General features: G+C 44.2%; 2 protein-coding genes across 2 annotated transcripts; both read left to right on the forward strand.

The window, feature by feature from the left end:
* Positions 1-35,169: 35,169 nt before the first annotated feature.
* On the forward strand, positions 35,170-76,593 carry LOC134582632 (serine/threonine-protein kinase N2-like). Its single transcript, XM_063439295.1, has 22 exons — positions 35,170-35,953; positions 36,796-37,550; positions 54,136-54,190; positions 54,469-54,620; positions 57,893-57,983; positions 60,349-60,476; positions 61,216-61,375; positions 62,191-62,376; positions 63,977-64,060; positions 64,145-64,254; positions 65,526-65,669; positions 68,204-68,279; positions 68,834-69,761; positions 69,908-69,983; positions 70,082-70,173; positions 72,048-72,233; positions 72,874-72,936; positions 73,202-73,278; positions 74,249-74,391; positions 75,409-75,513; positions 76,035-76,115; positions 76,390-76,593. Exons 1-22 carry the CDS (start codon positions 35,170-35,172, stop codon positions 76,591-76,593), a joined length of 4,680 nt encoding a protein of 1,559 aa, XP_063295365.1.
* A 9,244-nt stretch (positions 76,594-85,837) lies between these two features.
* LOC134582633 (uncharacterized) lies at positions 85,838-99,035 on the forward strand. Its single transcript, XM_063439296.1, has 7 exons — positions 85,838-87,376; positions 87,440-89,157; positions 90,521-92,768; positions 93,911-95,097; positions 96,025-97,121; positions 98,279-98,349; positions 98,969-99,035. Exons 1-7 carry the CDS (start codon positions 85,854-85,856, stop codon positions 99,033-99,035), a joined length of 7,911 nt encoding a protein of 2,636 aa, XP_063295366.1. The 5' UTR covers positions 85,838-85,853.
* Positions 99,036-144,179: the final 45,144 nt, after the last annotated feature.

The following is a 144,179-nucleotide window of genomic DNA, read 5'->3' on the forward strand; positions in this document are numbered from 1 at the left end:
TCTTGACTAGTACCTTAGCTTGGCTAGTACTCCAATTTGAGTAGTACTTTCTTTGGTTAGTACTTTTAATCTCAGCTAGCACTTTGGCTCTTGGCTAGTCCTCCAGCTCGGCTAGTACTTCAGCTCTTGGCTTGTACTTTTGCTCTTGGCTTTTACGTTGGCTCTCTGCTAGTACTCCAGCTCGATTAGTACTTCGGCTCTTGGCTTGTACTTTTGTTCTTGGCTAGTACTTTGGCTCTTGGCTAGTACTCCAGGTCGGCTAGTACTTTGGCTCTTGGCTTGAACTCTAGCCCTTTGCTAGTACTCTGGCTCTTGGCTTGTACTTCAGGCTCATGGGTAGTACTTTTGCTCTTGGCTTGTACTTTTGCTCTTGGCTCGTACTTTGGTCCTTGACTAGTACCTTACGTTTGGCTAGTACCTCGTCTCACGGCTAGTACTTCGGCTCATGGGTAGTACTTTTGCTCTTGGCTAGTACTCTGGCCCTTGGCTAGTACTTTTGCTCATGGCTTGTACTTTTGCTTTTGGCTACTAGTCTGGCCCTTTGCTAGTGCTCTGGCTCTTGGCTTGTACTTCAGCTCATCTAGTACTTTGGCTCTTGGCTTGTACTTTTGCACTAGGCAAGTACTTTTGCTCTTGGCTAGTACCTTAGCTTGGCTAGTACTCCAATTTGAGTAGTACTTTCTTTGGTTAGTACTTTTAATCTCAGCTAGCACTTTGGCTCTTGGCTAGTACTCTAGCTCGGCTAGTACTTTGGCTCTTGGCTTGAACTTTTGCTCTTGGCTTCTACTTTTGCTCTTGGCTAGAACTTTGGTTCTTGACTAGTACCTTAGCTTGGCTAGTACCTCGGCTCACGGCTAGTACTTCGGCTCATGGGTAGTACTCTTGCTCTTGGCTAGTACTTTGGCTCATGGCTTGTACTGTGGCTGTTGGCTAGGACTCTGGCCCATGGCTAGTACTCAGGGGCTTGGCTTGCACTTCAGGCTCATGGGTAGCACTTTTGCTTGGCTAGTACTTTTGCTCTTGGCTAGCACTTTGGCTGTTGGATAGTACTCCAGCTCATCTAGTACTTTGGCTCTTGGCTTGTACTTTTTCACTTGGCTAGTACTTTTGCTCTTCGCTAGTACTCCAGCTCGGCTAGTACTTTGCCTCTTGGCTTGAACTTTTGCTCTTGGCTTGTACTTTTGCTCTTGGCTAGTACTTTGGTTCTTGACTAGTACCTTAGCTTGGCTAGTACTCCAATTTGGGTAGTACTTTCTTTGGTTAGTACTTTTAATCTCAGCTAACACTTTGGCTCTTGGCTAGTACTCCAGCTCGGCTAGTACTTCAGCTCTTGGCTTGTACTTTTGCTCTTGGCTTTTACGTTTGCTCTCTGCTAGTACTCCAGCTCGATTAGTACTTCGGCTCTTGGCTTGTACTTTTGTTCTTGGCTAGTACTTTGGCCCTTGGCTAGTACTCCAACTCGGCTAGTATTTGGCTCTTGGCTTGAACTCTAGCCCTTTGTTAGTACTCTAGCTCTTGGCTTGTACTTCAGGCTCATGGGTAGTACTTTTGCTCTTGGCTTGTACTTTTGCTCTTGGCTCGTACTTTGGTCCTTGACTAGTACCTTAAATTGGCTAGTACCTCGTCTCACGGCTAGTACTTCGGCTCATGGGTAGTACTTTTGCTCTTGGCTAGTACTCTGGCCCTTGGCTAGTACTTTGGCTCATGGCTTGTACTTTTGCTTTTGGCTTGTACTTTGGTTCTTGGCTAGTACTATGGCCATTGGCTGGCACTCAGGCTCTTGGCATGTACTTCAGGCTCATGGGTAGTACTTTTGCTCTTGGCCAGTACTTTGACGCTTCACAACTACTCCAGCTCGGCTAGTACTTCGGCTCATGGCATGTACGTTTGCTCTTGGCTCGTACTTTGGTTCTTGACTAGTACCTTAGCTTGGCTAGTACCTCGGCTCATGGCTAGTACTTCGGCTCATGGGTAGTACTCTTGCTCTTGGCTAGTACTTTGGCTCATGGATTGTACTTTGGCTCATGGCTTGTACTGTGGCTGTTGGCTAGGACTCTGGCCCATGGCTAGTACTCAGGGGCTTGGCTTGCACTTCAGGCTCATGGGTAGCACTTTTGTTGGCTAGTACTTTTGCTCTTGGCAAGCACTTTGGCTGTTGGATAGTACTCCAGCTCATCTAGTACTTTGGCTCTTGGCTTGTACTTTTTCACTTGGCTAGTACTTTTGCTCTTCGCTAGTACTCCAGCTCGGCTAGTACTTTGCCTCTTGGCTTGAACTTTTGCTCTTGGCTAGTACTTTGGTTCTTGACTAGTACCTTAGCTTGGCTAGTACTCCAATTTGAGTAGTACTTTCTTTGGTTAGTACTTTTAATCTCAGCTAACACTTTGGCTCTTGGCTAGTACTCCAGCTCGGCTAGTACTTCAGCTCTTGGCTTGTACTTTTGCTCTTGGCTTTTACGTTTGCTCTCTGCTAGTACTCCAGCTCGATTAGTACTTCGGCTCTTGGCTTGTACTTTTGTTCTTGGCTAGTACTTTGGCTCTTGGCTAGTACTCCAACTCGGCTAGTATTTGGCTCTTGGCTTGAACTCTAGCCCTTTGTTAGTACTCTAGCTCTTGGCTTGTACTTCAGGCTCATGGGTAGTACTTTTGCTCTTGGCTTGTACTTTTGCTCTTGGCTCGTACTTTGGTCCTTGACTAGTACCTTAAATTGGCTAGTACCTCGTCTCACGGCTAGTACTTCGGCTCATGGGTAGTACTTTTGCTCTTGGGTAGTACTTTTGCTCTTGGCTCGTACGTTGGTCCTTGACTAGTACCTTAGTTTGGCTAGTACCTCGTCTCACGGCTAGTACTTCGGCTCATGGGTAGTACTTTTGCTCTTGGCTAGTACTCTGGCCCTTGGCTACTACTTTGGCTCATGGCTTGTACTTTTGGTTTTGGCTACTAGTCTGGCCCTTTGCTAGTAATCTGGCTCTTGGCTTGTACTTCAGCTCATCTAGTACTTTGGCTCTTGGCTTGTACTTTTGCACTTGGCAAGTACTTTTGCTCTTGGCTAGTACTCCAGCTCGGCTAGTACTTTGGCTCTTGGCTTGAACTTTTGCTCTTGGCTTCTACTTTTGCTCTTGGCTAGAACTTTGGTTCTTGACTAGTACCTTAGCTTGGCTAGTACCTCGGCTCACGGCTAGTACTTCGGCTCATGGGTAGTACTCTTGCTCTTGGCTAGTACTTTGGCTCATGGCTTGTACTTTGGCTCATGGCTTGTACTGTGGCTGTTGGCTAGGACTCTGGCCCATGGCTAGTACTCAGGGGCTTGGCTTGCACTTCAGGCTCATGGGTAGCACTTTTGCTTGGCTAGTACTTTTGCTCTTGGCTAGCACTTTGGCTGTTGGATAGTACTCCAGCTCATCTAGTACTTTGGCTCTTGGCTTGTACTTTTGCTCTTGGCTTTTACGTTGGCTCTTGGCTAGTACTCCAGGTCGGCTAGTACTTTGGCTCTTGGCTTGAACTCTAGCCCTTTGCTAGTACTCTGGCTCTTGGCTTGTACTTCAGGCTCATGGGTAGTACTTTTGCTCTTGGCTTGTACTTTTGCTCTTGGCTTGTACTTTGGTCCTTGACTAGTACCTTAGGTTTGGCTAGTACCTCGTCTCACGGCTAGTACTTCGGCTCATGGGTAGTACTTTTGCTCTTGGCTAGTACTCTGGCCCTTTGCTAGTACTCTGGCTCTTGGCTTGTACTTCAGCTCATCTAGTACTTTGCCTCTTGGCTTGAACTTTTGCTCTTGGCTTGTACTTTTGCTCTTGGCTAGTACTTTGGTTCTTGACTAGTACCTTAGCTTGGCTAGTACTCCAATTTGAGTAGTACTTTCTTTGGTTAGTACTTTTAATCTCAGCTAGCACTTTGGCTCTTGGCTAAGTACTCCAGCTCGGCTAGTACTTCAGCTCTTGGCTTGTACTTCAGCTCTTGGCTTGTACTTTTGCTCTTGGCTTTTACGTTGGCTCTCTGCTAGTACTCCAGCTCGATTAGTACTTTGGCTCTTGGCTTGTACTTTTGTTCTTGGCTAGTACTTTGGCTCTTGGCTAGTACTCCAGCTCAGCTAGTACTTTGGCTCTTGGCTTGAACTCTAGCCCTTTGCTAGTACTCTGGCTCTTGGCTTGTACTTCAGGCTCATGGGTAGTACTTTTGTATTGGCTTGTACTTTTGCTCTTGGCTCGTACTTTTGTCCTTGACTAGTACCTTAGTTTGGCTAGTACCTCGTCTCACGGCTAGTACTTCGGCTCATGGGTAGTACTTTTGCTCTTGGCTAGTACTCTGGCCCTTGGCTAGTACTTTGGCTCATGGCTTGTACTTTTGCTTTTGGCTACTAGTCTGGCCCTTTGCTAGTACTCTGGCTCTTGGCTTGTACTTCAGCTCATCTAGTACGTTGGCTCTTGGCTTGTACTTTTGCACTTGGCTAGTACTTTTGCTCTTGGCTAGTACTCCAGCTCGGCTAGTACTTTTGCTCTTGGCTTGAACTTTTGCTCTTGACTTCTACTTTTGCTCTTGGCTAGAACTTTGGTTCTTGACTAGTACCTTAGCTTGGCTAGTACCTCTGCTCATGGCTAGTACTTCAGCTCATGGGAAGTACTCTTGCTCTTGGCTAGTACTTTGGCTCATGGCTTGTACTTTGGCTCATGGCTTGTACTGTGGCTGTTGGCTAGGACTCTGGCCCATGGCTAGTACTTCTGGCTTGGCTTGCACTTCAGGCTCATGGGTAGCACTTTTGCTTGGCTAGTACTTTTGCTTTGGCTAGCACTTTGGCTGTTGGATAGTACTCCAGCTCAGCTAGTACTTTTGCTCTTGGCTTGTACTTTTGCTCTTGGCTAGTAGTTTAGTTCTTGACTAGTACCTTAGCTTGGCTAGTACCTCGGCTCACGGCTAGTACTTCGGCTCATTGGTAGTAATTTTGTTCTTGGCCAGTACTCTGGCCCTTGGCTAGTACTCTGGCTCTTGGCTTGTACTTTAGGCTCATGGGTAGTACTTTTGCACTTGGCTAGTACTATTGGTCTTGGCTAGTACTATTGGTCTTGGCTAGTACTTTTGCTCTTGGCTTCAACTTTTGCTCTTGGCTTCAACTTTTGCTCTTGGCTAGTACTTTGGCTCTTGGCTAGTACTTTGGCTCTTGGCTAGTACTCCAGCTCGGCTAGTGCTTCGGCTCTTGCTTGTACTTTTGCTCGTGGCTAGTACTTTGGTTCTTGACTAGTACCTTAGCTTGGCTAGTACTCCAATTTGAGTAGTACTTTCTTTGGTTAGTACTATTGATCTTGGCTAGCACTTTTGCTCTTGGCTAGTACTCCAGCTCTGCTAGTACTAGGGTTTTGGCTTGTACTTTTGCTCTTGGCTTTTACGTTGGCTCTTGGCTAGTACTCCAGCTTGGCTAGTACTTCAGGCTCATGGGTAGTACTTTTGCCTGGCTAGTACTTTTGCTCTTGGCTAGCACTTTGGCTGTTGGCTAGTACTCTGGTTCTTAGCTAGTACTCCAATTTGAGTAGTCCTTTGGCTCTTTTCTAGTACTCCAGCTCATCTAGTACTTCGGCTCTTGGCTTCTATTTTTGCACTTGACTAATTCTTTGTGTCTTGGCTCATACTCCAGGTCGGCTAGTACTTCGGCTCTTGGCTTGTACTTTTGCTCTTGGCTAGTACACTGGCTCTTGACTAGTACCTTAGCTTGGCTAGTACTCCAATTTGAGTAGTACATTCTTTGGTTAGTACTTTTAATCTCAGCTAGCACTTTGGCTCTTGGCTAAGTACTCCAGCTCGGCTAGTACTTCAGCTCTTGGCTTTTACGTTGGCTCTCTGCTAGTACTCCAGCTCGATTAGTACTTCGGCTCTTGGCTTGTACTTTTGTTCTTGGCTAGTACTTTGGCTCTTGGCTAGTACTCCAGCTCAGCTAGTACTTTGGCTCTTGGCTTGAATCTAGCCCTTTGCTAGTACTCTGGCTCTTGGCTTGTACTTCAGGCTCATGGGTAGTACTTTTGCTCTTGGCTTGTACTTTTGCTCTTGGCTCGTACTTTGGTCCTTGGCTAGTACCTTAGTTTGGCTAGTACCTCGTCTCACGGCTAGTACTTCGGCTCATGGGTAGTACTTTTGCTCTTGGCTAGTACTCTGGCCCTTGGCTAGTACTTTGGCTCATGGCTTGTACTTTTGCTTTTGGCTAGTAGTCTGGCCCTTTGCTAGTACTCTGGCTCTTGGCTTGTACTTCAGCTCATCTAGTACTTTGGCTCTTGGCTTGTACTTTTGCACTTGGCTAGTACTTTTGCTCTTGGCTAGTACTCCAGCTCGGCTAGTACTTTGGCTCTTGGCTATTAATTTTGCTTTTGGCTAGTACTCTGGTTCTTGTCTAGTACTGTGGCCCTTGGCTAGCACTCAGGCTCTTGGCATTTACTTCAGGCTCATGGGTAGTACTTTTGCTCTTGGCCAGTACTTTGACGCTTCGCAAGTACTCCAGCTCGGCTAGTACTTCGGCTCTTGGCATGTACGTTTGCTCTTGGCTCGTACTTTGGTTCTTGACTAGTACCTTAGCTTGGCTAGTACCTCGGCTCATGGCTAGTACTTCAGCTAATGGGTAGTACTCTTGCTCTTGGCTAGTACTTTGGCTCATGGCTTGTACTTTGGCTCATGGCTTGTACTGTGGCTGTTCGCTAGGACTCTGGCCCATGGCTAGTACTCAGGCTCGTGGCTTGTACTTCAGGCTCATGGGTAGCACTTTTGCTTGGCTAGTACTTTTGCTCTTGGCTAGCACTTTGGCTGTTGGATAGTACTCTGGTTCTTGGCTAGTACTCCAATTTGAGTAGTACTTTTGCTCTTGGCTAGTACTTTGGTGCTTGGCTAGTACTCCAGCTCATCTAGTACTTTGGCTCTTGGCTTGTACTTTTGAACTTGGCTAGTACTTTTGCTCTTCGCTAGTACTCCAGCTCGGCTAGTACTTTGCCTCTTGGCTTGAACTTTTGCTCTTGGCTTGTACTTTTGCTCTTGGCTATTACTTTGGTTCTTGACTAGTACCTTAGCTTGGCTAGTACTCCAATTTGAGTAGTACTTTCTTTGGTTAGTACTTTTAATCTCAGCTAGCACTTTGGCTCTTGGCTAGTACTCCAGCTCGGCTAGTTCTTCAGCTCTTGGCTTGTACTTTTGCTCTTGGCTTTTACGTTGGCTCTCTGCTAGTACTCCAGCTCGATTAGTACTTCAGCTCTTGGCTTGTACTTTTGTTCTTGGCTAGTACTTTGGCTCTTGGCTAGTACTCCAGCTCGGCTAGTACTTTGGCTCTTGGCTTGAACTCTAGCCCTTTGCTAGTACTCTGGCTCTTGGCTTGTACTTCAGGCTCATGGGTAGTACTTTTGCTCTTGGCTTGTACTTTTGCTCTTGGCTCGTACTTTGGTCCTTGAGTAGTACCTTAGTTTGGCTAGTACCTCGTCTCACGGCCAGTACTTCGGCTCATGGGTAGTACTTTTGCTCTTGGCTAGTACTCTGGCCCTTGGCTAGTACTTTGGTCATGGCTTGTACTTTTGCTTTTGGCTAGTAGTCTGGCTCTTTGCTATTACTCTGGCTCTTGGCTTGTTCTTCAGCTCATCTAGTACTTTGGCTCTTGGCTTGTACTTTTGTACTTGGCTATTACTTTTGCTCTTGGCTAGTACTCCAGCTCGGCTAGTACTTTGGCTCTTGGCTTGAACTTTTGCTCTTGGCTAGAACTTTGGTTCTTGACTAGTACCTTAGCTTGACTAGTTATCCAATTTGAGTAGTAATTTCTTTGGTTAGTACTTTTGATCTCGGCTAGCACTTTGGCTCTTGGCTAGTACTCCAGCTCGGCTAGTACTTCGGTTCTTGGCTTGTACTTTTGCTTTTGGCTAGTACTTTGGTTCTTGGCTAGTACTATGGCCATTGGCTAGCACTCAGGCTCTTGGCATGTACTTGAGGCTCATGTGTAGTACTTTTGCTCTTGGCTACTACTGTGGCGCTTCGCAAGTACTCCAGCTCGGCTAGTACTTCGGCTCTTGGCATGTACTTTTGCTCTTGGCTTTTACGTTGACTCTCTGCTATTACTCCAGCTCGATTAGTACTTCGGCTCTTGGCTTGTACTTTTGTTCTTGGCTAGTACTTTGGCTCTTGGCTAGTACTCCAGCTCGGCTAGTACTTTGACTCTTGGCTTGAACTTTAGCACTTTGCTAGTACTCTTGCTCTTGGCTTGTACTTCAGGCTCATGGGTACTACTTTTGCTCTTGGCTTGAACTTTTGCTCTTGGCTTGTACTTTGATCCTTGACTAGTACCTTAGTTTTGCTAGTACCTCGTCTCGCGGCTAGTACTTCGGCTCATGGGTAGTACTTTTGCTCTTGGCTAGTACTCTGGCCCTTGGCTAGTACTTTGGCTCATGGCTTGTACTTTTGCTTTTGGCTTCTAGTCTGGCCCTTTGCTAGTACTCTGGCTCTTGGCTTGTACTTCAGCTCATCTAGTACTTTGGCTCTTGGCTTGAACTTTTGCTCTTGGCTTCTACTTTTGCTCTTGGCTAGAACTTTGGTTCTTGACTAGTACCTTAGCTTGACTAGTACTCCAATTTGAGTAGTAATTTCTTTGGTTAGTACTTTTGATCTCGGCTAGCACTTTGGCTCTTGGCTAGTATTCCAGCTCGGCTAGTACTTCGGTTCTTGGCTTGTACTTTTGCTCTTGGCTAGTACGTTGGCTCTTGGTTAGTACTCCAGATCGGCTAGTACGTTTGCTCTTGGCTAGTAGTTTAGTTATTGACTAGTACCTTAGCTTGGCTAGTACCTCGGCTCACGGCTAGTACTTCGACTCATTGGTAGTACTTTTGTTCTTGGCTAGTACTCTGGCCCTTGGCTAGTACTTTGGCTCATGGCTTGTACTTTTGCTTTTGGCTAGTACTTTGGTTCTTGACTAGTACTATGGCCCTTGGCTAGCACTCAGGCTCTTGGCATGTACTTCAGGCTCATGGGTAGTACTTTTGCTCTTGGCTAGTACTGTGGCGCTTCGCAAGTACTCCAGCTCGGCTAGTACTTCGGCTCTTGGCATGTACTTTTGTTCTTGGTTCGTACTTGGGTTCTTGACTAGTACCTTAAGTTTGCTAGTACCTCGGCTCACAGCTAGTCCTTCGGCTAATGAGTAGTACTCTTGCTCTTGGCTAGTACTTTGGCTCATGGCTTGTACTTTGACTCATAGCTTGTACTTTGGCTGTTGGCTAGGACTCTGGTCCATGGCTAGTACTCAGGCGATTGGCTTGTACTTTAGGCTCATGGGTAGTACTTTTGCTTGGCTAGTACTTTTGCTCTTGGCTAGCACTTTGGCTGTTGGATAGTACTCTGGTTCTTTGCTAGTACTCCAATTTGAGTAGTACTTTTGCTCTTGGCTAGTACTTTGGCTCTTGGCTAGTACTCCAGCTCATCTAGTACTTTGGCTCTTGGCTTGTACTTTTGCACTTGGCTAGTACTTTTGCTCTTGGCTAGTACTCCATCTCGGCTAGTACTTTGGCTCTTGGCTTGAACTTTTGCTCTTGGCTTGTACTTTTGCTCTTGGCTAGTACTTTTGCTCTTGGCTAGTACTCTGGTTCTTGACTAGTACCTTAGCTTGGCTAGTACTCCAATTTGAGTAGTACTTTCTTTGGTTAGTACTTTTGATCTCGGCTAGTACTCCAGCTCGGCTAGTACGTCGGCTCTTGGCTTGTACTTTTGCTCTTGGCTAGTACTTTGGCTCTTGGCTAGTACTCCAGCTCGGCTAGTACTCTGCCTCTTGGCTTGAACTCTAGCCCTTTGCTAGTACTCTGGCTCTTGGCTTGTACTTCAGGTTCATGGGTAGTACTTTTTCTCTTGGCTTGTACTTTTGCCTTTGGCTCGTACTTTGGTCCTTGACTAGTACCTTAGTTTGGCTAGTACCTCGTCTCACGGCTAGTACTTCGCCTCATGGGTAGTACTTTTGCTCTTGGCTAGTACTCTGGCCCTTGGCTAGTACTTTGACTCATGGCTTGTACTTTTGCTTTTTGCTAGTAGTCTGGCCCTTTGCTAGTACTCTGGCTCTTGGCTTGTACTTCAGGCTCATGGGTAGTACTTTTGCTCTTGGCTAGTACTTTTGCTCTTGGCTAGTACTCTGGTTCCTGACTAGTACCTTAGCTTGGCTAGTACTCCAATTTGAGTAGTTTTATCTTTGGTTAGTACTTTTGCTCTTAGCTAGCACTTTGGCTCTTGGCTAGTACTTTTGTTCTAGGCTAGTACTTTGGCTCTTGGTAGTACTCCAGATCGGCTAGTACTTTTGTTCTTGGCTAGTACTTTGGCTCTTGGTAGTACTCCAGATCGGCTAGTACTTTGGCTCATGGCTTGTACTTTTGCTTTTGGCTAGTACTTTTACTCTTGGCTAGTACTTTGGTTCTTGGCTAGTACCTTAGCTTGGCTAGTACCTTGGCTCATGGCTAATACTTTTGCTCTTGGCGCGTACTTTGGCTCATGGCTAGTATTCTGGCGTTTGGCTAGTACTTTGGCTCATGGCTAGTACTTTTGCTTGAATAGTACTTTGATTGGCTAGAACTTTTGCTCATGGGTAGTAGTTTCGCTCTTGGCTAGTACTCTGGCCCTTGGCTAGTACTTTGGCTCATGGCTTGTACTTTTGCTTTTGGCTAGTACTCTGGCTCTTGGCTTGTACTTCAGGCTCATTGGTAGTACTTTTGCTCGGCTAGTACTTTTGCTCTTGACTAGCACTTTGGCTGTTGGCTAGTATTCTGGTTCTTGGCTAGTACTCCAACCTGAGTAGTACTTTTGCTCTTGGCTAGTACTTCGGCTCTTGGCTTGTACCAGTACTCCAGCTTGGCTAGTACTTCGGCTCTTGGCTTGTACTTTTGCTCTTGGCTACTACTTTGGTTCTTGACTAGTACCTTAGCTTGGCTAGTACTCCAATTTGAGTAGTACTTTCTTTGGCTAGTACTTTTGCTCTTGGCTAGCACTTTGGCTCTTGGCTAGTACTTCGGCTCTTGGCTTGTACTTTTGCTCTTGGCTTTTACGTTGGCTCTCTGCTAGTTCTCCAGCTTGGCTTGTACTCTGGCCCTTGGCTAGCACTCAGGCTCTTGGCATGTACTTCAGGCTCATGGGTAGTACTTTTGCTCTTGGCTAGTACTTTTGCTCTTGGCTAGTACCTTAGCTTGGCTAGTACCTCGGCTCATGGCTAGTACTTTGGCTCATGGGTAGTAATTACTTAATACTTTCATTAAGATAAGGCCAGGGACTAATGAAAGTATTTAGAAAACTGGGCAGACTAGATGGGCCGAATGGTTCTTATCTGCCGTCACATTCTATGTTTCTATGTTTCTATGTTTCTAATTTTGCTCTTGGCTAGTACTCTGGCCCTTGGCTAGTACATTGGCTCATGGCACGTACTTTGGCTATTGGCTAGTACTCTTACTTGCCCAGTACTTTTAATTTTGGCTAGAACTCTGGCTTTTGGCTAGTACTTTAGCTCAGCTAGTACATTTGCTCTTGGCTAGTACTCTGGCCCTTGGCTATTACTTTAACTCATGGCTAATGCTTTTGCTCAGCTAGTACTTTTGCTTGGATGGTACTTTTGCTCATGGCTTGTACTTTGGCTCTTTGCTACTACTCTGGCTCATGGCTTGTACTTTGGCTCTTGGCTAGGACTCTGGCCCATGGCTAGTACTCTGGCTCTTGGCTTGTACTTCAGGCTCATGGGTAGTACTTTTGCTTGGCTAGCACTTTTGCTCTTGGCTAGCACTTTGGCTCTTGGCTAGTACTCTGGTTCTTAGCTAGTACTCTGGTTCTTAGCTAGTACTCCAATTTGAGTAGTACATTTGCTCTTGGCTAGTACTCCAGCTCATCTAGTACTTCGGCTCTTGGCTAGTACTTTGGCGCTTGGCTAGTACTCCAGCTCGACTAGTACTTCGGCTCTTAGCTTGTAGTTTTGCTCTTGGTAGTATTTTGGTTCTTGACTAGTACCTTAGCTTGGTTAGTACTCCAATTTGAGTAGAACTTTGTTTGGTAAGTACTTTTGCTCTTGGCTAGTACTTTTGCTCTTGGCTAGTACTCCAGCTCGGCTAGTACTTTGGCACTTGGCTTGTACTTTTGATCTTGGCTAGTACTTTTGCTCTTGGCTAGTACTTTAGTTCTTGACTAGTACCTTAGCTTGGCTAGTACCTCGGCTGACGGCTAGTACTTTGGCTCATGGGTAGTACTTTTGCTCTTGGCTAGTACTCCAGCTCGGCTAGTACTTTTGCTCTTGGCTTGTTCTTTTGCTCTTGGATAGTACTTTTGCTCTTGGCTAGTACTTTAGTTCTTGACTAGTACCTTAGCTTGGCTAGTACCTCGGCTCACGGCTAGTACTTTGGCTCATGGGTAGTACTTTTGCTCTTGGCTAGTACTCTGGCCCTTGGCTTGTACTTTGGCTCATGACTTGTACTTTTGCTTTTGGCTAGTACTTCGGCTCTTTGCTAATACTCTGGCCCTTGGCTAGCACTCAGGCTCTTGGCATGTACTTTAGGCTCTTGGCTAGTACTTCAGCTTTTGGCTAGTACTTCAGCTCTTGGCTTATACTTGGGCTCTTGGCTAGTACTTCAGTTCGGCTAGTACTTCGGCTCTCGGCTTGTACTTTTGCTCTTAGCTAGTACTTTTGCTCTTGGCTAGTACTTTGGTTCTTGACTAGTACCTTAGCTTGGCTAGTACTTCGGCTCATGGCTAGTACTTTGACTCATGGGTAGTACTTTTGATCTTGGCTAGTACTCTGGCCCTTGGCTAGTACTTTGGCTCATGGCTTGTACTTTTGCTTTTGGCTAGTACTTTGGCTCTTGACACGTACTTTGGCTCTTGGCTCGTACTTTGGCTCGTGGCCCCAGCCAGCCACAGGCCCCAGCCACAGGCCAGCCAGCCACAGGCCCCCAGCCAGCCCCAGGCCCCAGCCACAGGCCAGTCAGACAGCCACAGGCCAGCCAGCCAGCCACAAGCCAGTCAGCCAGCCACAGGCCAGTCAGCCACAAGCCAGTCAGCCAGCCACAAGCCAGTCAGCCAGCCATAGGCCAGTCAGCCAGCCACAGGCCAGTCAGCCACAGGCCAGTCAGCCAGCAACAGGCCAGCAAGGCCACCAGCAAGCCCACAGGCCAGCCAGAGGCCCCAGCCACAGGCCAGCCAGAGGCCCCAGCCACAGGCCAGCCAGCCCACAGGTGCCAGGCCACCAGCAAACCCACAGGCCAACCAGCCCCAGCCAGCCCAAGGCCCCCAGCCAGGCAGCCCACAGGCCCCCGGCCAGGCCAGCCAGCCCTAGGCGCCAGACCCCCAGCCGGCCCACAGGGCAGCCAGCCAGTCCCACAGGCCAGCCAGTCAGGCCCACAGGCCAGCCAGTCAGGCCCACAGGCCAGCAGCCGGCCAGCCACAGGCCAGCAGCCGGCCAGCCACAGGCCAGGAGCCGGCCAGCCACAGGCCAGCAGCCGGCCAGCCACAGGCCAGTCAGCCACAGGCCAGCAGCCGGGCAGTCAGCCACAGACCAGCAGCCGGCCAGTCAGCCACAGGCCAGCAGCCGGTCAGCCAACCACAGGCCAGCAGCCGGTCAGCCAACCACAGGCCAGCAGCCGCCCACAGGTCAGCCACAGGCCAGCAGCCAGCCACAGCTGCCCACAGGCCAGTAGCCAGGCACAGGCCAGCAGCCGCCCACAGTTGCCTACAGCTACCCACAGGCCAGCCAGCCCCAGGCGCCAGGCCACCAGCAAGCCCACAGGCCTGCCAGCCCCAGACGGCCCACAGGACAGCCAGCCAGCCTAAAGGCAGGCCAGCCAGTCAGGCCCCCAGCCAGCCCACAGGCCAGCAGCCGGTCACAGGCCAGCAGCCGGCCACAGGCCAGTCACAGGCCAGCAGCCAGCCACAGCCGCCCACAGGCCTGCAGCTGCCCAGCCCACAGACCAGCCAGCCCACAGGCAAGCCGGCCAGCCAGCCCACAGGCGCCAGGCCACCAGCAAGCCCACAGGCCAGCCAGCCCCAGACCCCCAGCCGGCCCACAGGACAGCCAACCCCAGGCCCCCAGCCAGTCAGGCCACCAGCCCACAGGCCGACCAGCCAGCCCACAGGCCAGGCCGCCAAGTTATAGGCCAGCCAGCCCACAGGCCAGCAGCCGGCCACAGCCAGCCCACAGGCCAGCAGCCGGCCTCAGGCCAGCAGCCGGCTACAGCCGCCCACAGGCTAGCAGGTACCCACAGGCCAGCAGCCAGCCACAGCCCAGCAGCTGGCCACCACAGGCCAGCAGCCCAGCCAGCCACCCACAGGCCAGCCAGCCCGCCCACAGGCCAGGCCAGCAGCCGGCCACAGGTCAGCCACAGGCCAGCAGCAAGCCACCACAGGCCAGCAGGCCTGCCAGCCGGCCCACAGGCCCCCAGCCAGCCCACAGGCCAGGCCGCCAGCCCACAGGCCAGCAGCAAGCCACAGGCCAGCAGCTGGCCACAGCCACCCTTAGGCTAGCAGCTGCCCACAGGCCAGCAGCCGACCAGCCACAGGCCAGCAGCCGACCAGCCACAGGCCAGCAGCCGACCAGCCACAGGCCAGCAGCCGGCCGGCCCACAGCTACCCACAGTCGCCCACAGCCACCCACAGGCCTACAGCAAGCCACAGGCCTACAGCCAGCAAGCCCACATCCTGCCAGTCAAAGCCAGCAAGCCCACAGCCTGCCAGTCAAAGCCAGCAAGCCCACAGCCTGCCAGCCGCAGCCACCAAACCCACAGACTGCCAACCAGCAACCGTAATTGAGGTAAGAGGAGCCAACTTGGCCTAGGTATCAGCGAGCTATGTTGTGATGCTATATTGTGAATAGGAAGGAGAGTATTGGAGAGACCCCCCTCCAAGCTCCATTAGACTCCATTGTAGTCTCTAATGGGGCCTGGAGGGGATTATTTCTAACACACTCTCTAAAGGACACTGAGATAGCCTCTGTTAGAAAGACCCCCTTCCAAGCCTATTAGACTCCATTGTAGTCTCTAATGGGGCCTGGAGGGGATTCTTTCTAACACATTCTTTAAAGGACACTGAGATAGCCTCTGCTAGAAAGACCCCCCTCCATGGCCTATTAGCCCTCAATTGTAGTCTCTACTGGGGCCTCGAGGGGATTATTGTTATTTATTTTGCACCATTTTTTGCATTTGCTAATTATATTGCATTTGTTTAAAACATATTGCACTTTTGTTCCTTGTGTCTAAAGATTGTGTAGGGTGTGGCTGGAGGCGGGGCATGGAGGCAAGGGTGGGGCTTGCTGCGGAGCATGGGTGGGGCCTGTAAGGGGGCCCTTGATTTATTTTGCCCGGGGGCCCTGAGGGTTCTCAGTCCGCCCCTGGTCTTGGCTAGGACTTTGGCTGATGGGTAGTACTTTAGCTCTGTGCTAGTACTCTGGCCCTTGGCTTGTACTTTGGCTCATGGCAAGTACTTTTGCTCGCCTAGCACTTTTGCTTGGCTAGTACTTTTGTTCTTTGGTTGTACTCCTGGCTCATGGCTAGTACTTTTGCTAGGAAAGTACTTTGCTTGGCTAGCACTTATGCTCTTGAGTAGTATTCTTCCTTGCCTAGTACTTTTAATTTTGGCTAGTACTTTGGTTGTTGGCTAGTACTCTGATTCTTGGTTAGTACTTCGGCTCATGGCTTGCACTTTTGCTTGGCTACTACTTTTACACTTGGCTAGTACCTAAGCTTGGCTACTACCTCGGCTCTTGGCTAGTACTCTGGATCTTGGCTAGTACTTTTGCTAGGCTAGTATTTTTGCTTGGCTAGTACTTTCGCTCTTGGCTAGTACTCCAGCTCAAGTAGTACTTCAACTTTTGGTTAGTACTCCTGCTTGGCTAGTACTCCAGCTCAAGTAGTACTTTGGTTCTTGGCGGGTACTTTGGCTGTTGGCTCGCACTCCATCTCGAGTAGTACTCTGGTTCTTGGCTAGTACTTCGGTTCTTGGCTAGTATTTCGACTCGGTTAATAATTCGGCTCTTGGCTAGTACTCATGCTAGGCTAGTACCCCTGCTCAGCTAGCATTCCAGCTCTCGGGTAGTATTCCGGCTTGGTTAGTACTGCGGCTCTCGGCTAGTATTCCAGCTCTAGGCTAGTACTCCAGCTTTGCTAGTAATCTTGACCAGCTAGTATTCCAGCTCTTATTATTATTATATTACAGGTTAAGGACAGCGCACACATAAAAATAATGTTTTGCATTTTATAAGGCTACTTAAAATCATCTTAGCGAACAAATATGAAGATTCAGTTCAACCGTATTGCCATATTGCATTAAACCCTCCAATACTTCACAGTACCCCAATATCGGTGGGTCCTACACTAATTCCAACGTGGAGACAGATTAAATAGTGCTAGTGCTAAATAAGCTAAAGTGTATTTTAATAATCTGCTGTAAGAGCATTGTGAATATATAATGCAATATTAATGTGATAAACACAATTCAATTCAGTGTCTAGACTAAATAATTAAAGTGATAGTGCTCTGATGTATATACTCACAATGCATATAATATATCTGCTCTATGAAAATTATAATAAAAGTGACATTACTATCCAAAAACCTCCTCAAATAAATACCTTCTTGTAGTCACCTCCAAAGGGGCCTCTGAAGTATTCCTGCTCTGCTAGTACTCTGATTGACGTATGTTGACATCAGCATTTCACCTCCTCCCTGGTTGCTATGGTGACGGGATGCCTAGCACGGTTGCCATGGTTTCCCAGACGCTGCTGATTGAAATTCCACTGCAATACCGGCGCCGGCCAGTAGGTGGCGCTGTGTGGAGAGAGGCAGAGATAGGAAGTGACATCACCTCCCCCTCTCTCTACTCTCTGATTCCGCGGGGGAGCAGCTCTGAACTCCATCAGGCAGCAAGTTCAGCTCCAGCCTGTAATCAGCCAACAGATCAGGTAAGTGAGGGATGGGGGGACACAAGTAGGAGAGATATAGATAGGGGTTAATATACTGAGACAGAGACACAGATAGGGGTTAATATACTGAGACAGAGACACAGATAGGGGTTAATATACTGAGACAGAGACACAGATAGGGGTTAATATACTGAGACAGAGAGAGACAGATAGGGGTTAATATACTGAGACAGAGAGACAGATAGGGGATTAATATACTGAGACAGAGAGAGACAGATAGGGGTTAATATACTGAGACAGAGAGAGACAGATAGGGGATTAATATACTGAGACAGAGAGAGACAGATAGGGGTTAATATACTGAGACAGAGAGAGACAGATAGGGGTTAATATACTGAGACAGAGAGAGACAGATAGGGGTTAATATACTGAGACAGAGAGACAGATAGGGGATTAATATACTGAGACAGAGAGAGACAGATAGGGGTTAATATACTGAGACAGATAGGGGTTAATATACTGAGACAGATAGGGGTTAATATACTGAGACAGATAGGGGTTAATATACTGAGACAGATAGGGGTTAATATACTGAGACAGATAGGGGTTAATATACTGAGACAGATAGGGGTTAATATACTGAGACAGATAGGGGTTAATATACTGAGACAGATAGGGGTTAATATACTGAGACAGAGACATAGATAGGGGTTAATATACTGAGACAGAGACATAGATAGGGGTTAATATACTGAGACAGAGACATAGATAGGGGTTAATATACTGAGACAGAGACATAGATAGGGGTTAATATACTGAGACAGAGACATAGATAGGGGTTAATATACTGAGGCAGAGACACAGATAGGGGTTAATATACTGAGGCAGAGACACAGATAGGGGTTAATATACTGAGGCAGAGACACAGATAGGGGTTAATATACTGAGACAGAGACACAGATAGGGGTTAATATACTGAGACAGAGACACAGATGGGGGTTAATATACTGAGACAGAGACACAGATGGGGGTTAATATACTGAGACAGAGACACAGATAGGGGTTAATATACTGAGACAGAGACACAGATAGGGGTTAATATACTGAGACAGAGACACAGATAGGGGTTAATATACTGAGACAGAGACACAGATAGGGGTTAATATACTGAGACAGAGACACAGATAGGGGTTAATATACTGAGACAGAGACACAGATAGGGGTTAATATACTGAGACAGAGACACAGATAGGGGTTAATATACTGAGACAGAGACACAGATAGGGGTTAATATACTGAGACAGAGACACAAATAGGGGTTAATATACTGAGACAGAGACACAGATAGGGGTTAATATACTGAGACAGAGACACAGATAGGGGTTAATATACTGAGACAGCGACACAGATAGGGGTTAATATACTGACACAGAGAGACAGATAGGGGTTAATATACTGAGACAGAGACATAGATAGGGGTTAATATACTGAGACAGAGACATAGATAGGGGTTAATATACTGAGACAGAGACATAGATAGGGGTTAATATACTGAGACAAAGAAACAGATAGGGGTTAATATACTGAGACAGAGAGAGACAGATAGGGGTTAATATACTGAGACAGAGAGAGAGAGATAGGGGTTAATATACTGAGACAGAGACATAGATAGGGGTTAATATACTGAGACAGAGACATAGATAGGGGTTAATATACTGAGACAGAGACATAGATATGGGTTAATATACTGAGACAGAGACATAGATAGGGGTTAATATACTGAGACAGAGAAACAGATAGGGGTTAATATACTGAGACAGAGAAACAGATAGGGGTTAATATACTGAGACAGAGACAGATAGGGGTTAATATACTGAGACAGAGACAGATAGGGGTTAATATACTGAGACAGAGACAGATAGGGGTTAATATACTGAGACAGAGACAGATAGGGGTTAATATACTGAGACAGAGACAGATAGGGGTTAATATACTGAGACAGAGAGACAGATAGGGGTTAATATACTGAGACAGAGACATAGATAGGGGTTAATATACTGAGACAGAGACATAGATAGGGGTTAATATACTGAGACAGAGTGACAGGGGTTAATATACTGAGACAGAGTGACAGGGGTTAATATACTGAGACAGAGTGACAGGGGTTAATATACTGAGACAGAGTGACAGGGGTTAATATACTGAGACAGAGTGACAGGGGTTAATATACTGAGACAGAGTGACAGGGGTTAATATACTGAGACAGAGTGACAGGGGTTAATATACTGAGACAGAGTGACAGGGGTTAATATACTGAGACAGAGTGACAGATAGGGGTTAATATACTGAGACAGAGTGACAGATAGGGGTTAATATACTGAGACAGAGTGACAGATAGGGGTTAATATACTGAGACAGAGTGACAGATAGGGGTTAATATACTGAGACAGAGAGAGACAGGGGTTAATATACTGAGACAGAGAGAGACAGATAGGGGTTAATATACTGAGACAGAGACATAGATAGGGGTTAATATACTGAGACAGAGACATAGATAGGGGTTAATATACTGAGACAGAGAGACAGATAGGGGTTAATATACTGAGACAGAGACACAAGTAGGGGTTAATATACTGAGACAGAGAGAGACAGGGGTTAATATACTGAGACAGAGAGAGACAGATAGGGGTTAATATACGAAGACAGAGAGAGACAGGGGTTAATATACTGAGACAGAGAGACAGATAGGGGTTAATATACTGAGACAGGGGTTAATATACTGAGACAGATAGGGGTTAATATACTGAGACAGATAGGGGTTAATATACTGAGACAGATAGGGGTTAATATACTGAGACAGATAGGGGTTAATATACTGAGACAGATAGGGGTTAATATACTGAGACCGGGGGGGGGGGGGGGGGCGGGCCGCCGAGCGGTCGCAGGGGAGAACAGCTCCGGCATAACATGCCCCATCCATGCTATAAATTGTGTCTTTCTCGAACCCAGACGACCAAGCACTGCGACCTGCAACGCAGAGGGGCTACCGGAGCCGGGGAGAGGCTTGCTCCCGGAGCTCAAGTCCCCCGGAGGAGGATTACCTGCAGCAACCAGCGGGATCCGGCCTGGCGGTGAGTGGAGCGGACGGCCGCCGCTTCACTATCCTGCCCCACGGAGCCCGTCATGCACAAGGCTCAACGGCAGACCCGGTCCTGTTCCCCCCCCCCCTCCGGACCGGGGGGGTTTTCCCGGTCCTAGTTCCAAGCCTACACTCGGAGGCATTACTGGACCACCATGCAAACCCAGAGCCAAGATGGCGGAGGCCACGTGTGTGGGGTCCGACCTGCGGAGTCTAAGGCTGTGTACAGATTCCACCTGGCATGGAACACAAGGCGGCAAACATATGACGGCCCACACTGTAAAGAAGGACCCAAGCCCGGAGACACTCCAGGCACAAAGCACTGAAGACCCTGCACGCTGCACTACTCACGAGGACGACGCTGCCCACGAGACTGCTCGCCCTTCTTCTGGGCTGGGCGCTCACAAAGAGGAACCCCTCTGCAGCCTGCCATACACCCTGGGGGAAGAATGGGATCGGAACCCAGGGCCCTCGAACCTGCTGAAGGGATCAATTGTTCAAGGGCACGAGCGCCTACGAAGGCCTCAGGCTGAAGGCTGGTGGCCCACGGACGCAGCGCCACCACAACACCGGGGAAACTTGAAGACTAGCAATATCCACCTCGAGACGCAACAGCATGCCCGGTTGAGTGTACAGACGGGCAGGGGAAAACGAACGGACACGCTAGCCACTACCACGCGGACTTTCAAGTGCTTAGCCTGGACTTGAGCCAAAATCTTTGAAACAGCCGGTCGAAACATCTATGTAAGCTACTTTGATCAGCCTGGTTGACTAAGCACACACACCACGGGGCGCAGCTGGCAGGACCTATGCTCACCGGGACGTTGCGGGCATGTTACACTGGGCAACATGCAGCACCAAGCGGGACATAATTAACCTAAGCAATTACTGTGTATACTGGGATTTCTGCATAAGTTTTCTAATTGTGATTAGTTAAGCGTGAATATACTTCAGCCCACACTAAACGGCGAAACCTTAATTTTGCTAATTTTGTTGTCCCTCTCATGACCCTTTGTGATAGGCGGGATTCAGCAAGGTTTAGCCTGTACAATTTAAAATGTTCCTGTCTTAACGCTTCAGCCCTACTACTGTCCTCTAGGTGCAGCTATAAGGGCCTAAGGGGTGATGTTAACCACCTAACATCTAAGCATGTGCCCAGCAAATCATACACAGTATATAATGTCTGCATGCTCCCCCTGTTTTATCTTCTCTGCCTCCCAGCCACTTAATCTTTAGGCTCCGCATAGCTCAAAGCCTGGTAATGATGCTGTTAGTAATAATACTACTGTTATACAAGCGAGATCGCATTCAACTTAATTAAACAGACCCTTATTGTTTAGCTTGATTAGCTTGTTTTAGTCTGTAATAATGATACTAATGGTGACGACACCACTAGCAATGATACTACTGTCCTTCCAGCGAGGTCACATTCCACTCAGTTAACCGAACCGTCAATGTCTAGCTTGCTTAGCCTGTAATAATGATACTTCTGGTAGTGTTGCTGCTAGTAATAGTGCTACTGTTCTACCAACGAGGTCACATTCAACTTCGTTCAGCACACCTTCATTGTTTTAATTGCTTAGTTTGTTTAACCTGTAATAACAATTCTACTGTTAAAATATTTATAAAAAAAAAAGAGGCCGCTATTCTTGGGAATACATGCAACTATTGTGTACCTCACTTATGCAAACTGTATGTTTTACATGCATTAACCCATTACTTTACTTTCTGTATCGAACCATTATACGCCTCAATAAAAACAAAGATTGACAAAAAAAAAATATACTGAGACAGAGAGACAGACAGGGGTTAATATACTGAGACAGACAGGGGTTAATATACTGAGACAGACAGGGGTTAATATACTGAGACAGACAGGGGTTAATATACTGAGACAGACAGGGGTTAATATACTGAGACAGACAGGGGTTAATATACTGAGACAGAGAGACAGATAGGGGTTAATATACTGAGACAGGGAGACAGATAGGGGTTAATATACTGAGACAGGGAGACAGATAGGGGTTAATATACTGAGACAGATAGGGGTTAATATACTGAGACAGATAGGGGTTAATATACTGAGACAGATAGGGGTTAATATACTGAGACAGAGAGACAGATAGGGGTTAATATACTGAGACAGAGAGACAGATAGGGGTTAATATACTGAGACAGAGAGACAGATAGGGGTTAATATACTGAGACAGAGAGACAGACAGGGGTTAATATACTGAGACAGAGAGACAGATAGGAGTTAATATACTGAGACAGATAGGGGTTAATATACTGAGACAGAGAGACAGATAGGGGTTAATATACTGAGACAGATAGGGGTTAATATACTGAGACAGATAGGGGTTAATATACTGAGACAGATAGGGGTTAATATACTGAGACAGAGAGACAGATAGGGGTTAATATACTGAGACAGATAGGGGTTAATATACTGAGACAGGGAGACAGATAGGGGTTAATATACTGAGACGGAGAGACAGATAGGGGTTAATATACTGAGACGGAGAGACAGATAGGGGTTAATATACTGAGACAGAGAGACAGATAGGGGTTAATATACTGAGACAGGGAGACAGATAGGGGTTAATATACTGAGACAGGGGTTAATATACTGAGACGGGTTAATATACTGAGACAGATAGGGGTTAATATACTGAGACAGATAGGGGTTAATATACTGAGACAGATAGGGGTTAATATACTGAGACAGATCGGGGTTAATATACTAAGACAGGGGTTAATATACTGAGATAGGGGTTAATATACTGAGACAGAGAGACAGATAGGGGTTAATATACTGAGACAGATGTGGGTAGGGTGCACCTGTGTCCCGGATCGTCCGGGACAGTCCCGCATTTTGTGGGTCTGTCCCGTGTCCCAGGCACTTTCATTCTGGGACAATGTAATGTCCCAGAATGAGCTGGGACCCGTGGTAGTAAAGAGGGGGCCTGCTGACTTCCCCACTATGCCAACGCCGTAGGCCCCCCATTTGCTGCCGGTCGGTGGAGATGTCCCTCCCTCTCTCCCTCCTTCCCTTTCCAGCGCTTCGAGGAAGTGAGGTCACACGCGATTATGTCACTTCCTCCCCGCGCTCTTTGAAGACAGCAGCGCAGGAGAAAAGAGAGAAGCTCCCAGGACCAGGTAAGTGCATACAGACAATCATTCTTCTGGCCTTATCCTCAGTGCTACTGTATTGTTTACCAAAATTCCAAATAAGTCGTTCCTCTTCTGTTACCATAAGTTAATGACCTGTATACCTACAACCCACTCATTTGTCTGATCCTCCAGTTTTCTAATTCATTTCTCATCTAATTAACTCAACTTTTGGTCGCCTGACACTGGACATGCTCACTCTATGCATGGAGACATCCAGTGTCACCCAAAACCCCATAGGAAAGCATGTATAAGAAGGTGCTCACTGACACATCGACAGTAGCAGACCCAAAAGGCAGACCAGGAATATAGGCACATGCCAGCTCACACTTTGCTAGCTGTATGCTCTGACCCATCCAGACCAACCTTTATGGGATTCCTCTCAGGCACATTTACTACTCTTCCAACACACTCACCTCCTCATCGGTGGAGACTGTAATGCCACCCATGTTCCGGTGATGAATTCGCTTTTACTACATGATAAAGCCGTAACCGACACATTTAAAATTGACATAAAAATACTTCCGCCAATAAAGGGACACTGTTTGGCACCCAGGCCACTTCAGCTTATTGAAGTGGTCTTGGTGCAAACTCCCATCACCCGTAAAACAAGAGTGGTAATTATTGCAATATTTATAAATATTTTAACTCCTCCTCAAGTGGTTGTCTACCAGACAGCCAGTAGAGGGACTTCTGGTCTTGTAGGCGACTTTTGTTTGCCTAAACGACGCTAGACGTCCCCACGAGGGAGCCCGGCGCTGGAGAAAGGTAAGTGGCTGAAGGGGTTTGAACCCCTTCAGCCCAGCGGGAGGGGGGCCGTGAGGGTGCCTAATGACCATATTGTGCCAGGTAAACAAGTTTGTTTTCTTGGCACTATAGTACTCCTTTAATTTCTAGGAAATTCTTAAGTTATCTTTTTGATAGTTATCCAGGATTCTAATATTTCACTTAATACTATACTTTGTTGTTTTAGATAAGAAATTAACACTTTTTTCTTTTTACATTCCATTTAATTGAAGATAAATGATTATGATCCAACATAATTCGTTCTTTTATTTATGTTTTTGGATTTGTAGTTGGTATATATGGGTCATTATACTGGCTTGATATATCTTTTTCATATTTGGAAATTCTATAGCTCTTTTGTTCTTATTCATTGATAGAATCTTTGTGCTAATCCTATGTTGCTTTGCTTTCCATATGAAATTTGTTAGGCTAGATTGTAACATAAGCCAATAATTTGGAAGATATATAACCATCTAGGGAGAATGATACTGATAACAAGGTTGATGCGACCCGACCATGATAGTTCCACCTTCCTCCATTCTTTAAGTGAAGGGTTTGTTGATTTTAGCATCTCTAGAAAGTTTATTTCAATTACCGTACCGTAGTCTATTTAGATTTTTGGGGGTGATTTTAACACCTAAATGTGAAAAGCTATGTTTAATACAATCAAAATTATAGAGACTTTTGAGCAGATTGTGTTGATCTTTTTTTTTTTATATTTGTAGGAAGAATCATATATTTTTCTATATTAATTTTGTAGTTAGAGACTTTACTGTATTCACGAAATTCTTCCATAAGATTTGGTAATGATTCCTCTGGATTCCTCTAAGCTAAAGATGTTTTGGTGACTATAGTGCCCCTTTAAGATAAAAATACCCACACTGGAAAATTCAGCTGGAAAGAAATGTATGCTTCCAGTTCAGCTACTCTGGCCTTAGATTTGAAATTGACTTTAATTCCCTCTTTAGTAAATAACTCTGTTAGTGTCTCTGAATTGAGAGATAGTAGCCTGATTAGTGTCAACAGCAATTTGCCAAATTCTGCTAACCCCCACACATTTTACAGATTCATAATGTTTTATGTGTTGTACCTGTTTGTCACTGTTTATCTGTCTCTGTTATAACAACTATGTTCACATCTGTTTGCAACAGACATCACACTGGAAAGGACACAACTGACTGCAGGTAAGGACTATTATTAATTATTATTCATATTAATAAAGGTGAAATCCCTCTAAAATAGTTTTGTTTGCTCCATTTTATAACCAGCCTCTAATTGTGCTGCCATTATAAGATTTTAAAAAACGTGTCAATTTTCAAGGAAAGTCAATGTATTTGAGTGATGTACATTTGCTTTTTCTGTCATCTAGTGAAAATAACTACTTTATATTGCTGTATTTTGGTAATTTTTTTAAAATGTTTATATTTTGTAATTTGTTTATCTTTACGTTTTATATTCACACGACTGTTCTTTCTGCATCATCAGTTTGTTCTCAAAGCTTTCATTTTATTATTAGCCATTTTTAAAATTATTTGCTGGATTGTTTTTCGAGGTTTAATTTTTTTTGTCTTAAAACATGTAACACCCTTCACAACTCTCTGCCATGTGCATTTTTGTGCTTGAATCCCAGATTCCCAGAGAGTTGCGTATTTTCTGTAATAAGAACCTATCCCGTGTACACAGTGTCATTGTTGTATTTTGTACTGAGGATTACCAGTGCATTGGCTTCCTGGAGCAAGATTTTACCGAGCGTTGTTATCGACTTGGATATATTGAAATTCCAATACTCCTTGCATACCCGTCACTGCCAGGATCTGAAAGACTGGTAAGCTGAAAGACTCTGCAATATCATGGACCAAGTAGGGAAAAGTGTATATTGCTCTGCTTAGAACTGATCATATATTCATTAGTTTAGGGGCATCCAGGGGCCTTCTGCTGTTGTGGAGAGCATTAAGTGTTTTTTAATTGTTGATCTCTGTGTCTAACAGATTATTATTATGTTATTATTTATATAGCGCCAACAAATTCTGCAGCGCTTTACAGTGGGTGGGCGAACAGACATGTACTTGTAACCATATAAGTTGGACACATTCAGAATGCGTAGATGTCATCCAGGTCGGATCAGGTCAAGCATCTGATATGTTCTCTTACTTCAAACCCAAAGTACAGATAGTAATAGAAATCTCTTTAATACATTTTGGGTCTTTGTTTTCCATCAGAGGTATGTCTGTCCATCTGTCCTGTTTGTAGAAATGTATACACATCCTTCATTCTATGCAACCAACCAAATCTCTCCCTTTTGTGTAACAAAAATCAGACCTCACCGTGTTTGTTTATTCTTGTTAACACCCATCTATGGATACGATTTAGCTCCATTCACATAACTGTGTAGATCAAGTTATATAACAAAATGGGCCAGGACCTGAATTAAGGTGGGAGAGCTATATTTAAAGTTCCTTGCAGTGATGTTTACTTTCAGGGGACACATGACGTTTGGTTGTGATATCCGGGGGAATGCATGGCAAGGCTTTACAACACCTGGTACGGTAAAGAGAAACTCATAAACTCTAACATTGTCAAACCTTATTTTACTTTTTTGTGTCACAGGGTGGAAGATTGAAAGTAAAATGATTGGTGTTCTTGCTAAGTGTCTGCCTGCACTCACCAATCTGTAAGCTGTCAGGTGAAGGATACCCCCAATCAGGGCCGGACTGGCCCACCGGGATACCGGGAAATTTCCCGGTGGGCCTCGGCACCTGGGGCTGGGCTGACAGCCCCATTCAGAACTGAACAGTCTCCTGTAATCCCGGCCGGCTATGTGTGAGCTGTGCGGACAGGACCCCATGGGAGCAGGGGGAGCCAGGTGGCCGGCACAGCTCACACATGGCCGGCCGGAATAATAAAAAAAAATTAAAAAATTGGGGCGGGGCTTAGCGTGCGGCAGGGGGGCCTGGTTAATGCAGCATGGGAAGCAGGAAGGAGTCCCTGCTTCCCCAACAACCAGTATCCAGGAGCCCCAAGGGATGTGGAGGTAAGAAGCAGGTCAGTGTGTCTGTAAGTGACTGTCTGTGTGTGTGTGTGTCTGTCTGCCTCTATGTGAATGTATGACTGTGTGTATGACACTGTATGTGTGTGTGTGTGTGTGTGTGTGTGACTGTCTGCCTGTGTGTTTGAGTGTGTGACTGTCTGCCTGTGTGTGTGTGACTGTCTGCCTGTGTGTGTGTGTGTGGCTATCTGCCTGTGTTTGTGTGGCTATCTGCCTGTGTGTGTGGCTATCTGCCTGTGTGTGTGTGTGTGTGTGTATGTGTGTGTGGCTATCTGCCTGTGTGTGTGTGTGGCTATCTGCCTGTGTGTGTGTGTGGCTATCTGCCTGTGTGTGTGTGTGGCTATCTGCCTGTGTGTGTGTGTGTGTGTGTGTGTGTGGCTATCTGCCTGTGTGTGTGTGTGGCTATCTGCCTGTGTGTGTGTGTGGCTATCTGCCTGTGTGTGTGTGTGGCTATCTGCCTGTGTGTGTGTGTGGCTATCTGCCTGTGTGTGTGTGTGGCTATCTGCCTGTGTGTGTGTGTGTGGCTATCTGCCTGTGTGTGTGTGTGTGACTATCTGCCTGTGTGTGTGTATGACTATCTGCCTGTGTGTGTGTATGACTATCTGCCTGTGTGTGTGTATGACTATCTGCCTGTGTGAGTGTATGACTATCTGCCTGTGTGAGTGTGTGGTTATCTGCCTGTGTGTGTGTGTGGCTGTCTGCTTGTCCCTGTGTGTGTGTGTGGCTGTCTGCTTGTCCCTGTGTGTGTGTGGATGTCTTTGTGTTTGTGTGCGCATTTGCTAGTGAGTGAGTTAGCTTCTGTGTATGTGTGTGCGCATCTGATAGTGAGTGAGCTTCTGTGTGTATGCACCTGCTAGTGAGTGTGTGTGTGTGTGCCTGCTAGTGAGTGAGCTTGTATGTGTGTCAGTGAGCTTGTCTGTTGGGATCGTGTGTGTTAGTGAGCTTGTCTGTAGGGAGCATGGGTGTGTCTGCTCCTATCTGTGGTGAGCATGTGTATGCAGTGAGCTTGTCTGTAGTAAGCTTGTGTGTGTACCAGTAACCTTGTCTGTGTGTGTCATTGAGATTGTCTGTCAATGAGCTTATTTGTGTGCATCAGTAAGATTGTCTGTGTCTGCATGTGAGTATGCCTTACTGTATAATTTACAGTTGCAAGACAAAGTATGTGAACCCTTTGGAATGATATGGATTTCTGCACAAATTGGTGATAAAATGTGATCTGATCATCATCATCTAAGTCACAACAATAGACAATCACAGTCTGCTTAAACTAATAACACACAAAGAATGAAATGTTGCCATGTTTTTATTGAACACACCATGTAAACATTCACAGTGCAGGTGGAAAAAATATGTGAACCCTTGGATTTAATAACTGGTTGAACCTCCTTTGGCAGCAATAACTTCAACCAAACGTTTTCTGTAGTTGCAGATCAGATGTGCATGACGGTCAGGAGTAATTCTTGACCATTCCTCTTTACAGAACTGCTTCAGTTCAGCAATATTCTTGGGATGTCTGGTGTGAATCGCTTTCTTGAGGTCATGTCACAGCATCTCAATCGGGTTGAGGTCAGGACTGGACCACTTTAGAAGGCGTATTTTCTTCTGTTTAAGCCATTCGGTTGTTGATTTACTTATATGATTTGGGTCATTGTACTGTTGCAACACCCATCTTCTGTTGAGCTTCAGCTGGTAGACAGATGGCCTTAAGTTCTCCTGCAAAATGTCTTGATAAACTTGGGAATTCGTTTTTCCTTCAATGATTGCAATTCGTCCAGGCCCTGATGCAGCAAAGGAGCCCCAAACCATGATGCCCCCACCACCATGCTTCACAGTTGGGATGAGGTTTTGATGCTGGTGTGCTGTGCCTCTTTTTCACCACACATAGTGTTGTGTGTTTCTTCCAAACAACTCAACTTTGGTTTCATCTGTCCACAGAATATTTTGCCAGTACTGCTGTGGAACATCCAGGTGCTCTTGTGTAAACTGTAAACGTGCAGCAATGTTTTGTTTGGACATCAGTGGCTTCCTCTGTGGTATCCTCCCATGAAATTAATTCTTGTTTAGTGTTTTACGTATTGTAGATTCGCTAACAGGGATGTTAGCATTTGCCAGTGATTTTTGTCTTTAGCTGGCACTCTAGGATTCTTCTTCACCTCATTGAGCAGTCTGCGCTGTGCTCTTGCAGTCATCTTTACAGGACGGCCACTCCTAGGGAGAGTAGCAGCAGTGCTGAACTTTCTCCATTTATAGACAATTTGTCTTACCGTGGACTGATGAACAGCAAGGCTTTTGGAGATACTTTTATAACCCTTTCCAGCTTTATGGAAGTCAACAATTCTTAATTGTAGGTCTTCTGAGAGCTCTTTTGTGCAGGGCATCATTCACATCAGGCAATGCTTCTAGTGAAAAGCCAACACAGAACTGGTGTGTGTTTTTTATAGGGCAGGGCAGCTGTGACCAATCCCGTCTCATTGATTGGACTCCAGTTGGCTGACATCTCACTCCAATTAGCTCTTGGAGATGTCATTAGTCTAGGGGTTCACATACTTTTTCCACCTGCACTGTGAATGTTTACATGGTGTGTTCAATAAAAACATGGCAACATTTCATTCTTTGTGTGTTATTAGTTTAAGCAGACTGTGATTGTCTATTGTTGTGACTTAGATGATGATCAGATCACATTTTATGACCAATTTGTGCAGAAATCCCTATCATTCCAAAGGGTTCACATACTTTTTCTTGCAACTGTAATTACCCTAAAATAACTAATATTTTGAATTGAAAAATAAATATTCCAATAATATATATATATACCTGTGTGTGTGTGTGTGTGTGTGTGTGTGTGTGTGTGTGTGTGTATATATATATATATATATATATATATATATATATACATACCGTATAAGCCGAGTTTTTCAGCACATTTTTTGTGCTGAAAAACTCCAACTCGGCTTATACTCGAGTCAATAGTCTGTATTATGGCAATTTGCATTGCCATAATACAGACTGGGGCTGCAGAGAGCGTTACTTACCTGTCCTGCAGCTCCTGTCAGCTCCCTTCTCCTCTGCGCCGTCCGTTCAGCACCTCGGTCAGCTCCCAGTGTAAATCTCGCGAGAGCCGCGCTCTCGCGAGACTTACAGTGTGAGCTCACAGAAGAGCTGACCCGACGGCGCGGAGGAGGAGAGAGCTGACAGGAGCTGCAGGACAGGTAAGTAACATCTCTGCAGCCCCCACAGCACTCGGCTTATACTCGAGTCAATAGTCTGTATTATGGCAATTTGCATTGCCATAATACAGACTGGGGCTGCAGAGAGCGTTACTTACCTGTCCTGCAGCTCCTGTCAGCTCCCTTCTCCTCTGCGCCGTCCGTTCAGCACCTCGGTCAGCTCCCAGTGTAAATCTCGCGAGAGCCGCGCTCTCGCGAGACTTACAGTGTGAGCTCACAGAAGAGCTGACCCGACGGCGCGGAGGAGGAGAGAGCTGACAGGAGCTGCAGGACAGGTAAGTAACATCTCTGCAGCCCCCACAGCCCCCACTGAACTACCAGGGAAGGAGAGCCCCCCTCCCTGGCCAGCTAGCAAGCAGGGAGGGGGGACGAAAATTATTATAAATAATAATAAGATATAAGTAATAAAGTAATAATAAAAATAATAAAATAAAAAATAATAATAACAAAAATATTAATAAAACAAAAAAATTATTAAAATAATAAAAAAAAAATTATAATAAAAATGACCAGCCCCCACCAAGGCTCTGCAACACACACACTGCATCACACACACTCACACTGCATCACACACACTCACACTGCATCTCACACACACACACTGCACTCGTACACACACACTGCACTCGTACACACACACTGCACTCGTACACACACACACACACACACACTGCACTCGTACACACACACACTGCACTCGTACACACACACACTGCACTCGTACACACACACTGCACTCGTACACACACACACACACACTGCACTCGTACACACACACACACTGCACTCGTACACACACACACACACTGCACTCGTACACACACACACACACACTGCACTCGTACACACACACACACACTGCACTCGTACACACACACACACACTGCACTCGTACACACACACACACTGCACTCGTACACACACACACTGCACTCGTGCACACACACACTGCACTCGCACACACACACTGCACTCGTACACACACACACTGCACTCGTACACACACACACTGCACTCGTACACACACTGCACTCGTACACACACTGCACTCGTACACACACTGCACTCGTACACACACTGCACTCGTACACACACACACACTGCACTCGTACACACACACACTGCACTCGTACACACACACACACTGCACTCACATACACACACACACTGCACTCGTACACACACTGCACTCGTACACACACACACACACTGCACTCGTACACACACACACACTGCACTCGTACACACACACACTGCACTCGTACACACACACACTGCACTCGTACACACACACACACTGCACTCGTACACACACACACACACACTGCACTCGTACACACACACACACACACTGCACTCGTACACACACACACACACTGCACTCATACACACACACACACACTGCACTCTTACACACACACACACACACACACTGCACTCGTACACACACACACACACTGCACTCGTACACACACACTGCACTCGTACACACACACACACACACTGCACTCGTACACACACACACTGCACTCGTGTACACACACACACACACACACACACACACACTGCACTCGTACACACACACACACACACACACTGCACTCGTACACACACACACTGCACTCGTACACACACACACACTGCACTCGTACACACACACACACACACACACTGCACTCGTACACACACACTGCACTCGTACACACACTGCACTCGTACACACACTGCACTCGTACACACACACTGCACTCGTACACACACACACACACACACTGCACTCGTACACACACACACACACACACTGCACTCGTACACACACACACACACACTGCACTCGTACACACACACACACTGCACTCGTACACACACACACACACTGCACTCGTACACACACACACACTGCACTCGTACACACACACGCTGCACTCGTACACACACACACACACACTGCACTCGTACACACACACACACACACACACTGCACTCGTACACACACACACACACACACACTGCACTCGTACACACACACACACTGCACTCGTACACACACACACACACACACACTGCACTCGTACACACACACACACTGCACTCGTACACACACACACACACTGCACTCGTACACACACACACACTGCATTCGTACACACACACACACACACACACACTGCACTTGTACACACACACACTACACTCGTACACGCACACGCACACACACTGCACACGCACACACACTGCACTCGTACACACACACGCACACACACTGTACTCGTACACACACACACTGCACTCGTACACACACACACTGCACTCGTACACACACACACACACTGCACTCGTACACACACACACACACTGCACTCGTACACACACACACACACTGCACTCGTACACACACACACACACTTCACTCGTACACACACACACTGCACTCGCGCACACACACACACACTGCACTCGTACACACACACACACACTGCACTCGTACACACACACACACTGCACTCGTACACACACACACACTGCACTCGTACACACACACACACTGCACTCGTACACACACACACTGCACTCGTACACACACACACACACACACTGCACTCGTACACACACACACACTGCACTCGTACACACACACACACACACACACTGCACTCATACATACACATACACACACATACACACACACACACGCACTCATACATACACATACACACACACGCACTCATACATACACATACACACACACACTGCACTCATACATACATACTCATACATACATACATACATACACACACACACTGCACTCATACACACATACTGCATTCAGTATATACACACACACTGTAAATAAATATTCAATATAATTTTTTTAGGATCTAATTTTATTTAGAAATTTACCAGTAGCTGCTGCATTTCCCACCCTAGTCTTCTACTCGAGTCAATAAGTTTTCCCAGTTTTTTTGGGTAAAATTAGGGGCCTCGGCTTATATTCGGGTCGGCTTATACTCGAGTATATACGGTGTGTATGTATGTGTATATATATATATATATATATATATATATATATATATATATATATATATATATATATATATATATATATATATATATATGAGAAGGCGGTGCCTGGAGTTGTGGGAGGGGTTGCAGCCGGCCTATTTAAACCCACTACTTCCCTTCATACCTTGCTGACAGCGCTTGGTCACTTCCGGTTCCGGTCCAGACGGCGAGACCCACTCCACTAAACGGCGGTAGCAGGTACACGGCGGGAGTAACTTTCGGCGGGTAAACAGAGTGGTGACGGCATCACGACTGCCGGAAAGGCGGGTCACACTTCCGGGGTTAACTGGCCGGTAAATCGTGAGTACGGGCACGTGCATAATTACATTACTAGAGCAAAACTCATACAATACGGCGGGTACAATTACTGTCTGACTCAGGCAACAGTACGGTACCAAATCATACGGATTTTAAATCAGGCTACCGCACGAATTCATTCAGCAATCTCAATTTGGTTCTATACTGCCATCTAGCGGCAGGCAGCGATATAACATGAAAAAAAAAAAAAAAAGTTGTATTTTAAACTGGGTTAAGTTTAATGAAGTTGTTAAAAGTATGTCATATAAATGGATATATATTTTAATTATGTCACCATGCATAATCCTTTTATGTCACATCAGTCACTACGTAAATAATAAAAAATATAAAAAAAAACAAAAAACTTAAGGGTTATCTAATAGACAAGTAAGGCATATCGTTATTATTAAAATATAATATGGGACATATGGTAATAATTGTTATAAATGCACGGATACATCAACATACGATTACAGCGGTAATTACATTTTAATTAGATAATATCATGTCCTTTTAGGCGGGTTGCAAACAGTTACTACACGGGAGCGACTCAGTATTAAGAAACCTGATAAATACGGTACATTCATGGAGTATAACTCTGGTGACATTAATAGTGGATTACTGTCCTAAAGTATACACACCAGATATTCACGATAATTATGCCAAACCAATAAGGGACGCTGCGTTACAACTTACCCTCTTATGTTACAGAATCTTCAAGACCAACGCTGGTTATTACGAGTCGGCAGAATCATAGAACATTTTACATCTTGGCCATAATAGGTGTAATAAATAGGATCAAACGTTTAGGTGCGAAACAGGTAATAAGCATGTATTTACAGGTTATTTCAATAAGGGGAAGGGGTATGCTTATACGGGTGTTTTACGTTGAATATTTTCATCGTAGGCCAAGCAAACTAGGCATATTCAAGTACAGCCGTAACCTAAACATCAACGCATCAGGTACGTATTAGTCAAGTATTATACCTACTACACGGTATAGCATCTAACACGATAGTTGGGTATAGATAAATATACTGATAATTTTATAAACATCACGTATCACGACTATTAACGTCTAAATTACACTCAATACGGTGGTAAATTCTTTAGCCATAGTAATTAGATAGATTCCACGGCACGCAACCCAAAGTACAGAGAGGGCCCCACAAGTCACTCCCAGATCACGTCATACGATGTACGAGGCCCACCTTCCTGCCACAACGCTTCGGTGGCACATACATACGACAAACGCAAAATTACAGCCCTATCGTCCCATCGGCAAATAACATTACGATAACAGCTTCAGTAGCTACTACTAGTTACTGACAAGTCGCTTCAAACACTTGTGTCATTTATATAGGATGTCTCACGCATCTGACATAGCAGAAGACGTCTCCCCTCCCAGCACGCCTGTTAGGCCACCCACCCCTTTGATGGCCCCAGCAGCAGCCGAGAGCTCAGATAGTCCATGTTCATTGAGGTCATGGACTATTCCGAAAATTGCGGCGGAACTAAGACGTAGGGGTGTACCATACCCGGCCACGGCAAGAAAAGCCGAACTTTATAGGATTATGATGACAACCCCAGAGGCCCCTCAACCAGGATCCAGCTCACAGGATAATATGAATGAAACCTTAGCTGGACTACAAGTCACCATGACATCGATCCTAGCGTCCATTAGTAATATCAGCCAGAGAATGGACAGACTGGAAGCACCCGAACCAATTATCGTGGCACCAGACATCAATCTCACGCCAGGGGTTGAACACATAGCAGCACAGGGTAATGTGGCAGGGACACAAGTTGCGCAAAATCCTACCACTCATATCATCACTCCAGCACACTTGGTACCTCCTAACATTAGGAAAGACATTTTAGAAGGGAAAGATGTCAACCTTATTTCCCTTCTCATAGCATCCCAAGACGTGATGGAGAATAAGACCTTTAATTATGGGGATCTGTCAGTGGTAATGAAAGCAAGAGACCCCAGACTAAGTAAAAAATTAACCATACCGGAGTTTGTCCTAGCTTTCGGGATATATAGAGATGTTGTATGCACCAGTTTTCCACATCGTAGGGAAGAACTGGATTTGCATCTACACAAATTGGTGGATCTGGGACACAAGTACGGTGGCCATACCTTTTTTGAGTACCACAAGTCTTTTTCGGCTAAAGCAGCAGCAGCTTTGGTACAGTTCAACATAAGGACAGACTGGAGGCATTTAGATACGGAACTTTTTTGCCGTTATTTTGCCGGGCTCGTTCCACCGTCTTGTGCAATTTGTGCATCCAGTTCCCATTCCACCAATTTGTGCCCAAACAAACCAAGTCTTCCTACTACCAGCTACGCAGCTCCAGGTACCAATAATACGGACCAAAGGACATTTAAGGATAAATTAGGTAGGCCAATAGTTTTCCTAGGGAAGGCGCAGATATGTAATAACTTTAATGCAGGTGGATGCAGCTTCAGCGCTTGCAGGTTGTTACATGTCTGCACCATCTGCCACAGAGCTCACGCCAAAACGATGTGCCCTAACCGTTCCCTAAGAAATGACTGACTGAGGTCAACGTAGATACACTGGCATTTTACCTTAGTTCACATCCATCCAGGGACTTGGTACAATTTCTAATCACGGGTTTCACAGAAGGGTTTCACACAGGGTTGGTAGCACTGCCTTCAGGCACTATCGAATGCCGGAACTTACAATCTGCCACTACTGATCCAACAACAGTAGACGAACTGTTGAAAGCCGAAGTAGGGAATGGTTTCATGTTAGGGCCATTCACGAGGCCACCATTCACTTGTTGGAGAACCAGCCCAATAGGCGTGGCACGGGGCAAATACAACAATAAAGCACGTTTGATTATCGATTTGTCAGCCCCTCATTCAAGCACCACACCAAGCCTAAACTCACTTATACCTTCGTCCGAGTTTTCATTACAGTACGCCACAGTCGATAATGCAATACAGGCCATTTTGGAAGCAGGAAGGGCAGCGTGGCTAGGTAAAACTGATATTTCAAATGCATTTAAACTGCTCCCTCTGCACCCCTCTCTATGGCATTTGCATGGAGTTTGGTGGAAGGGATTATACTACTTCGCTAACCGACTGACATTTGGGGCTAAAAGTAGCCCCAAATTATTTGACATTTTTGCAGAGACACTGTGTTGGCTACTGCTGAATATCTGCTGTTGTCCAGTGGTTATACACTATCTGGACGACTTCCTAACAGTAGAAAAACAAGATACGATACCACACAGCATCAATAAGACGGTGGCCTTATTCAAGACGTTAGGCGTACCCGTGGCCGAGAACAAGACTATGGGCCCCACCACCAAGTTAACCTTCCTAGGTATTGACTTAGATTCAGCAGCCATGCAAGTCAGCCTGCCAGCAGACAAGGTTCAGAGAATCCGGGTAGAGATTGGGTCATTTCTCGATAACGGTACAACGTCGAGGAAGGATCTTCAGTCACTCCTGGGTTCTCTGAACTTCGCCATGAGAATAATACCACAGGGACGAGCCTTCATATCACGTCTCCTCAGGTTGTTACCCGATTTACCCAACGATGACAGCAGGGTTACACTGGACAGTCAGGCTAGGGCAGATCTGACTATGTGGCACCATTTCCTGTCAGACTGGAATGGGAGGAACTTGTTCATTCCACCACTAACATTAGAGTCCCCACTGTTATGGACAGATGCCGCAGGTCAAACAGGGTTCGCAGCCATCTTCGGGAATAGATGGTTGAGGGATGCTTGGCCTAGCGAAGCAGTAGGCTTACCCGCATTTACAAAAACTTCGGCACTTTTTGAAATCTACCCCATAGTGGCAGCAGCAAAAGTCTGGGGCCACTTATGGGGTGGTAAAGCTGTCAAGTGCTACTCCGACAATACGGCGGCTTGCGAGATTCTGAACAAAGGCAGGTCTTCATCACTAATCATCATGAGCCTGGTCAGGAGACTCACATGGTTGGCAGCCACACACAATTTTTTCCTGACTTGCATACACATACCAGGTCACCAAAATACAGCAGCTGACGCACTATCCTGTTTAAAATTGCAGGTCTTCAGACAGCTACACCCAACAGCGGAGGATTGGCCAAGCAAGGCACCGCAGTTCAGAGACCTCATCCTGGACTAAAAACAATCATCGAACATGGGAAAACACTAATACAAGCCTCACTATCCCCAAACACCAGACGCACATACAACCGTGCCTTAATCTTACTGCATAAGTTCATTACCGAATACGGTATCACGAATCATTACGGTTTAAGTACCTTAGTGGCATTCACCTCTTTTTGCCATCTTAATTTGAAACTGGCACACAACACCATAAAACTTTATTTAACCGGAATACAGCATTATGTAAGCAACACATATCCTGGTATAAAAAACTTCCTGTCCGCACATCCCATAAAAAACATGCTAAAAGGCATACAACGCCTAGACAGCCCTAAACCTACTACACGGTTACCAATTGACGCAGAAAAATTCAGGGCCTTATCAGACATGTTAGACACCAAACCCTTCGACAGTCAAACCAACAACACACTCAAAACAGCCATATACTTTGCCTTTTATGGGTTTATGCGTCCTAACGAACTCACACTTAATAACATCAATAACAAGGAAAATATGCTGCGTGTATCACACTTAAACAAAATAGGTGATCACTACACCTTATCGCTAAAACAGTCAAAAACCAATCAAGTAGGACCGCCTCTTGACATTCAGTTCTACCCAACCGGCAATCAGTGGTGTCCCGTACATTTATTCAATATATACATGGCAGGTAGGGCGGACCAGCCTAAACAAGCTCCTCTCCTTACCATACACGGTCAACCATTGACTACCTCAAAGTTCGTCAAATACGTAAGATTACTGTTCACAAGAATCGGGTTCGATCCCGCAGCTTATACAGGCCACTCATTTCGTATCGGAGCAGCCACATCCGCCTCCAGCCAAAACATACCAGTTCATATTATTAAAAGGCTTGGACGGTGGAAATCTTCGGCATACCATCGTTACATACCACAACCAGAGAAAGAATTGAGGCTTGCGTTCACACAATTGGCTAAATGAGGAATCAATGTTATTGATATTTGTGCATACGTAATAAAGTGTGGAATATAAATTCTCTTTTTGCCCTCTTTATTTACAGGCCAACCCGTACGTCGGTTTCGGCACACCTCAACCGACTTAGTATATTCTAATAATGTTTATAGGTATAAGTTGCTGTATACGGCCTTCTTCCCTGACCACAAATGAGAAGGCGGAGCCTGGAGTTGTGGGAGCGGTTGCAGCCGGCCTATTTAAACCCACTACTTCCCTTCATACTTTGCTGACAGCGCTTGGTCACTTCCGGTTGCCCCACCCACCTCTCCACAAAGGAAAGCTATTATATGGTTAGCCCTCTTTATTTACAGGCCAACCCGTATGTCGGTTTCGGCACACCTCAACCGACTTAGTATATTCTAATAATGTTAATAGGTATAAGTTGCTGTATACGGCCTTCTTCCCTGACCACACATATAGATATATATATATATATATGTATATATATATATATATATATATATGTATATATATATATATATATGTATGTATGTATATATATATATATGTATGTATGTATGTATGTATATGTATATATATATATATATATATATATATATATATATATATATATATATATATATATATATGTTTGTGCACAATGACTTATGGGGCTGCCATAGATTTTTTTTCCAGGGCTGCTTCGTGTCCCCAGTCCGGCCCTGCCCCCAATCCCTTCTTTCTCCAGTCACTTCTAAACAGCGAACGTAGGAAACGTATCCCCTGTGTGCAGATTACCTTATACTGTTGTGTTGTCCTCCTTTTTATTTATTTTTATAATGAAATAAAGGTGAAGATGATATGGCTTGATATAATTTTCAATAATATAACAATTCTCCTAGGTCTGTATTTCAATTTGCTTGTGTCTTTAGACAGATTTCAGGAAAGTAAGCACATTCATTTAACCCCTTAAGGACGGCGGGCGTACTATGCCGTCCTTGGGGACCCGGCTCTAATTGCCGACGGGCGGCATAGTACGTGCCCACCATACAAGGGACTTACCTACTCGCTGGGTATCCCCCGCCGGCGATCCACTGGTGACAAGCCCATGCTTCGAATATACTCCATTGACTACAACCCTCTGTTGCCTGTCACTCAGCCACTGCCTTACCCATTCAACAATATTGGAATCCAAAGATTGCAGTTTATTGATAAGCCTTCTATGTGCAACAGTGTCAAAAGCCTTACTGAAATCTAGGTAAGCAATGTCTACTGCAAGACCCTGATCTATTATTTTAGTTACCCAATCAAATAAATCAATAAGATTAGTTTGGCATGATCTCCTTGAAGTAAACCCATGTTGTCTCTGATCTTGAAATCCATGTGTTTTTAGATGTTCAACAATCTGATCCTTTAACATGGTTTCCATCACTTTCCCCACTACTGTAGTAAGGCTTACTGGCCTATAGTTGCCCGACTCCTCCCTACTACCTTTCTTGTGAATGGGCACAACATTCGCTAACTTCCAATCTTCTGGGACTACTTCTGTTAACAATGATTGGTTAAATAAATCTGTTAATGGTTTTGCTAGTACACCACTAAGCTCTTTTAATAACTTTGGGTGTATTCCATCAGGTCCCATTGACTTATTTGTCTTTACTTTTGGCAGTTGAAATAGAACCTCTTCCTCTGTAAACTCACATGTAACATATGACTAATTTGTCCTTTTCCTAAACGAGGCCCATTTCCTTCATTTTCATCTGTAAATACTGAACAAAAATATTCATTGAGGCAGTCAGCTAGACCTTTATCCTCTTCTACATACCTTCCTTCTTTTGTTTTTAATCTAACTAATCCTTATTTTACTTTCCTTTTCTCATGTATGTATCTAAAAAATGTTTTGTCCCTGTTTTTTTTTTTTTTTTTACTGGCTGTGCTATTTTCTCTTCTGTGTGTGATTTGGAAGCTCTTATAACTATGTTTAATAATGTTTTAAAGGGACACTATAGTCACCTGAACAACTTTAGCTTAATGAAGCAGTTTTGGTGTATAGAACATGCCCCTGCAGCCTCACTGCTCAATCCTCTGCCATTTAGGAGTTAAATCCCTTTGTTTATGAACCCTAGTCACACCTCCCTGCATGTGACTTGCACAGCCTTCCATAAACACTTCCTGTAAAGAGAGCCCTATTTAGGCTTTCTTTATTGCAAGTTCTGTTTAATTAAGATGTTCTTATCCCCTGCTACGTTAATAGCTTGCTAGACCCTGCAAGAGCCTCCTGTATGTGAATAAAGTTCAATTTAGAGATTGAGATATAATTATTTAAGGTAAATTACATCTGTTTGAAAGTGAAACCAGTTTTCTTTTCATGCAGGCTCTGTCAATCATAGCCAGGGGAGGTGTGGCTTGGGTTGCATAAACAGAAACAAAGTGATTTAACTCCTAAATGACAGTGAATTGAGCAGTGAAATTGCAGGGGAATGATCTATACACTAAAACTGCTTTATTTAGCTAAAGTAATTTAGGTGATTATAGTGTTCCTTTAAAGAAAACTAGATCAGTTTGGAAAAAAAGAACAGATCCTGAGCGAGGAAGAGAAGAGGAGCGATTGGGGAATGGCATGACAGTGCAGCTTTAAGAGTTATTATAGTCCCAACCAATGTGTTGTTACGTCTCGGTTGTTTTTATAATTCAGTATAGACTTGCAGACTCCAGCAGTGTAAATCCTTGTGCCAAGATTTCCTCCTTTGTGTGTAAGCTGCTGATTATAATAAATAGAATGTGAAGACTTCAGTATGAAAGTGATACACGGGTGCAACCGTTTTTGTGGTGATTAATGAAACTATTTATTTAGTAAAAACCTTTTTGAATCATTAAAAACCTTCATTGACATGTCTTGCTCTTTACACTAGGAAAGTTATCTTGGAAGGAACTCCACTGCCCCAACAATCCTTTCATAAACTGATCAAGGACGATTTGCCGTAAGTAACTCAGTAATCAGAACTCCCAGCGGAAATGGAAAGGACTTTGTATTAGTAAGTTTGCCTTATATATTGTAAAGATTCATGGGTTAATTCGCTATACAGGAATATTGGAGAAATGATAAGAAAATTGCAAATGTTAACTAGAATATCAAAAAGAGCTGAATAGTTGGAGAATTTTTCCAGTTTTTCTTTGTGCCCCTCTCCCCAGTACTCTTCTATGGGAACAACTGGATTGGACAACAGTTATCTTTTCTAGGGCGGAGTGTCTGCTCCCAAGAGACTGACCAGGCATTGGATTAAAGGTAAGTTTTAGAGCCTACATGCAGGGCCGGTGCAAGGATTTCTGACATCCTAGACAAAGATCCATTTTGCCGCCCCCTCATGTCACTTACTCGCTGACACACACACACTCGCTGGCTGACAGACACACACACACTCGCTCACTAACTGACTGAGACACACACTGGCTCGCTCGCTGACTGACTGACTGAGACACACACTGGCTCGCTGACTGACTGACTGAGACACACACTCGCTGACATACATACTCTCACTCACTGCCTCTCTGTGAGAGGCGGCCGGAGAGTCAGGTGAGTAACCGTCTGTTCCACCCTCTGCCAGCCCAGCCACCCCATCACCCTCTGCCATCCACCTTCTGCCAGTCCTATCACCCTCTGCCAGTCCAGCCACCTCCATCACTCTGCCAGTCCAGCCACCTCCATCACCCTCTGCCAGTCCAGCCACCTCCATCACTCTCTTCCAGTCCTATCACCCTCTGTCAGCCAAGCCAAGCAGCAATTGCCTAGAACACCTGCCTTGCAAAGACTTCTCATCGAGCTGAATTGGGAAGTCTGTGATTGGACAGACACAGAAAGTCTGGTGGGGTTAGAAGGGGGGGGGAGGGAGGGGGAGAGCTTGCAAATTATGTTGACAAGAGATCTGCAGGTTTAGCAAACTGTTTTAATTTATTTTTTCAACTTGTATTTTATTGAATTTTTTTTTTTTTGCGTGAGTACAACATAGAGAACGACAAAGCTAATTTTAGATATACCGCAAGCAAAAATGCTTAATTAAACATATGCATTTTTGCATATGGGCTATATCTACAAAACAGCGATTTTTATTTATTTTGTATTTGGGCAGGGGAGTGTCCCTTTAATTTATTTATATATCTTGTGAATCTATTGTACAATGCAGCTGAAATTGCTGGCGCTTTTAAAATAATATTGTGGGGGGGCAAAAAGTAAATGTGATAAATGCATGTGGTTTTCATTTAACATTACATTTATTTCATTCTAATGCAGCGTTTTCCAATTGGTGTTCCGCGAAACCCTAGGGTTCTGCGAGAACAAAACTGGGGTACTGCCATGATTCGCCACATCAAAGATGGCCACCGCTCCCTGCTGTCCCAGGACAGTCAGAAACAATTTTTATTGTTTTTTTGTAAAAGTGTATGGGGTACAGAAAATAAATGGGAAAATGGAATTTATAAAGCAGGTATTACTTTGTCGACATAATTGACCGGTATTCTGTACATTCATAACATCGTCATTCGTTTTGTAGTACGTCAATAAGTTAAACACATAATATAGAGCGCAGTACAATAAACAAAATGGTAACCCATAGTATAATGTGCCTTTAGGGCAACATATAATATGAAACAGGCTGTGGTACATATTGGAACTCGCCTTTTACAATTGTTATTGATACACAGGTTACAACAACTTTGGTGACGTCAAAGCGAGTATTAAGTGGCATCGTAGTTGTTCAACAGCACTTTACAACTTTAGACAGTAACAAAAAATCGATATTGCATTCTATTGTTCAATTCGGATAATTGTACACATATTCATATATTATGTAGGCATACATTACATACACATATGTTAAATAGATTTATTCCCATGTCTCGGGAGTTGGCTTCTCCCACCCAATGTACTCTTTATTATGCTATTACATCTTATGTAACATATGGGGTATGTTGTGCTGTGGATCTGTAGAATTGTGCTGGTGTGTGTGAAGGTTGGTGGTGACTGTGTGGCAGAGACGAACCAGTGTTCATGAACATTGGCTAAACAGTACCTGCTTGTCTGTATTGAAACCTATAACATATGATGTTGGGGAAAGAAACTATTTACAATGTGGGTAGCTCTCATGTGCGACGCCGCCTCCCATCCAGGAATGTCGAATTTGTAGATGTATTACTGAACCTTCAAGCCATTTACCAAACACTACCAAACACGTATATAGTACAGGAGGGACCCCATCTGGGATTGATTGGAAATCAATGGCCATTTTTATAAAAAGGGGATATCTACTAAACTGATATAGTGCTCTGACTATTTTATTTTTAAAGGGCGCTTGTTTTTAATGTTATGTGAGTGCAGAGCCTTTCTGTAATGAGTTATATAGTATTTTAACTATATTTTATTTTGACTGTAGCAACAGATATCTATATAATTTTATATGGCCAAAGCTGTAAAGCATATTTAGCTAGCTATATAGAAAGATGGATAAGTGGATTTTTAGGAACTTGTATCTTCAAGTACTTGAGAACTAAGACACTAAAGCATCCTATCATAGTGGACCAAGGAAGCATCACTAGCCAATCCATTATATTTAGGATTTATCAAATACCGTCACAATCCAGTTCAGGTGCAGACAGGACACACATTGCATTGGTGAAGGAGAAAACATATATCATAGTGTTCTGTTATAAAGAGTGGTCGAAAGAACTAGAGTTGGGGAAATCATCATGAAACCACTGGAACCAGCAGGCATATTCTAATGGTGATTCCTCCCTTTTTAAATTTTTGTACCACTGTTTAGAACAGACACTTTGATAAATCTCTCACATGTAGGGTTGCCACTTAACTGGTATTTTACTAGCACAGCCGGTATTTAGATTGTATGTGTAACGGATCACCTGGCATCCCGACTGGGTACCTCTGTTGAAGGATGCTCCTAGCGCTTACAGAGGGCTCCAAGCGCTCCGCAGACACCACAACCACCGCAGACCCCACGAACCGCCGCAGCTTGGTTGGGGTCTTGCCGTCTCCTACCCACCCTGGACCTACGACAAGGCTCCAGGTTCCAGGGGGTGAACCTCTCCTCCAAGAGAGTGAAGCAGGAACAGGCTCTTAAAAGAGCCTAGAAGTGATTATCCAAGGGAGCATGCAGAGCATAGCAATCCCTTGTAGTGATATAGCGATTCCCCCAATAAGAGACAGGACTCTAGATTGAGGGTGAAGAAGAACTCTGATATTTATTGGCAGGTACTCTGCTTTTATGCAGTGCTCCCCTGCAAGGGAGACGCCCACCGGCAATTAGGCATTAACCAATCAAATATCGATTACATCCCACATATTCCCTCCCCTCTGCTTGGGAGATAATTGAGTTTCTTACTGTATCTACTCAATTATCTCCAAGCTAAAACTTATACATTTTTATAACTTTAAAACTATACATTCAATCTTCCAAAAGTTAGTCGAAAATGACTAAGTCCCGTTCGAATAAGTTAAAATGGCCGCCGCCACGTGTTTGTTTGTCGAATGGCGGCCACTTCGACGACTTCGGCACCTCGACTGCATTCGAAGTGCCAGTTTAAAAGTTGTAACACTACTCCAAAGTATTCATTATGCCCAAATGTAGTTTGTAAAGGGCAATACATCCCAGGGCCATAGTCGCAGGGCAGGAGGCTGGCAAACAGGCCCCTCCAAAAACCAGTGGCAAGGTTACTTTCGCCACAGTATGGCCGGTGCCGATTTGCAGAAATGCCAGCAATGCAAAGGCCGCTATTTTTTTTCTGTACTGTTCTCTGTTCTCAGGTGATGTGGATCCAGTGGGGTAGCAGCAAGAGAAGTGCACCCTGTCCATCCAGGTATCCATACTAGGTACCTGTGTTTATTTTACTGTAAATGCATGTAATACTTTATTGCCGATTTGCAGTACATCCTGAGGGGAAAACTTATTCACATAGGATCCTCCTGCTGTCCTGCCTGACAACTTTTTCTCCATCTCCCTGTTGTGCTACCTGGCTCTTCCTTCCCCATCCTTCTGCTTTCCTGCCTGGCTCCTCCTTCCCCATTCTCTTGCTTTCCTGCCTGGCTCCTCCTTTCCCATCCTCTTGCTGTCCTGCCTGGCTCCTTTTTCCCCATCCTCCTGCTGTCTCCTTTTGCCCCATCCTCCTGCTGTCCTGCCTGGCTCCTTTTTCCCCATCCTCCTGCTGTCTCCTTTTTCCCCATCCTCCTGCTGTCTTGCCTGAATCCTTTTTCCCCATCCTCCTGCTGTCTTGCCTGTCCTTTTTCCCCATTCTCCTGCTGTCTTGCCTGTCCTTTTTCCCCATCCTCCTGCTGTCTTGCCTGTCCTTTTTCCCCATCCTCCTGCTCTCTTGCCTGAATCCTTTTTCCCCATCCTCCTGCTCTCTTGCCTGAATCCTTTTCCCCATCCTCCTGCTGTCTTGCCTGGCTCCTCCTTTCCCATTCTCCTACTGTCTTGCCTGGCTCCTCCTTTCCCATTATCCTGCTGTCCTGCCTGGCTTCTCCTTTTGGATCCTCCTACTGTCATGCCTGGCTCCTCCTTCTAGATCCTCCTGCTGTCTTGTCTGGCTCCAGCTTCCCCATCCTCCTGCTGTCTTGTCTGGCTCCAGCTTCCCCATCCTCCTGCTGTCCTGTCTGGCTCATCCTTTCTCATTCTCCTGCTGTCCTGCCTGGCTCCTCCTTTCCCCATTATTCTGCTGTCCTGCCTGGCTCCTCCTTCCCCATTATCCTGCTGTCCTGCATGTCTCATCCTTCCCCATACTCCTGCTATCATGTCTAGCTCCCAGTGGAGTCTCTAGGATTCATTTTTAGGGGGGGCACATGGTGGTCCAGGGACAAAAGTAGGGGGGCACATTTAACCCCGCCCTAGCCGCAGTGTAACCCCGCCCCTGCCGCATGTTAAGCCCCACCCCCGACAACATGTGTTGTTTTTTTAATAATCCCTTGTGGAGGATTTATTATTTTCCACCAGGGATTATTAAAAAAAACAAACACATTTCCCTTGATACAGTGCCATAGTTGGCACTGTATCCATATACACACACAGACTGCGGAGTCCATACACACACAAAAGCTTCCTCACTAGCAGGCAGACACACACACAGACTGCTGAGTCCATACACAGACACACAGACTGCTGAGTCCATACACAGACACACAGACTGCTGAGTCCATACACAGACACACAGACTGCTGAGTCCATACACAGACACACAGACTGCTGAGTCCATACACAGACACACAGACTGCTGAGTCCATACACAGACACACAGACTGCTGAGTCCATACACAGACACACAGACTGCTGAGTCCATACACAGACACACAGACTGCTGAGTCCATACACAGACACACAGACTGCTGAGTCCATACACAGACACACAGACTGCTGAGTCCATACACAGACACACAGACTGCTGAGTCCATACACAGACACACAGACTGCTGAGTCCATACACAGACACACAGACTGCTGAGTCCATACACAGACACACAGACTGCTGAGTCCATACACAGACACACAGACTGCTGAGTCCATACACAGACACACAGACTGCTGAGTCCATACACACACACACACAGACTGCTGAGTTCATATACACAGACTGCTGAGTCTATCCACAGACACAGACTGCTGAGTCTATCCACAGACACAGACTGCTGAGTCTATCCACAGACACAGACTGCTGAGTCTATCCACAGACACAGACTGCTGAGTCTATCCACAGACACAGACTGCTGAGTCTATCCACAGACACAGACTGCTGAGTCTATCCACAGACACAGACTGCTGAGTCTATCCACAGACACAGACTGCTGAGTCTATCCACAGACACAGACTGCTGAGTCTATCCACAGACACAGACTGCTGAGTCTATCCACAGACACAGACTGCTGAGTCTATCCACAGACACAGACTGCTGAGTCTATCCACAGACACAGACTGCTGAGTCTATCCACAGACACAGACTGCTGAGTCTATCCACAGACACAGACTGCTGAGTCTATCCACAGACACAGACTGCTGAGTCTATCCACAGACACAGACTGCTGAGTCTATCCACAGACACAGACTGCTGAGTCTATCCACAGACACAGACTGCTGAGTCTATCCACAGACACAGACTGCTGAGTCTATCCACAGACACAGACTGCTGAGTCTATCCACAGACACAGACTGCTGAGTCTATCCACAGACACAGACTGCTGAGTCTATCCACAGACACAGACTGCTGAGTCTATCCACAGACACAGACTGCTGAGTCTATCCACAGACACAGACTGCTGAGTCTATCCACAGACACAGACTGCTGAGTCTATCCACAGACACAGACTGCTGAGTCTATCCACAGACACAGACTGCTGAGTCTATCCACAGACACAGACTGCTGAGTCTATCCACAGACACAGACTGCTGAGTCTATCCACAGACACAGACTGCTGAGTCTATCCACAGACACAGACTGCTGAGTCTATCCACAGACACAGACTGCTGAGTCTATCCACAGACACAGACTGCTGAGTCTATCCACAGACACAGACTGCTGAGTCTATCCACAGACACAGACTGCTGAGTCTATCCACAGACACAGACTGCTGAGTCTATCCACAGACACAGACTGCTGAGTCTATCCACAGACACAGACTGCTGAGTCTATCCACAGACACAGACTGCTGAGTCTATCCACAGACACAGACTGCTGAGTCTATCCACAGACACAGACTGCTGAGTCTATCCACAGACACAGACTGCTGAGTCTATCCACAGACACAGACTGCTGAGTCTATCCACAGACACAGACTGCTGAGTCTATCCACAGACACAGACTGCTGAGTCTATCCACAGACACAGACTGCTGAGTCTATCCACAGACACAGACTGCTGAGTCTATCCACAGACACAGACTGCTGAGTCTATCCACAGACACAGACTGCTGAGTCTATCCACAGACACAGACTGCTGAGTCTATCCACAGACACAGACTGCTGAGTCTATCCACAGACACAGACTGCTGAGTCTATCCACAGACACAGACTGCTGAGTCTATCCACAGACACAGACTGCTGAGTCTATCCACAGACACAGACTGCTGAGTCTATCCACAGACACAGACTGCTGAGTCTATCCACAGACACAGACTGCTGAGTCTATCCACAGACACAGACTGCTGAGTCTATCCACAGACACAGACTGCTGAGTCTATCCACAGACACAGACTGCTGAGTCTATCCACAGACACAGACTGCTGAGTCTATCCACAGACACAGACTGCTGAGTCTATCCACAGACACAGACTGCTGAGTCTATCCACAGACACAGACTGCTGAGTCTATCCACAGACACAGACTGCTGAGTCTATCCACAGACACAGACTGCTGAGTCTATCCACAGACACAGACTGCTGAGTCTATCCACAGACACAGACTGCTGAGTCTATCCACAGACACAGACTGCTGAGTCTATCCACAGACACAGACTGCTGAGTCTATCCACAGACACAGACTGCTGAGTCTATCCACAGACACAGACTGCTGAGTCTATCCACAGACACAGACTGCTGAGTCTATCCACAGACACAGACTGCTGAGTCTATCCACAGACACAGACTGCTGAGTCTATCCACAGACACAGACTGCTGAGTCTATCCACAGACACAGACTGCTGAGTCTATCCACAGACACAGACTGCTGAGTCTATCCACAGACACAGACTGCTGAGTCTATCCACAGACACAGACTGCTGAGTCTATCCACAGACACAGACTGCTGAGTCTATCCACAGACACAGACTGCTGAGTCTATCCACAGACACAGACTGCTGAGTCTATCCACAGACACAGACTGCTGAGTCTATCCACAGACACAGACTGCTGAGTCTATCCACAGACACAGACTGCTGAGTCTATCCACAGACACAGACTGCTGAGTCTATCCACAGACACAGACTGCTGAGTCTATCCACAGACACAGACTGCTGAGTCTATCCACAGACACAGACTGCTGAGTCTATCCACAGACACAGACTGCTGAGTCTATCCACAGACACAGACTGCTGAGTCTATCCACAGACACAGACTGCTGAGTCTATCCACAGACACAGACTGCTGAGTCTATCCACAGACACAGACTGCTGAGTCTATCCACAGACACAGACTGCTGAGTCTATCCACAGACACAGACTGCTGAGTCTATCCACAGACACAGACTGCTGAGTCTATCCACAGACACAGACTGCTGAGTCTATCCACAGACACAAACACACAAGCTTCCTCACTAGCAGACAGACACACACACACAGCAGCAAGGGGTGTTGCTTAACTGCGGCGGTGGGGCTTATGTGCAGGAGGCGGGGCTTGGTTTTAGGGCGGAGCTTGTCAGTGCCCCAGCATCTTTCCACAGACAATACCCAGCACTGCATTCCCTCGGGCTGTAACAGACAGAATTTAAACACATGGCCAGCAAGTTGCCCTTTTGGGGGGGGGGCACAGCATGATGTAGGGATGCCCCCCCTAGCGACGCCACTGCTAGCTCCTCCTTTCAGTCCTCCTTGAATCCTCTAGAGGAGGAATTAGAAAAGGGACAAAAGGTGAGAGGTTCATATGGAGAAATTTATGGTGTGGGGCAAAATATGGAGCAAGTTAAAGGTGTGTGTGTGTGTGGAGGGGATATGAGAAAAGGGGCAGAGGTTGGTGGGATATGAAGAAAGTGGAAGGCGTGTGTCTAATGAAAAGTCAGCTAATACGATTAAAATACTGTTGAATGCCTGATTATATAAGAGAAGTAGGGGGACGGGGGACTGAGAAAGGAGACACAAAGTTTGGAGAATATAGAAAAAGGTGAAGGTTTGAGGGCAGATTATGAGAAAAGGGACAAAAGGTGTGTACAATAAACAGGTGGTACGATACACAAAACGAGTTAAGACTAAAGATGGGATAAGAAACACAAAAGTGGTGTTAAGAGACACACAGGTGAAAATTGATAGATTTTTTTCTAAAAGAGACTAATGCACAGCTTACCAAACTTTGTGGTGCAACACATTAGTGTGTCGACCACACAATTTGAGTGTGTCGCACAGAGGTGTCCCGACAGGAAGGGGAGCACATTGCACAACGTTACCCTCCTGCTATCACTTTGTCTAGCATTGTCGAGCTTCTGTTTCCCCTACCCGGTCTGACAGGAATCGCTCACTGAGAGCACAGAACTGCGTGTCGGAAAAGGATGCATGTCTGAAAAGTGTGCCACCAACGTAAAAAGTTTGGAAAGCTCTGCTCTAATACGGAGATGGCCTCTGTTAATGTGCCCTGGAGAGGGGTCTCTCTATTATTATTATTATTGCTGGCATTTATAAAGTGCTGTGGGAGGTTTTGTGAGTGCAACCTGGTGCTGTGATGTGGAAAGTGCTGTGGGTGCAATATGATGATGTGGGAGCAATCTGGTGCTCTAGCTGATGTTGTGCATGTTGCCTATTGCTGTGGCCAAATGCAGATTCTACACTGTTACTTTTAATTCACTATAACTGAATTATACATATCACAAAAAAAAGCTCAACTGGAAAAACTCTGCTTGGATATTACTATTTTAGGGGTGGTTCATTACCGCCATTTGATTGGTAGTATGGGCGGGGAGAGGGAACTTTCACACGCCCCGTCTTGCCTCCTGATCCACCCACCAGTCCGTATTGGACGCTGACAAGGGGAGGGGTCTCCCTCCGTCCCTTTATAAGGAGTCTTCCTCTCATTTACCGGCTCGCTCTTGACAAAGGTGTATGTAAACGCCGAAACGCGCTTTGAGCTGTACCATGCTGATGCATATTAATTGCTAGAACTATTTCTTTTTTCTTTATTTTTATCTTTAACTGGGTTACCATGATGCCTGTACTTATGTGTACCTAACGAAGTTAGTGGACTGTGCTCCTCTGTTCTACTTATGAGGGATAGCTTGAGGCTGCCTCGAAGCAGCAGGTAGCTTAGCCATTTTTAAGTTCAGTTAGTGAGCTGGCTAGGGCATACTAGGGTGCAGTGTCTCTAGGCTATTTAATTCAGGGCGTTTTACCCCTATATGGGTTTCACTGGTGCAATTTGGTATGTACTAGGGGGGAAGTCCGTCCCCTTTTTCCAATTTTGTTCACTTCTATGGATCAACTGAGTTCTGCACCCAGCCACTAGCAGCCACTTCAGTATACCGGCTGTTTACCACTTATACTTAGTAAGGTCCACTAGCTACCGCCTCTGCGACTGATTTAAATAAGTAGACCTCCTTTACCGTTACTGGGATTTTTGTGTTTGGCTATTGGGTTGGGTCCTCACTATCTTTAGAGGTGTTTCCAACGGTACCATCAGGTGTCTGGGGTTAACGTGACGTTACTTGGGGATCTATTAAGGCCCATATAGTATGAGCTACGTTTAGCCCCTAATTACCTATTTTTTGTCTTCATGACATTAGTTACCGGGTATTTTAACTATTTTAACTAGGTGAAGTTTTCACTTTTCTAATGATTGCTACACGTTGTTTTTTGGAGTTTATTTGGGTATCTAGCAATTTTGCCTTTACTTTAATTTAATTTATATATATTTTTTTGATTGTCAATAAAGGTCCCCACCATTTTTTAGCTATACTTACATTTGGAGGTATCTGTGGATTGGAGTAGATCCCACCTCCTCTTTTGGAGTTGGCGGTCTACCCCATCTTTTTGTATGTTTTGCTAAATATTTGACCTCTTCGAATTAGTACTTGGTGGCAAAACCCTTGTTGGCAGTCACAGAGGTCAGACATTTCTTGTAGTTGGTCACCAGGTTTGTACACATCTCAAGAGGGATTTTGTCGCACTCCTCTTTGCAGATTCTCTCTAATTCATTAAGGTTTCGAGACTGACATTTGGCAACTCGAACCTTCGGCTCCCTCCACAGATTTTCTATGGGATTAACGTCTGGAGACTGAGCCACTCCTTTGTTGAGCCACTCCTTTGTTGCCTTGGCTTTGTGTTTTTGCGGTCTTGCATGGAGCACCAGACAGAGGAAGACTGACAGTAATTTTGTGTTTCCTCCATTTGCAAATAATCGCACCACCAAGCTGCTTGGCGATGGTCTTGTAGCCCATTCCAGCCATGTGTAGGTGCACAATCTTGTCCCTGACATCCTTGGACTGCTCTTTGGTCTTGGCCATGGTGGAGAGTTTGGAATCTGATTGATTGATTCTGTGGACAGGTGTCTTTTATACAGGTAACGAGCTGAGATTAGGAGCACTCCCTTTAAGAGAGTGCTCCTAATCTCAGCTCTTTACCTGTATAAAAAACACCTGGGAGCCAGAAATCTTGCTGATTGATAGGGGATCAAATACTTAATTCACTCATTGACATGCAAATCAATTTATAACTTTTTTGACATGCTTTTTTCTGCACTTATGTTTTGTTCTGTTGTTCTGTCTCTCACTGTTAAAATACACATACCATTAGAATTAAATACTGATCATCTCTTCAAAATCGACAGAGGATTAAATACTTTTTTCCCTCAGTGTGTGTGTGTGTATATATATATATATATATATATATATATATATATAATATACTTTGAAACTTTAATTTCCACTGGGGAATGCATTTTATTTATATTTTTAAGTATTTAGGGCATTTCCTCCTATACAGAGTATAGAAAGGCAGAGATAGCTACAGATGGTCTGATTGTCCGCTGTGACATCACTGTGACATCATCCTTGCTGAGCACAGTTCAGTCAGTACACACTGCTTAGACAGTAGACACTGCTTAGCTGCTGTGGTGATCACGTGGCTAAAGATGGCAAATAGTAGAACAATTTGTTCGTGTTTTCCATGTGTATGCTGTGATGTAAGTAAAAGACTTGATTCTCTGTATAAGATTCCAGTTCTACATATAATTAACTGAGAGTTTATCATGTTAACCAAATCCCCAGTGTAGTCCAGGATGGGGGATAAAGAGAATACAGATTGGACACTTTATATGATTAGTAATGGGGAACACTGGGGAGGTTACACTCAGGTCTATCATTTTATTCTTTCTTCAATATTTAACCCTTTCATGGCTCCAGTTTTAATGTCCAAAGCACAGTGACAGCATATGGTTACTGTATCGGTTTTTGTGGTATGAATTCCTTGACCCTTATTCATGTCAGTTAGTGGTATGTCAAGTGAAAGTACTATAGAGTATTGTTATTAGGATGCTTATACACACACATATATCCTGTATATGTATATAATAAATATATCCGGACTGAAAGACAGCACTGAGACACTAATACTAGCAGCACAGGAACAGGCAATCTGCACCAGATCAATAGAAGCAGAGTCTACCACACCAGACAGGACCAGAGATTCCTCGCAGACAATCTAGCACATAGTAACCACACTTAGAGCCACAAATAACTTGTGATCCTGTTCGTCTGGCAAAGAGACTTTTTCTGATTCGTTTAATTTCTTCCTTTTCAGGTCAGCGGAACACAAGCAATCGATGTTATCGAGCAAGGAGCAGGGGCACACCCAGGTACATTAAAACACTTTGTGTGTGTGTTCTGTAAATGTATAAATATATATTGGATACATATCACATATCCCATTAAAGTGACCAGATTACCCATCATTAACCTGCTTACACCATTTTTATATCCACTTTGTGACTTACTGTAGACTAGATGCTGCTATCATGACTGGCTTCAGCTATCGTGGTTTTACTTTTCGATGTCTGTCTTTCATCAACCTCGATTGAGTGATACTGTCTGCTGCCATTTGTAATTCTGATTTTGTCTTATTATTAATTTGCAGATGGTCCCCAGATTCCAGTTGCTTCTGATAGTGATTCATGCTCCTCACCAGATGATAAGTTAGCCACTTTGGAGAAACAACTCGAAGATGAGTACAAAGTTAAGAGCGAAGCAGAAAAGCTGATAAAGGCGTATTCTACCGGCCGCTCCAAAGTATGTTGGGCACATTTTATTTCATCTTAAAGATCAACTATATCTTTATTTATTTACATTTTAGAAAACTCCTTCCACTTTCTGCAATGTGTGACTTTTTCCCACTTGTGATGGGATCCTAGCTAATTTTAGTTGATAGCAGGCTGGGGATCCGGGAGCTGATGAACTCTTTCTGCTCCTGGATCGGACTGAAATTAAAAGACATCATTTTGTGGAGTTCGCCTACGGCTCTCTCTCAGCTGAATAGAACAAGGCTCTTCCTTCCACTTTTTTAAGTGCAAAGATATACACAACTCTCTAGTTTTTTTAAATTAGTTTGATTCAATGTATTTACATATTGGGGGGGTGAATGGATGGTAAAAGAGAAATAAGAAACAAAACCGTAGGTGAGAAAAAAAAAACATGGAAAGACATGATAGCAAAGGATATAAAGGACGTGCAAGGAATAGGCAGCCATAAGTAAATACCATAAGATTGAATGAAAGTAAAATACAGGATAAATTGAAACGTCCCAGAGAGCACATTCAGTCTAATTAGAAGGGGCCGGCGTTTCAGATAAGGTAGGGATTAAGGTGATTGGGAAACGAGTATTCCCTAACATCCTCTCCATCTACCATGATGTTGTCTTAAAATAGTTTGTTAATAGCGGAGGGGTACAATATGTTGATGTATAGTTTCCACATTTGCTAAATCCTTTTTGTTAGCTTTCCTTTTGCCGTTGTTGTAAATAGTGTGTCCGTTCTGAAAATATGAAGTAATTTGGTGGTAAAGAGGGAAATGTATTAAATCTCTAGGTGAAGACCAACAATAGAGGAGAAATGCCAGGAACATTACAGTGTTAGAAATACAAACCTGTATCCCTAATGCTGAGGTGCCCCTGTCCCTAGTCAAATACAAGAAACCAGGAGGGAGGCACTCACCTAAACATGCATACTTATAAGGGTGCTGCTGGGGCCAATTCATACAACATACAAGATCCAGCGCACTCACTCATTCACTAAATAATAATTGACCAGCCAAGAATGGGGTGCATTGACGTTGTGGCAGGCTTATGCAATGTATGATCATATACTGTAACTAAATTCCCATTATTTTTGCCCAGGTTAGGTGTTTTTAAATAAATCGACTACATTATATGAGCCTTGAGATTGCTGTTTGGTGAATGGATGAGTGCGCTGGATCTTAGTCAAATACATGTCATCGTCCCCCTCCCCCATGTGCAATAAAAAAATAATAGTAAAGTTTTACTTACCTTTTCCACCTCTCTACAGGGAGTGCAGAATTATTAGGCAAATTAGTATTTTGACCACATCATCCTCTTTATGCATGTTGTCTTACTCCAAGCTGTATAGGCTCGAAAGCCTGCTACCAATTAAGCATATTAGGTGATGTGCATCTCTGTAATGAGAAGGGATGTGGTCTAATGACATCAACACCCTATATCAGGTGTGCATAATTATTAGGCAACTTCCTTTCCTTTGGCAAAATGGGTCAAAAGAAGGACTTGACAGGCTCAGAAAAGTCAAAAATAGTGAGATATCTTGCAGAGGGATGCAGCACTCTTAAAATTGCAAAGCTTCTGAAGCGTGATCATCGAACAATCAAGCGTTTCATTCAAAATAGTCAACAGGGTCGCAAGAAGCGTGTGGAAAAACCAAGGCGCAAAATAACTGCCCATGAACTGAGAAAAGTCAAGCGTGCAGCTGCCAAGATGCCACTTGCCACCAGTTTGGCCATATTTCAGAGCTGCAACATCACTGGAGTGCCCAAAAGCACAAGGTGTGCAATACTCAGAGACATGGCCAAGGTAAGAAAGGCTGAAAGACGACCACCACTGAACAAGACACACAAGCTGAAACGTCAAGACTGGGCCAAGAAATATCTCAAGACTGATTTTTCTAAGGTTTTATGGACTGATGAAATGAGAGTGAGTCTTGATGGGCCAGATGGATGGGCCCGTGGCTGGATTGGTAAAGGGCAGAGAGCTCCAGTCCGAGTCAGACGCCAGCAAGGTGGAGGTGGAGTACTGGTTTGGGCTGGTATCATCAAAGATGAGCTTGTGGGGCCTTTTCGGGTTGAGGATGGAGTCAAGCTCAACTCCCAGTCCTACTGCCAGTTTCTGGAAGACACCTTCTTCAAGCAGTGGTACAGGAAGAAGTCTGCATCCTTCAAGAAAAACATGATTTTCATGCAGGACAATGCTCCATCACACGCGTCCAAGTACTCCACAGCGTGGCTGGCAAGAAAGGGTATAAAAGAAGAAAATCTAATGACATGGCCTCCTTGTTCACCTGATCTGAACCCCATTGAGAACCTGTGGTCCATCATCAAATGTGAGATTTACAAGGAGGGAAAACAGTACACCTCTCTGAACAGTGTCTGGGAGGCTGTGGTTGCTTCTGCACGCAATGTTGATGGTGAACAGATCAAAACACTGACAGAATCCATGGATGGCAGGCTTTTGAGTGTCCTTGCAAAGAAAGGTGGCTATATTGGTCACTGATTTGTTTTTGTTTTGTTTTTGAATGTCAGAAATGTATATTTGTGAATGTTGAGATGTTATATTGGTTTCACTGGTAAAAATAAATAATTGAAATGGGTATGTATTTGTTTTTTGTTAAGTTGCCTAATAATTATGCACAGTAATAGTCACCTGCACACACAGATATCCCCCTAAAATAGCTAAAACTAAAAACTACTTCCAAAAATATTCAGCTTTGATATTAATGAGTTTTTTGGGTTCATTGAGAACATGGTTGTTGTTCAATAATAAAATTAATCCTCAAAAATACAACTTGCCTAATAATTCTGCACTCCCTGTACATCCCGCAACATCAGTGAGGAAACGTAGCATCATTCTTGATGGTCCAATGTTGGTCCAATGTTCAATGGTCCAATGTTCCTCCTGGGTTGCATTGGAGATCTGATGATTTCCTATGAGCTTCCGCGACACATGACCGATTTTTACTTGTTGCTGTGGAAGCACCTCTAATCATTGTCAGTATGACAGCCTTTAAAGGTGAATTTAACCCTGCAATAGTTTCTAAAAAACTGCAATGTTTTACATTGCAGGGTTAAAAGGGAAAGGAACTCTGCACCCAGACCATTTCACTGAAATTAAGTGCCTTGGTAACTTCATTGTCTCTTCAAAAGGGTTTTAAGAGACAGTGAAAATTAAACTTAGCTCATGTATACATGGCGATGTGGGGTAATAAACCTAAACGTCCAGTTTTTGTTTATCTTAATTATCCATTTGCTTTTTCTGATTACAGGATCAGAAACATCTCAGTGATGCTCAGAAAATACTCCATGACAGCAAAATCAAAATAGAAATTTTGCGCATGTTGATTCTCCAACATAAAGGTAAAGGTTCAGTGATGTCATATGTTCTGTGTATTGTACAGGAAAATTGTTGGGAAACAAAGAATCAGTGTTTTAAGTTTTTGACGGGTTTAGCCTGGGGAGGTTGGTTGTTTTTCTGTCAAAAAGAATTTAATGGGCTCCAGCTGCTATTAAATGTGGTGATCTATGTGTCAGGCGTGAAGGTAGGGTGCGCATGAATGTGGTTTGTGTTCTGCTCTCTTATAGAAAGTTATGAGAGAGCTGTTTATATCCCATAGTCCTCTAAGGGTTTATGGGGAAACATACAGCTCTTGGAAGTGTCAGACAAAGGGAATTCAGCTATGATTCAAATGTTATTTCTTATATTATTTGCAAATAATGTAAGAAAATAATGCTTGCAAGAAACCGTATAAGACAAGTTATTCCAGAATGGGTGTCTAACATGTCCCTTTAACCCCTTAAGGAAACGGCTTCAAAAGCTTGTCTTACCCTTAAGGACACAAGCTATTTTTGAATTTTGCTCTTTGTCTTTAAATTCGATTTGCATCTCTGTCATTTATTGCACCAACACATAATATATACCGTTTTTTGTTTTTTTAGAGGGCAAAAGGGGCTTTAATTTGATGTCACATATACATAGATAAATTCTGATTAATTATTAAAACAAAAATGCTAAAAAAAATGAAAAAAAAAACCACATTTTTTTTCACAGTTTTGGCAATGATAGCGTGTGCATAATATGTACAGCTTACAAAAAGTAATTTAAAATAAATTCCTTTATGTATCTTGATTTATAGACTACATAATACGTGTAGGATTTCATCTTATTATGAAAGTTACAGGACACAAAATCAAGGACTAAAATAACATTTCAATGTGAGACAATTTTAGAAGTTGGTATGTTTGTCTTGTAGGTTTAGTAGCCATCACAGAAAAAAATTTGCCACAGAAAAGTATATATTTATATAAAGTAGATATCACAGACTATTTACCCAAGGTTATCTTGACACTTTTAACGTAGCGATTTCATCGCCAATCTCTGCAAAATATTGGAGTAAAAGTGTGTTTTTTCTCTATTTTGGCATATACACCTATAACAAGGTTTTGTAATGTGTATTTCGTAAAGCTAGTGTGTGCTATTGTGTTCAGCTACATCTGCTGAGTATAATGATACCCCCATTGTATGCCTTTGGCACTATTCTGTGAATCTACAATGCCATATAAGAGACAAGGCTATTTCAGTTTCTATAATTAGAATTTTAATAGATGGATTTGACTGGCCTATGTCTCATTTTGCAGTATTATAGCAGTTTGACTGTTTAAATAACCCCACAAAGGGCTTGTATTTGATAAAGCAGATACCCCAGGGTATTTTATATGGCGTATATTGTGCCCTAACTTTTCACCATTTTTTCACTAATTTATGCCAATGTTTGTGGTGAAAGGAAAAAAAAAAATTCTTACACTTGATACGTGTCACTGTCATAATATCCCCAACATTATGCTCAGTTACATCTTCTGAGTAAACCAATATGCCCAATGTATGACCTAGACACTATTTTGTGATGTTACAGTGCTGTAAACGAGACGTGACAAGTACAGGTTTTTAAGTGTGAATTTTCATGGAGTTTTGATGTGTCCATGTCCCACTTTGGAGCTCTTTAGCAGGCAAGCTAGCCTAACACCGAATTCACCAATTCCCCACTATTTTCCGCCCACCCCAGCTAGCTAAATATATAATTTTAAAATATTTTAATGAATTAATAGAATAAATTTAACCCCTTAGGATTAAAAAAAAAAAAAATAACCCTCAGGGTTTAAAAAAATAAAAATCTGATGACTGTAAAATGTAGTCCCTGCCAATTGACCACTGTAGTCAGTGATCAATTGGCATGAAAGGGGTTAATTATATTAAAGCAGGTGGAAGGGGGTGGGATTTAACTTAAAAACTTTTATTTACAGGGAGAAGCAGATCATCACTGATCCGTCTCCATGCACTTCACACTGGCCGCGGAAGAGTCAGAGGCTGTCAGAGCGATCACAGCTGCAGGGTCAGCGCGATCGGGGGCTCTCAGTCTGCCTTGAATACCGAGACAGACCAGAGGAGCGTTAACCCCGCGATTGCGGTGATCCGGGGTTGACTTTAATAAATGACAGAACTTTTCCATCAAGGTTCCTTTAGGCAATGACAAACTTGATGGGAAATTTCTGTCTGTGGTCGGAAAGCGGTTAAAATGTTTTGTGTTTGAAACAGTGCACTGAGACATATAGAAATATGTAGAGAAACCTTATAGAAATTACCCGTTTAATACTGTGACACCTGAAACTACCATGTCGATTTCCTTTTTACCATTAATATAATAAAATGTAATAATTTGTGTCCTAGCAACACCTGCAATAAGTCCATTGGAGAAACGCATTGAGGAGTTGAGCCACCGATTTGTGATCGAGCGTGCCGTGGCTGAAGGAGCCAAACATGCCATCCAGAAATTGGATGGAAAGCCGCTTGTTGAGGTCAGTTACAAAGTGTATTCTCTTAACCATTTCATCCCCAGAAGGAATAATGGGCTTCCAATGTATGTCAAGGGGTTGGAAGTTACAGTTTATTGGCATTAGCCAAGTAGCCATGGTATAGTATTATGACTTATAAAGCGCCAACAAAATCTGCTTTATGAATAATTTATATTCTCTCTTCTGAGACTTTAATTGTTTGAAGTCTTTATTGGACCATTTGTTCTGTATTTTATTCTGTCTCTATGGTGCTCTATTTAAAATTCTCCCAATTGTTTAATTCCCATTTAGTTTTATTAAAAGCCAATAGCATAATTTCAATCTATGGAAATCTATGCTAACTAGTTTTTTCTTTTCCATTCAGCATTTAAGTTAAATACGTTTTTTTTTCAATAAACTGATTTGTAGGAAATTAAAATCTGAATTACAAAACTGAGACAAACCTAGAGAAGCTCTGACTAAAGCCGAGATGGAATTTCTCCAGATCACTATTTTTAGTTAAAATATTTGCAGTTCAGATTTCAGACTTTAGTGATTAATCCTGAGTTTTATACATTGAACATGATGTTGAATTATAACACCATTTTTAAATTCAATGAAAGTATGAGCCACACTCGTAGGACTTGTGTGTCTAACCTTGAACATCAGCTGATGTTAGACAGCAACTTCCAGATATTTTTGTCAGCAGATAATGTCTGTTTTTCTGTTGATCCTTTATCTGTTTTCTACATTTTTTTAACAGGCACAATCAATACTACAGGCGTCAAATGAAAAGCTGTCCCTCCTTAAATATTCCTTGGAGGAACGAGTGAAAGAACTTCCTGATGGCCACCACAGGAAGAGTATAACCACCGAGGAACTGTCCTTTGGTTCAGTCAAATCCAAGTCCATAGCACTAACGGGTGAGTTCTTTTGTCTCTGAGAGATCTGTGAATAAACGAAACAAGTATATCCGAGCATGTTTCCATCTGTGTGAAGTCTGACTGGAGATAACTCGCAGTTAGTCTACTGATATTCCAGCAGGATTTATTCTATGTGACATGTATGCAAGTTTAAATGTGACCGGTGACATTTTAAATGATAACAATATGTAACTCTTAGCATCATTCTTCCAAATGTACTGAGCTAGCTTTCTGCATAACTTTTTATTGAGTGAATTAATAGCATAAACTAAGTAAACAAGTTAAGCATTACACTTTGAGGAATACTTTACTAATGGGCAATTAGATAAATGACTTTACTTACGGTCTAAGACACAGTTTATGATAATCTGAATATGTAAAAATGACATGTTACTGAGAATTTGCCCATTCTTGGTATTCTCATGAATTCGGTTTTACTTTTTTTTTTTTATTATCTTAGAGTCCCACTAACTGTAAAGGTTAATCCAGACGTGGACTCGTTGTTCACTTTGCAAAGAGGGGTTCCAACTTGTATAGGGTGGACTTGTTTCATTCTGGTTCTGAATTACTCCTGTGAGTGTTTAGAAATATCTAATAATGCAAATAGTATAGGTTTCCTCTCTAATGGCACAAGTGAGTAAACCTTGTCTGAGTACCAAGCAGGGACTAACTGAAGCTACTGAGTTTTTATCTGTTTGTAAGTTCAGTTTTGGTTGATTTATATTCTGATAAAGATGTAAAAGCTGCCTAATCTGTGTGTGCTACTTAGACTAAACACAACGTTTGTTACAATATTTATTCTGATTGTTTGACAGGTACTCTGAAAGTGCGAGTAAAGGGCTGTCACGGTATTCTGGAGAATGTACCTGGCAGACTAAAGATCCCGTCAGATGTTCTCCCTGGCAGGAGTCCGCGTCGAGGAAGATTCTTTTTAATGAACCGGATCAGAAGAAACAACCGTGGCAGCAATCCGAACATCCAAGAGACTTTTGGCTTTTCTAGTACAGTGATTTTTATCGTATTAATCCCGTTATGTGTACAGTGACGCTCAATTAGCAGCGCTCAATATCTGGGGTATCGAACCTTTCCCTGCAACAATTGTTAAACTACATATCCCACCATTTACTGACAGAATTTATAATCATAGTCCAGTAACATTTGACTCGTCATGGTTAGACAAAATCTGTATAGGAAACTTGGATCCTTTAACTCTGTAATGTTCCTGTTTGGGGTGAATGGAAGCGAAATACAAATATTATTATCTAATAGGATTCTCCGTCCTTCACAAAGACCCTGCCAATCAATCACTATACTGAAAGTGTTGTCAAGGAGATCCGTTTTACAAAACATATTTCCAGATATCCCTCCACAATTGCCTTTTTCCACCAAAATGTTTTACAAATTCTGAATGAAGTGACTCTAAACTAAGTGAAGGAAACATTTACCAAAGATTCTTCAAGCTGGGAATCCTATCTGTTAACTTTATATCCTCCTCTAAACAAGTTACAAGTTGCCTTTTGAAACGTCCTCCTGGTCCATGGGGAGAATACTGGCTCCCAATACCCCTTACATTATCGTCTTATCTAATCAATAGACGAGATCTCGACTACTTTACCCATTGATGATTTCATTGTTTCTTTGGGATTGCGGCTTTACCATTCTGAGACTTGAACACAGCTCTCAGCCTGACTTTCAATTTTATCCTCTGGACTTTCCTGATGATTTGTTAATGCTGATAACATTTCTGACTCTTTGTTAATGCAATGTTTTGGGTTAGTTTTCTCATCCATTTAATTGCCACATTGTTGTCATGCTGTACGTTTCCATGTGTAAGTGTAGTGAGACTATACAGAATCAGGGAAATCCATTAGATATATCAGTCTCGAGTTTTACTAAAAACAATGGCGCTGCTCCAAAGTAAAAACCGAGTGGATAGTTTTAGTCAGCCAACAATCTGTACGGGTGTTGCAATGTATAGTAAATTAGTGTTAAAAAAAAAAAGAAGAAGCTTTTTACTGCTACTTTGCCATACCATTATACATTGCAACACCTGTTCAGATCGTTTGATGGCCATTGTTCCATAACAAGACATTTTTAACATTACTCTATACAGCAGCTCACAAACTACATTTTAAGTTGGTAGACGGGCCTTATGCCATACAATGGCCTTATTTATCATAAACTCACTTACCTGGTTCTAATGGGTTGGTTACACAAATTATTTATTGAAGACACCTCTGTAAAACAATTGTTCCAAATCTGTGGTCAATATGTATTTACACTAAACATCGCTATCCAAATGAAAATCAAAACCACAATATCTATATATATTGATCTATATCCTGTTCAAAATGTGTAGCAGATCAACACCAAACTACTCTACCCACATATAAACTTGGACTCACTCATCGTACAAACTCCATTCTTTACATTATTTATCAAACAAAAAAGACCGACAGCAGGAACATCATTTTTTAACACCTTTTTAGTGAATTAGTTCTTGTGTTATTTCACATATATCTCTTTGCTTATATTCAGACTGTATTACCTGGCTGACTATAAATTTGTCTAGTTTTTTTGTTAATTTAGCTTTTTTTACAGAATACAGGAGATTAGACTCCTTTGATGAAAGCAAACTCCTAGAGCTTTGTGTGAAGCTAATAGATGAACCTTTATATCTTCTGTGTATTGACCAAAGCCACGTAGAAATGTTCTTTCAATTAAAATACTCTTAGCCTTTTAAGTTGAGTTCCTGAAATTTCCTTACAGGTGAAGTCCGTACTCAGCTGAAGATCGATCAGATTCCAGTGGGTTCAACAAGTTGGAAAACTGTTTCTAACCCATCCTGGAATAAGACATTTAAACTGGATTTAGATAAGGTACATATGGCATGCGTGTATTATTTTTTTTGTTTGTTTTAGTATGAATCCATTTGTGGCCCCAGGTAGAATTAATAAGTTATAAATCTTCAAATCCTGTAAAGAGTTGTCTAATTGAACTCTTATTTCTAAACCTTTTAGGACCTTAATGTGTCAGACAGTTAAAATGTAGAATTATTTAACATTGTGTTAGTTTATCTTTCTCTAGATATTGTTATAGGATTTTGTAAACAATCTGTGATATATTGCATATTTTAGAAAACATTTGCCACCTTGGCTTTTTATAACTTTTTAGTTAAAGGACCACTCTAGTGCCAGGAAAACATACTTGTTTTCCTGGCACTAGAGTACCCTGAGGGTGCCCCCACCCTCAGGGACCCCCTCCCGCCGGGCTCTGGAGAGAGGAAGGGGTTAAACTTACCTCTTTTTCCAGCGCCGGGCGGGGAGCTTTCCTCCTCCTCTCCATCTTGATCGCGACGTCATCGGCTGAATGCGCATGCGCGGCAGGAGCCGCGCTCGCATTCAGCCGGTCGCATAGGAAAGCATTTACAATGCTTTCCTATGGACGCTTGCGTGCTCTCACTGTGATTTTCACAGTGAGAATCACGCAAGCGCCTCTAGCGGCTGTCAGTGAGACAGCCACTAGAGGATTTGGAGGCTGGATTAACCCTCATTATAAACATAGCAGTTTCTCTGAAACTGCTATGTTTATAAAAAAAAAGGGTTAATCCTAGAGGTACCTGGCACCCAGACCACTTCATTAAGCTGAAGTCGTCTGGGTGCCTAGAGTGGTCCTTTAAAGGCATTCTGTAAAGCATTAACTAACCATGTTGTTTAATTGCTTATTTTCCCCAATACACAAGCTTGCCATGTGGATAGAAAATGTATAGGTGCAAACTGATTTTATGTTTACATACCCACCACGTCTGGGTCTGCTTAATGCTCTGTACACCTGACCTGGTATGAACTGCGATTAATCTCTCAAAGTGAGCAAGTCCTGCTGTGTCAAGCCCACACATGGAAGACTAGTAGTGTGGCTAGTAATAGGGCAAAGAATATAACACTTTTTTTTTATTTATTTTTCTTGTGCATGGAGTAACAACAAGCGTGCAGAGCCACAACAGCCATTGCAGGCATTTTCGTAGCATATTTTTTAATGTGAAAATGGTAAAATGTGGTTTAAATGTGTGGAAATGGTTCCTTACAAAAACATGATTGGTCAAAAGCTTTTTTTTGTTTAAATAACTACTGCTCATTTAATTTTTACATAGTCTCGGGAGCTAGAAATATCCTTATATTGGCATGATCAGAGATCACTCTGTGCCACAAAGACTCTGAAGTTGGAAGAATTCCTGTTGAACCCGAAACAGGAACTGTGTCTACAACTGGAACCACAGGGCACCCTTTTCATCAAGGTGAGAACCAATCTCTGGCCACTATCAATTTATAGTTATATTTTAATGTAATAATACAGAAAACAAAAGAATGATTACATTACATAACTTTACAATTGAAAGCTGGTGAATGTTCACACTTAGTGAATAAGTGTATAAATATAAATCAAACTGTACTGAAGTGTAAACTGAATTGCACAACTTAGGTAACAATAGGTGATTTGAAAGCATTCCTTAAGTCAGCAATATTAGCACCTTGGATTTTTAGCCTTTAATCCCTTAAGGACCGGACTGTTTTTGCGATGTTGTACACTTGCGACCAGGCATCTTTTTACACTTTTGTGGTGTTTGTGTTTAGCTGTAATTTTCCGCTCTCTGATTTACTGTTCCCATACAAGTTATATATTGTTTTTTTCAGGACAAAAGGGGCTTTCTTTACATACCATTATTTATATAATCTCATGTAATTTAATTTTTGAAAAAAATGAAAAAATATGATGAAAAATTGAAAAAAATACATGTTTTTTGACTTTTATGTGAAAAATCTTTTACTCATCTACAAAAGCGAATGAAAAAAAATGCTAAATAGATTCAAAATTTTGTCCTGAGTTTAAAAATACCCAGTGTTTACATGCTTTTTGCTATTTGTTTGCATGTTATAGGGCTATAAGAACAAGTAGGATATTGCGGTTTCAAAACATACATTTTTAAAATGTATCAATAGTGACATTGTAACACTATTATCTGTCATAAATCGCTGAATAACACCCCACATGTACATATTTTTTTTTAAAGTAGACAACCCAGGGTATTCAATATGGGGTATGTCCAGACTTTTTTAGTAGCCACTTGGTCGCAAACACTGGCCAAAGTTAGCGTTCCTATTTGTTTGTGTGTGAAAAAAGTAAAAAACTAAATTGAACGCTAATTTTGGCCAGTGTTTGTGACTAAGTGGTTACTAAAAAAGACTGGACATACCCCATTTGCAATACCTTGGGTTGTCTTCTTTTGCAAATGGTATGCCATCATGGGGGTAATTCTCATTCCTGGGCTACCGTACGCTCTCAAAGGCAATGTAACCAACCTTGCCATTTTCAATGTAAAAATATTTGACCCATATATTTGAACCTGTAACTTTCAAAAACGCTATAAAACCTGTACATGGGGGGTACTGTTATACTCAGGAGACTTTGCTGAACACAAGTTTTAAAACTGGAAAGTGTATCACAACAATTATATCATCAGTAAAAGTGCTGTTTGTGTGTGAAAAATGCAAAAAAAAGTCACTTTCACTGACAATATCATCACTGTGATATGTTTTACTGTTTTGAATCACTAATATTTGTGTTCAGCGAAGTCTCCCGAGTAAAACAGTACCCCCCATGTACAGGTTTTAGGGTGTCGTAGAACGTTACAGGGTAAAATACAGTGATAGCAAATTAAATTCTCTGTATGTAATATTTTTACATAAATACGCACGTAGAATTTAAATATATATGCATATTTATATATTTGAAGTCTACGTGTATATTTATATAATTATTTATGTAATTTTGTATATGGACATATGAATAGTTTGTATTATTTTAATTTATTTATATATACATAGATATATATACAATTTCATTCTAAGTGTATTTTGATATAAATATATATATATATTAATATCAAAATACAGTTAGAATAAAATTTCGTATAGATATATAATTTTTTTAAAATTTTTATTATTATTTTTACATGTTTAATTTAAATTACTTATTATTTGTATTTTATAATAATATATATATACAATATATATAGTTATTATATATTATATATACGTGTGTAATTTAATTATAAGTGTATTTTTATAATAATATATGTACATATTAATATAAAAATACACTTCGCATGACATTATATATATGATATATAGACATATATTATATAGGTATAATATATGTCTAAATATCATATATATATATATATATATATATACACATATATAATAATAATTTTTTTTTTATTAACTTTAACTTAATTTTTTTTTTATGATTTTACACATGCAGGGAGACTGCCTGTCAGCACAGACAGTCCCCCTGCAGGCAGACACATGGACACCTATTGTGACCATGTGACCTATTGTCTCCCCACAACGGGAGCACTGCCGATCGCCGCCGGGGGAACGACGGCGATCGGGTAAGTACATTGGACCGTTAGGACGGTTCAGGACCGTCACCGGTCGGCAACGCAAAAATGCAGATGACGGTCCTGAACCGTCCTCTGTTTTCAATTCATGCAATTTGGCATTTATTTAATAAACCTTTATATGTCATATTAGCTACATTACCATTTATAGTATCTTTAGCAATCTTTGACTTTTTTAGATAAAGGACACTATATTAAGTTATAAACTGTCTAAATAAAGGGGCTTCATTTATTGTGATTAGCTGTAGAAGAACAGATTTGAAGCTGTTTACTTTTCCATTTGTGTGTCTGTTTATATGTTGGTTGGGCAAAATAAGATATTACCATTTACTTCCTGCAGTTAACTCTTTCACCTTGTTTTGGAATAGGTGACGTTTTCCAGTCCTTTCACCCAGAAAAGGCCAAAGCTTCAAACAATTAGGAAATTAATCTCCACAAAACAAGGTAAGTGTATGTTTAACATGCCTCGCATTAATTAGCAAACTATCAGGCAGAAATGATTATTGATTGGTTACTGACAAGCGGTGAACCCTTGTACCCCAGTACTAGCCCCCATTGTGATAGAAAACGTCAAGCTTGTCAAGCAGTGTGAATGCACTCAGTAACCAGTGTGGGATTTCACGTTTCATTATCTTACAGGTAGAGAGACTGATACATATACATCCATTCTAACAACCATACTGCAGGATGTACATCTTATAACATATACAGTATACACAGATTAAATTACTTATACCTACCTGAAGCTCATCATTTTCACTGGATGCCAGTCCCATTAAACACTAAAGACATTGGCATTATTGGTTAATGTAATATTATAAGCCATAACTCACATCTAATACATTCAAATAATGTTCTAGGCTTGGAGATTGTGTTCCTTGTTTTTTCCTTTTGCTTTTACTTTAGAGTTTTGGGATTATGATGAAAGCAATTCATCCATTATTGATCTCTGTATATCATATACAATAATCAAGTTATGTTCTGTGCTACTTTTATAGAAGAGACCACCAAACCAGCTCCACTGGAGGATGCAGCTATTGATGCTCACTCGCTGCCAGAATCGTACACTGAGAGCGTGGAGTCATCGGCACCGACTGTAGATCCTGAAACAGAAAGGACCATCCAACCAGCTCCAGAAGAGGATGTGGTTACTGACTCTCCTATATTGCCAGTAGAGAGCATGCACCCATTAACACCCGATGTTTATACCATTACAGAAGAGCCCTTCCAACCACCTCCAGTGGAAGCTACAAAAATTGACAATGTACCAGTAGCGGACACTGAAATTGTGGAGTCATCACCGCCAGCTATCATCACTATTACTGCAGAAGCCATCCAACCACCCCAAGAGGAAGCTAGAATTATGGTCAATGCTCCACTGCCAGTAGAGGACTCTGTGAGCATGGAACCATCACCACAAGCTATTGTAAGCTTGCTAGAAATGACAATCCAACCAGCTCTAGAAGAGGATTTAGTTACTGACACTACACCATTGCCAGTAGAGGACACGGACAGCATGGAGCCATCGGTGCCAGCTGTTGATGAAATTACAGAAAAGACAATCCAACCACCTCCAGAGGAGGATGCAGCTATTAATGCTGATTCATTACCAGTAGAGGACTCTGAGAGCGTGGAGCCATTGCCGCCAGCTGTCGAAGATACAGAAAAGATAATCCAACCAGCTCCAGAGGAGGCTGTAGTTATTGACACGCCTCAAGTGCCAGCAGTGGACAATGAGAAAGTGGAATCATCACCACCAGCTGCTGATGATGATATGGAAAACAACATCCAAACACCAACAGAGAAAGATGCAGTTATTGATGTTGATAACATTGTAGAAGAAGCCATTGGACCACCAAAGGGTTTAGTTTATGACACTGTTCCATTGGCAGAAGCAGATGTGGAAAATCCATCATCATCAGCTGGGTATTGAGATATTCATCTTTCTCATCAATGCTGTTAACGTATACTGTGTGTTATAGGAGAATTTTGTTTTGGGTCTTTGTTTTTTCATGGGGGAGGGGGCTGTATGTAATTTTAAATATATTTAAAAAGTGTTCTTTTCTTTGCAGTATTCAGCATGGAGCTCGGCTGAGCATTCAGGATTTTGATTGTCTCTGTGTGCTGGGAAGAGGAGCATTTGGAAAGGTGGGTTTTGGGGTAAATTCCACTTTCAATATAAAAGGTGTCTAGATAAGTGCTAGGTAAATATATATATATATATATATATCTATTTTAAATTTCAGGTTCTGCTTGTTGAGTACAAGCGTACAAAGATCAAATACGCTTTAAAAGCCCAGAAAAAACAAGGCATAACTGGAACGCAAAGAGTCCCAAGGTCAGTAAATGGAGAGTACTTAAAATCCAAAATTGAATTAGTTATTTGGATGGTGATACTATTTGTCAGTTTTTATTTGTGCGCAAGAGTTGCCTTTTACCCCTTAAGGACACATGACATGTGTGACATGTCATGATTCCCTTTTATTCCAGAAGTTTGGTCCTTAAGGGGTTAAAGAAGTTATTAATTGGGGACAAGGCCTGAGCCTCATGGCAGCTGGTTGCCATTTAAAAGAAAAAAAAATAGCATAACAAGAGGACATAGTCTTAAAGTAGAGCGACAAAGGTTTAAAAATAATACCAGGAAGTATTACTTTACTGAGATGGTAGTGGATTCATGGAATAGCCTTCCAGCTAAGTTGGTAGAGGTTAACACAGTAAAGGAGTTTAAGCATACATGGGATAGGCATAAGGCTATCCTAGCCATAGGATAAGGCCAGGGACTAATGAAAGTATTTAGAAAATTGGGCAGTCTAGATGGGCCGAATGGTTCTTATCTGCCTTCACATTCTATGTTTTTATTTGCATATTGACATTGCTCCTTACATAGCTCCTAGTTTAAGCTTATTCTTGAGGCAAATTGCATTCACAATGAACACATTCAGTGCCCTACCAGTTGCTAACACTGAATGGAAAGGTCCGGTTTCTAGAGGTGCCGACGCCTCTATCTCTGGCGATGCTGACCAAGCCTAGTGAAGGCACTGGGCAGGAGAGGCGGCCAATCCTCTGTCCTGTGAAGCACAACTCTCTTGCAGAGACCTACAGTGTACCTCCAGGGTCGGTGGTGGTTATCCCGGTCTCCCCTGCGCTACCTGTCACCAGTCTGGAATCGTAAAGCATTGTATTGGAACGCAACTCTGAACGCAGGATAGTGGAGGTACTTTCCCATCAGGGGCATGCTGTAAATATGACCGAGCAGCCTTGGAGTGACCCCTTTGAGCACTCTATGAGAAGCTATCTTTCACGACTTCTGTCCTAAGCTAACAGCCCAAGAAGTACAGTCCCGGCTGAATTCCCGATCCCGAGATCAGAGGCGACAGATGCGAGATGGTGGCAGGACCGCTGTAGGCATTACTTAACCGAAAGCAACTGCTCCTCGTTTCCACGATCCTCCTGTGCTGAAGGTCACTAAGGGCTAACTCACCTTGCATGAACCACACCAGCAATCAGCGACAAACCATACCATTCCTCAGCTGTCCCTTAGATGTGAAGCACTTCGACTTTGTCAGCTCTCAAGTCCGTGGATCAGGGATGCAGGCCTACACAAAGGCCTGGGGCTATGGAGGTGCCTTGCCTCACCGTTCTATTACAGCTATTCTTCATAACCAGAGACTGAGAATTGGCTAAACATGGGGCTCACTACAGCATATAGCCATTACACCTCCTGTATGAGCTTTGCTGGGATTCCTGAAGAACTCCAACTCCCATTCTGCATTCAGCTGTTCAGTCAAAAAGTGTTATCATTGAGTTTACTTTAGTCTTACATTTTTTTTTCTTTTATCTTTTATTTCGTATGATTTATGTTGCGTGGATGAGACACTCTGGTAGAGCTTTTAGATGCAGTAGTACTCCTCTGGGTAATGGCTTAGCATGTGATTTAGCATTCTTCCCCTATGTTACTTCATCAGTTGTCACAGTGTCTGGAAAAGCTACTCGTTAGCAAGCCTCTATCTTAATATATAACCAGACATGACTCTAGCTTGTTATTACTATATTCTAAAAATGTGCGTTTACTCTACATGCCATGCTGACGCTTTATACAATTTCTTATTACTAGGCTTGTAAATGTTGTCGTGGCACTACAAGTATGAATGTTATTATTTGCACAGCAAAAAAAAAAGTGATTAGTTGAATTATTCCCTTTTTATTTCCAAGGCTTATATGTGAAAAGGAAATCCTACAGACTGTGAGCGAAGTACAACATCCTTTCCTTGTTAACATGTTGGCAAGTTTCCAGACTCAGGATCATTTCTGTTTTTTAATGGAGTATGCCGCTGGTGGGGACTTAATGACCAGTATTAGGAACAACAACTTTCAGCCATTTTCCACAACCAGAGCTGTGTAAGTAACAATAGTTTTGGGATTATGGGAACGGATTGTCGCAATTTGGTTGGTAAAGGGTGCTGACTGCAGCAGCAATCACCGTAAGTAGGAAATCAATACCCATATAAATACAAAGCAATGAGGAAAGATAACAAGTATGTTAGCTACACAAAAACAAGTGGGTAACACAAATGCAAAACAAGGGAAAAGGGAAATTTAATATGAGGAAACTGGAGGCCTCTGGGTCTCTAACCTTCTGGACACAGGATCTCCAGAAGCAGGACACAGGGAGCAACTCCAGAACAAATCCAATGAACTGACACAGAAAGGGCATAGGAATAGAGGCAGCTGCAGACTTGAATATAAGTATGATTTTACTATATTTAGGGAGACATGGGGGCTAGATGGTGGTTTTAACACTATAGGGTCAGGAATACAGGTTTGTGTTCCTGACCCTATAGTGTTTCTTTAAGGTGGACTAGAAATTTGAAAAAAATCCAAAACAGATTAAGCTGACTGTTAATACCGAAGATACAAGACATTGCAGGAAATATGTCTGAGCATAGATTGACACAGGATATTGGAATCAAACTATTCAGTGGTACAAGATCTTAATTTCCTTCCCTAACATAAAACTAACTTATTCTCTTTTCTACAGGTTTTATGCGGCGTGTTGTGTGCTCGGCCTGGAATTCTTGCATCAAAACGATATTGTTCACAGGTAAGTGAACAGGAAAAAATGAAGTTTAACATACATACATAGTGTCCCTATAAATATTATCTGTGTTATTCACTGTATTGTGATCGAAATGCTGTGTCTGTGGTTTGATTGATTAGTTATGTTATTATGTTAACTATTTTTGTCTTATATTAGTTAAGTCTTTAAATCTAATCTTTAAACAAGGCTAAAAAAGAAAACCATGTAATTCAAGTGCCTCTAGTGATAGTGAAAAAATAAAAACTATTTTTCTGCATTTTAAATCCAGAGATCTCAAACTGGCAAACATTGTCATAGACGTAGATGGATTCGCCAAAATTACAGACTTCGGTGTTAGTAAACAAGGTAAAAATTATTTTATATTAAACTAAAGTCATTTCTCACAAAGTTGCACAATTTAACTTTACCTACAGATAACAAATAGCATCCAACTGCAAACCGAATTAAAAGAATATATGAAACACAAACCGTTATTCCTGATTGGCTTTGTACTGAATGGGGCAAAACCATCTGACTGCATACAGAGCCATTCAGACTCCAAATGGCCTAAATTTTGTCCGGAACGCAGCCAAAATTGTCAAACTTTTTTTCCACAGGTAGTTATAGAAACCAGCAGGCAAATAGTTAAAGCCTTGTCAACTGCAAGGGTTAATTATGTTGCAGTTGGCCAAAATATATAAATAAAATCCCTGTGGGGACCAGTAAGATCCCCATATGACTATAAGGAAATTTAAAGGGACACTATAGTCACCAGAACAACTAGAGCTTAATGAGAAAAGGCAGTGTTTAAATTGCCTCTAGGGACACCTCCAAGAGGCCACTCTTCAGATAGCCGCTGGAGGGGCTTCCTGGCTCAGTGCTGCACAGTAAGCAGCCCTGCTGTTCAGCGTCCCCATGCTCTGAATGGAGACGCTGAATGTTCCTCATAGAGATGCATTGATTCAATGTATCTCTATGAAGAGGTCCTGATTGGCCAAAACGCCCCGCCCCGCCCCCATGCCGATTTGAGCTAATCCAAGGCTTTCCCTATGCGAGGGCTAGTGCAGTATGAAGCTTTAAAGTGGGAATTGCCTTTATAAAGGCTTTCCCACACATTGAATTCTCATTAGAGCACTCTGATTGATTGGTTGGCTTGTCAGCCACAGATTCGTAAACACCATGTAAAACTTTATACAAAATTACAGAGAGAATCTGCAGCTGCAATGCACCAACTCCTTGCAGCAATATTCTAATATCACTTATAACATATACTGTATATCAGTAACATCTATCTGTATATTTACCGATGCACATTTATCTTTTCTCTTTTTCTGAGGGATGGGATATGGAGATGAAGACAGAACATATTGTGGCACCCTGCATTACATGGCACCGGAAATGGTTAGCGGTAAACCATACACAACATCTATTGACTGGTGGAGTCTCGGCGCAGTTATTTATATAATGCTGTGTGGAAAGGTAAAAATAGCTCATTTTTACCAATTTGTAGGATTCCTCGTTTATAAATCAAAATCCCTTGTGTGATGTCAAACAGTCCATTGATAATAGTGATAGCATTTCAAACTGTAGACTGGTTGGGGTTAAAGAGGAAACCTGACCACCATAACTACTACAGCTCATTATACTTAATATACTTGTATTTTAACCCGATAGAAAAAAACAAACAGGTGTGAGGTACAAACAGGCGCTGTGTAGATGTAACGATAAGTGCTGCAAATCTCCACAGCGAAAACAATCAATAAATTTTACAAATATATTCAGACATAAAAACTAAACGAAGTGGACAATGCACTTGTGTGATATGAATCTACGAAATAAACATTTAGCACAATAGTGAGCACTCAGGTGGTGTGTAAGGGTAAATAAATAAGGAATATACCATATATATGATATCCCAAATGTCTCTGTAAGAGGAAATACTCCAAATAGTGTAATACAGTTTGAACATAAAAAAAATATAAAAAAATAATGTTATTGTTGCATTACACTTAATGAGCCTATATACAACTGGCTCAGGTAATTCAGCATATGTGGGATGGAAATACCCCTGGAGTCAACTGTCTTGCAGGTTCACCTGGTGTCTGGACGATCGTTGGGTGACTTTCTCAGCAAACACTCTTGCTTGTGATCTTGCCCTGCTTCCCCGCTCTCCCTGACAGGGCTTGTACGAATACTGGCTCCAGTGCTTTATTGACCTTCCTCCCCTCTCTGTGTCCCCTGACATGCCCATGTCCTTATTTATTTATACTTACACACCACTAGAATGTTAACTATTGTGATGAATGTTTCTTTTATAGATTCATATCACACACACGTGTGCTGTCCACTTTGTTTATTTTTAACCCTATAATACTCTCAGTTTATTTATATTATATTTATTGGTTCTGCTTTGGCAAACCATTTACATTAGAGACATTACCCACCGTAGATCCCATGCCAATCCTGCACTTTTTCTAACTGTATTTTTTCTATTAGTATCCCTTCCCAGGTGATGTAAGACAGGTGAGGTATAATATTGTCTATTCAACGCCGCACTATCCGAGGTTCCTGACTGCAGAAGCGCGATCAATATTAAGAAGTGTAAGTTGCCAAAACATAGTGCTTTCTAATTTAGATAGATTGAGTAAGCTCATTCTTGGACCCTCCAGGATTAAAGTTCCTGCTTCTAAGCAGTACTACTCTTATAGCTTATCATGCTAGAATGATTCCATTGTGTGTGAATGTGGGCTCGGGCAGTTTGATTTGTAAGGGTCTGGAAACACAGCTGGTCCTGTGTGAATATTCGGTGTGTTAGATTGTAACAGAAGAACAACAAGCAGTCACAAACACATGGATCTAGTTACAGAATAAAACAAATTCTAATTCCATGTGGTGAATGAAATAATAAGCATGACTCATGCCATCGATCAGGGCAGAGCTATGTTCGGGCACCAGAACACGATGCCATGGTGATATGGTGCCTTCTTTTTATTGAGCTCTGTACTAATGTATACAGCCTGAGCTCATGAAGGCAGGTTTTACAGAACCTGCAAGAAAATGCCTTTAATTCTCAGGGTTTTTTTTCCAGTTAAAATAACAATTTTCAATATTTTCTCATACAGCTTTTGAATAAAGATCCCGAAGACCGTTTAGGAGCCAGCGAGAATGGTGCCTGGGATCTGAAGAGCCACCCTTTCTTTGAAGTATGTCAGATAGACACATTCTAGCAGCTAAATAAATATTAACTTTTAATTAAGATTTTTAACCAAATACACAATATTCCTGGAGTTCATGTATTTTATATGCAAGCATTCAGGGATCATAGGAAAATTATACCCAGCATCTACTTGTCCCTATGGAACAGCCACCACCAAGTTTATATCTATTATTCTATATTCTTAGTTTACTGATTGTATAAGAGTACACACTACTTATCTTACTCATCCTTTTCCCTTAAACTTTTTGAATTTTTAACAGCAAATAGAATGGTTCGCATTATTGTTCAAGAGTGTCAGGCCGCCATGCGTACCATCCATCGAGGGACCAGACGACATCCGCTACTTTAATAGAATGTACACATCATGCGCCCCCATTCTGACACCGCCAGGCGAGTCTAAGTCACTATCTGATGTAGAGCTGGAGCTATTCAAAGATTTCGACTGGGTTTCCGATAGGATTTAAAGCTGGAGACAGACAAGGATGGACTTCGCTGGAATCATCATATTAGCATTGTCATTGTTATTTATTCCAATAAAAGTATTATTATTTCCAATTGATTTAGTATATAAGTGTGGATAATGTGCATAATAGATAGCATGAAGATCAATTGATTAATAGAAATAGATTAATAGATTAATAGAAATAAAGATAGAGAAATAAAAAGAGTTAGAAAGAAAATAGAAAACAATCTACAAATGTCAAAAGGGAACATACCTTCCTGGAAAGGGTGTTTGTGTGAGTGTCATACATTGTGAACAGTGATCAAAAAGTGGATCAATTTCACTATACACTGATCAGCCACAACAATTAAACCACTGACTGGTGAAGTGAATAACATTGATTATATAATTAAAATGGCGCCTTGTCAAAGAGTGGGAAATATTGGGTAGCAAGTGAACAAGTCAGAATTTACTTGTTCCTCTCTCCGTTCGGCTGTCCATACCCTCCTTGCTTGTTTCCTGAATAAAGACGAGTCTCTCACGTTTATACCTCCTGAACACCGACCACCCCCTGGCTTGTTGACTCAAGGAACTAATTAGCTCAAGTGCTTTCCCTGGGTGGCTGCCATTCGTTTAACTGAACACACGTGCTCTAGTAAATGATGGCCATTTTGTCTGCCGAACGTAGGCAGTTGTACATGGTTGTCGAGCCTTTTGGAGACACAACCCCACAAACCTTGTGTGTCTTTTTCCCCTTTCCCAGCCCCTCTGTGTTTCTCTATTCCCCCTCAGTCCTCTGTGCAACTCTTACCCCCCCCCCCCCAGCCATCTGTGTGCCCCTTGATTTGTGGTTTTGCCCCCTCATGCTCGCTTACCTCCCTACTTGTAGCCTGCCTGAGCCACAGACCGTGGGCGAAGCTTATGTTTCCTCTCCACAATCTGACAGGAGGCAATTCGACCATCCTTGCACGTACTTCTCATCAGACCTGGTAGAGGATACAGAAGCAACTCTAACTTGGTCCATGTTTCAGCCACACTACATGTTGTGACCAGCAGGAGTGGAGCACAGTGCAATGTGCTCCCCTCCTGCTGGTCACTCGGACATTGCACCTTCCCGGGCCAGTATCCCTGAAACAACTGCATAATTTGCCTGGCGCCTTTACCTGACCATAATATATCATGTTGATGTGGTTGCTCCTTGCGTTCCTTCCTGACATGGAGAGATAGATGCAGTAGCAGGTTCAGGTCTGCATTCAAAGACAGGGACCAGGCATCATGTACCTCTAACGATAATAATTATCATGACAAAAACTTTAGGTTGTCCAGTAACACTATTGCTTGGCCATTTTACAACGCAGTTGGACAGGATTTGGCTACCTGTGGCACACAAGGCTACCTACCCAAGTGGGCCAGATAGGAAGATCTCAACATCTGAGCAAAAGTGTTGTGCTACTGAATTATCTCTCATCCTCCACGAAATAGAAAATATTTGTCATATTGTCTTTAATAAGGCTGGATAGTAGCAAAACTCATATCTACGTTCTCATTTTCCGCCCTTGGTGACACCATGAAAACATTAAAGTTAAAATGTTGATTATATATATATATATATAGATATACATCCTGTTCCAAATTATTATTCAAATTAGATTTTTCAGTCAGTATAATTCTCATGTTATCAACTATTAAGAGTACAATTCAAATTTTATTGAACAAACCTCCTAATGATCACACAATTTTTTTTTAAACATATATTTTCAATGCACTGTTCCAAATTATTACGCACAGTAAGTTTCAAAACACTCTATAGGTTGTAAAGAACTGAAAATTGTCATTTGTTGTGTTTGCAGCATATTTACTGAAATCAAAAGCTGTTTCAATCAAACTTATAACAACATTTTAACAGGTCACGTTACATTTTCCCATAGGACCCCTTATTTCATAGCACCTTCACAAGTCTTGCATCCATTGAACTTGTGAGTTTTTGGACAGTTTCTGCTTGAATTTGTTTGCAAGATATCAGAATAGCCTCCCAGAGCTGCTGTTTGGATGTGAACTGCCTCCCACCCTCATAGATGTTTTGCTTGAGGATGCTCCAAAGGTTCTCAATAGGATTGAGGTCAGGGGAGGATGAGGTCCACACCATGACTTTCTCTCCTTTTATCCCCATAGCAGCCATTGATGCAGATGTATTCTTTGCAGCATGAGATGGTGCATTGTCATGCATGAAGATGATTTTATTACGGAAAGCATAGTTCTTCCTTCTGTACCAGGGAAGAAAGTGGTCAGTCAGAAACTCCACATACTTTGCAGAGGTCATCTTTACACCTTCGGGGACCCTAAAGGGGCCGACCAGCTCTCTTCCCATGATTCCGGCCCAATACATGACTCCATCACCGCCTTGCTGACGTCGCAGCCTTGTTGGAACAGGGTGGCCGTCCACCAACCATCCACTACATCCATCTGAACCATCCAGGGTTGCACGGCACTCATCAGTGAACAGGACTGTTTGAAAATTAGTCTTCATGTATTTTTCTGCCCAATGCAGCCGTTTCTGCTTGGGAGCATTGGTTAGTGGTGGCCGAATATAAGGTTTATGCACAGTTGCAAGACTCTACACCTTGATTTCTGTGGAACTCCAGAGGCACCAGCAGCTTCCAATATCTGTTTGCTGCTATGTAATGGTATTTTAGCAGCTGCTCTCTTGATCCGATGCATGGATCTGGCAGAAATCTTCCTCAATGTGCCTTTATCTGCACAAACCCATTTGTGCTCTGAATCGGCCACAAATCTCTTAATAGTGCAATGATCACGCTTAAGTTTTTGTGAAATATGTTTTCATACCTCGTCCAAGGCATTGAACTATTTAACTCTATTCGGCAGCAGAGAGATCCTTTTTCTTCCCCATATTGCATGAAAATGATGATCTGCTTAATAATGTGGAACACCCTCCTTTAGTAGTTTTTCCTTAAATTGGGCTCACCTGGCAATCTAATTATCACAGGTGTCTGATTGTGTTCAGTGATCAAAAGAGCCCTGAGACACAATGCCATCCATGAGTTAAACTGAAAAACAAAATATTTAATCTTTGTGACACTTAAATAGAATTTGCATAATAATTTGGAACAGAGTGTATATATATATATATATATATATATATATATATATCATGTCTTGACCCCTGGAGAGACCTAATTCTAAGCAACTTTTTTACTGCAAGCCTATTTGTTAATAGCCATAATTTAAATTTTGTATTTCCCCCTCCTCCCCCCAAGAAAATGAAAAATTCAGATGACATGTTCAAAAATATTAACATTTTATTATAAACAAATAAAAAAATTTGTGACAGCTCTAAGCATCAGAATTATTTTCAAACCGGTTTTAATCTGGTATAATGTGTAATGTGTTCTAATCTGAATTATTTTCAAACCGGTTTTAATCTGGTATAATATAATGTGTTCTCGAGGGCTGCACCGTTCCTGTGGAACTCGCTTCCCTCCTCCGTTAGATGCTCACCCAGTCTCCACTCCTTCAAAAAATCATTAAAAACCCACTTCTTTATAAAAGCGTATCAATTCAACTCTTAATAGCTCCCAACTGATTCCTCTTCTGCAACTGTCACTAGTCTAATACTATCCTTATCTTTTGTGTCATTTTACCCCACTCCCACTAGCATGTAAGCTCATTGAGCAGGGCCCTCAACCCCTCTGTTCCTGTGTGTCCAACTTGTCTGGTTACAACTACATGTCTGTTCGTCCACCCATTGTAAAGCGCTGCGGAATTTGACGGCGCTCTATAAATAATATAATAATAATAATGTGTAGTATGAATGTCAGTGCAAATCCAAAAGGGAAGGATCAAGGGTGGCCATCAGAGACCGGTAAACATCTAACCCTTTTCTAAAATGTTGACCGCACTAAGTGCGCTGCCAGTGGCGTACGTACAGGGGGCGCAGCTGCGACCGGGCCCGGCACTCCAGGGGGCCCAGCCGCCCTGCGGCCCCCCCGCGACCGGGTACCAGCTGCCACGCTTTGCGGCCCTGGCCCGTGCGGCAAACCGCCGGGGCCGCATGTCAAGGGGTCCATCGGGTGGCCCATGCTGTCAGGGCCACCCGATGGACATGGATTTTAAGGGGGCCCGGTCTGCGCTGAGCGCTTTAAGTGCTCAACCGGGCCCCCTGTGATGAGATCATCACACGCTGGGAGGAAGTGATCGCACGTCACTCCTCCCAGCATACTGAGAGCCCGCGCGGGAGGAAACAGAAAGGAGGAGGGAGTCAGAGTGGGAACTCTGACTCCCATCAGGCTGAGCCACCACTGGACCCACACATGGTAGGAAACATTTTGTGTATTTGTGTCTCTGTATGTATGTGTGTATGTATGTCTGTGTCTCTGTATGTGTGTATGTATGTCTGTGTCTCTGTGTGTATATGTATGTATGTCTGTGTCTGTGTGTGTGTGTGTATCCATATGTATGCCTGTGTATGTATGTGTGTGTCTGTGTCTCTGTGTGTATGTATGTCTGTGTCTTTGTCTCTGTATGTGTGTGTGTATCTGTATGTATGTATGTCTGTGTATGTATGTTTGTGTCTGTGTCTCTGTGTGTGTCTGTTTCTGTATGTGTGTATCTGTATGTCTGTGTATGTATGTTTGTGTCTGTGTCTCTGTGTGTGTCTGTTTCTGTATGTGTGTATCTGTATGTCTGTGTCTCTGTATGTGTCTGTGTATGTATGAGTCTGCGTGTGTGTCTCTGTATGTATGTGTCTGCGTGTGTGTATATATGTATGTATGTGTCTGTCGGGGGTGTGTGTATGTGTTTGTGTCTGTATGTATGTGCCGGGGAGTAGGGCCCACAGTCAGGGGGAAGTGGTTCACGGTAGGGGGGGCCCACGGATCAGTTTCGCACCGGGGCCCCATGGAGTGTGTGTGCGCTGCAGTGCTAATGCTTACTTATAATCTCCTTTTATTTTTATATATTTTTAAAGTGTCATAGGGATCATACAAAGGACCATATTAAAGGACCAATATAGGCACCAAGACAAATTCATTTGAATGAAGTTGCCTTGTTGCCAGGTTCCTCTACTTTTTTTTTTTTTTTTTTAAATACACTGCCGTTTCTGAGATAATGCAGTGTATTTTTTTCCCTATTCCCACCTCCAGTGGCTGTCTCTGAGACAGCCACTAGAGGGTGCTTCCGCTATCCTCACTGTTAAAATCACAATGAGCTGACATCAGACGTCATGGACGTCTACCGTTATTCCCTTGTAATACAGGCAGCTCAGATGTGAACGCGCCTGCACTACATCCTTTGCTGAGATGTGAACGCGCTGAAGTGTGTTCACATCTCAGTTGTATTTCTCGGAGGCCAGTGTGTGAGAGAGAATAAGAAGAAGAATCTTCCCTAACGGAATCTGGCTGCACATTGACAGTAAGTACAGTTTTATTATATTTGTATTTGCTTATTAATTAATGTCATGTTTTTATTTTGTTAATTTTAGTTAATGATTTATATAATCTTTAATCAATTTATTTGACTTATTTATTTATAGAAAAAAATCTTATACATGACCTATGTAATTGATTAACTATTTTAACTGTTATATAAACATTTTGCTATTTAATTTTATATATATATATATATTTGCTTTTGTGTGTGTGTGTAGATATGGATTTTTGTTATATATTTATGTATGCGTTGTATGTTTTAAAAAAAAATATCTACTTATTTATATTAATATATGTAGATGTAAGAATTAAACCATATAACATACATTGTTCTAATTAATTATTTTACATATGTAGCACCAAAACCACTACATTACATATATATGTACATACAGACCTATATATATATATATATATATATATATATATATATATATATATATATAGCCAAAGAAAAATCAGCACTCCCAGGGTTTATCCAAAATAGAACGCTATGTCTTTATTCCTAAATAAAGACATAGCGTTCTATTTTGGATAAACCCTGGGAGTGCTGATTTTTCTTTGGCTATATCTATTCAGTGCAATCGAGCACCGGGTCCACACTCATGTAAGTTGGAGTGCAAGTCTTTTTCCTTTTATATATATATATATGTAACCCTGTGAAGTTACACAGACTGCATTATCTGAAATGCCCAGTAGATGGCACATGGCCCCAGTATGTTGTTAATAAAACATTGAGCATTGATCACATGACTTGCTGAAATCAGTGGGAGGAGTGTGGCATCATCAGTTCCTGGGAGGTTTTCCTGCACAGCTCTGGGGAAGGAGGGCCTAAAAGGATTCTAGAAGGATGACATGCTGAGCTGAAATGGAGGACATGTGAGAGACTGTAAAAAGAGATGCAACCTGGCAGAGAGAACTTGTTTCACCCAAGATCACACCAGATGAGAGAGGGACCTGCTGGCAAAGACAAGCATTGAGCCCAGACGTTTGGTGAATCCAGTGAGAGGAGACTGCTACTGACTACCTGGTTAATTGTGTTGTGAGGGTAAGCCCAACCTCTCCATGTATCACCACAGGGCACCTGTCTTCTCACTCACAGTAAAGACTCTGAGGTCCCGTATAGACATTACACATCTGAGGCTGTGTCAGTGACTCTGTGGAGCAGGACTTATTAGGGCCCCAACTCTCCTATGTGCACCAACGGCCGCTAGGGCGAAGATAAGGGGGTAGGACACAGGTGTGCTGGTGGGTGAGTGGGGAAAATCCACATTTGCATTGTTATCTGTTACGCCATTGTATTTTCCTATGTGTGTTGGTTCAATTGCTATTTACCATATAAAGTTAGTTCCAGTTAGGCTGTGTCAGTCTTATTGCACCAAGTATGTTTCCAGTGGGACCCCACATCCCTACCCCGGATGTTCCACTGGGTGGAGGCGCTGCCGCAGACATGTACCCCAGCTCCCAGATAGCGGAGGCTCAGGATCCGCCTGTCAGGCATAGTGAATTAACTAGGTTTAAGGACCCCAAAGACACTAGGGGGCATCCCCAAAACCCCGTTACATATGGAAGCGCTGCTGAGATGAATTGGGGTACAACCAGTGAGAATAGGCTAAGTCCTCAGGCCACTCCCTCCTTTGCAAAAGAGTGGGCCCAGAAAAGAAATGTACCATTACAGCAAGCTGTGATGTTATGCAAAGTCCCATCCTGCTGTGAGATGAATCACGTCATCTTGTGTATAGAAATTCGACTGGGAATAGAAATGGCAACCGTCAGGGATATCCTGCAGGATTCTGAAGGCCAAACTTACATGTTAATATATTGTCATACGGACTTGGGAGACCACGAGATGCCTACCAACATTCATTTATATGGAGCCCCGGATGAAGGATGCTCCTTAGTGTACGCTCTCCTTGATAAGAAAGAAAGGGCCTCACTGCAACAACCCTTTAAATTAGAACGGAAAGATTATGTCACAGAAAATTATTCTAAGCTCCTGACCCCCATCTCCGGAAAGGCCGGAGCCATTCATAAACAAGCTGCCCATCCTCCTAGAGGGCAGGGGATGATTACTCCTAAAGTAGAATCTCATCCACCTACAGCATTACTGAAACCAGACAACCCTGAAGTACACATACTGCCTACAGGAGGTAGTGATGTATCGGACATACTACAGAAACTCTCAGAAGCCATAGTGACGGCAAACCACACCCATAGTTACCGCAAACTAAAGGTGTTTTCTGGGAATCAGCCTGTTCCTGCAGGAGAAGAACCTTTTGAGGTCTGGAAGGATAATGCTATGCAGTTGTTGGAGGAATGGTCTTGTACGGATACCATAAAGAAACAGCGGTTGGTGGAGAGTCTTCGTTTTCCCGCTACAGACATGATAAGACTGTACAAGGGAGTAAATGGGCAAGCTACTGTGCACGACTATCTACAAGTTTTACAGGATGCTTATGGGAAAACAGAAGATTTGGATGATCTGTTGGTTAAGTTCCTAGCCACTAAGCAGAAGGAGCATGAAAAAGCCACTGACTATATCAACCGGTTACAACTATCGCTTGGAAAGTTATTCCATAAAGGAGCAGTCACTGCCCCTGAGTTGGATGCTCGGCTATCTAAGCAAATTCAGAGAGGTGGTTTGACCAATAATCCAGTTATGATTCTGCTGAGAGCCAAATTGGATGATAAAGTTCTGCCTTATTCCACATTAATAAATACAGCTAGGAGAATGGAAGACCAGACGTGTCCACCCCTACAGAAGGAGAAAGAGGATACAGAACTGTCAGCTCTTAGGAAGAAGGTGGCTGAATTGGAGCTCTTATGCAAATCACCACCAAAGAGAGCAGTTTTTCCCCCTGGAAGTGGGGGGCAACACAGGAAGACTCAGAAAAAGCTGTTTCCTGAGGATTCACCCCGCCGAGGGGACTGCTTTAAATGTGGAAAGTCAGGGCATTTTCAGCGGGAGTGCCCTGCGAATTCCATGGAGGTGGATGTGGAGGTGCTGGCAACCGAGCTCGAGGAGACTCAAATGACCAGGTCTTACAAGCGAAGGAAGACCCGGCCTACACATAGTCTATCTGTAGGGGCCAAGATTGGGCCTAAATCTTTGATACACGTACAAGTGGAAGGAATTCATGCTTCAGCATTGCTAGATACAGGTTCTCAAGTCACCATTATCTACAGAGACTTCTATGAACGTCATTTGAAACACATTCCTATGGAACCTGCAGGAGAGTTTCAGCTATGGGGTGTTGGGTCGCAAGCTCAACCTGTGGAGGGATGCATAAAAGTGACCATAACTATTCCCCAGTTAAATACCGGGATGATATGTCCTATGGAGCTGGAAGCTTTGATATGCCCTGCAGCCAAGAAAGTGTGTGCCCCAATAATATTGGGTACTAATGCAAAGATGGTACAAGATGTATTCAGGGCCTATCTGACAGAAGTGGGAGATGTCTTCCTAGACCGACTGATGGAGGTCAGCCCTGTCCTAGGAAAAGAGTGTCGACGACTAGCCCTTGAAACAAAACCAGGGTTGTGCCACTATTCAGGAACAGAACCTGCATTTGTGAAGCCTGGTAAGACTAAAACCTTACGAGCCATAGCCTCAATGCACCATGAAATGTTGGGGGGAACTGGACAATACCTTATTGAGTCTCTGCCTGAAGAGGATCAGAAGAAGGGGTGGACTCTCATACCTGAGATAAAAGATTGGCGAAAAAGGTGGTGTCGGAGCTTTCCTGTGATGGTACAGAATTTAACCCCCACGGAAATCCGGATTGATCGTCATCAAACGATTGGTGCAATACACCTTTTAGATCAAGTTTCGTCCATCATGTCTGTGAGTGCAGAACAGAAGGATTATGTGAAAGCACCTTTAGATTTTGATCTAGAAGATTCTCCCCTACCACAGCAGTGGAAAGACAGCCTTCGTTCAAAACTGGCCACCCGAGAGGGAGTGTTCTCCAGAGCAGAGATGGACGTGGGGTGTTCTAAAAGTGCCACCAATGCTATAAGACTTGCTGATCCTACTCCCTTCAGAGAAAGGTCAAGAAGAATACCCCCTCGAGATGTGGAAGATGTCCGGGACATACTCCAACAGATGGAAGGAGCAGGCATCATCACAGAGTCCCGGAGCCCCTATGCCTCACCTATTGTGGTAGTGAGGAAAAAGAATGGTTCCGTTCGGCTATGTGTGGACTACCGTACTCTGAACAAGAGAACTGTGCCAGATCAGTACACTTTGCCCCGAATAGAGGATCTTCTGAACGCCCTATCTGGCAGCCAGTGGTTCAGTGTGCTTGACTTGAGGTCTGGATATTATCAGGTACCTATGAAGAAGGAGGATCAGGAAAAGACAGCTTTCATCTGCCCCTTGGGGTTCTTCCAGTTTACCAGAATGCCACAGGGAATCACAGGAGCTCCTGCTACTTTTCAGAGGCTGATGGAGAAAACTGTGGGGGATATGAATCCCAAAGAGTGTTTAGTGTATCTAGATGACCTAATTGTTTTCGGGAAGACACCAGAGGAGCATGAACAAAGATTGCTAAAGGTGTTGGATCGACTGCAAGCTGAAGGCTTGAAGCTATCAGTGGACAAATGCCGATTTGCCCAGAACTCTGTCACTTATGTGGGGCACATAGTCTCCGCTGAAGGAGTAGCCACAGATCCTGCTAAAATTGAAGCAGTGTTGAATTGGCCAAGACCAAATAACATCAGTGAGTTGCGGTCCTTTCTCGGATTCTGTGGTTACTACCGAAGGTTCGTGAAAGACTACTCAAAGATTGCTCGAGAGTTACATGACCTGCTGAAGATTACCTCTGACGTAAAGGGTGTTAAGGCACCATATCCTAAAGACCCCTTTGGAGAGAAATGGACTTCAGGATGTGAAGATGCCTTTCTGACACTGAAGAAGAGACTTACAGAAGCTCCTGTCTTAGCCTATGCAGACCCTGAGAAACCATATATCCTCCATGTGGATGCCAGCATGGAAGGCCTAGGGGGTGTACTGCACCAAAGTTATCCAGAAGGATTGAGGCCGGTGGCTTACATAAGTAGAAGTCTTACAGGTGCTGAGAAAAACTATCCAGTCCATAAATTGGAATTTCTGGCACTCAAGTGGGCCATCGTGGATAAGCTGCATGACTATTTGTATGGAGCAACATTCGAAGTAAGGACTGACAACAATCCACTTACCTACATCCAGACTACAGCTAAGCTGGATGCCACAGGACATAGGTGGTTGGCTGCCTTGTCAAGCTACAGTTTCCGCCTGAAGTACAAGCCTGGGCCCAAGAATATCAGCGCAGATGCCCTGTCCCGCAGACCTAGACTCCCTCCTCACCAAGAAGAAGAGTAGTGGGAAGAGATCCCTGGGCCGGGGGTAGGAGCCTTTTGTCAGATGTATGTGGTGGCCGAGAGTCAAGAAGAATTTGCCGAGCTAAGGGGGATAGACTCCATTAGCCACTCTCCAGAAGCTGTGCCTGAGGTGTTCCATGCTCCAGTCATGCTTCAACAGTGGCCCAGTATAACCACAGAAGACAAGAGGAAGGCTCAAGCGCAGGACTGGTATATTGGGATAGTTATCAGAGCAATAAAGACTGAGAATCCTAAATTGCTGACTTCTCTACCTGTGAGTCAAAGAGAATTATACAGAAGAGAATGGAGCCGACTACATCTCGAAGATGGAGTACTCTATAGGGTCGTGAAGTATCATGATCACCCCGATAGAAAACAATTGGTACTACCGCACAGATACCGTGGCATGGTCCTGAGAGCTCTCCACGATCAACATGGGCATCTCGGGGTGGACAAGACCTATGGCCTAGTACAAGATCGGTTCTATTGGCCTCGCATGAGGGAACATGTCGAGCAACATGTAAAGACATGCATGAGGTGTATCCAGAGGAAGACCCTGCCTGTGAGAGCTGCCCCTATGGGTCATCTGAAAAGTGCGGGACCCATGGATCTTGTGTGCATGGACTATCTCTGCATTGAGAACGATACAGCGGGAATTGGAAATGTGCTGGTGGTAACGGACCATTTCACCAGATATGCTCAAGCCTTCCCCACTAAAGATCAAAAGGCTGTGACTGTAGCCAAAGTCCTTTGGCAGAAGTATTTTATTCACTATGGATTACCCAATCGGATACACTCTGATCAAGGTAGAGACTTTGAGAGTAAGTTGATCAAGGAGCTGTTGGGCATGTTGCAGGTGCAGAAGTCCAGAACCACACCTTATCATCCGGAGGGTGATGCACAGCCAGAACGGTTCAATAGGACCCTCCTAGATATGCTAGGGACTCTCAAGCAAGTCGAGAAGCGGTCTTGGAGTAAACATGTGGAAGCCATGGTCCACGCATACAACTGTACAAGGCATGAATCTACAGGGTTCTCACCCTATTTCCTAATGTTCGGAAGAGAAGCTCGATTGCCGATAGATGTCCGTTTGGGAGTGTCTCCTGATGGAACAGATTCAACTTCACACTTTCAATATGTGAGGAACCTCAAACAAAACCTTCATCGGGCCTATGAGTTGGCCACCCAAGCAGCAGCAAAAATGGAAGAACGGAACAAAAGAAGATATGATGCTAAGGTGAGATATCGGGAGATTCAAGCAGGGGATAAAGTTCTTCTCCGGAATCTAGGTGTGCCTGGAAAACACAAACTGGCTGACAGATGGAAGGATACCCTGTTTGAGGTTGTGTCCAAACTGGACGGACTACCAGTGTACAACATTAGGGGCCCGGAGGGCCGAATAAAGGCTTGGCATAGAAACCATCTGCTTCCAGTTGTGTATGCTGATGAAGAGGAAGAGAGTAGTGAAGAACTGGAGGAAAACCCTACAGAGAGTCCTAGAAATGGGGCAGAGGAGACCCCGGGGACTCCCAGTGCAGAGGATCAGTGGTGGTCATCACCCGCTGAAGAAACACAGCAATTGCCTCCTTTAACTCCTGTGGTTTCACAAAGTCCCGGAACCTCTCCTGGGTCACTAAGTTCTCCAAGGTTGAATCCAGAAAGTCCATGTTTTGTGCCTGGAACTTCCCTTAGAGACTCTACTTCGAGGGCAGGAGTCGAAGTTCCACAGTTGATGTCCCAAGATCCTCTCCCCCCAGCGAGAACTGAGACACAGCACCAGAGTGCGGCAACCCCCTAGGACCCTAGTTTATGACAATATAGGAGAGCCCAGTTATGCCCCGCTGACACAAGCCGCATCTAAAATGGCCATTTTCCTACATGCACTAGCTGAAGTGGTAAATGTTAGTGACTCTTTACCCTAAATAACTAGCTAGCTAGGATGTTACTGTGCTAACTGTACTGTAGGTATGCTAAACCTTTCTCTGTTGAATTTTTGTTAAGCTCCCTGGCTAGGACTTGCCAGTGGAAGGCAAGTATTTTCAAGGGGGAGCATGTAACCCTGTGAAGTTACACAGACTGCATTATCTGAAATGCCCAGTAGATGGCACATGGCCCCAGTATGTTGTTAATAAAACATTGAGCATTGATCACATGACTTGCTGAAATCAGTGGGAGGAGTGTGGCATCATCAGTTCCTGGGAGGTTTTCCTGCACAGCTCTGGGGAAGGAGGGCCTAAAAGGATTCTAGAAGGATGACATGCTGAGCTGAAATGGAGGACATGTGAGAGACTGTAAAAAGAGATGCAACCTGGCAGAGAGAACTTGTTTCACCCAAGATCACATCAGATGAGAGAGGGACCTGCTGGCAAAGACAAGTATTGAGCCCAGACGTTTGGTGAATCCAGTGAGAGGAGACTGCTACTGACTACCTGGTTAATTGTGTTGTGAGGGTAAGCCAAACCTCTCCCTGTATCACCACAGGGCACCTGTCTTCTCACTCACAGTAAAGACTCTGAGGTCCCGTACAGACATTACACATCTGAGGCTGTGTCAGTGACTCTGTGGAGCAGGACTTATTAGGGCCCCAACTCTCCTATGTGCACCAACGGCCGCTAGGGCGAAGATAAGGGGGTAGGACACAGGTGTGCTGGTGGGTGAGTGGGGAAAATCCACATTTGCATTGTTATCTGTTACGCCATTGTATTTTCCTATGTGTGTCGGTTCAATTGCTATTTACCATATAAAGTTAGTTCCAGTTAGGCTGTGTCAGTCTTATTGCACCAAGTATGTTCCCAGTGGGACCCCACATCCCTACCCCGGATGTTCCACTGGGTGGAGGCGCTGCCGCAGACATGTACCCCAGCTCCCAGATAGCGGAGGCTCAGGATCCGCCTGTCAGGCATAGTGAATTAACTAGGTTTAAGGACCCCAAAGACACTAGGGGGCATCCCCAAAACCCCGTTACATATGGAAGCGCTGCTGAGATGAATTGGGGTACAACCAGTGAGAATAGGCTAAGTCCTCAGGCCACTCCCTCCTTTACAAAAGAGTGGGCCCAGAAAAGAAATGTACCATTACAGCAAGCTGTGATGTTATGCAAAGTCCCATCCTGCTGTGAGATGAATCACGTCATCTTGTGTATAGAAATTCGACTGGGAATAGAAATGGCAACCGTCAGGGATATCCTGCAGGATTCTGAAGGCCAAACTTACATGTTAATATATTGTCATACGGACTTGGGAGACCACGAGATGCCTACCAACATTCATTTATATGGAGCCCCGGATGAAGGATGCTCCTTAGTGTACGCTCTCCTTGATAAGAAAGAAAGGGCCTCACTGCAACAACCCTTTAAATTAGAACGGAAAGATTATGTCACAGAAAATTATTCTAAGCTCCTGACCCCCATCTCTGGAAAGGCTGGAGCCATTCATAAACAAGCTGCCCATCCTCCTAGAGGGCAGGGGATGATTACTCCTAAAGTAGAATCTCATCCACCTACAGCATTACTGAAACCAGACAACCCTGAAGTACACACCCTGCCTACAGGAGGTAGTGATGTATCGGACATACTACAGAAACTCTCAGAAGCCATAGTGACGGCAAACCACACCCATAGTTACCGCAAACTAAAGGTGTTTTCTGGGAATCAGCCTGTTCCTGCAGGAGAAGAACCTTTTGAGGTCTGGAAGGATAATGCTATGCAGTTGTTGGAGGAATGGTCTTGTACGGATACCATAAAGAAACAGCGGTTGGTGGAGAGTCTTCGTTTTCCCGCTACAGACATGATAAGACTGTACAAGGGAGTAAATGGGCAAGCTACTGTGCACGACTATCTACAAGTTTTACAGGATGCTTATGGGAAATCAGAAGATTTGGATGATCTGTTGGTTAAGTTCCTAGCCACTAAGCAGAAGGAGCATGAAAAAGCCACTGACTATATCAACCGGTTACAACTATCGCTTGGAAAGTTATTCCATAAAGGAGCAGTCACTGCCCCTGAGTTGGATGCTCGGCTATCTAAGCAAATTCAGAGAGGTGGTTTGACCAATAATCCAGTTATGATTCTGCTGAGAGCCAAATTGGATGATAAAGTTCTGCCTTATTCCACATTAATAAATACAGCTAGGAGAATGGAAGACCAGACGTGTCCACCCCTACAGAAGGAGAAAGAGGATACAGAACTGTCAGCTCTTAGGAAGAAGGTGGCTGAATTGGAGCTCTTATGCAAATCACCACCAAAGAGAGCAGTTTTTCCCCCTGGAAGTGGGGGGCAACACAGGAAGACTCAGAAAAAGCTGTTTCCTGAGGATTCACCCCGCCGAGGGGACTGCTTTAAATGTGGAAAGTCAGGGCATTTTCAGCGGGAGTGCCCTGCGAATTCCATGGAGGTGCATGTGGAGGTGCTGGCAACCGAGCTCGAGGAGACTCAAATGACCAGGTCTTACAAGCGAAGGAAGACCCGGCCTACACATAGTCTATCTGTAGGGGCCAAGATTGGGCCTAAATCTTTGATACACGTACAAGTGGAAGGAATTCATGCTTCAGCATTGCTAGATACAGGTTCTCAAGTCACCATTATCTACAGAGACTTCTATGAACGTCATTTGAAACACATTCCTATGGAACCTGCAGGAGAGTTTCAGCTATGGGGCGTTGGGTCACAAGCTCAACCTGTGGAGGGATGCATAAAAGTGACCATAACTATTCCCCAGTTAAATACCGGGATGATATGTCCTATGGAGCTGGAAGCTTTGATATGCCCTGCAGCCAAGAAAGTGTGTGCCCCAATAATATTGGGTACTAATGCAAAGATGGTACAAGATGTATTCAGGGCCTATCTGACAGAAGTGGGAGATGTCTCCCTAGACCGACTTATGGAGGTCAGCCCTGTCCTAGGAAAAGAGTGTCGACGACTAGCCCTTGAAACAAAACCAGGGTTGTGCCACTATTCAGGAACAGAACCTGCATTTGTGAAGCCTGGTGAGACTAAAACCTTACGAGCCATAGCCTCAATGCACCATGAAATGTTGGGGGGAACTGGACAATACCTTATTGAGTCTCTGCCTGAAGAGGATCAGAAGAAGGGGTGGACTCTCATACCTGAGATAAAAGATTGGCGAAAAAGGTGGTGTCGGAGCTTTCCTGTGATGGTACAGAATTTAACCCCCACGGAAATCCGGATTGATCGTCATCAAACGATTGGTGCAATACACCTTTTAGATCAAGTTTCGTCCATCATGTCTGTGAGTGCAGAACAGAAGGATTATGTGAAAGCACCTTTAGATTTTGATCTAGAAGATTCTCCACTACCACAGCAGTGGAAAGACAGCCTTCGTTCAAAACTGGCCACCCGAGAGGGAGTGTTCTCCAGAGCAGAGATGGACGTGGGGTAGGGATCGACCGATTATCGGTTTTACCGATATAATCGGCCGATATTCGGTATTTTCGGCAATATCGGTATCGGCCAATAGGGATACCGATAATACCTCCCAGGACCGCCAGGCTCATTACAAGCCTGGCGGTCCTGGGGGGGGGGGCGGGGTAGCAAGCGTTTACTCACCTCCCAGCAACTCCTCCAGCTCCCCAGTGTAAATCTCGCGAGACCCGCGGCCAGCTCTGACGGCCGCGGGTCTCGCGAGATTTACACTGGGGAGCTGGAGGAGCTGCTGGGAGGTGAGTAAACGCTTGCTGCCCGCGCTCCCCCCCCCCACAGCAGCCTAAGCCAATGCCACTGACTGGACCCCCCTCCCTGGCAAGGCAAAAAACAGGGAGGGGGGACAAAAAAAAATTATAATAAACACTACACAAACACACTGCATTATATAAACACTGCATTATATACACAGTGTGTTTGTGTAGTGTGTTTATATAATTCAGTGTGTGTTTGTGTAGTGTGTTTATATAATTCAGTGTGTGTTTGTGTAGTGTGTTTATATAATTCAGTGTGTGTTTGTGTAGTGTGTTTATATAATGCACACTACACACACACTCTGCATTATATACATACACTATACAAACACACACACTCTGCATTATATACATACACTATACAAACACACACACTCTGCATTATATAAACACACTACATTCATTACACACACACTTTGCATTTAGTATATACAGCATTCACTTTACACACACACTGCATTCACTTTACGCACACTACCCACACACTACACAAACACACACTGCATCCACTACACAAACACACACTGCATCCACTACACAAACACACACTGCATCCACTACACAAACACACTACACAAACATACACAGCTCCCCTGTCTAAACACACTGCATCCACTACACGTGGCATGTATATTTTGTGCATTTACCTTTAGAAATAGTTTTTATTTTCCAAAATGGTAAATGTACAGAATATCGGCAAATTATATCGGCTATCGGCCTGAAAGTTCACAGAATATCGGTATCGGTATCGGCTCTAAAAAATCAATATCGGTCGATCCCTAACGTGGGGTGTTCTAAAAGTGCCACCCATGCTATAAGACTTGCTGATCCTACTCCCTTCAGAGAAAGGTCAAGAAGAATACCCCCTCGAGATGTGGAAGATGTCCGGGACATACTCCAACAGATGGAAGGAGCAGGCATCATCACAGAGTCCCGGAGCCCCTATGCCTCACCTATTGTGGTAGTGAGGAAAAAGAATGGTTCAGTTCGGCTATGTGTGGACTACCGTACTCTGAACAAGAGAACTGTGCCAGATCAGTACACTTTGCCCCGAATAGAGGATCTTCTGAACGCCCTATCTGGCAGCCAGTGGTTCAGTGTGCTTGACTTGAGGTCTGGATATTATCAGGTACCTATGAAGAAGGAGGATCAGGAAAAGACAGCTTTCATCTGCCCCTTGGGGTTCTTCCAGTTTACCAGAATGCCACAGGGAATCACAGGAGCTCCTACTACTTTTCAGAGGCTGATGGAGAAAACTGTGGGGGATATGAATCCCAAAGAGTGTTTAGTGTATCTAGATGACCTAATTGTTTTCGGGAAGACACCAGAGGAGCATGAACAAAGATTGCTAAAGGTGTTGGATCGACTGCAAGCTGAAGGCCTGAAGCTATCAGTGGACAAATGCCGATTTGCCCAGAACTCTGTCACTTATGTGGGGCACATAGTCTCCGCTGAAGGAGTAGCCACAGATCCTGCTAAAATTGAAGCAGTGTTGAATTGGCCAAGACCAAATAACATCAGTGAGTTGCGGTCCTTTCTCGGATTCTGTGGTTACTACCGAAGGTTCGTGAAAGACTACTCAAAGATTGCTCGAGAGTTACATGACCTGCTGAAGATTACCTCTGACGTAAAGGGTGTTAAGGCACCATATCCTAAAGACCCCTTTGGAGAGAAATGGACTTCAGGATGTGAAGATGCCTTTCTGACACTGAAGAAGAGACTTACAGAAGCTCCTGTCTTAGCCTATGCAGACCCTGAGAAACCATATATCCTCCATGTGGATGCCAGCATGGAAGGCCTAGGGGGTGTACTGCACCAAAGTTATCCAGAAGGATTGAGGCCGGTGGCTTACATAAGTAGAAGTCTTACAGGTGCTGAGAAAAACTATCCAGTCCATAAATTGGAATTTCTGGCACTCAAGTGGGCCATCGTGGATAAGCTGCATGACTATTTGTATGGAGCAACATTCGAAGTAAGGACTGACAACAATCCACTTACCTACATCCAGACTACAGCTAAGCTGGATGCCACAGGACATAGGTGGTTGGCTGCCTTGTCAAGCTACAGTTTCCGCCTGAAGTACAAGCCTGGGCCCAAGAATATCAGCGCAGATGCCCTGTCCCGCAGACCTAGACTCCCTCCTCACCAAGAAGAAGAGGAGTGGGAAGAGATCCCTGGGCCGGGGGTAGGAGCCTTTTGTCAGATGTATGTGGTGGCCGAGAGTCAAGAAGAATTTGCCGAGCTAAGGGGGATAGACTCCATTAGCCACTCTCCAGAAGCTGTGCCTGAGGTGTTCCATGCTCCAGTCATGCTTCAACAGTGGCCCAGTATAACCACAGAAGACAAGAAGAAGGCTCAAGCGCAGGACTGGTATATTGGGATAGTTATCAGAGCAATAAAGACTGAGAATCCTAAATTGCTGACTTCTCTACCTGTGAGTCAAAGAGAATTATACCGAAGAGAATGGAGCCGACTACATCTCGAAGATGGAGTACTCTATAGGGTCGTGAAGTATCATGATCACCCCGATAGAAAACAATTGGTACTACCGCACAGATACCGTGGCATGGTCCTGAGAGCTCTCCACGATCAACATGGGCATCTCGGGGTGGACAAGACCTATGGCCTAGTACAAGATCGGTTCTATTGGCCTCGCATGAGGGAACATGTCGAGCAACATGTAAAGACATGCATGAGGTGTATCCAGAGGAAGACCCTGCCTGTGAGAGCTGCCCCTATGGGTCATCTGAAAAGTGCGGGACCCATGGATCTTGTGTGCATGGACTATCTCTGCATTGAGAACGATACAGCGGGAATTGGAAATGTGCTGGTGGTAACGGACCATTTCACCAGATATGCTCAAGCCTTCCCCACTAAAGATCAAAAGGCTGTGACTGTAGCCAAAGTCCTTTGGCAGAAGTATTTTATTCACTATGGATTACCCAATCGGATACACTCTGATCAAGGTAGAGACTTTGAGAGTAAGTTGATCAAGGAGCTGTTGGGCATGTTGCAGGTGCAGAAGTCCAGAACCACACCTTATCATCCGGAGGGTGATGCACAGCCAGAACGGTTCAATAGGACCCTCCTAGATATGCTAGGGACTCTCAAGCAAGTCGAGAAGTGGTCTTGGAGTAAACATGTGGAAGCCATGGTCCACGCATACAACTGTACAAGGCATGAATCTACAGGGTTCTCACCCTATTTCCTAATGTTCGGAAGAGAAGCTCGATTGCCGATAGATGTCCGTTTGGGAGTGTCTCCTGATGGAACAGATTCAACTTCACACTTTCAATATGTGAGGAACCTCAAACAAAACCTTCATCGGGCCTATGAGTTGGCCACCCAAGCAGCAGCAAAAATGGAAGAACGGAACAAAAGAAGATATGATGCTAAGGTGAGATATCAGGAGATTCAAGCAGGGGATAAAGTTCTTCTCCGGAATCTAGGTGTGCCTGGAAAACACAAACTGGCTGACAGATGGAAGGATACCCTGTTTGAGGTTGTGTCCAAACTGAACGGACTACCAGTGTATAACATTAGGGGCCCGGAGGGCCTAATAAAGGCTTGGCATAGAAACCATCTGCTTCCAGTTGTGTATGCTGATGAAGAGGAAGAGAGTAGTGAAGAACTGGAGGAAAACCCTACAGAGAGTCCTAGAAATGGGGCAGAAGAGACCCCGGGGACTCCCAGTGCAGAGGATCAGTGGTGGTCATCACCCGCTGAAGAAACACAGCAATTGCCTCCTTTAACTCCTGTGGTTTCACAAAGTCCCGGAACCTCTCCTGGGTCACTAAGTTCTCCAAGGTTGAATCCAGAAAGTCCATGTTTTGTGCCTGGAACTTCCCTTAGAGACTCTACTTCGAGGGCAGGAGTCGAAGTTCCACAGTTGATGTCCCAAGATCCTCTCCCCCAGCGAGAACTGAGACACAGCACCAGAGTGCGGCAACCCCCTAGGACCCTAGTTTATGACAATATAGGAGAGCCCAGTTATGCCCCGCTGACACAAGCCGCATCTAAAATGGCCATTTTCCTACATGCACTAGCTGAAGTGGTAAATGTTAGTGACTCTTTACCCTAAATAACTAGCTAGCTAGGATGTTACTGTGCTAACTGTACTGTAGGTATGCTAAACCTTTCTCTGTTGAATTTTTGTTAAGCTCCCTGGCTAGGACTTGCCAGTGGAAGGCAAGTATTTTCAAGGGGGAGCATGTAACCCTGTGAAGTTACACAGACTGCATTATCTGAAATGCCCAGTAGATGGCACATGGCCCCAGTATGTTGTTAATAAAACATTGAGCATTGATCACATGACTTGCTGAAATCAGTGGGAGGAGTGTGGCATCATCAGTTCCTGGGAGGTTTTCCTGCACAGCTCTGGGGAAGGAGGGCCTAAAAGGATTCTAGAAGGATGACATGCTGAGCTGAAATGGAGGACATGTGAGAGACTGTAAAAAGAGATGCAACCTGGCAGAGAGAACTTGTTTCACCCAAGATCACACCAGATGAGAGAGGGACCTGCTGGCAAAGACAAGTATTGAGCCCAGACGTTTGGTGAATCCAGTGAGAGGAGACTGCTACTGACTACCTGGTTAATTGTGTTGTGAGGGTAAGCCAAACCTCTCCCTGTATCACCACAGGGCACCTGTCTTCTCACTCACAGTAAAGACTCTGAGGTCCCGTACAGACATTACACATCTGAGGCTGTGTCAGTGACTCTGTGGAGCAGGACTTATTAGGGCCCCAACTCTCCTATGTGCACCAACGGCCGCTAGGGCGAAGATAAGGGGGTAGGACACAGGTGTGCTGGTGGGTGAGTGGGGAAAATCCACATTTGCATTGTTATCTGTTACGCCATTGTATTTTCCTATGTGTGTCGGTTCAATTGCTATTTACCATATAAAGTTAGTTCCAGTTAGGCTGTGTCAGTCTTATTGCACCAAGTATGTTCCCAGTGGGACCCCACATCCCTACCCCGGATGTTCCACTGGGTGGAGGCGCTGCCGCAGACATGTACCCCAGCTCCCAGATAGCGGAGGCTCAGGATCCGCCTGTCAGGCATAGTGAATTAACTAGGTTTAAGGACCCCAAAGACACTAGGGGGCATCCCCAAAACCCCGTTACATATATATATACATATCTCCTTTTATAATTGTTTAGTTATATATAAAACATGACTTAAAATAATATTTATCTTCTTTTCAATTTCAGAGCGGAGATTTCAGAATCATTCAAAGCGCAATAGAATTTTGGACAAATTCAAAGTGGTACGTTTTCAAAAGGTACGTTTTAAACTGTCTATATTTTGGGGGAAAGTTTGCCTGACTCTCTTAGTCTTATTGTATGCTTATACATATATGAGAGAGAGATATTCATGCAAATAAAGGTTCTGGTGCTGAACTCTATTTCTGTATATTTCTACAGTTTCACTGTTACTCAGCACGTGAAAAGTGCTGCCCTGAATTTTATCTTTTACTTTCTTGGGGCTGCCTTTTTCGCCTGCTGATTCACAGTCAAACTCTGTGCTTTATTTTGATTGTTGGCTTGTGTTTTCAATCAGTAAGTCCCATTTTTGTATGCCATTTTTGGAGCGCAAGAAAAGAGCTGGCCGTCATCTTGTGCTTCAGCACATGCGCACATGCAAGGCAGGCTCTTCTCCTGTGTTTTCCTTGCGGGCACACATAAATTGTCTGTGTCGCTGAACTCCGTTTCTGTATATATCCACAGTTGTTGCTCAGCACGTGAAAAGTGCTTCCCTGAATTTTATATTTTTTCCTTTTTGGGGCTGAATTTTGCGCCTGCTGATTCACAGTCAAACACATGTTTATGTATCCAACTAATCTTAAAATTGAATTTTAATTTCTTTTTAATATAATATTATTGTTTTGTTTATATTTTCAGAGAATTGTTTTCCTTCATCAGAATCAGCATTGTGTATGACTTGGATCAAGGTAGGCAATGTTTTTGATCTCTACATTTATTTAAAATGTATCAATATTAGGGATCGACCGATTATCGGTCTTGCCGATATTAGGTATTTTCAGCAATATCGGTATCGGCATATAGAGATACCGATATTGCCGTTAATACATACAAGGACTGCTGGGCACATGATAATCCCGGTGGTCCTGGAGGGCCCAGTAAGCTCTTACTCACCTTCCCAGCAGCTTCCTTCTGCTCCCCTGTGTAAATCTTGCGTGTCCCACGGCCGTCAGACCGTTGACACATGTTACTATGGCAACTCTCCACGCGGCACGCAGGCCGCGAGATTTAGACAGTGGAGCGGAAGGGAGCTGATAGGAAGGTAAGTAAGAGCTTGCTGCGGGCCCTCACTGCACAGTCCATGCCACCAGACTAAATTTTTTTTTAAAAATAATCTAAAATAAAAAATGCCACCCAAACTACATACCTACAGAAACACACGCTCTGCATTCACTATGTACACACTACACAAATACACACAGCTCCCCTGTCTAAACACACTGCATCCACTACATGTGCATGTATATTTTGTGCATTTACCTTTAGAAATTGTTTTTTGTTTTTTCTAAATGGTAAATGTACAGAATATCGGTAAGTTATTGGCTATCAGCCTGAACGCTCACAGATTATCGGTATTGGCTTTAAAAAATCAATATCGGTCGATTCCTAATCAATATTATTTAACATAACAATCTAGTGTTATGAATACAAATTTGTATTACTAACGCTACAGTGCCCTAATCTACATTTAGGTGATTATGGACCCCTCTCCCGCGGTCACAAATTTTTTATATAAACCTTTTTAGCATAACCTTTTTTAAGCGTAGGGCTACCTCAGCGCTGGTCTGCTCCATGCCTACCGCAATGTCATGGTGCTGGGTGTGCCAAATGTGCCTGCATGTCCTGTGCCGCTCACTGATTAAACCTCTACCATAGTAAAGCATTGCTCAATCCCTTCCTATACGGAACTTATATGACATTGGAATCCGTGAGGACGTCCAACGTCGGCTAAGTGCTATTGTGACAGATCCATCTGTATAGGCTTATATTGCTGGTTCGTCTGTTTGCCTTGGTTTCGTTGGATTTCCTGTCCGTATGCCCCTGTTCGTGTGTTTCCCCAAATACCGATTGAAACTACCGAACAGACGGCCACCCAGGAGAGGAGTGTGCTGCTGGTTAACCTCTTGGCCCCAATTAGAACGTTGTGGTTAACCGCAGACACCTCTCCATTCCATTCGTACGGGTGGTCGTCGTTCGTATGCCGACCACGAGGCGGCGGCCATTGTGGGACACGAGGAGAATCAACGGTGTTCGGTGCAAATCTTATGAAACTAAAAACGGATACTTTATCTGCCGAACACCGCTGGAAGCTGCCGCCCGCCTTCTATTTCGTTGAGGCGTACGAACACCGGTCAGTTCGGGAATTTCTATCAGTCGTATGGACTTTACCCAGGTAGCCGTCCCATGGAGTCATTCGTATACCGAAGGACTTATGAAAGACTTTGACTCCATGGCGATTGAACTATGCACATCGGATCTGAGCGCTATTCGGTAGGATATGCACTCAGATTCAGGCTATCTGGGGATACGTTACACAAACCATATACATTCGGTGTTTCTGAATTTATGTATTTCATTGTATTTTTCTTATTATGTTTTAAAATGGCAGTTGTCTCTATCCTGGGAGATAATTAGGTTTCTTCCTAATTATCTCCGGGATAGAGAAGGAGGATTTATGGGTAAAATGGGAAGGGCTTATATTGAAGCCACTGCGATTGGCTACTGTCCAATATATTGTACAGTCTTCCACAAGGTCCCCTAGGGGAGTGTCCACCTTGTGGAGACCCGCATAAATACCGGGCAGGGAGCCCCCATTAAGCACATTCCTGTTTGACCTTCAAGACGGAGCTTGGTCTCGTTTGTGGAGGGATTTATTATTGGGACAGTACTTTTCGTTATTTCTAGCTGTGGAAGGATTTCAAATTAATTGCTGATCGGGAGTTGCCGCATTCGTATACTCCGTTCGGGAGTTTGATGATCGGCTGATTTAAAACTGCATTTCTGGAGAAAGGGGATTATTCACTAAACGGCGGCTTCATTCCCCTGGCGGTGAGTGTCGTAACAATTGGTGGCAAGCGACGGGATGAATCCCACCGCCCTGAAGGCCAGCTACACATCCCAGATTGGAAATGCAGTATGAAGAATTAAGGCGTGCTACCCTTAAAGATATATTGGAACGCAGAGGACGATCAGCGAGTAATCTCAAGAAAAGGGAGATTATTGCTATATTATTGGAGATGGATGCAGCAGAGCTAATGGAGAGAGCTAATGTGCCTGGCATACTGGATTTAACACCCGAGGAGATACAGTTTAACCGGGCAGTCCAGATAAGGCTGGCACACTTTGTCCCCAACCCTGCAGCAGATATTGTGGTTCAAGTGCAAGCCGCAGTAGCAGCACAACAGGCGCTCCAGGGAAGAGGAGCTGCAGCAGCAGAGGTACCTTATAATAATAATAATGGAAGGAGAAAGGTACCATTTGCTGCTTTTAGAAATTTTGTTGAGACAGAAGGAGAGATAGATGGGTTCCTGGCTGATTTTGAAAAGCAGTGTGCCTTACACCAGGTGCCCGCAGAAGAATGGGTCACTATCCTCTCTGGGAAATTATCCGGCTGGGCCAGTGAGGCTTTTCGGGCCATCCCAGAGGAGGAAATTACTAGTTACCGGGCAGTAAAGGATGCCCTTTTGGCCCGATACGCTGTTACCCCTGAGGTGTACCGGAGGCGATTCCGGGACACTAACAAGCAGGCTGGCGATTCCTATGTGGAGTGGGCATGCAGAGTACACCGCACAGCAGCCCACTGGATGGCAGGGTGCCAAGCGGTAACTGGGGAAGAGGTGCTGCAAGTATTTCTGTTAGAGCACTGCTTTGACCGGTTACCTGCAGGAGTTAGAGAGTGGGTTAGGGACCGCAAACCCGCTACCTTGCCTGAAGCTGCTCGTCTGGCCGATGAATACACGGATGCACGAAAGCTAGACCAGACAGCAGCCATGGTCCCTACTCGAGTGGAGTACAAACCGGCAGCACCTCCAACCACTACCGTGTATCACCCCCCAGCGCAACGCACAATGCCACCAGCAAACAACTATGTTCAGCCAGCCCGATTCAACGCCCGGGATTACTCTCAGCAGATCCGGTGCTATGGATGCAAGCAGTTGGGGCACAAGAGACCGGAGTGCCCATTGAACAATGCCAACCAAGCGCAGTCATGGAGAAGACCAGTCTGCGGAACTCAGCAGCCACCCCAGCCTTCCGCTCACTGTTTTGAGCAGGAGGAATTTTGGGGTATACTACACGAGGCAGACCCAGTGCAAGCAGACCAGCAGGATAACCGCCAACAGCACAGACAGACCGTTAAGCTGAATGGTAAAGTGGTCACTGGTCTGAGAGACACCGGAGCCACTATGACCCTGCTCCAAAAGAACCTTGTCTCGGAACACCAACACACTGGAAATACTGTGGCAGTGAGGGTAGCAGGAGGCGCCGTGCTCCGTCTGCCTGTTGCCCGGGTTCATTTGGATTGGGGAGTGGGCTCTGGACATGTGAATGTGGGGGTTATGAAGGATTTGCCTGCTGACGTTTTGCTTGGGAATAATTTGGCCCCTTTGGTTTCTGCATATGCTCCAATGGGACCTGCTGATGTCAACCCAGTGACTACCCGTGCTCAGACCCGTGCTGCTGGAACCAGCCCACCTTCTGCTGAGACCCAGGTAAGACCCGATTCCCAGACTGATACCCCAGGGCAGACTTTTGTTAGCTAGGATTCCCCAGAGGAGTTTGGGAGGGAAACCCAGACAGATCCGACTCTCCAGAAGTATAGGGACAGGGCAGATACTGGAGAGGAAAGAGTAGATGGGGAATGGTATGAGTGGGTGGGGGACAGGTTATATAGGATTCCTAAACCGTCCCAGAAGAGTGTTGCCCATCCGCCGAATCGACAGCTGGTGGTGCCTGCAAAATACCGGCAGGAGATTCTGCGGATAGGGCAAGATGTTCCGTTAGCTGGACATCTAGGGTCCCGCCGCACAGCCTATAGGATCATGCTGATTTTTTTTTGCCCAAGTTTTAATCAGGCTGTGCGGATATATTGTAGTACGTGTGACACTTGTCAACGGGTAGGAAAACAGGGGGACCACCCCAGAGCTAGGCTTATGTCTATGCCTATCATTGGGGAGCCCTTTGCCCGCATAGCCGTTGACATTGTGGGTCCACTGGCCAGGGCTAGTCCATCCGGTAAGAAATACATTCTCACCGTGGTGGACTATGCCACTCGCTATCCAGAGGCAGTAGCGCTGTCTAACATAGAGGCAGAGATGGTAGCTGATGCCCTGTTTAGGATTTTTACCAGGGTCGGGTTCCCTAAGGAGATTCTCTCTGACCAGCGCTCACTCAGCAGCTGTGGAGGGTATGCGGCATTAAACCGATACTTAGTTCCCCATACCATCCACAGACTAACGGTCTCTGCGAGCGAATCTCCAGGTGGCCCAGGGGAGACAGAGGAGATGGTACGATCGGGGTGCCCGGCAGCGGGTCTTCCAGGTGGGGCAGAAAGTGTTAGTGCTCAAACCTGTGAAGGCAAACAAGATGCAAGCATCTTGGCAGGGCCCGTATAAAGTGTTAGCTCAGGTGTTTGATACTACATACCTTATTGCCAGCTGTTCAGATGAAAGGATCCAGCGATCCTTTCATGTGAACATGCTAAAGGAGTATCAGGAGAGACCAGAGAATGTAGCTGCAGTATGTGCCCCGGCTGCAGACGACCCAGAAAACTTACCCCTTCCCGATTTGCTAGAGAGGGACTCCCAGACTGACCTTACTAGCCTTGTACAGCTAGGGGACAGGTTGAGCCCCACAGAGAAGGGACAGGCAAGACAGCTTCTGTGGGAGAAGCAGGCGACGTTCTCCCAAGAGCCCGGCTACACTACCCTAGCTGTACATAAGGTAGAGACCCCTGGACAGAACCCCCTGCGACAACCCCCTTACCGTATCCCTGAAGCAGTCCGAGAAGGAATGCGGAAGCAGATACAGGAGATGACCCAGCTTGGGGTCATCGAACACTCCGATAGCCCTTGGGCCTCCCCTGTAGTCCTGGTGCCTAAGAAAGATGGGACCACCCGGTTCTGTGTGGACTACAGGAGGCTCAACGAGCGGACCACCACTGACGCCTACCCGATGCCCCGGGTAGACGAATTACTAGACCGCATTGCCAGGGGACGCTATCTGACCACCATAGACCTGTGTAAGGGCTACTGGCAGATCCCCCTGGCCGAGGACGCTATCCCCAAGTCGGCCTTCGTCACCCTATTTGGCTTGTACCAATTTAAGGTCATGCCATTTGGGATGAAGAATGCCCCGGCTACCTTCCAGCGTATGGTGGATAGGCTCCTCGATGGATTCCAGGAATTTGCTTGTGCATACCTGGATGACATTGTGATCTACAGTGGGTCCTGGGAGGAACACCTGGTGCATGTAGGGGTAGTGCTGGACAAAATTCGGGCCGCTGGCCTGACATTGAAGCCAGAGAAGTGCCATCTAGGCATGGCTGAAGTGCAATACCTGGGTCACAGAGTGGGGTGTGGGAGCCAGAGACCAGAGCCAGCTAAGATAGAGGCAGTAGCTAACTGGCCCACACCTATCACTAAGACCCAAGTATTAGCCTTCCTAGGGACAGCAGGGTATTACAGACGCTTTGTCCCCGACTACAGCTCTATCGCTAAGCCCCTGACTGCGTTCCAAGCACTTAAGCACTTCCAAGCTGCGTTCCAAGCACTTAAGCAGGCTCTCGTGAATGCCCCTGTCCTGGCTGCCCCAGTTCCTAACAAACTTTTCTCGTCCATACAGATGCTTCCATGTATTGACTGGGGGCTGTGCTGAGCCAGGTCGGGGAAGATGGAGGAGAGCACCCTGTCGCATATCTCAGTAGAAAGCTGTTACCCCGAGAAGTGAGTTATGCGGCAGTGGAGAAGGAGTGCCTGGCCCTGGTCTGGGCATTGAAAAAGTTAAGCCCTTATTTGTATGGACAGGAATTTTCCCTTGTGACGGACCACAATCCCCTTGTCTGGCTTAACCGGGTCTCAGGAGACAATGGTAGACTGCTGCGGTGGAGTTTAGCTTTACAACCATATAACTTCACCATCAGCTACCGACCCGGTAAGCAGAATGGGAATGCAGATGGATTGTCGCGGCAAACCGACGTTCTTGCTACCTCCTAATCCGATCATCCCCAAGTTGACCCGCTAAAGGGTCAAGCCGGGTCTGCCGGAGTGTCCCACAAGGGGGGAGCCGTGTGACAGATCCATCTGTATAGACTTATATTGCTGGTTCGTCTGTTTGCCTTGGTTTCGTTGGATTTCCTGTCCGTATGCCCCTGTTCGCGTGTTTCCCCAAATACCGATTGAAACTACCGAACAGACGGCCACCCAGGAGAGGAGTGTGATGCTGGTTAACCTCTTGGCCCCAATTAGAACGTTAACGTGGTTAACCGCAGACACCTCTCCATTCCATTCGTACGGGTGGTCATCGTTCGTATGCCGACCACAAGGCGGCGGCCATTTTGGGACACGAGGAGAATCAACGGTGTTCGGTGCAAATCTTATGAAACTAAAAACTGATACTTTATCTGCCGAACACCGCTGGAAGCTGCCGCCCGCCTTCTATTTCGTTGAGGCGTACGAACACCGGTCAGTTCGGGAATTTCTATCAGTCGTATGGACTTTACCCAGGTAGCCGTCCCATGGAGTCATTCGTATACCGAAGGACTTATGAAAGACTTTGACTCCATGGCGATTGAACTATGTACATCGGATCTGAGCGCTATTCGGTAGGAATATGCACTCAGATCCAGGCTATCTGGGGATACGTTACACGAACCATATACATTCAGTATTTCTGAATTTATGTATTTTATTGTATTTTTCTTATTATGTTATAAAATGGCAGTTGTCTCTATCCTGGGAGAGAATTAGGTTTCTTCCTAATTATCTCCGGGATAGAGAAGGAGGATTTATGGGTAAAATGGGAAGGGCTTATATTGAAGCCACTGCGATTGGCTACTGTCCAATATATTGTACAGTCTTCCACAAGGTCCCCTAGGGGAGTGTCCACCTTGTGGAGACCCACATAAATACCGGGCAGGTAGCCCCCATTAAACACATTCCTGTTTGACCTTCAAGACGGAGCTTGGTCTCGTTTGTGGAGGGATGTATTATTGGGACAGTAGTTTTCGTTATTTCTAGCTGTCGAAGGATTTCGAATGAATTGCTGATCGGGAGTTGCCGCGTTCGTATGCTCCGTTCGGGAGTTTGACGATCGGCTGATTTAAAACTGCATTTCTGGAGAAAGGGGATTGTTCACTAAACGGCGGCTTCATTCCCCTGGCGGTGAGTGTTGTAACAGCTATTTACTCCATGTAAATCTCATAAGCTCCTTTACTGGCTGTTCTGTAGATGTATATTAACAGTGTTCCAGAAACCTTTCCTCATGAGTCCTGGTTTTGTGAGTATTTAATTTGCAAAGATTAACATAAACAAATTTTACATAAATTAAACTAAAATAGTCAAAAATTATAAATATATATATATTTTTTTATAAATTCTTTTTTGGGGGGTTTTGAATAAGGTATCAGTGGTACAGTGTAATTAGTAACAGTAGCATAACAAGACATTAATGTTTGCATAAAATTGAACACGAGTGCATTGTTTTTTAACTCACACATTTTACAGTCACAATTGGTACAGGCGTTTAATTCCGTGCCGTATATCGAGTCTTCAATGCTAGTATTTTTATGAGTTCGTCGTCCATTTGGTAGTTGCCAAAATTAAAACAATTAATATAGTTTTAATTGTCAAAATTAACAATGTTAAAATTATTTAGGTTTTAATTAACAGAGAAGTGATTGGCACAAACTATCACACTACATTTTATTCTTATTTTCTTTTGTCATCCCTTTTTTTTTTTTTTTTAAACATTAACAAAATGCCAAAGTGTTTAGTTGTAGGCTGCAGAAACAGTCACTCTAAACATTCAGCTGATTGCTCTTTCTTTTCATTTTACAAGTACACCTGACAGAATTAAAGAATGTCTTTTAGCCACAGGTGATGAATGTGTGAACATAGATGCCGCAATTTAATTAATCATTGACAAACAAAAAAGCGAGATTTTCAAAATTTGTTCGGACCATTTTACAGCAGAAATGATAGTGAAGTCTGAAAGGAGAACAAGATTGGTTTTAATGGCAGAACCCACTATTTTTGAAAAAGCAAAAGTGTTCCAAACTATACACGATATGTCTTTAAGGAGATCAGAAAACATTACTGATATAGAAATGGTTGACCTCAGTGCTCCGTCAGAGGACCACAGTGCTCCGTCAGAGGTTGCTTGTATGCTAACTGAGGACTCAGCAGAAGGCGAGACATCTATCTACCATCATGAATATATATCAGGTTTCAATTACAAATTGGCTTTCGAAAAATCATTTAATAACATAACTACCAACACCACAAAGTTAACAATGATTGTGAAAGGTGTGTCGACTTCCAAATACTATGGAAGGCGGAGCGTGTCTACACAAAATATAATGTGATGAATCCACCAATATAATTGGTTTGAATAAAACAAGGGATGCCTGGACTTGGACTGGTCCTACAGAACAATCGGCACAATACATTGACAATTCATCAAACGCTGCAATTGTACAGCTAACAGATGCTATAAAACAGGGTTGCACTATGCCAGCTGATATGCCAATGGAAACAGACCTACTGTTATCACCAAGTTCCCAACACCCAGCACCCATCTCCCTCAGCCCTACATGCCCCCTCCACCTCAGCACCCATCTCCCTCAGCCCCACATGCCCCCTCCACCTCAGCACCCATCTCCCTCAGCCCTACATGCCCCCTCCACCTCAGCACCAATCTCCCTCAGCCCCCTCCACCTCAGCACCCATCTCCCTCAGCCCCCATGCCCCCTCCACCTCAGCCCCCATGCCCCCTTCACCTCAGCACCCATCTCCCTCAGCCCCACATGCCCCCTCCACCTCAGCATCCATCTCCCTCAGCCTCATGCCCCCTATACCTCAGCACACACCTCAGCCCCATGCTCCCTCCACCTTAGCAACCATCTCCCTCAGCCCTATGCCCCCCTCTACTTCAGCACACACCTCAGCACCCACTTCTCCCATGCCTTCTTCCACCTTTTGCACCCAACTTAGCATCATGCGCCTTTCCACCCACCTCAGCACCCATCTCCCCCTTCACTCACCCCCAGCACCTACTTAATCTCCCATGCCCCACTCCACCTCAGCCCCCATCTCCCTCAGCACCTTCACTCACCTCAGCCGCCATCTCCCCTAGCACCCACTTTATCTCATATGCCCACCTCCGCACCCATCTCTCCCATCAATTCTAGCAACGTCTTGATATACAGGAACACATCACAAGTAGTATCCCACACACTGAACCCCACAAATTGCCTACTAACACATATTTGGAGGCTACTTGTATGAACTTGCATTATTGAAAACAAATGTGGGGGATGCTGCGTGTGATGTCACCAGTAAACACAGGGGAAAAAAATATGCACCAGAAAGGGGCCCTTGGTCTCCCATAGCCCGAGGGCCCTGTGAATTGTCAGTCCGCCCCTGAGTGTGTGTGTAGGGAACACAGTGTGGTGTGGGATAGGGATTTAGTGTGTGTGTAGGGAACACAGTGTGGTGTGGGATAGGATGTATTGTGTGTGTGTGTGTAGGGAACACAGTGTGGTGTGGGATAGGGATGTAGTGTGTGTGTAGGGAACACAGTGTAGTGTGAGATAGGGATGTAGTGTGTTTGTGTGTGTGTAGGGGATGTAGTGTGTAGGCGGTTCCAATAATACAGACAGTGGGCCAGTGAGGGTGGTCCTCAATCTCCTCACTGGACAATAACAAAGCAGTGCTTCCTCTCTAAGGGCAGGCTGGTCAGAACATAATTTCTCTACTACCAGAGTGCTCTGAGATAGGGCAGGTCCTAGTTATGCAAGCTGTGTGGTCGCCCGACCGCACAGCTTGCAAACCCTTAAGGCAGGCCCTGCCCATAATGGGTGGGCCTGCCTGGATAAAGGGCATCTACCTACTGAAAGAGTAAAGGGGCATGTCTGGCCAGCCCTCAGCATACTGGACATTGCAAAGAGCGCTGCTGAGCCGTTCTCATCAGGGTCCTAGTGCCATCAGGGCCGGCACGTCCTATAGGCCAATTACACAATTACACACACACTTTGCATTTAGTATATACAGCATTCACTTTACACACACACTGCATTCACTTTACGCACACTACCCACACACTACACAAACACACACTGCATCCACTACACAAACACACACTGCATCCACTACACAAACACACACTGCATCCACTACACAAACACACTACACAAACATACACAGCTCCCCTGTCTAAACACACTGCATCCACTACACGTGGCATGTATATTTTGTGCATTTACCTTTAGAAATAGTTTTTATTTTCCAAAATGGTAAATGTACAGAATATCGGCAAATTATATCGGCTATCGGCCTGAAAGTTCACAGAATATCGGTATCGGTATCGGCTCTAAAAAATCAATATCGGTCGATCCCTAACGTGGGGTGTTCTAAAAGTGCCACCCATGCTATAAGACTTGCTGATCCTACTCCCTTCAGAGAAAGGTCAAGAAGAATACCCCCTCGAGATGTGGAAGATGTCCGGGACATACTCCAACAGATGGAAGGAGCAGGCATCATCACAGAGTCCCGGAGCCCCTATGCCTCACCTATTGTGGTAGTGAGGAAAAAGAATGGTTCAGTTCGGCTATGTGTGGACTACCGTACTCTGAACAAGAGAACTGTGCCAGATCAGTACACTTTGCCCCGAATAGAGGATCTTCTGAACGCCCTATCTGGCAGCCAGTGGTTCAGTGTGCTTGACTTGAGGTCTGGATATTATCAGGTACCTATGAAGAAGGAGGATCAGGAAAAGACAGCTTTCATCTGCCCCTTGGGGTTCTTCCAGTTTACCAGAATGCCACAGGGAATCACAGGAGCTCCTACTACTTTTCAGAGGCTGATGGAGAAAACTGTGGGGGATATGAATCCCAAAGAGTGTTTAGTGTATCTAGATGACCTAATTGTTTTCGGGAAGACACCAGAGGAGCATGAACAAAGATTGCTAAAGGTGTTGGATCGACTGCAAGCTGAAGGCCTGAAGCTATCAGTGGACAAATGCCGATTTGCCCAGAACTCTGTCACTTATGTGGGGCACATAGTCTCCGCTGAAGGAGTAGCCACAGATCCTGCTAAAATTGAAGCAGTGTTGAATTGGCCAAGACCAAATAACATCAGTGAGTTGCGGTCCTTTCTCGGATTCTGTGGTTACTACCGAAGGTTCGTGAAAGACTACTCAAAGATTGCTCGAGAGTTACATGACCTGCTGAAGATTACCTCTGACGTAAAGGGTGTTAAGGCACCATATCCTAAAGACCCCTTTGGAGAGAAATGGACTTCAGGATGTGAAGATGCCTTTCTGACACTGAAGAAGAGACTTACAGAAGCTCCTGTCTTAGCCTATGCAGACCCTGAGAAACCATATATCCTCCATGTGGATGCCAGCATGGAAGGCCTAGGGGGTGTACTGCACCAAAGTTATCCAGAAGGATTGAGGCCGGTGGCTTACATAAGTAGAAGTCTTACAGGTGCTGAGAAAAACTATCCAGTCCATAAATTGGAATTTCTGGCACTCAAGTGGGCCATCGTGGATAAGCTGCATGACTATTTGTATGGAGCAACATTCGAAGTAAGGACTGACAACAATCCACTTACCTACATCCAGACTACAGCTAAGCTGGATGCCACAGGACATAGGTGGTTGGCTGCCTTGTCAAGCTACAGTTTCCGCCTGAAGTACAAGCCTGGGCCCAAGAATATCAGCGCAGATGCCCTGTCCCGCAGACCTAGACTCCCTCCTCACCAAGAAGAAGAGGAGTGGGAAGAGATCCCTGGGCCGGGGGTAGGAGCCTTTTGTCAGATGTATGTGGTGGCCGAGAGTCAAGAAGAATTTGCCGAGCTAAGGGGGATAGACTCCATTAGCCACTCTCCAGAAGCTGTGCCTGAGGTGTTCCATGCTCCAGTCATGCTTCAACAGTGGCCCAGTATAACCACAGAAGACAAGAAGAAGGCTCAAGCGCAGGACTGGTATATTGGGATAGTTATCAGAGCAATAAAGACTGAGAATCCTAAATTGCTGACTTCTCTACCTGTGAGTCAAAGAGAATTATACCGAAGAGAATGGAGCCGACTACATCTCGAAGATGGAGTACTCTATAGGGTCGTGAAGTATCATGATCACCCCGATAGAAAACAATTGGTACTACCGCACAGATACCGTGGCATGGTCCTGAGAGCTCTCCACGATCAACATGGGCATCTCGGGGTGGACAAGACCTATGGCCTAGTACAAGATCGGTTCTATTGGCCTCGCATGAGGGAACATGTCGAGCAACATGTAAAGACATGCATGAGGTGTATCCAGAGGAAGACCCTGCCTGTGAGAGCTGCCCCTATGGGTCATCTGAAAAGTGCGGGACCCATGGATCTTGTGTGCATGGACTATCTCTGCATTGAGAACGATACAGCGGGAATTGGAAATGTGCTGGTGGTAACGGACCATTTCACCAGATATGCTCAAGCCTTCCCCACTAAAGATCAAAAGGCTGTGACTGTAGCCAAAGTCCTTTGGCAGAAGTATTTTATTCACTATGGATTACCCAATCGGATACACTCTGATCAAGGTAGAGACTTTGAGAGTAAGTTGATCAAGGAGCTGTTGGGCATGTTGCAGGTGCAGAAGTCCAGAACCACACCTTATCATCCGGAGGGTGATGCACAGCCAGAACGGTTCAATAGGACCCTCCTAGATATGCTAGGGACTCTCAAGCAAGTCGAGAAGTGGTCTTGGAGTAAACATGTGGAAGCCATGGTCCACGCATACAACTGTACAAGGCATGAATCTACAGGGTTCTCACCCTATTTCCTAATGTTCGGAAGAGAAGCTCGATTGCCGATAGATGTCCGTTTGGGAGTGTCTCCTGATGGAACAGATTCAACTTCACACTTTCAATATGTGAGGAACCTCAAACAAAACCTTCATCGGGCCTATGAGTTGGCCACCCAAGCAGCAGCAAAAATGGAAGAACGGAACAAAAGAAGATATGATGCTAAGGTGAGATATCAGGAGATTCAAGCAGGGGATAAAGTTCTTCTCCGGAATCTAGGTGTGCCTGGAAAACACAAACTGGCTGACAGATGGAAGGATACCCTGTTTGAGGTTGTGTCCAAACTGAACGGACTACCAGTGTATAACATTAGGGGCCCGGAGGGCCTAATAAAGGCTTGGCATAGAAACCATCTGCTTCCAGTTGTGTATGCTGATGAAGAGGAAGAGAGTAGTGAAGAACTGGAGGAAAACCCTACAGAGAGTCCTAGAAATGGGGCAGAAGAGACCCCGGGGACTCCCAGTGCAGAGGATCAGTGGTGGTCATCACCCGCTGAAGAAACACAGCAATTGCCTCCTTTAACTCCTGTGGTTTCACAAAGTCCCGGAACCTCTCCTGGGTCACTAAGTTCTCCAAGGTTGAATCCAGAAAGTCCATGTTTTGTGCCTGGAACTTCCCTTAGAGACTCTACTTCGAGGGCAGGAGTCGAAGTTCCACAGTTGATGTCCCAAGATCCTCTCCCCCAGCGAGAACTGAGACACAGCACCAGAGTGCGGCAACCCCCTAGGACCCTAGTTTATGACAATATAGGAGAGCCCAGTTATGCCCCGCTGACACAAGCCGCATCTAAAATGGCCATTTTCCTACATGCACTAGCTGAAGTGGTAAATGTTAGTGACTCTTTACCCTAAATAACTAGCTAGCTAGGATGTTACTGTGCTAACTGTACTGTAGGTATGCTAAACCTTTCTCTGTTGAATTTTTGTTAAGCTCCCTGGCTAGGACTTGCCAGTGGAAGGCAAGTATTTTCAAGGGGGAGCATGTAACCCTGTGAAGTTACACAGACTGCATTATCTGAAATGCCCAGTAGATGGCACATGGCCCCAGTATGTTGTTAATAAAACATTGAGCATTGATCACATGACTTGCTGAAATCAGTGGGAGGAGTGTGGCATCATCAGTTCCTGGGAGGTTTTCCTGCACAGCTCTGGGGAAGGAGGGCCTAAAAGGATTCTAGAAGGATGACATGCTGAGCTGAAATGGAGGACATGTGAGAGACTGTAAAAAGAGATGCAACCTGGCAGAGAGAACTTGTTTCACCCAAGATCACACCAGATGAGAGAGGGACCTGCTGGCAAAGACAAGTATTGAGCCCAGACGTTTGGTGAATCCAGTGAGAGGAGACTGCTACTGACTACCTGGTTAATTGTGTTGTGAGGGTAAGCCAAACCTCTCCCTGTATCACCACAGGGCACCTGTCTTCTCACTCACAGTAAAGACTCTGAGGTCCCGTACAGACATTACACATCTGAGGCTGTGTCAGTGACTCTGTGGAGCAGGACTTATTAGGGCCCCAACTCTCCTATGTGCACCAACGGCCGCTAGGGCGAAGATAAGGGGGTAGGACACAGGTGTGCTGGTGGGTGAGTGGGGAAAATCCACATTTGCATTGTTATCTGTTACGCCATTGTATTTTCCTATGTGTGTCGGTTCAATTGCTATTTACCATATAAAGTTAGTTCCAGTTAGGCTGTGTCAGTCTTATTGCACCAAGTATGTTCCCAGTGGGACCCCACATCCCTACCCCGGATGTTCCACTGGGTGGAGGCGCTGCCGCAGACATGTACCCCAGCTCCCAGATAGCGGAGGCTCAGGATCCGCCTGTCAGGCATAGTGAATTAACTAGGTTTAAGGACCCCAAAGACACTAGGGGGCATCCCCAAAACCCCGTTACATATATATATACATATCTCCTTTTATAATTGTTTAGTTATATATAAAACATGACTTAAAATAATATTTATCTTCTTTTCAATTTCAGAGCGGAGATTTCAGAATCATTCAAAGCGCAATAGAATTTTGGACAAATTCAAAGTGGTACGTTTTCAAAAGGTACGTTTTAAACTGTCTATATTTTGGGGGAAAGTTTGCCTGACTCTCTTAGTCTTATTGTATGCTTATACATATATGAGAGAGAGATATTCATGCAAATAAAGGTTCTGGTGCTGAACTCTATTTCTGTATATTTCTACAGTTTCACTGTTACTCAGCACGTGAAAAGTGCTGCCCTGAATTTTATCTTTTACTTTCTTGGGGCTGCCTTTTTCGCCTGCTGATTCACAGTCAAACTCTGTGCTTTATTTTGATTGTTGGCTTGTGTTTTCAATCAGTAAGTCCCATTTTTGTATGCCATTTTTGGAGCGCAAGAAAAGAGCTGGCCGTCATCTTGTGCTTCAGCACATGCGCACATGCAAGGCAGGCTCTTCTCCTGTGTTTTCCTTGCGGGCACACATAAATTGTCTGTGTCGCTGAACTCCGTTTCTGTATATATCCACAGTTGTTGCTCAGCACGTGAAAAGTGCTTCCCTGAATTTTATATTTTTTCCTTTTTGGGGCTGAATTTTGCGCCTGCTGATTCACAGTCAAACACATGTTTATGTATCCAACTAATCTTAAAATTGAATTTTAATTTCTTTTTAATATAATATTATTGTTTTGTTTATATTTTCAGAGAATTGTTTTCCTTCATCAGAATCAGCATTGTGTATGACTTGGATCAAGGTAGGCAATGTTTTTGATCTCTACATTTATTTAAAATGTATCAATATTAGGGATCGACCGATTATCGGTCTTGCCGATATTAGGTATTTTCAGCAATATCGGTATCGGCATATAGAGATACCGATATTGCCGTTAATACATACAAGGACTGCTGGGCACATGATAATCCCGGTGGTCCTGGAGGGCCCAGTAAGCTCTTACTCACCTTCCCAGCAGCTTCCTTCTGCTCCCCTGTGTAAATCTTGCGTGTCCCACGGCCGTCAGACCGTTGACACATGTTACTATGGCAACTCTCCACGCGGCACGCAGGCCGCGAGATTTAGACAGTGGAGCGGAAGGGAGCTGATAGGAAGGTAAGTAAGAGCTTGCTGCGGGCCCTCACTGCACAGTCCATGCCACCAGACTAAATTTTTTTTTAAAAATAATCTAAAATAAAAAATGCCACCCAAACTACATACCTACAGAAACACACGCTCTGCATTCACTATGTACACACTACACAAATACACACAGCTCCCCTGTCTAAACACACTGCATCCACTACATGTGCATGTATATTTTGTGCATTTACCTTTAGAAATTGTTTTTTGTTTTTTCTAAATGGTAAATGTACAGAATATCGGTAAGTTATTGGCTATCAGCCTGAACGCTCACAGATTATCGGTATTGGCTTTAAAAAATCAATATCGGTCGATTCCTAATCAATATTATTTAACATAACAATCTAGTGTTATGAATACAAATTTGTATTACTAACGCTACAGTGCCCTAATCTACATTTAGGTGATTATGGACCCCTCTCCCGCGGTCACAAATTTTTTATATAAACCTTTTTAGCATAACCTTTTTTAAGCGTAGGGCTACCTCAGCGCTGGTCTGCTCCATGCCTACCGCAATGTCATGGTGCTGGGTGTGCCAAATGTGCCTGCATGTCCTGTGCCGCTCACTGATTAAACCTCTACCATAGTAAAGCATTGCTCAATCCCTTCCTATACGGAACTTATATGACATTGGAATCCGTGAGGACGTCCAACGTCGGCTAAGTGCTATTGTGACAGATCCATCTGTATAGGCTTATATTGCTGGTTCGTCTGTTTGCCTTGGTTTCGTTGGATTTCCTGTCCGTATGCCCCTGTTCGTGTGTTTCCCCAAATACCGATTGAAACTACCGAACAGACGGCCACCCAGGAGAGGAGTGTGCTGCTGGTTAACCTCTTGGCCCCAATTAGAACGTTGTGGTTAACCGCAGACACCTCTCCATTCCATTCGTACGGGTGGTCGTCGTTCGTATGCCGACCACGAGGCGGCGGCCATTGTGGGACACGAGGAGAATCAACGGTGTTCGGTGCAAATCTTATGAAACTAAAAACGGATACTTTATCTGCCGAACACCGCTGGAAGCTGCCGCCCGCCTTCTATTTCGTTGAGGCGTACGAACACCGGTCAGTTCGGGAATTTCTATCAGTCGTATGGACTTTACCCAGGTAGCCGTCCCATGGAGTCATTCGTATACCGAAGGACTTATGAAAGACTTTGACTCCATGGCGATTGAACTATGCACATCGGATCTGAGCGCTATTCGGTAGGATATGCACTCAGATTCAGGCTATCTGGGGATACGTTACACAAACCATATACATTCGGTGTTTCTGAATTTATGTATTTCATTGTATTTTTCTTATTATGTTTTAAAATGGCAGTTGTCTCTATCCTGGGAGATAATTAGGTTTCTTCCTAATTATCTCCGGGATAGAGAAGGAGGATTTATGGGTAAAATGGGAAGGGCTTATATTGAAGCCACTGCGATTGGCTACTGTCCAATATATTGTACAGTCTTCCACAAGGTCCCCTAGGGGAGTGTCCACCTTGTGGAGACCCGCATAAATACCGGGCAGGGAGCCCCCATTAAGCACATTCCTGTTTGACCTTCAAGACGGAGCTTGGTCTCGTTTGTGGAGGGATTTATTATTGGGACAGTACTTTTCGTTATTTCTAGCTGTGGAAGGATTTCAAATTAATTGCTGATCGGGAGTTGCCGCATTCGTATACTCCGTTCGGGAGTTTGATGATCGGCTGATTTAAAACTGCATTTCTGGAGAAAGGGGATTATTCACTAAACGGCGGCTTCATTCCCCTGGCGGTGAGTGTCGTAACAATTGGTGGCAAGCGACGGGATGAATCCCACCGCCCTGAAGGCCAGCTACACATCCCAGATTGGAAATGCAGTATGAAGAATTAAGGCGTGCTACCCTTAAAGATATATTGGAACGCAGAGGACGATCAGCGAGTAATCTCAAGAAAAGGGAGATTATTGCTATATTATTGGAGATGGATGCAGCAGAGCTAATGGAGAGAGCTAATGTGCCTGGCATACTGGATTTAACACCCGAGGAGATACAGTTTAACCGGGCAGTCCAGATAAGGCTGGCACACTTTGTCCCCAACCCTGCAGCAGATATTGTGGTTCAAGTGCAAGCCGCAGTAGCAGCACAACAGGCGCTCCAGGGAAGAGGAGCTGCAGCAGCAGAGGTACCTTATAATAATAATAATGGAAGGAGAAAGGTACCATTTGCTGCTTTTAGAAATTTTGTTGAGACAGAAGGAGAGATAGATGGGTTCCTGGCTGATTTTGAAAAGCAGTGTGCCTTACACCAGGTGCCCGCAGAAGAATGGGTCACTATCCTCTCTGGGAAATTATCCGGCTGGGCCAGTGAGGCTTTTCGGGCCATCCCAGAGGAGGAAATTACTAGTTACCGGGCAGTAAAGGATGCCCTTTTGGCCCGATACGCTGTTACCCCTGAGGTGTACCGGAGGCGATTCCGGGACACTAACAAGCAGGCTGGCGATTCCTATGTGGAGTGGGCATGCAGAGTACACCGCACAGCAGCCCACTGGATGGCAGGGTGCCAAGCGGTAACTGGGGAAGAGGTGCTGCAAGTATTTCTGTTAGAGCACTGCTTTGACCGGTTACCTGCAGGAGTTAGAGAGTGGGTTAGGGACCGCAAACCCGCTACCTTGCCTGAAGCTGCTCGTCTGGCCGATGAATACACGGATGCACGAAAGCTAGACCAGACAGCAGCCATGGTCCCTACTCGAGTGGAGTACAAACCGGCAGCACCTCCAACCACTACCGTGTATCACCCCCCAGCGCAACGCACAATGCCACCAGCAAACAACTATGTTCAGCCAGCCCGATTCAACGCCCGGGATTACTCTCAGCAGATCCGGTGCTATGGATGCAAGCAGTTGGGGCACAAGAGACCGGAGTGCCCATTGAACAATGCCAACCAAGCGCAGTCATGGAGAAGACCAGTCTGCGGAACTCAGCAGCCACCCCAGCCTTCCGCTCACTGTTTTGAGCAGGAGGAATTTTGGGGTATACTACACGAGGCAGACCCAGTGCAAGCAGACCAGCAGGATAACCGCCAACAGCACAGACAGACCGTTAAGCTGAATGGTAAAGTGGTCACTGGTCTGAGAGACACCGGAGCCACTATGACCCTGCTCCAAAAGAACCTTGTCTCGGAACACCAACACACTGGAAATACTGTGGCAGTGAGGGTAGCAGGAGGCGCCGTGCTCCGTCTGCCTGTTGCCCGGGTTCATTTGGATTGGGGAGTGGGCTCTGGACATGTGAATGTGGGGGTTATGAAGGATTTGCCTGCTGACGTTTTGCTTGGGAATAATTTGGCCCCTTTGGTTTCTGCATATGCTCCAATGGGACCTGCTGATGTCAACCCAGTGACTACCCGTGCTCAGACCCGTGCTGCTGGAACCAGCCCACCTTCTGCTGAGACCCAGGTAAGACCCGATTCCCAGACTGATACCCCAGGGCAGACTTTTGTTAGCTAGGATTCCCCAGAGGAGTTTGGGAGGGAAACCCAGACAGATCCGACTCTCCAGAAGTATAGGGACAGGGCAGATACTGGAGAGGAAAGAGTAGATGGGGAATGGTATGAGTGGGTGGGGGACAGGTTATATAGGATTCCTAAACCGTCCCAGAAGAGTGTTGCCCATCCGCCGAATCGACAGCTGGTGGTGCCTGCAAAATACCGGCAGGAGATTCTGCGGATAGGGCAAGATGTTCCGTTAGCTGGACATCTAGGGTCCCGCCGCACAGCCTATAGGATCATGCTGATTTTTTTTTGCCCAAGTTTTAATCAGGCTGTGCGGATATATTGTAGTACGTGTGACACTTGTCAACGGGTAGGAAAACAGGGGGACCACCCCAGAGCTAGGCTTATGTCTATGCCTATCATTGGGGAGCCCTTTGCCCGCATAGCCGTTGACATTGTGGGTCCACTGGCCAGGGCTAGTCCATCCGGTAAGAAATACATTCTCACCGTGGTGGACTATGCCACTCGCTATCCAGAGGCAGTAGCGCTGTCTAACATAGAGGCAGAGATGGTAGCTGATGCCCTGTTTAGGATTTTTACCAGGGTCGGGTTCCCTAAGGAGATTCTCTCTGACCAGCGCTCACTCAGCAGCTGTGGAGGGTATGCGGCATTAAACCGATACTTAGTTCCCCATACCATCCACAGACTAACGGTCTCTGCGAGCGAATCTCCAGGTGGCCCAGGGGAGACAGAGGAGATGGTACGATCGGGGTGCCCGGCAGCGGGTCTTCCAGGTGGGGCAGAAAGTGTTAGTGCTCAAACCTGTGAAGGCAAACAAGATGCAAGCATCTTGGCAGGGCCCGTATAAAGTGTTAGCTCAGGTGTTTGATACTACATACCTTATTGCCAGCTGTTCAGATGAAAGGATCCAGCGATCCTTTCATGTGAACATGCTAAAGGAGTATCAGGAGAGACCAGAGAATGTAGCTGCAGTATGTGCCCCGGCTGCAGACGACCCAGAAAACTTACCCCTTCCCGATTTGCTAGAGAGGGACTCCCAGACTGACCTTACTAGCCTTGTACAGCTAGGGGACAGGTTGAGCCCCACAGAGAAGGGACAGGCAAGACAGCTTCTGTGGGAGAAGCAGGCGACGTTCTCCCAAGAGCCCGGCTACACTACCCTAGCTGTACATAAGGTAGAGACCCCTGGACAGAACCCCCTGCGACAACCCCCTTACCGTATCCCTGAAGCAGTCCGAGAAGGAATGCGGAAGCAGATACAGGAGATGACCCAGCTTGGGGTCATCGAACACTCCGATAGCCCTTGGGCCTCCCCTGTAGTCCTGGTGCCTAAGAAAGATGGGACCACCCGGTTCTGTGTGGACTACAGGAGGCTCAACGAGCGGACCACCACTGACGCCTACCCGATGCCCCGGGTAGACGAATTACTAGACCGCATTGCCAGGGGACGCTATCTGACCACCATAGACCTGTGTAAGGGCTACTGGCAGATCCCCCTGGCCGAGGACGCTATCCCCAAGTCGGCCTTCGTCACCCTATTTGGCTTGTACCAATTTAAGGTCATGCCATTTGGGATGAAGAATGCCCCGGCTACCTTCCAGCGTATGGTGGATAGGCTCCTCGATGGATTCCAGGAATTTGCTTGTGCATACCTGGATGACATTGTGATCTACAGTGGGTCCTGGGAGGAACACCTGGTGCATGTAGGGGTAGTGCTGGACAAAATTCGGGCCGCTGGCCTGACATTGAAGCCAGAGAAGTGCCATCTAGGCATGGCTGAAGTGCAATACCTGGGTCACAGAGTGGGGTGTGGGAGCCAGAGACCAGAGCCAGCTAAGATAGAGGCAGTAGCTAACTGGCCCACACCTATCACTAAGACCCAAGTATTAGCCTTCCTAGGGACAGCAGGGTATTACAGACGCTTTGTCCCCGACTACAGCTCTATCGCTAAGCCCCTGACTGCGTTCCAAGCACTTAAGCACTTCCAAGCTGCGTTCCAAGCACTTAAGCAGGCTCTCGTGAATGCCCCTGTCCTGGCTGCCCCAGTTCCTAACAAACTTTTCTCGTCCATACAGATGCTTCCATGTATTGACTGGGGGCTGTGCTGAGCCAGGTCGGGGAAGATGGAGGAGAGCACCCTGTCGCATATCTCAGTAGAAAGCTGTTACCCCGAGAAGTGAGTTATGCGGCAGTGGAGAAGGAGTGCCTGGCCCTGGTCTGGGCATTGAAAAAGTTAAGCCCTTATTTGTATGGACAGGAATTTTCCCTTGTGACGGACCACAATCCCCTTGTCTGGCTTAACCGGGTCTCAGGAGACAATGGTAGACTGCTGCGGTGGAGTTTAGCTTTACAACCATATAACTTCACCATCAGCTACCGACCCGGTAAGCAGAATGGGAATGCAGATGGATTGTCGCGGCAAACCGACGTTCTTGCTACCTCCTAATCCGATCATCCCCAAGTTGACCCGCTAAAGGGTCAAGCCGGGTCTGCCGGAGTGTCCCACAAGGGGGGAGCCGTGTGACAGATCCATCTGTATAGACTTATATTGCTGGTTCGTCTGTTTGCCTTGGTTTCGTTGGATTTCCTGTCCGTATGCCCCTGTTCGCGTGTTTCCCCAAATACCGATTGAAACTACCGAACAGACGGCCACCCAGGAGAGGAGTGTGATGCTGGTTAACCTCTTGGCCCCAATTAGAACGTTAACGTGGTTAACCGCAGACACCTCTCCATTCCATTCGTACGGGTGGTCATCGTTCGTATGCCGACCACAAGGCGGCGGCCATTTTGGGACACGAGGAGAATCAACGGTGTTCGGTGCAAATCTTATGAAACTAAAAACTGATACTTTATCTGCCGAACACCGCTGGAAGCTGCCGCCCGCCTTCTATTTCGTTGAGGCGTACGAACACCGGTCAGTTCGGGAATTTCTATCAGTCGTATGGACTTTACCCAGGTAGCCGTCCCATGGAGTCATTCGTATACCGAAGGACTTATGAAAGACTTTGACTCCATGGCGATTGAACTATGTACATCGGATCTGAGCGCTATTCGGTAGGAATATGCACTCAGATCCAGGCTATCTGGGGATACGTTACACGAACCATATACATTCAGTATTTCTGAATTTATGTATTTTATTGTATTTTTCTTATTATGTTATAAAATGGCAGTTGTCTCTATCCTGGGAGAGAATTAGGTTTCTTCCTAATTATCTCCGGGATAGAGAAGGAGGATTTATGGGTAAAATGGGAAGGGCTTATATTGAAGCCACTGCGATTGGCTACTGTCCAATATATTGTACAGTCTTCCACAAGGTCCCCTAGGGGAGTGTCCACCTTGTGGAGACCCACATAAATACCGGGCAGGTAGCCCCCATTAAACACATTCCTGTTTGACCTTCAAGACGGAGCTTGGTCTCGTTTGTGGAGGGATGTATTATTGGGACAGTAGTTTTCGTTATTTCTAGCTGTCGAAGGATTTCGAATGAATTGCTGATCGGGAGTTGCCGCGTTCGTATGCTCCGTTCGGGAGTTTGACGATCGGCTGATTTAAAACTGCATTTCTGGAGAAAGGGGATTGTTCACTAAACGGCGGCTTCATTCCCCTGGCGGTGAGTGTTGTAACAGCTATTTACTCCATGTAAATCTCATAAGCTCCTTTACTGGCTGTTCTGTAGATGTATATTAACAGTGTTCCAGAAACCTTTCCTCATGAGTCCTGGTTTTGTGAGTATTTAATTTGCAAAGATTAACATAAACAAATTTTACATAAATTAAACTAAAATAGTCAAAAATTATAAATATATATATATTTTTTTATAAATTCTTTTTTGGGGGGTTTTGAATAAGGTATCAGTGGTACAGTGTAATTAGTAACAGTAGCATAACAAGACATTAATGTTTGCATAAAATTGAACACGAGTGCATTGTTTTTTAACTCACACATTTTACAGTCACAATTGGTACAGGCGTTTAATTCCGTGCCGTATATCGAGTCTTCAATGCTAGTATTTTTATGAGTTCGTCGTCCATTTGGTAGTTGCCAAAATTAAAACAATTAATATAGTTTTAATTGTCAAAATTAACAATGTTAAAATTATTTAGGTTTTAATTAACAGAGAAGTGATTGGCACAAACTATCACACTACATTTTATTCTTATTTTCTTTTGTCATCCCTTTTTTTTTTTTTTTTAAACATTAACAAAATGCCAAAGTGTTTAGTTGTAGGCTGCAGAAACAGTCACTCTAAACATTCAGCTGATTGCTCTTTCTTTTCATTTTACAAGTACACCTGACAGAATTAAAGAATGTCTTTTAGCCACAGGTGATGAATGTGTGAACATAGATGCCGCAATTTAATTAATCATTGACAAACAAAAAAGCGAGATTTTCAAAATTTGTTCGGACCATTTTACAGCAGAAATGATAGTGAAGTCTGAAAGGAGAACAAGATTGGTTTTAATGGCAGAACCCACTATTTTTGAAAAAGCAAAAGTGTTCCAAACTATACACGATATGTCTTTAAGGAGATCAGAAAACATTACTGATATAGAAATGGTTGACCTCAGTGCTCCGTCAGAGGACCACAGTGCTCCGTCAGAGGTTGCTTGTATGCTAACTGAGGACTCAGCAGAAGGCGAGACATCTATCTACCATCATGAATATATATCAGGTTTCAATTACAAATTGGCTTTCGAAAAATCATTTAATAACATAACTACCAACACCACAAAGTTAACAATGATTGTGAAAGGTGTGTCGACTTCCAAATACTATGGAAGGCGGAGCGTGTCTACACAAAATATAATGTGATGAATCCACCAATATAATTGGTTTGAATAAAACAAGGGATGCCTGGACTTGGACTGGTCCTACAGAACAATCGGCACAATACATTGACAATTCATCAAACGCTGCAATTGTACAGCTAACAGATGCTATAAAACAGGGTTGCACTATGCCAGCTGATATGCCAATGGAAACAGACCTACTGTTATCACCAAGTTCCCAACACCCAGCACCCATCTCCCTCAGCCCTACATGCCCCCTCCACCTCAGCACCCATCTCCCTCAGCCCCACATGCCCCCTCCACCTCAGCACCCATCTCCCTCAGCCCTACATGCCCCCTCCACCTCAGCACCAATCTCCCTCAGCCCCCTCCACCTCAGCACCCATCTCCCTCAGCCCCCATGCCCCCTCCACCTCAGCCCCCATGCCCCCTTCACCTCAGCACCCATCTCCCTCAGCCCCACATGCCCCCTCCACCTCAGCATCCATCTCCCTCAGCCTCATGCCCCCTATACCTCAGCACACACCTCAGCCCCATGCTCCCTCCACCTTAGCAACCATCTCCCTCAGCCCTATGCCCCCCTCTACTTCAGCACACACCTCAGCACCCACTTCTCCCATGCCTTCTTCCACCTTTTGCACCCAACTTAGCATCATGCGCCTTTCCACCCACCTCAGCACCCATCTCCCCCTTCACTCACCCCCAGCACCTACTTAATCTCCCATGCCCCACTCCACCTCAGCCCCCATCTCCCTCAGCACCTTCACTCACCTCAGCCGCCATCTCCCCTAGCACCCACTTTATCTCATATGCCCACCTCCGCACCCATCTCTCCCATCAATTCTAGCAACGTCTTGATATACAGGAACACATCACAAGTAGTATCCCACACACTGAACCCCACAAATTGCCTACTAACACATATTTGGAGGCTACTTGTATGAACTTGCATTATTGAAAACAAATGTGGGGGATGCTGCGTGTGATGTCACCAGTAAACACAGGGGAAAAAAATATGCACCAGAAAGGGGCCCTTGGTCTCCCATAGCCCGAGGGCCCTGTGAATTGTCAGTCCGCCCCTGAGTGTGTGTGTAGGGAACACAGTGTGGTGTGGGATAGGGATTTAGTGTGTGTGTAGGGAACACAGTGTGGTGTGGGATAGGATGTATTGTGTGTGTGTGTGTAGGGAACACAGTGTGGTGTGGGATAGGGATGTAGTGTGTGTGTAGGGAACACAGTGTAGTGTGAGATAGGGATGTAGTGTGTTTGTGTGTGTGTAGGGGATGTAGTGTGTAGGCGGTTCCAATAATACAGACAGTGGGCCAGTGAGGGTGGTCCTCAATCTCCTCACTGGACAATAACAAAGCAGTGCTTCCTCTCTAAGGGCAGGCTGGTCAGAACATAATTTCTCTACTACCAGAGTGCTCTGAGATAGGGCAGGTCCTAGTTATGCAAGCTGTGTGGTCGCCCGACCGCACAGCTTGCAAACCCTTAAGGCAGGCCCTGCCCATAATGGGTGGGCCTGCCTGGATAAAGGGCATCTACCTACTGAAAGAGTAAAGGGGCATGTCTGGCCAGCCCTCAGCATACTGGACATTGCAAAGAGCGCTGCTGAGCCGTTCTCATCAGGGTCCTAGTGCCATCAGGGCCGGCACGTCCTATAGGCCAATTAGAAAGCTTCTTAAGGGGGGATGTGCAGCAGCTTTACTGCTGATTTGGATCGCACCTCTTTTTGTGAAAAAGTATTTAGTTCATGCCACAGGTTATAGCACTGGGTGCTAGGGAGCACTTACCAAGCTGCAGACTAGCAATTGGTGCCATTAACCTCAAACCGCAAAGTTCACAGAGCCGCCCCCCATTCTAATATGCCACATCGTTCCATCGCTCCCGCCCCTTGCCCTGTTCTCAGGGTCAAGTAGGCAGGAAGATAGCGGGGGTGGGACTGAGAGAGTGGAGGCAGCAAGGCAGGCAGGTGCAGTCCTGAAGCATGGGACACACAAAGAGACAATGTGAAGTGAAGGCAAGAGGGGAATTTAATAGTGTGTGTGTTTTAAAGAATGTGTGCCAATCTGCTTTAGTTGAGTATGTTTGTGTCTGCTTGAGTCAGTGTATGTGTGTCTGTTTTGATCAGTGTGCCTGCTTGGGTCAGTGTGTGTGTCTGCACAGGAATAGTGTGTGTGTGTGTGTGTGTCTGCTTGGGTTAGTGTGTGTGTGTGTGTCTGCTTGAGTCAGTGTGTGTGTGTTTGTTTTCTTGGGCCAGTGTTTGTGTGTGTGTGTCTGCTTGGGCCAGTTTGTGTGTAAGTCTAAATGAGTCAGTGTATGTCTGCTTTAGTCAGTGTGTCTGTCACTCAGCATAAGTGAGTTAATTTGTGTGTGCATTGGTCACTGATTGTGATTGTGTGGACCATTGAGTATAAGTGAGCGAGTGAGTTATTGCGTGAGTGTATGTATGTGTTTCTCAGGGACAGCATTTGGACAAAAAGTAAAATGTTAATAAAAAAAAAAAAAATCAATACTTTTAAAGGAACACTACAGTGTTAGGAATATAAACCGGTATGCCAAATACTATAGTGTCCCTGTCCTTACATTGATCCAAGCCTGGGCAGCAAACATATTTTTGCCTAGGGCGGCAGAAATTCCTGCAATGGCCCTGAGTGTCGTGTACAGATTCTTTGCAGATTTTGTGAGTGTGGGAGTCACCATTGTGATCCTGGGTGATGGGTAGCATGCTTATAACAGGAATATGGCTGACTGGACTTAAGGCATGAGGACCAGAGCTGAACCTGCTACAGCGTTCGTCCCTTCTCCCTGTCTTTAAGGGCTCTATTCTTCTTCTACAACCCTCAGCCGGCCACTTGAGGGAGCGTGGGATAGCTCTTTATATCTCTACCCAAACACCTGACAAGACTTATTGAAGGGAAGAGCAATGGATATTTAATGAAGGTAATGTTTATATAGGAAAACACAAGGGGAGGGCAAAACTAATATCCAATAATAGTGAAAGGACTTGGAACAGCAACCAATAACAATAACAAGTTAAATTTAATTACACTCACCCCTGGTGTCAGAGTGTCTGAGCAGCAATAGCTTAATCAAAGCTACAGGCTGTACTGATTAAATTCGAATTACAAAAAAAACAACTCCACAATCACAACCTGAAACATAAACAGATTTTATAATAAAGCATTCCCACGGGTTTAACCCCTTATATGTCCACTTGGTCAGTTAGTGTCACCGATGGCCCATAGTGTCTGGGTAAGAGGCTGGTCCGCTATCCTCTCTGCAAGGTTCTGTTACAGCGTTCACGATAGCTGTGTGGGAGCCGCACATTTGGGGGCAGGGTGTGAGAAATGTGAAGAAAAGGAGGGGGGGTGCATACCTCCCAACATTTTAAATGGACAAAAAGGGACACTAATATTAGGGGTGTGAGCTGGGGTGTGGACAGGGTGGGGCTGTTCTGAGAAAATTTTGCTGACTTACTTATAACATTTTATGCTGCTAAAATGTAATTTAAAAGAACAATGTATCTTATTTACACAGAGTGATTTTTAAGCATATTATTGTAGTTTAAACACACATTACTGTGAGTATTATTGCTATGGAGCTCTGTGATACACTCAGACACACCAACAATATGGAGATCCTAGAAAAGAGGGATATTAGAACAGAGAAAATGGATTTCAGGTCAAAATAGAGACCCTCTATCCTAAATAGGGACACTTAGGAGGTATAGGCGTGTGTGGAAAAATGCATCTTTCCCTGTGTACCCACAAATCATTACACCAGCCCTGGCCTGATGTTCTTACTATTACTGGATTCACTTCTTATGACTAAACCTTCTAGGGCCAACAAACGGCAGGCCCACCATCTGACAGGCAGCCGGACCAGTGCCAAATCCTTAGGACCAAGCCTAGACTGGCCATCGGGCAAACCGGGCAAATGCCTAGCGGGCCACGATGGGCCGGGGCCGGTAGGCGAGCTCACTACCCTACTACCCTACTCACAGGTGCCTCATTCCAGGACCCTATTTAGCCTTGACTTGCAATGAATCCCAGTAAGGAAGTATTTACCAAGTAAGTAATTGTTTTATTCACCTATATGCATTCCTCTATTTTTCCCCTCTGATTTGTGACTGACCTCTGACCCCTCCCTTTTCTTATTGATATGTTTGTTTTTATTTGAATATCCATCTCTTCATCTCTGTACCTAGATACATTTCCCCTCCCTTACCTTTATTGCAAGCTCTCTGACCCTCACATCTCTTTATTCAACAGACTGATTCCCCAACTTTGCAAGCCCATTCCTTCAGTGAGCAAGCCTGATGCCCACCCTCCCCTCCCCCCCTAACTGTTTAGTGGCTTAGTTAAAGGGACACTCCAGGCACCCAGACCACTTCTGCTCATTGGAGTGGTCTGGGTGCCAACTCCCACTACCCTTAACCCTGCAAGTGTAATTATTGCAGTTTTTCATAAACTGCAATATTTACATTGCAGGGTTAACTCCACCTCTAGTGGCTGTCTATTAGACAGCCACTAGAGGTCACTTCCTTGTTTCTAGCACAGGTTTCCTGTGCTAGAGCGTCGCTGGACGTCCTCACGCTGTGTGAGGACCTCCAGCGTCGCTCAAAACCCCATAGGAAAGCATTGAAATTATTTTTCAATGCTTTCCTATGGGGAGACATAATGCGCATGCGAGACATTTCCGCGCATGCGCATTAGGTCTCCTCGGCCGGTGAGCGAGATTAGTCTCGCCCACCGGCCGACGAAATCACTCGGAGGAGTGTCGTGGAGGCGGAGACAGCGGCGAGGGACATCGCCGCTGTCCCAGGTAAGTGACTGAAGGGGTTTTTACCCCTTCAGTAACCGGGGATTGGTGGGTGGGAGGGAGAGGGACCCTCCAGTGCCAGAAAAACGGATAGTTTTTCTGGCACTGGAGTTTCCCTTTAATGCACCATCATTTAAAGGTGCATTACCCATTCCTTACAGGTGCCTTATTTACACTATTCCAGCGACAAGCAGCTATTTGTTCCATTTAGTCGTTTTTTGGTAATGGCTGATTATTGTGTTTTATGATGTGCACCTATAAGCGGTAAGCCCTTATTATGCCATCAATATTCACACAGCACATTACAATAATTCAGGTGTTTCCTAGTGACCTATCTCACAAGCTCAGAGCAACTAGACTTGACCATATACTGTTTATTAAAGTCTCTAGTCAGTCGCTATTTAGGAGCATAGTGAGATAGTATATGTCACTGGGATACCTTGGAGGTAAGCCATTAAGGCTGGATTGCACTTTACTATAGTGTCTCTATCCATATTCCTAAGCTAATAACTATTACTATATTGATTACAGTACATTAGTACATACATCTATTTTCATTACTAATTTGATCTATATTCCAGCTTATACTCAGCTAGGTTGGATTTTTCCAACTTTCTGAGTACATTTACTCACTGTCCTTTCTCGCCTTGATTACTGTAATCCGCTTCTCAGTGGTCTTACGTGCTCCCAACTTGCGCCGTTACAGTCCATAATGAATGCGGCGGCGAGGCTCATCTTCCTGTCCGCACGCACCTCCCATGCCTCACCCTTCTGTCAGTCCCTACATTGGCTTCCTAAAAAATATAGAGCTTAATTTAAAATTCTGGTTCTTGCTTTCAAATCTCTACATAATGCTGCTCCCACCTATCTATCCTCCCTTATGCACAAGTATGTCCCGTCTAGGCCCTTACAATCTGCTTAAGACTTACGTCTATCTTCTGTCCGTACTCCCAATTCTGATGCTCGCCTTCAAGATTTCTCGAGGGCTGCACCGTTCCTGTGGAACTCGCTTCCCTCCTCAGTTAGATGCTCACCCAGTCTCCACTCCTTCAAAAAATCGTTATAAACCCACTTCTTCATAAAAGCGTATCAATTAAACTTTGAATAGCTCTCAACTGATTCCTCTTCTGCAACTGTCACTAGTCTAATACTATCCTTACCTTTTGTGTAATTTTACCCCACTCCCTCTAGCATGTAAGCTCATTGAGCAGGGCCCTCAACCCCTCTGTTCCTGTGTGTCCAACTTGTCTGGTTACAGCTACATGTCTGTTCGTCCACCCATTGTAAAGCGCTGCGGAATTTGACGGCGCTCTATAAATATCATAATAATAATAATAATAAGTAGATTCATCTCATAAGAGCAAGCATTAGGCTGTTAACCCCTTAAGTCCGGAGGGCGTACTATTACGTCCTTTTAAAAGCGGCTCTAAACGCCGCCGGACGTAATAGTACGCCCTCCGGTTTTTAGTAACTTACCCGGTCGCCGGTGGTCCCACGCCGGCGATCGCGGTTGGGGGGACTCCCAGGGAGCCCCCCCGCGGCACATCTTCCTCCTCCGGTGCCTCCCGGTCATGTGAGAGTGAGGTCCTTGCGAGGACCTCACAATCACATGGCCGGTATAGCTGGCTGCAGCATTGCCAGCAGGGGGACCAACTGTAATGACAGTTGGTCCCCCTGCTGGCTGAAAATAAAATAAAAATAATGTTAAAAGTGTAAAAAAAAAAATTTATACTTAGATCATATATATATATATTATATATATATATGATCTAAGTATATATATACACATATACATACACACACATACACCGTCTAGGTGTATTTTAATATTAATATGTATATAATTATATATATATATATATTAATATCAAATTACACGTAGACTGATACTGATTAAATATATATATAATTATTGTTATATATATATTTATAAATAATATAAAAAAAAAATATGTAAATACGTAAAAAAATTAAATAAAATAAATAATTAAAAATAAAATATTAAAAAATATATAGATGTGTTTTATTTCGTTCTAACTGTATTGTGATATTAATATATATATATTTATATCAAAATACACGTAGAACGAAATAATATATATATCTATATACATAAATATATACGTATATATCACTATATATATACCTATATATAAATAAAAATATTTAAAAAAAAATATATATATATACGTATATATACACATATGTATATATATACATATATTAATTCTACACATATATTTATGTAATAATTTTACATAATTAGGTATCCTAATTAATTACAATTAGCGGGACCTGCCTGACCACCCATGCCGAAAGTATAGGGAATTTAATTTGCTAGCACTATATTTAACCCTATAACTTTCCAAGACACCATAAAACCTGTACATGGGGGGTACTGTTTTACTCGGGAGACTTCGCTGAACACAAATATTAGTGTTTCAAAACAGTAAAATGTATTACAACCATGATATCGCCAGTAAAAGTGACGTTTTTTGCATTTTTCACGCACAAACAGCACTTACAGGGACGATATTATTGCTGCAATACTTTTTACTGTTTTGAAACACAAATATTTGTGTTCAGCGAAGTCTCCTGAGTACAACAGTACCCCTCATGTACAGGTTTTATGGTGTTTTCAAAAATTACAGCGTCAAATATAAGGCTTGTGTTTAATTTTTTTCACATTAAAATTCGCCAGATTGCTTACGTTGCCTTTATGACCCTATGGTAGCCCAAGAATGAAAATTACCCCTATGATGGCATACCATTTGCAATAGTAGACAACCAAAGGTATTGCAAATGGGGTATGTCCAGTCTTTTTTAGTAGCCAGTTAGTCACAAACACTGGCCAAAATTGGCGTTTTTTGCATTTTTCACACACAAACAAATACGAACGCTAACTTTGGCCAGTGTTTGTGACCAAATGGCTACTAAAAAAGACTGGACATCGCTTATTTGCAATACCTTGGGTCGTCTACTATTGCAAATGGTATGCCATTATGGGTGTAAATTTATTTCCTGGGCTACTATACAGTCTCAAAGGCAACGTAACCAATCTGGCGAATTTCAATTTCAAATGTAACACGCTATATTTGACCCTGTAACTTCCCAAAACACCATAAAACCTGTACATAGGGGTTACTGTTTTACACGTGAGACTTTGCTGAATACAAATATGTGTATTTTATTGCAGTAAAAGCAAACAGTATTATGACATTGACAGTTAAAATGTCATGTAGAACGAAAAAAATCAAAAAAATCTTATTTTGTCCCATTTTTTTCATATTAAATTATGTTTCATAGCTAAATATTTGATATTAAATGAAAGCCCTGTTTCCCCTGAATAAAATGATATATAATAAGGGGCGGTGCATTTAATATGAAAGAGGTGAATTACGGTTGGACAGACATATAGCGCAAATGCCAGGTTTTGTTTACGTTTTGTTTCGTTCACAACTTGTACATTTGGCTGCGGTGTTAAGGGGTTAAAGTAGGACCTGCCAAAAATGGGGTACATTGACGTTGTGGCAGGCTTATGCAATATATGATCATATAATGTAACTAAACCCCCATTATTTTTGCCTAGGGGAGGTGTTTTTAAATAAAACTATTACAATCTCTAAGATTTGAAATCATTGTTTAATGAATAAGCGAGTGCACTGGATTCTGTATTTTGTATATTTTGGCCCCAGCAGCACCCTATAATGTATGCATGTTCAGGTGAGTGCAGCCCTCTTGGTTTCTTTTATATATTTGGGAGTCCAGGCCAACTCCTTGGTTTTGCACCTCTCCCTGTCATAGGTGCTTCAATCCAGGATCCTATTTAGCCTTGACTTGCAGAGAGTCCCAGTAAGGAAGTATTTCCCAAGTAAGTGGATTAATCTCATAAGAGGAAGCATTAGGTTGTTAGAGTAGGACCTGCCAAGAATGGGGTACATTGACGTTGTGGCAGGCTTATGCAATGTATGATCATATAATGTAACTGAACCCCCATTATTTTTTGCCTAGGTGAGGTGTTTTTAAATAAAACTATTACAATCTCTAAGATTTGAAATCATTGTTTAGCGAATAAGCGAGTGCGCTGGAATCTGTATGTCATATATATATATATATTACCAAAAGAGTTGTGGTGGTGAAAAAAGTGTGGATGAAAACCCCTTCCACCTGGAGTAGGTGGATAGTTAATACATTGTTAAACACAAATACACACACCAATCAAGCCATAAGATTTTCTTTCCTCACAGAAATCTCACTTTAACAGTGCTCAGATTACTCCAAAGGGATTCTGGAAGGGGTCTGGTAGTGGTAGTGGGTTTGTCTAAGAGTTATATGACTTTGAGTATATTCTTAATGGGATAGATAGGCATGAAAGGGTTTGTGCACTTGGGATGTGATGCAGTATTCCTGTGAGTAGAGTTTTATGGTAAAAACCAAAGTAAAGAAAATGTTACTTGCGCTTTCTCCTTAATCCCTATGTATATTTAGACAAATGGAGGTCATTTAGTTGCTCCAATGGCCATTGGAGGTAAGGCCCGCCTGCCAACGTCAAGGCAGACCCCCCCTAAGCGGGTCCTAACACTGACCCTTCAGCCTGCTTCCTTGAGCTTCTGGCAAAAATATCTCTAATGAGACGGAAATGGGTATTTTTTATATACACCCCTATACTTATTAACCCTTAATAGGGAACACATGGGATGGGCAGCAGCATTGTAACCAGGCTGTGTGATACAAAGTAAATACAAATACAAAAAGAGAAGTCCTGCGCTTAGTCCCATTACTGCTGGGCCAGCTGCAATGACTACAATACACATCAGCCCCAATATATAGTAAAAACCAAAGTAAAGAAAATGTTACTTGCGCTTTCTCCTTAATCCCTATGTATATTTAGACAAATGGAGGTCATTTAGTTGCTCCAATGGCCATTGGAGGTAAGGCCCGCCTGCCAACGTCAAGGCAGACCCCCCCAAGCGGGTCCTTAGCGAGTTTTATGGTGTTTAGTGATAACTTTAAGTTAAGGTGGCAAAAGGAGATAAACGCCACAATGGAGTCTAGAGAGTGTGTGGGTGTGTGTTTGTAAAAAAAAAAAAAAAAAAAAAAAAAAAAAAAAATTTAATCCTAGTTCAACCTTTAAAGTCCCATAAAACAAGTATTTCTATGTAACAAAATTACTGTTATTAAATTATTTGTATGTATTATTTGATTCATTGTATCAAATGTATCCGTTTTATTCTGTGGTTTACTATGGACCCACCATTTCTGAGCTGTTACACACAGTAAGGTAATTTCTTGGTGCCATCTAGTGGCCATTTAGGATAATTGCATGTCTCCATTTGAAAAGCATCATCTCGTGCAATGTGTAATAAATCTTCTAAAAATCTAATTCTACAAATCTAATAAACTAATAACAATAATAATTGAATTGTTAGATGTTTTGTGAAATAAACCTGTTTAGTTTTTTTTCTTACCAGAGAGCAAGTAACATTGATTAGTCACAGTGTGAATCAGCATTTCCTGTATCTTAGAGCCATCTTGTGGCCATTTTTAAGAATTGCGCCTTCAATAATTTCCAGCTAGTCCACAAATCTTGCTATTTATTCATCTAAGTGAGTTGTATAGCATGAGCACACACTGCCTGCAATGGCTCTGCTGTGAGCGTTTACCTGTGCATAGAGCTGCCAGCTTAGTGTGAATAGTTATATGTGGGTACCAGTCACAGCATAGCTGTACATCCCCATATCATGTCAAAGAGTAGACGGATGGAATTGGGTGCCAACATTTATCTGATTATCAGGGAATTTCCATGGTGTAAGGCACTTATTATTTTATTATTATTATTTTATTACATAGCGCCATCAGATTCCATAGCGCTGTACAATGGATGGACTAACAGACATGTAATTGTAACCAGACAACTGGACGTACAGGAACAGAGAGGTGGAGGGCCCTGCTCAATGAGCTTACATTCTAGAGGATACATTGTGTGTCTCTTCCCTGATCGCTTAGGCTCAGACTTTACCCACTTGCTGCAATCCAGGTGGCTGTCACTAGTGGTAATTGTGGGCATCCTGTGATGTAAATGCAAACGTGTATTCCTGATCCTATAGTGTTAAAAACACTATATAGGTTGCCTCCCTCGCTGCCTCTCTTAAATAGGATAGAAACTCACCTTAATTCAATCTCTGAGCGGGTCTACCAGCGCTGGCCCCATCCCCGATTCGCCTAGTTTGCTGAAATCTTTAGAATTGATGATCTCAGCCAATCCAAAACTTTCACATGGGAGCCGTGCTGGCAATCAGCATCTCCTCATAGAGATGAAATTAATCAATGCATCTCTATGGGAAAAGTTCAGCATCTTCATGCAAAGCGTGGAGACGCTGAACGTCAGTGCTGCATATTGTGCTGTACTTATCCAGAAATCACCTCTAGTGGCTGTCTGAGTGACTATCCCGGTTCCGTTCCTAGATGACACAATCACAGTGCGTTTTGGAACAGCTCTGAAGGTGTCAACCTACTGCCTCCTCCACCTTCACGTTTTCATGAACATTTATAGAAAGATAACATTGTGTGACTGAGTGACAGACATACATTATCAGCATGATAGTCGATGCAGGTCACGGCAGCTTGTGCCTCTTCTTCTTCACCAGATAAACTAAGGAAAGGTCACCCTAATAAGTCCTAACAGGAAGAATATATAGATATACTTATTTTTTATCTAAGTTTGTTACCTGTATAAAAGACACCTGTCCACAGAAGCAATCAATCAATCAATCAGATTCCAAACTCCCCACCATGGCTAAGACCAAAGAGCAGTCCAAGGATGTCAGGAACAAGTTTGTAGACCTACACAAGGCTGGAATGGGCTACAAGACCAGTTGGTGCGATTTTACGCAAATGGAAAAAACACTAAATAACTGTCAGTCTCCCTCGGTCTGGTGCTCCGTGCAAGATCTCACCTCATGGAGTTTCAATGATCATGAGAACGGTGAGGAATCAGCCTAGAACTACACGGGAGAATCTTGTTAAAGGGACCCTCCAGGCACCCAGACCTCTTCTGCCCAATGGAGTGGTCTGGGTGCCAACTCCCACTACCCTTAACCCTGCAAGCATAATTATTGCAGTTTTCATAAACTGCAATAATTACCTTGCAGGGTTAAGTCCTCCGTGTTTTAAGCGACGCTGGACGTCCTTGCGCGTCGCCAAAATCCCCATTGGAAAGCATTCAATAATGCTTTCCTATGGGGAGGTCTAATGCGCCTGTGCGGCACTGGCATTAGGTCTCACCCACCGGCTGATGTTGGCGGGGGAGAAGAGTAGGCGGAGTTTGACCCAGCGCCGAGGGACATCGGCGCTGGACTCCGGTAAGTCACTTAAGGGTTTTTTTGGAATGGGGGGGCAGGAGGGAGAGGGGCACTGCAGAGTCCTAATATGTTTTCCTGGCACTGGAGAGTTCCTTTAATGATCTCAAGGCAGCTGGGACCATAGTATCCAAGAAAACAATTGGTAACATACTACTCCGTGAAGGACTGAAATCCTGCAGCGCCCGCAAGGTCCCCCTGCTCAAGAAAGCACATGTACAGGCCCATCTGAAGCTAAATGATTCAGTGGAAAACTGGATGAAAGTTTTGTGGTCAGATGAGACCAAATTCAAGCTCTTTGGCATCAACTCAACTCGCCGTGTTTGGAGGAGGAGGAATGCTACCTATGATCCCAAGAACACCATCCCGACTATCAAACATGGAGGTGGAAACATTATGCTTTGGGGACCGCATCAAAGGGACGATGGACGGGCCCATGTACCGTGAAATCTTGGGTGAAAACCTCCTTCCCTCAGCCAGGGCATTGAAAATGGGTCTTGGATGAGTATTCCAGCATGACAATGACCCAAAACACACAGCCAAGGCAACAAAGGATTGGCTCAAGAAGACGCACATTAAGGTCCTGGAGTGGCCTAGCCAGTCTCTAGACCTTAATCCCATATAAAATCTGTGGAGAGAGCTGAAGGTTCGAGTTGCCAAACATCAGCCTCGAAACCTTAATGACTTGAAGAGGATCTGCAAAGAGGAGTGGGATAAAATCCCTCCTGAGATGTGTGCAAACCTGGTGGCCAACTACAAGAAATGTCTAACCTCTGTGATTGCCAACAAGGGTTTTGCCACCAAGTACTAAGTCAAAGTGGTCAAATACTTATTTCACTCATGGACATGCAAATCAATTTCTAACTTTTTTACATGTGTTTTTCTAGATTATTTTTTGTTATTCTGTCTGTCACTGTTAAAATCCACCTACCATTAAAATTATAGACTGATCATTTCTATGTCAGTGGGCAAATGTTCAAAATCAGCAGGGAATCAAATACTTTATTTCTCTCACTGTATATACTGTTTATATGATTGTGTGTATAGCAGTTTGTCGCTGTCTAAATGTGTACAACATTGTGTGCATACTCTTGTCTGAGCGTGCATCAGTGTCTGTATACTGTGAGTGTGTGTCTACTATGTCTGTGTATGTTATTGTGTGTGTGTATATATAGAATATAACAATGCGTGTACATACCTTTTATTACAGAGATGGATATTCTGGTTCTATTTCTCTCACCATTCTCCCATCTGACTGCTGAATACATACACAGACTGCAAAATACATACACACACACGCTGCTGAATACATACACATGCTGCTAAATACAGACACACAGACAGACTGTTGTATACACACATGCAGACTGCTAAATGCACACACAGACTGCAAAATACACACACACACACACACACTGCTGAATACACCCACACATGCGGCTGAATACACCCACACAGACTGCAGAATACACCCACACACATATCACTGAATACACACACATATTGCTGAATACACACACACTCACACACACACTTTCCTGCTCTCAGAACTCATGTCCTGCCGCCATACTTTCTTTTTCTTGACCTGTAGCTCCTGCTTCTCCCACTCCTGCGGCCTGTATCAGTGGAGAGGGCAGGACATGCTGTGACTTCTTTGTTGGTATCAAATACCGGCCAGGTGTCAACCCTAAGCACAGCGGAGAGCAGGCCCTTTTAGCTAGCTCCCTGCTGTACTGTTTCCAATCTTTACTAAGAATGATATAGAGGCACTGATAGGACATGGAGGGGCGGGACCATCTTAACAGCATTATAGGCCCCAGGAGCAAAGCAGTGCCCTGGGACCCTGCCTACACACCCACTCACAGGAATAAAAATGTAAATTATCAATAAAATTAAGCGTATATTTATTGGTACCTCCAACACAATCAGTGATTAAACATTAAAGGAACATTGTAGAGTCAGGAATACAGATGTGTATTCTTTATACTTTAGTGTCAAAAACACTATTTATGACACCGCCTCCCCTTGCTATTCCTAAATAGGGTAAAAACTCAACCTTTATTCCAGCGCTGTGTGGGTCTGCCAGCACTAGCCCCATCCCCAATACGCCACCTTGGCTGACATTGTAACGGATCGACGGGCACCCCAACTGGGTACCTCCGTTGAAGGATGCTCCTAGCGCCTCCTGAGGACTCCAAGCACTGCAGCAGACACCACAACCACCGAACCGGAGAAGCATATGAATGCTCTCAAGCATATGAATGCTGTAAACAGCTGAACAGGAAAAGCATACAATCAGCTTACACTCCTGGTAATCAGCATACAATCCAATTCCCACAATAACGAGACGACACTTCGTTTTGAGGTCAAGCAGAACTGCCTGTACTGGCACATACAGCCTCTTTTATTCACAATCCACAAACATAGTACTGCCCACAGGGTTTTGAAATACAACCAATCAATCCGTACAATACACACAGACACTCCCACACAAAATCCTCCCCTCTGCCTGTGATATGATTACTGAACACAATGGGTAATATAATTATCACAGGCAGAGAAATACAGTTTTATAAAACATATCACAGGGACCCCAAAACATGCAATAACCCCATAAAGTATACTCGGAACCAGGGGATCTGGGTGAACCACATATCCAAAATTCACCCCGATCCGTTCAGTAGTTTGGAAGATATAGTTTCATGCAGATTCCGCAGAATATACAGGCTATATGAAAAATAATTACTGTATAATGTGTCCCCTGTTGTATAGTTTAAAACTACTGCACAATGTCTTTGTGCACCAAATACCGGCGAGATGGCACCGTGTAGAAAAGTCCAAACAGTGTCTGTGAGTTAAAATGGCCGCCATCCATTGTTCTCACCATGTGCCTCTGATACCTGAAATGGTTGCCACCCAGTAACTCCACAGTATGTCCCCAGATGGTTCTTAAAGGGCCAACAGCAGCATAATAAAATACAATATGCCCAAATACTGTATTTAAAGGGCCAAATCTCCCAGGGGCCATAGTCAGCAGGCAGGAGGCGGGCACACAGGCTTCTCCAATGCCCAGTGACGAGGTTGGTTTCCCTGTTCCTACATGACACAATCACAGTGTGTTCTAGAACAGCTCTAAAGGGTCTGCCTAGAAATCTTTTCATTATGGTGTCAACTTACTGCCTCCTCCACCTTCACATTTTCATGAACGTTCACAAAAATATAACATTGTGTGCCTGAGTGACAGACATTCTTAGCCTGATAGTCAGTGCAGGTAACAGCAGCTAGCTCATCTTCTTCATCACCAGATAAACTGAGGTACGGAAAGATCACCCCAATAAGTCCTAATGAGCAGGACATGGTTTTATCTTTTAATTCCCATAAAACAAGTATTTCTATCTGTACCTGTATTATTTATATATTTGTTTTCTCTTGTAATAAATGTATCTTTTTATAGTCTATGTTTACCATGGACCAACTATTTCTGATCTGCTACACACATTAAAAGGGACACTATAGGCACCCAGAACACTTCAGCTCATTGCAATGTCCCTGTCCCCTTAGTCCTACAATGTACAGCATTGCTGTTTTTGGGAAATGGCAATGTTTACATTCCTGTACCAGTACTGCCTCTAGACTAGAGACTGGTCCGCTATCCTCTCTACAAGGTTCTGTTACAGCGATCACGATAGCTATGACGGAGCCATACAATCGGGGGGTGAAGGGTGTTAAAAGTGGGGGGAGAGGCAATATGCATCTTTCCCTGTGTAGCCAAAAATCATTGCACCAGCAAATGTATAAGAATGACGTTTTATGCTATTAATAAAGTTTAAAATTAGAAATGTAAACATGTTTCCTGGTTTTGTTTAGTGTTCGCTTATTACTTTAATTTGTATCTTTTATTGTGTTTGAAAATAATAAATCCTAACATTTGCATCAAACCCACAAGGGGAAATTTATCAGCAAAGTTTGCAAAATGCAATAATTCACAATTGTGTTAGAGACTACAAGTGGGCCTGTGACGAAACCAACCTCGCCACTGGGCATTGGAGAAGCCTGTTTGCCCGCCTCCTACCTGCTGACTATGGCCCCTGGAAAATTGGTACGTTTAGAGAACTATATTTGGGCATATTGTATTTTATTGTGCGACTGCTGGCCCTTTAAGAACTGTCTGGGGACATATTGAGACTTTGGGTAACAATACCCTTTAAGACTATGGCCCCTGAAAAGTATGAACTTTTATTGTGTGTGTATGGCCCTTTAAGAACCGTCTGGGGACATCTTGTAACTTTGGTGAACAATGTCCCTTTAAGACTATGTCCCCAGACCTGTAAAATAACTTGTTCCTGGCTTTCTCCCACTTGGTTCAGTAAATAGGGCTTACTGAACCAAGTACCACACAGGCGGACCACCCAGAAGTAAAGTGTGCAGGCAATTTACCTCCCAGGCTGTGAGGTTACTGCAGGTTAATTGCACGTGGCGGCGGCCATCTTTGTTAAGTCGAATGCGGTCAGCGGTGTATGCTAAAGATTCTGTGGAACTAAAATCGGCTACACATTTTACTGAACACCGCTGACCCTTACCTTCTTCCATACTGAACTTGCAGCTCCAGAGACTAAGTCCCGTTCGAAATGGGACTTAGTCGTTTTTTCGCATGAAATTGACCGGCCGCACAGCCCAAATCTATGGAACTGTTTTGGGCAGGAAAATGTGCTTGCGGTCAGTCATAAAGGGACCTCCAGCTAACTTTTGATCCGCTGGAGGGATTTGGCTGAATTTTGGAAGGGTGTATGTTTAAAGTGTGCTGATTCCAAATATGTAATTGTTATGAAGATTAAAGTTATAGCACATGTATAAAAACTGTATTTTCCCTGGCTGTAATAATTATTTAACTGGTTATCTGAGGGGAGGGAACCTGGGGGTTGTAACCATTATTCTATTGGTTGTTTTGTCCCTCCCTGTGGGCGGTCTTATATGTGTAAGATGGAAATAAAAGCAGACTTGGTGTGCTAGCACCTCAGATCATCTTGTACCTTCATGAAGTTTCGGCTCATGTTTGGGGGATTGGAGAACTACACTCTGGGGATTGCTATAATCACTATACTCCCCAGGGTATTATCGCTGAGCTCTGCTAAGAGCTTGTTCCTGTTCCTGCTCTCTGGAATTCGGAGAGGTCCATCTACTGGAAGCTAGACCCTGGTCTTGGGTCCAGAGTGGGTAGCGTGGCGAGACCCCAACCAAGCTGCGGCAGTTCGTGGGAGTCTACAGTGGTTATGGTGTCTGGTGGAGTGCTTGGAGACCTCGGAAAGCACTAGGAGCATCCGTCAGCGGAGGGTACCCGGTCGGGGTGCCAGCGGTTCCGTTACAGGGCCTCATTCAAAATTGATCATGGTTTCTCAAGAGAGAAATCATTGCATTCTGTAAATGCCATCGTTGTAATTGACGCCTATAGCGGCACTGTCAACAACCCCTGAAAAATGAGTATTTCATACTGGTTGAATCTTTTTGAAATACTCATTTTGACTGTGCTGGAACTTTAGAGAGAGAAATTCCAACCCTAGTTAAGAGATATACAGAGACAAAGCAGGTTCTAATTTCTCTCTGTATTTCTCCTCAGTCTGACTTCTTTACACTCAAGGTGGAGTCTAAGAGTCAATCCTGACAGTCGTTACCAGTGATCGCTGCAGAGAATTGGGTGTGTCTATGGAGGATCCAGCGATGTTGTGGGATCCTCCATAGACCTCTCTGATGTACTTTCATGCATGCGCAAGAGTACAGCAGTGATGTCTGCTCCTGACGATGAAACGCTAGGAGCTGAAGGGAAGCAGTACGATCAAGAGGACGGCGCCTACATGGGACAGGTTCAGTTATGTAATTCTCACCTTTCCTACCCCCCAAGGCCACCGTACGAGCATCAGCAATATCACTGTCTGGGGGATTTTGTGAATTCGGCAAAGTCCACAGACATTGACAGTCCCGCCTAGCCATTCACAATATACATTGTATACTTTGAAACACTTACCACGACACAGATGTCACTGTAGATACACAAATAAAATTTGAAGAAAATGTGTTGTATTCTTAAAAAAAAATACTAATAATAATAATAACCACAAAAAAAACCCAAAGAACTCACAATATACAATAATGAGGTTGAAAAGGAGAAATGTCGGTAATTAACTTTATTTGTCATAAAATGTAAATTCTGGCTGAATATTAACAATGCATACTTGGTAATAAAATGCATAGATAAAGATTATAAGCCATATCAATGGCATTATAATCGTGAAGTTTAATAACACTGACATATGCATTGTCTGGGAAATGTGTACCAATAGCATTAACAGCACATGACGGAATGGGCCTGCGATTCCTTCGTCATAGGTAACCGTGAATCCAAGTTGTAAAGCCTCAGGATGCTGTCTTCCTCATTTACCTACATAGATAAACCTGGGTCAGTTTTTTAAAAACATGATGCCGAAGAAATACAGGTTATGACACAGTTGTATATAGCATGGAAAATACAAACGCAAAATATTACTTTTGTTGTCTTAGTATATTTTTAAAACACAAAGGGAGGGAGGGGGTACAGGTGAGTTTACTTACCTGAACCAATCCCTCATGGATCCCAACATGTTTCTCGGTCAGCTCCTCTTCAACTCCTGGCACTATAGCCTTAAAAATCTATTACAATATCGAACACAGCCAGGGCCGGCCTTAGGGGTGTGCGAGCTGTGCGGCCGCACAGGGCGCCATGGCAGCAGGGGGCGCCATACAGCTAACATAGCTCACATATGCCTAGCTGTGAAATGGGTACAAAAGCAAGTCCGGCTACCCGGGTGCAAGATTTTTATAATTCTTCACACGGGACTATCAAAGAAAACAATAAGGTAGCAGGGGCGGGGCAAATAACGCCCAGAAGCCGATGCCTGGTAACTGCTGCACAGGTAGGAATCCCTACTTTCCCAACAACTATCAGAGTACAGGAACTGCACTGACTCTACTCATCCCTGGAACGAGGTAACTGTGTGTGTGACTGTCTGCCTATAAATGTGTGTGTATGTGACTGTCTGCATACAAGCGCATGTGTGTATTACTGTCTACCTGTAACTGTGTGTGAGACTGTCTGCGTGTAACTGCATGTGTGTGTTACTGTCTACCTGTAACTGTGTGTGTGACTGTCTAATTGTGTGAGAGTGTGAAACTGTCTGCCTGTAATTGTATTTGTGTGTCTATCTGCCTGTAACTGTATGTGTGACTGCCTGTCTGTAACTGTGTGTGTTTGTTGCTGTATGTGTGTGACTGCCTTCCACTACCTGTGTATGTGTGTGACTGCCTGTGCCTGTGTGTGACTGCTTGTACCTGTATGTTTGACTATATACCTGCAACTGTGAGTTTGACTATGTGCCTGGGACTGTGTGCATGTTGCTGTATATGACAATGTATATGTATAAATCTGTGCATCTGACTGGGGGACTGTGTGCATGTGACTCTGCAAAAATATACACATGGGCATACATGCATATTATTATCTGAATTAAATACTCATCACACACAGTACACAGCCAATAAACCCATTACAAATATCACACACAAACAACACACACTTTACATCATATTATAGTGATATGTATTATCGTGGAGCTCTAGCATACAAAACGCACATTGCTCTGTGTTTTATAGTGGGGGAGCTCTGTGATACACTAATAGGCATATTACTGGTAGTTGCATTGTTGTGGAGCTCTGTGATATACTCTAACATTACATATTACTGGGAGTTTTATTGTTGGGGAGTTCTGTGATAAACAGGTACACACCACCTAGTCCTGTGAGGGTTTTTTGTTGCTGTGGAGTTCAGTGATAAATGTTTTTTATTCCAAAGAGGTCAAGGTAAATAAGGAAAATCCAGAGCTCCAACGCATAACAACTCGCAGTATTATGTGACATATTTAGTCTGCCCCTCTGTAAAGCTGAAGAGGCAGTATGGCAGCTCTGGCCTGCACTTCTGTTGGCTGAAGATCATTAGTAGCTGTCTTCCTAGCTCAGGCCAATCAGAGCGTTGCTGCGGATTACCACAGGAAAGCTCTAACACTGCAAGTGCGAGCTCGCGAGACAGTTACTCATGGTCTGCACCCGGTGGAGGGGCAGACCAGATTCCCAGTACAGTGGAACACCAGAGATCAGCATGACTCTCTCCCAACAAGGTAACAACAGGGAAGGAAGAATGAATATTTGTTTTTAAATCATTATTCATTTAATAATTCCCCTATAAACACACTATACATGGATGAAGGGGGATGACTGAGTGAAAGGCCTAAAAGCCAAAGGCTGGTCCTGATTACAATTGACTGTAATATCGTGCATGTGTGAGGGAACAGCAATGACATCCTTCATAGACATAGCAATTTAAAAACCAGTCAAGAGATATACAGAGACAAAGTAGGGACTAATTTTCAC

This window comes from Pelobates fuscus, chromosome 13, assembly GCF_036172605.1.
Source record: "Pelobates fuscus isolate aPelFus1 chromosome 13, aPelFus1.pri, whole genome shotgun sequence".
NCBI lineage: Eukaryota > Metazoa > Chordata > Amphibia > Anura > Pelobatidae > Pelobates > Pelobates fuscus.

Bases quoted from the DNA above. Each gene is read 5' to 3' on its own strand.
- LOC134582632 (XM_063439295.1), top strand. From the start codon at position 35,170: ATGACAACCCCAGAGGCCCCTCAACCAGGATCCAGCTCACAGGATAAT. The intron at 75,514-76,034 runs GTAAGTTGCCAA...TTTCTCATACAG, and splicing joins CGCGATCAATATTAAGAAGT to CTTTTGAATAAAGATCCCGA. The intron at 76,116-76,389 runs GTATGTCAGATA...AATTTTTAACAG, and splicing joins AGAGCCACCCTTTCTTTGAA to CAAATAGAATGGTTCGCATT.
- LOC134582633 (XM_063439296.1), top strand. From the start codon at position 85,854: ATGTCTGTGAGTGCAGAACAGAAGGATTATGTGAAAGCACCTTTAGAT. The intron at 89,158-90,520 runs GTGCGGCAACCC...TCTTGTGTATAG, and splicing joins AACTGAGACACAGCACCAGA to AAATTCGACTGGGAATAGAA. The intron at 92,769-93,910 runs GTAGGGATCGAC...TACTCCCTTCAG, and splicing joins AGAGCAGAGATGGACGTGGG to AGAAAGGTCAAGAAGAATAC.